This window comes from Leptodactylus fuscus, chromosome 2, assembly GCF_031893055.1.
Source record: "Leptodactylus fuscus isolate aLepFus1 chromosome 2, aLepFus1.hap2, whole genome shotgun sequence".
NCBI classification, from domain to species: Eukaryota; Metazoa; Chordata; class Amphibia; order Anura; family Leptodactylidae; genus Leptodactylus; species Leptodactylus fuscus.
In genome coordinates, this window is record NC_134266.1 from 111725610 (window position 1) to 111869788 (window position 144179).

At 42.4% G+C, this 144179-nt stretch overlaps 2 protein-coding genes across 2 annotated transcripts; both read right to left on the reverse strand.

Annotated features, from left to right (window-relative positions):
- Positions 1–22991: 22991 nt before the first annotated feature.
- Positions 22992–69461, reverse strand: PAFAH2 (platelet activating factor acetylhydrolase 2). The gene is made up of 10 exons (XM_075264391.1): positions 69254–69461; positions 69017–69170; positions 67776–67872; positions 59651–59719; positions 53265–53391; positions 49201–49314; positions 38097–38188; positions 31095–31265; positions 27761–27909; positions 22992–23198 (listed from the first exon to the last, which is right to left on the reverse strand). Exons 1-10 carry the CDS (start codon positions 69341–69343, stop codon positions 23101–23103), a joined length of 1161 nt encoding a protein of 386 aa, XP_075120492.1. The 5' UTR covers positions 69344–69461; the 3' UTR covers positions 22992–23100.
- Positions 69462–84504: 15043 nt separating this feature from the next.
- On the reverse strand, positions 84505–99083 carry LOC142194078 (uromodulin-like). The gene is made up of 9 exons (XM_075263104.1): positions 99024–99083; positions 97209–97307; positions 96910–97124; positions 95376–95533; positions 95021–95269; positions 87841–88000; positions 87653–87719; positions 85787–85816; positions 84505–84575 (listed from the first exon to the last, which is right to left on the reverse strand). Exons 1-9 carry the CDS (start codon positions 99073–99075, stop codon positions 84505–84507), a joined length of 1101 nt encoding a protein of 366 aa, XP_075119205.1. The 5' UTR covers positions 99076–99083.
- Between the last annotated feature and the right edge of the window lie 45096 nt (positions 99084–144179).

The window sequence follows — 144179 nt, forward strand, 5'->3', positions numbered from 1 at the left end:
TTGAAATGAGGTTTATTGTACTAACAGAAAATGCGCAATATGCATTAAACCAAAATTTGACCGGTGCAAAAGTATGGGCACCCTTATCATTTTATTGATTTGAATACTCCTAACTACTTTTTACTGACTTACTGAAGCACAAAATTGGTTTTGTAACCTCAGTGAGCTTTGAACTTCATAGCCAGGTGTATCCAATCATGAGAAAAGGTATTTAAGGTGGCCAATTGCAAGTTGTTCTACTATTTGAATCTCCTCTGAAGAGTGGCATCATGGGCTACTCAAAACAACTCTCAAATGATCTGAAAACAAAGATTGTTCAACATAGTTGTTCAGCGGAAGGATACAAAAAGCTGTCTCAGAGATTTAACCTGTCAGTTTCCACTGTGAGGAACATAGTAAGGAAATGGAAGACCACAGGGACAGTTCTTGTTAAGCCCAGAAGTGGCAGGCCAAGAAAAATATCAGAAAGGCAGAGAAGAAGAATGGTGAGAACAGTCAAGGACAATCCACAGACCACCTCCAAAGAGCTGCAGCATCATCTTGCTGCAGATGGTGTCACTGTGCATCGGTCAACTATACAGCGCACTTTGCACAAATAGAAGCTGTATGGGAGAGTGATGAGAAAGAAGCCGTTTCTGCACGTACGCCACAAATAGAGTTGCCTGAGGTATGAAAAAGCACATTTGGACAAGGCAGCTTCATTTTGGAAACAAAAATTGAGTTGTTTGGTTATAAAAAAAGGCGTTATGCATGGCGTCCAAAAAGAAACAGCATTCCAAGAAAAACACATGCTACCCACTGTAAAATTTGGTGGAGGTTCCATCATGCTTTGGGGCTGTGTGGCCAATGCCGGCATCGGGAATCTTGTTAAAGTTGAGAGTCGCATGGATTCCACTCAGTATCAGCAGATTCTTGAGAATAATGTTCAAGAATCAGTGACGAAGTTGAAGTTACGCCGGGGATGGATATTTCAGCAAGACAATGATCCAAAACACCGCTCCAAATCCTCAGGCATTCATGCAGAGGAACAATTACAATGTTCTGGAATGGCCATCCCAGTCCCCAGACCTGAATATCATTGAACATCTGTGGGATGATTTGAAGCGGGCTGTCCATGCTCGGCGACCATCTAACTTAACTGAACTTGAATTGTTTGTCCAAAATACCTTTATCCAGGATCCAGGAACTGATTAAAAGCTACAGGAAGCGACTAGAGGCTGTTATCTTTGCAAAAGGAGGATGTACTAAATATTAATGTCACTTTTCTGTTGAGGTGCCCATACTTTTGCACCGGTCAAATTTTGGTTTAATGCATATTGCACATTTTCTGTTAGTACAATAAACCTCATTTCAATCCTGAAATATTACTGTGTCCATCAGTTATTAGATATATCAAACTGAAATGGCTGTTGCAAATACCAAAATATTTAGAACTAAAAATGATTAAGATTAATAGGGGTGCCCAAACTTTTTCATAGGACTGTACCTGTTCATCCAACAACTCATATATAATTTTGTAGGAAAGACAACTGTCTTTTAATGAACACTCATACAAGAAAGGCCGTCAGAAGGGCTGTCTTCTCCAACTTTGAAGTATAAGGGCTAGTTCACACGGGGTTCAGCGTGAACATATTCCGTCGCAGCTTTTCGCTCCGGATTTGGCCCAAATCAATGGGCCTAGTCGGGAGCGAGGTGGACGCCGCGACTGAATCAGCCGCGGAATCCGCCTGAAGAAATGGCAGCTTGCTTCTTTTTTGCGTGAGCGGGGACACACTGGTAGCGCAAAAAAGAATGCTAGTGGTCTACATAGACCTCTATTGTGAGGGGACAGATTTTGAGGAGGACTTGGCGTCAAAATCCGCCCCCTCTTGCCCCGTGTGAACAAGCCCTAAGACCTGTTTTTTCCTTAAAGCTATTATATTCATAGTTTCTAAGGGTTTAAGATCCCCTGATGAGCTGTTTTCCTACCGTGAAACGTACGCAGGGACAAATAGGGACTTATTTTTAGGGATAGTTATATGTGGAACTATATACAAAAAACAAATTTGTTTTCAGCTCACCATATCAATGAGTCTTCCCTGGGAGAACAGAAAGTGGATGGGCTTCCACCGGTAAGTATATCAACAAAAAACACTGTAAAATTCGGCTCCAACCAGAGAAGAAACGAAGAATCCAAGGTCTGAAGTTAAATGGTCATCCATTAAAAATCCATACCAATTATTTAAAAATAGTGAAAAAGGGATCCTAAGGCAGCTACGCGTTTCGGTAGAGGTAATATAGAGTCCGATATTAGAGGACCATTACCAGTAGTAGTGGTTGCAGCCATTTCTCCACCTTTGCGGTCCTCTAAATAAAAGTTACCCCTAGGACTTAATGCCAAAATGTTATCAATTTCACAATCCAAATCAAGGTCAATGTCTGGATCCTCACTCCAATCCACTACATCAATCCCACACAATGAGAGCGATGGTTTTGGAACCACCATTTTAAATTTTAAAGGGGCTAACACTCTGCTGCTCCAAGACTCAACTCACTTAAAGGGCCTAACACTGCTGGTAAAAGGGTCAAGTAACCTCAAGGGCCTCAATCTCTGCTGGTAGCTCAGCTTAAGGGACTCTAACTTAATTTGGAAGTGCTCACGTTAAGGCCCAGAAAAGTGAATTTTTGAAGGTCTTACCACATCTCACACACACACACATACACACACACACACACACACACACACACACGATGACAGTTAAGGGTGGGGGCTGTTGGATTTCCCATTGCCTATGCCATCTGTTGTTGTCATGGGCAATGTGATTTAATGAGGTGCATGCTAATGTTTCTTTAGCTTTAAATTTGTGTTTCTGTCCATATTAATGTAGAGGAAAGAAGGTTTCCAGGTATTTTTCCACTTTTATAGAGGTTCTATTGAGTTTAGAAAGTGTCTAGTTGATAGGCTGTGATAGTAGGGTAATACTGGGACTTGGGCATGTTAGATGCACCCAGGCATGCTTCCCATGCTGTCCCAGTTGCATTCCAGAGATGTTGGCATCATTTGCTGAGGTGTCATAGCGGACTTGGTGACTCTCCTTAGTTGAATAGTGGTTTCCCCTGAAACGAGCATTTTTCCCCCATAGACTATAGCGGGATTTCATATTCGGTCGAATAGTCGAATATTGAGGGGCTATTCGAAACGAATATCGAATATTTCAATACTCGCTCATCTCTAATCATATATGTATATTATACAGTTGCAAATAAATATCCTAATCCTGACTGTGTTTTCACCCAATGATATCACTTTCATATGATACCAAAAGCAAGTTTGTACATTTTATAATGTCTGAGATATAACTATTTGAAGTGAAACTCCCCTTTTCTCATTTTGTCTACATTATACACAACCCTGTACTTCAAGCCTGTAATACATACACGTTAAGTGAGAAGACGAAACTGCTCTCAATACAGAAACAAGAGAAAAAGTGAAAAAATTTACCAAAAGAATCCAAAATGTGTTAGTAAAGTAACATATTTTTCGAACTATAAGACGCTCCTAGGTTTTAGAGGAGGAAAATAGTGAAAAAAATTTGAAGCAAAAATTGTGATAAAATATTTAATATAAGAGAGTTGTAGTTTTGCAACAGATGCAAGGCCACATAGGGCATCTTTTTTGCAGGCTAGGTGTACTTTTTATTATGCCATTTTGGGGAATGGCTATTGCTTTGATCACTTTTTATTCAAATCAGAGGCGAAACAGTGAAAAAAACGGCGGTTCAGCACTTTTGATTCTTTTTCTCGCTACGATGTTCACCCTATGGGAAATATATTATTATAGGTTTGTAGACCAGGCATTTTTGGAGACAGGGATACCTAATGTGTATGTGTTTTACAGTAATTTTCTACTTTTAGATGTATTCTAGGGAAAGGGGGTGTTTTAGAACTTTTCTTTTTTTTTTTTTGTTTGGTTTTTTTTAGCTATTTTATTAGACCCCTTCCGTACAGGGCTTGAACCTGCATTTGATTGCAAGTTCCATAGACTGCAATACAATTGTATTGCAGTCTATGGGAGATTCTATACATTACTATGACAGTCCTGTGAGCCTTCATAAGGCTCCCAGGTGTCACAGAAACAGGTCAGCTCCAGTGATCTTGCTGCGCAGGAGCCGGCCTGCAACAAACAATGTACCCATGGGCTCGTGGGCATTTGCCTCCAAATTTGTTGGTTGAAAAGTGCATCTTATAGTCCATAAAATATGGAATATTACAAAATTTATTAATGTCAGAAATACTGTCAGAAAATTCAAAGTTTAGTTCATCTTTAACCCCTTAGCATTGCAGGTTGTACTATTATGTCCCTACCGCCTGGTACTTGGTGCAGATGGACGTTATAGTATTTGAATGCTCCCCCTCGACTACAACCCGCCCCCCCCCACACACACACACTTTACTAGCACTGGTAATGCCAAATATCTATTCGGACGTGCCAATAAAGCCTATTTGATTTGATGCTAATACCCGCTCCATTAATCCCTGGTGAGAGCTGCACTCCGATCGGCTGATCTGGAGTTTTAACCCCTTGGATGTCGTGGTCAAACATAACCACAACATCCTACAGGTTCTGACTTGTAACTGACTTGTTGCGAGATCAGCATATCAATGGTTCAGATCTCCTTGTGGGACAAGTGAAAAAAAGAAAAGTGAAACGAGAAGTGCAAAAAAAAAAATGTGTGTGAAAAAATTAATAATGGACAAAGCCCTAAAAATGTTCCTTTTCTGTATAAAATGAAAGATATATATATATATATATATATATATATATATATATATATATATATACTAGCTTTTACCCGCGACTTCGTCTGCGGTGATTTGAGAATTGGGCGGACACAGACGTGTGAAACTGTAAAAGTGCTTTAAAAAGTTTGGTGGGCTAGCAAATGTGATGTGATGTGTTATATTGTGTATGTCGTGATACAGACAATGTGATGTGTTGTATTGTGTATGTCGTGATACAGACAATGTGATGTGTTGTATTGTGTATGTCGTGATACAGACATTGTGATGTGTTGTATTGTGTATGTCGTGATACAGACAATGTGATGTGTTGTATTGTGTATGTCGTGATACAGACAATGTGATGTGTTGTATTGTGTATGTCGTGATACAGACAATGTGATGTGTTGTATTGTGTATGTCGTGATACAGACAATGTGATGTGTTGTATTGTGTATGTCGTGATACAGACAATGTGATGTGTTGTATTGTGTATGGCGTGATACAGACAATGTGATGTGTTGTATTGTGCATGTCGTGATACAGACAATTTGATGTGTTGTATTGTGTATGTCGTGATACAGACAATGTGATGTGTTGTATTGTGTATGTCGTGATACAGACAATGTGATGTGTTGTATTGTGTATGTCGTGATACAGACAATGTGATGTGTTGTATTGTGTATGTCGTGATACAGACAATGTGATGTGTTGTATTGTGTATGGCGTGATACAGACAATGTGATGTGTTGTATTGTGTATGTCGTGATACAGACAATGTGATGTGTTGTATTGTGTATGTCGTGATACAGACAATGTGATGTGTTGTATTGTGTATGTCGTGATACAGACAATGTGATGTGTTGTATTGTGTATGTCGTGATACAGACAATTTGATGTGTTGTATTGTGTCAGACAATGTGATGTGTTGTATTGTGTCAGACAATGTGATGTGTTGTATTGTGTATGTTGTGATACAGACAATGTGATGTGTTGTATTGTGTCAGACAATGTGATGTGTTGTATTGTGTCAGACAATGTGATGTGTTGTATTGTGTATGTTGTGATACAGACAATGTGATGTGTTGTATTGTGTCAGACAATGTGATGTGTTGTATTGTGTCAGACAATGTGATGTGTTGTATTGTGTCAGACAATGTGATGTGTTGTTTTGTGTATGTCATGATACAGACAATGTGATGTGTTGTATTGTGTCAGACAATGTGATGTGTTGTATTGTGTCAGACAATGTGATGTGTTGTATTGTGTCAGACAATGTGATGTGTTGTATTGTGTATGTAGTGATACAGACAATGTGATGTGTTGTGTATGTAGTAATACAGACAATGTGATGTGTTATGTGAGTGAGTAGAGTGAGGGCTACTCCTGAGGTGACAGTAAGGAGTGTGCAGGCAGGTTGAGGCAGGAAATGCCAGGCAGTGTGTGTGAGTCTATAGCTGGGGCTAGGAGTCCTGCTTTTGTGAGTCTCCTGCTAGGAAGCCATGTTGTTTAGTGGCACCAAAAGTAGCCTGTGACTCAATCCTAAGGGAAAACTATGTTTGTGGAAAATTGCACGCAAATCCGTCCAGGCGTTGTAGCGTGATTGAGGAACAAACATCCAAACTCACAAACTTTCACACTTATAATATTAGTAGGAGATATATATACAGTCCTATGAAAAAGTTTGGGCACCCCTATTAATCTTAATCATTTTTAGTTCTAAATATTTTGGTGTTTGCAGCAGCCATTTCAGTTTGATATATCTAATAACTGATGGACACAGTAATATTTCAGGATTGAAATGAGGTTTATTGTACTAACAGAAAATGTGCAATATGCATTAAACCAAAATTTGACCGGTGCAAAAGTATGGGCACCTCAACAGAAAAGTGACATTAATATTTAGTAGATCCTCCTTTTGCAAAAGATAACAGCCTCTAGTCGCTTCCTGTAGCTTTTAATCAGTTCCTGGATCCTGGATAAAGGTATTTTGGACAAACAATTCAAGTTCAGTTAAGTTTGATGGTCGCCGAGCATGGACAGCCCGCTTCAAATCATCCCACAGATGTTCAATGATATTCAGGTCTGGGGACTGGGATGGCCATTCCAGAACATTGTAATTGTTCCTCTGCATGAATGCCTGAGTTGATTTGGAGCAGTGTTTTGGATCATTGTCTTGCTGAAATATCCATCCCCGGCGTAACTTCAACTTCGTCACTGATTCTTGAACATTATTCTCAAGAATCTGCTGATACTGAGTGGAATCCATGCGACCCTCAACTTTAACAAGATTCCCGGTGCCGGCATTGGCCACACAGCCCCAAAGCATGATGGAACCTCCACCAAATTTTACAGTGGGTAGCAAGTGTTTTTCTTGGAATGCTGTTTCTTTTTGGACGCCATGCATAACGCCTTTTTTTATAACCAAACAACTCAATCTTTGTTTCCAAAATGAAGTTGGCTTCTCCAAATGTGCTTTTGCATACCTCAGGCAACTCTATTTGTGGCGTACATGCAGAAACGGCTTCTTTCTCATCACTCTCCCATACAGCTTCTCCTTGTGCAAAGTGCGCTGTATTGCTGACTGATGCACAGTGACACCATCTGCAGCAAGATGATGCTGCAGCTCTTTGGAGGTGGTCTGTGGATTGTCCTTGACTGTTCTCACCATTCTTCTTCTCTGCCTTTCTGATATTTTTCTTGGCCTGCCACTTCTGGGCTTAACAAGAACTGTCCCTGTGGTCTTCCATTTCCTTACTATGTTCCTCACAGTGGAAACTGACAGGTTAAATCTCTGAGACAACGTTTTGTATCCTTCCCCTGAACAACTATGTTGAACAATCTTTGTTTTCAGATCATTTGAGAGCGGGCTGTCCATGTTCGGCGACCATCTAACTTAACTGAACTTGAATTGTTTTGTAGAAAGAAATGGTCCAAAATACCTTCATCCAGGATCCAGGAACTGATTAAAAGCTACAGGAAGCGACTAGAGGCTGTTATCTTTGCAAAAGGAGGATGTACTAAATATTAATGTCACTTTTCTGTTGAGGTGCCCATACTTTTGCACCGGTCAAATTTTGGTTTAATGCATATTGCGCATTTTCTGTTAGTACAATAAACCTCATTTCAATCCTGAAATATTACTGTGTCCATCAGTTATTAGATATATCAAACTGAAATGGCTGTTGCAAACACCAAAATATTTAGAACTAAAAATGATTAAGATTAATAGGGGTGCCCAAACTTTTTCATAGGACTGTATATATATATATATATATATATATATAACAACAACAACTAACAATTAATAAAAACAATACCTATATGTCACCGCGTCTTTAACAACCTGTACAATAAAACTGACTGAAACATTACCTACCTAATAGAACTATTACGCATCTCAGAAGGTGGCGATGCAAAAGTTATTTGTTTTTATATTGCCAAATAGGTTTTTGTTTGCAAAACTAGTAATGCATAAAGAAACAATATCCAGTGCCTTGCGAAAGTATTCAGCTCCCTTGAACTTTTCAACCTTTTGACACATTTCAGGCTTCAAACATAAAGATATCAAATTTAAAATTTTGGGGGAATCAACAACAAGTGGGACACAAGTGTGAAGTGGAACGAAATTTATTGGATATTTTAAACTTTTTTTAACAAATAAAAAACTGAAAAGTGGGGCGTTCAATATTATTCGGCCCCTTTACTTTTAGTGCAGCAAACTCACTTTATTCAGTGAGGATCTCTGAATGATCCAGTGTTGTCCTAAATGACTGATGATGATAAATAGAATCCACTTGTGTGTAACCAAGTCTCCGTATAAATGCACCTTCTCTGTGATAGTGTCAGGGTTCTGTTTAAAGCGCAGAGTGCATCATAAAGACCAAGGAACACATCAGGCAGGTCCGAGATACTGTTGTGGAGAAGTTAAAGCCGGATTTGGATACAAAAAGATTTCCCAAGCTTTAAACATCCCAAGGAGCACTGTGAAAGCAATTATATTGAAATGGAAGGAGTATCAGACCACTGCAAATCTACCAAGACCCGGCCGTCCCTCTAAACTTTCATCTCAATCTGTCAGGATTTAAACTGGGGTCTTGTGGTTTTCCTGGTTGATTCTCTGCCTCGTGACTATTTGCCTGTTTGTGTTTGGTCTCTGTCTTTCTGTTGCATGTGCTTCTTGATTGTCTGCTGGAGTTTGGAGGACCCAGGTGTGTTCATTTGCATTATACATTCAGGTGTTCACACTCTATTTAAGGTGGGCTGTCTGTTCATTCCGAGCCAGTTTTCGTTGTTACCAACGAGGATTCTTGGCTCAGTAGGAGCAGTGGTTTGTGAAAGTTGTTTGGTCTCAGGAGTAGAGATGAGCGAACAGTGAAATATTCGAGATTCGATATTCGTTTCGAATAGCCCCTCAATATTCGACTATTCAAACGAATATCAAACCCCATTATAGTCTATGGGGAAAAATGCTTCATTTCAGGGGAAGCCACAATTTGACTCAGGAGAGTCACCAAGTCCACTATGACGCCCCAGGAATGATGCCAACACCCTGGAATGCAACTGGGACAGCAGGGTAAGCATGCCTGGGGGCATCTAACAAGCCCAAGTACCTGTATTACACCACTATCTCATCGGGATCCCTGTCAGCTTGCGATATACGGGAGCTGACTTTTTCCCATAGGAATGCATTGACCAGCGTTGATTGGCTGAATGCCATACAGAGTACAGCATTTGGCCAATCAACGCTGGTTCTTCCAGAGGCTCGTCTGTGAGGAGGCAGAGTCTAAGATCGGTCCACAGCAGTCTCCATTGCGGTCCAATCTCAGATGTAGCAGAGCTGGCCGTGAGCTGAGCTCTGCCACACCCAACAATCCCTCCATCTACTCCTCCTGTCACACACACAGCTTTGCACTACACCCAACCATCCCTCCATCTACTCCTCCTGTCACACACACAGCTCTGCACTACACCCAACCATCCGTCCATCTACTCCTCCTGTCACACACATCTCGGGTGTAGCAGAGCTCATTGCACACTCAGCTCTGCTACATCTCTGGTGTAGCAGAGCTCAGCACACACTCAGCTCTGCTACATCATGCCCAAGTACCTGTATTAAGCCACTATCTCGTCGGGATCCCTGTCAGCTTGTGATATGCGGGAGCTGACTTTTTCCCATAGTAATTCATTGACCAGTGTTGATTGGCCGAATGACATACAGAGTAAAGCATTCGGCCAATCAACGCTGGTTCTGCCGGAGGAGGCGGAGTCTAAGATCAAACCACAATGGAGACAGCTCTCACCCCACCTCTCTCTTAGGTCTCTGCGTTTAGAGAGCCAGAAGTTATCAGGGCCAAGCTTAGCTTGGGTACAGCTGACCAACACCCTCAGGCAGGGCCTATTCAGCCGTTGTAGCACTAGGGAAAGTTTTCCTACCCCTGTTCCATAGAGGTGCAAGTAACATTCAGTATACGGTTGCTCGGGCATTGGCACAACTGTGACACAAACAAGGAGAACACTGATCAGAGATGCAGCTGAGGTGGGAGAGTCTGTCCATAGGACAATCAGTCGTACACTGCACAAATCTGGTCTTTATGGAAGAGTGGCAAGAAGAAAGCCATTTGTCAAAGATATCCATAAAAAGTCTTGTTTAAAGTTTGCCACAAGCCACCTGGGAGACACCCCAAACATGAGGAAGAAGGTGCTCTGGTCAGATGAAACCAAAATCCAACTTTTTGGCCACAATGCAAAACGATATGTTTGGTGTAAAAGCAACACACCTCATCATCCTGAACACATGATCCCCACTGTCATACATGGTGGTGGCAGAATCATGCTTTGGGCCTGCTTTTCTTCAGCAGGGACAGGGGAGATGGTTAAAATTGATGGGAAGATGGATGGAGCCAAATACTGGACCATTCTGGAACAAAACCTATTAGAGTCTGCAAGAGACCTGAGACTGGGATCCATATTTATCTTCCAACAAGACAACGATCCAAAACATAAAGCAAAATCTACAACGGAATGGTTCACAAATAATCGTATCCAGGTGTTAGAATGGCTAAGTCAAAGTCCAAACCTGAATCTAATTGAAAATCTGTGGAAAGAGCTGAAAACTGCTGTTCAGAAACACTCTCCATCCAACCTCACTGAGCTCGAGCTGAAGAATGGACAAGAATTTCAGTCTCTCAATGTGCAAAACTGATAGAGACATAAGGGGGCGAATACTTTCGCTAGGCACTGTAAATTAGGTATTACCATAATCATACTGACCCACAGAATAGAGGTAACAAGTTACTTATGCTGTATGCAGAACTGATAGGATTTTTTTTTTAATCCAAGGTAAAAAGTGTTAATAAAATTTATTCAATATGTTATAGGCATTCAAAAATGGAGTCCTTACAAAATGCCTCTCATCCCGCAAAAACAGCCCTCATATGGCGACATCATCCTTGAACACAACATCCCCACTGTGAAACACGGCGGTGGCATCATCATGCTGTGGGGAGGTTTTTCTTCAGCAGTGACAGGGAAGCTGGTCAGAGTTAATGGGTAGATGGATGGAGCTAAATACAGGGCAATCCTGGAGGAAAACCTGTTGGAGGCTGCAAAAGACTTGAGATTGGGAAGGAGATTCACATTCCAGTAAGACAATGACCCTAAACATACAGCCAGAGCCAGAGTGGAATGGTTTAGATCAAATAATATTCATGTTCTAGAATGACCCAGTCAAAGTCCAGACCTAAATCCCATTCAGCATCTGTAGCATGACGTGAAAATTGCTGTTCACAGATGCTCTCCATCTAATCTGGCTGAGCTTGAGCTGTTATACAAAGAAGAATGGGCAAAAATCTCAGCCTCTAGATGCACACAGCTGTTAGAGACATACCACAAAAGACTTGCAGCTGGTATTGCGGTGAAGGGTAGCTCTACAAAGTATTGATATAAGGGGGCCGAATACTTTTGCACATCACACTTTTCAGGTTTTTATTTGATTAAAATTTTGAAAGGCATGTATCATTTTCCTTCCACTTCACAATTATCTGCTACTTTGTGTTGGTTATCACTTAAGATCTCAATAAAATACATTTAAGTTTGTGGTTGTAAGGTGATAAAATGTGGAGAAGTGCAAGGGGTAGGAATACTTTTGCAAGTGACTGTAGTAAAACTAGTAAAGTGAATAGAGTGCAACACATGAAATGCAGCTACTGTTATCATAGAATACATGAAAAATGTGGGAACTTCACCATGGTTCATCCACATATTGTAACATAGGTGCAGGATTTTGTGAGACTCTGTTTAGCACAACCATTCCTCTTCTCCCTGTTTTGCTGGCTGCACCAATGCACAGATAGAGCCTCAGGCTTCTTGGCTAAATAGGATCAGTACCACCCTAGAAAGGCATCCAACTGATAATAACTCTGAAGAGACAAAAAATATATGTAAAGGGTAAGCACTACACTGTCTGATCAGAATCCAATCCGCCAAATAGACAGGGTCACATGTAAAGACACAACTTTTCCTCATCTGCAACCTTTGAGCTGTATTTTTCTGAAAACAAACTGAAAACAGTTTTCTATATAGTCTGTAAGGGAGTGTTCACACTACCGTCTGTGTCCCACAGCTAGTGTCTGCTGCTAATGTCGTTCAAAATCTTGTGCGGATATTAGCTTCGGACACTAGCTGTGTCCATGACATTTTGCATTGATTTAAATGGACATCGGGTGTGTTCTTTTACAGTCCATGTCTGTCCTTAACTGTCCGTTCCCAAAGATGTCCAACTTTTCAAGCGGACAGAAAAACCCGACATGTAGGTTTTTGCTGTCCGCTTGAAAAGTCGGACATCTTTGGGAACGGACAGGAACACCCACGGACTGTAAAAGAACACATCCGATGTCCATTTAAATCAATGCAAAATGTCACGGACACAGCTAGTGTCCGACGCTAATATCCGCACAAGATTTTGAACGGACATTAGCAGCGGACACTAACTGTCGGGCACTGACGGTAGTGTGAACACTCCCTTACTTTTAAGGTCTTATTATAACCTAGCACATAAATTTTAAATTCAGAATCCCAAAAGCTTTCTCTTCTGATGATTTTCCCTCCACATTCTTCTTTCACTGTCTAACAATCTTTATTTTACTTACTTATATAGTGCATATCCTGCCGCACTTTACAGATATTGTCATCATTCGCTGTATTAGTCCATAATGGCAGCAAATGTGGTATTCAGCAAGCTCTATATTAATGAAGAATAATCCAATACAGACTATTTTTTTTTTTTTTTTTTTTTTACAAAAGGGGCGTCTATTTATATACTCACTTAAGAGAACAACACAGTGCTCAGCACACTAAGATCAAAATATTAATAAATAGTGTTCATTTTTGTCAGGACAGAGATTATTTCTGTCTCTTATTTTATCCCCTGACTGCCATGTTCACATAGAAAGGAGCTGTCTTCTGCAAGAGCCAGGACCCTGTCAAATTGAATCATCCAAAAATATGTAAATCCACACTACCCCCAAGCAGACGAATTACCAGCCTCAAAACTGGAACAGCTCAGCAGCATAAGAATAACTACCAAATCCAGAGAATAAAAGGCTTGAAACATTTATATATTCTTATTGTGGATCCAGGAAATGTTTCTTAAGGAACACTGTTTAATGATGCATGTTTTATTAAAAATTAGTTTATCTATGGAATGTATTAAAGGTCTGGAAACCCCTAAAAATATTAATAATATCTATGCTGTCTGTGGACTGTTCCCTTACTATGTTTCCTATATTTAGGTTCATTCACACAGAGGAAAATGGCGCTTTATTTGGCGCTGAATTCTCCACGCTGAAAAAAAGCCTCCCATTGATTTCAATCGGTTCCGCTAGCTTTTTTTCCACTAATTGAATTTTCCGCTTCCACTTTCACAATGATGTCACTGCTGCCAAAAACAGGGCAGTGAAGGTGACAGGCGGCCTAGCATAAGAACAGAGGGGAGGATGCAGGTAAGTGTCAGTGCATTTTTATTTTATAACCCTTCCCTACTGCATGAAATACAATGTTTGATCCTGGACAACCTCTACGAGAGCATGCAGGAGGTATTATTAACTGATGGGGGACAGTGGCATTCATTTAAGATACATAGAGGGGTATTAAGCATTTACAGGGTTTTTTTGTATTATATATTTTATAATTGGGAGTAGCAGCAGGATGGGGACTTTGTGTAGATGAGGACAATGTAGGTACCTGGAAAAGTGAAGAGCCTAAAAAGATGTTTGTGTTGCAAACTTTATAGAGACAAATCACTGCTGGAAGAAGTAATCATTGTGGTTCAAATGGGAAGAGACAAGAGATGTGAAAGATTGCAGCAGTCAGAAGTCATCTGTAATTCTCAAAATGTTATTATACTGTATACACCTAAATGGTTTGTAGAGTCAATATATACCACCACCAATATATACCACTATATTGTCATAACTGGGTTGGGGGCCCACTTGCATTGCAAAATCACAGCAGTTTTGTCGCGATCCCCAGAAAAATGGCAGTGCCCACGCTCCGCTGGTATAATTCCACCTCGGACAGCTTTGACTGAGGCGCCAGAGGAGTTAATGCCCACAATTATTACGGGCACCGATAACAGGCATTACCTCAGGGTGTTTGCTGTATAAAACAGCAGAAACCTGGCGGCTATGTCGGTCGCCTGAGTCCAGAGCGGCCGCCATCTTTAAAGACTCAGCATCAGGAAAGGGTTAAACCACAGTTAGGCTAAGGCCCCATGTAGCGAGCTGCAGCCAAGTATATACTTATATGTAAGATGCCAGTGTTTCTTTAGGTATAATTGACATGTTGCGATTTGCAAAAATGCTCACGGGCCAAAAGTGTTTTTATAATGTGCGGCCCCGGCCTAACAGTGCCTCCCTTTGGTTTTTCCTTCATTGTTTTTTTTTTTGTGTTTTGGCGCAATATCTAAGTACAATTATTTATTTTACTTATCTGTATAAAACAAGGTGTGTATATGCCATGTTTCTCCGAAAATAAGACAGATTCTTATATTAATTTTTTCTCAAAAAAAAAGTCTAGCGCTTATTTTAGGAGTTTCTTGATTCAGCCTGGATGAATCTTGTGCAATGGTTACTTACATTAACAATTGATGGTACAGGGTCGGTGGGTCTTAAACATAATTTATGGCACTGTCTTTCTCTAAACACTTTGTGTGGCAGTGGCAGTGTGCCCTCTCTATCTCCTCTCCTTTAAACTAAGGGTATGTTCAGATGGAGCTTTTTGCAGGTGGATTTTGACACGGGACCAGCCGCTGGAGTTGGAAGATACTCCAACTCTAGCAGATTAACCCCCTGGATGCCGTAATCGATAGCGATCACGGCATCCAGCGGAACAGTGGGCAATATCACCCTCCCGTCACCCTTCGGACCCCTCACAATAAGATCACAGATTATGAGGGGTTGCCATGGCAGCCAGAAGGCCGGGCCACGACCTCCTGAGTTCCTATGCACAGTTCCCATAGGAACTATTGTGTGGTGTTCTGCACTACTATGTAGATCCCAGCTTCAAGTCCCCTTGTGGGATAGGTAAAAAGTGAAAAAAAAACCCCACATACTAAACACACACAAAAATAAATAAATAATAACAAGTTAAAAAAACACACCCACCTTTATATAAAAAAAATATAATGTAAACAAAAATAAATAAAAAAACATGTTAGGTATCTCCACATGCATATAAGTCCCCATTATCCAAAAATAATGTTACTTATCTTGTATGATGAACGCTGTAAAAAAGAAATATACCACAATGTGCACATTAACATATTTTGGTCACTTTGCTCTCTCCAAAAAATAACAATAAAAAGTGATGAAAAAGTCATACATACCAAACATTGGTACCAATAAAAAGTACAACTTGACCCGCAAACTAAGAGCCCTGACATATCTCTGCTGGCAATACAGTAAAAATGTTATAGGCTTCAGAATACGGCGGTGGCCCCAGGAAAATCCTTCATTTTCAAAAAGTGACGTTTTATTTGTAAAAGCGATAAAACGTAGTAAAACCAATATAAATATGATATCGCTGTAATCATATTGATCCACCAGACAAAGCTTCCAAGTCATTTTCAACGGAAAAAAAAAGTTAATGAAAACATTATATGTACGCCAAATGAAAGTACAACATACTAGAGTATTAACATACAAAGTACCCTGCGTCATTAAGGGGTTAATCTGATGTTTATAACTTGCTCAATAGACGATTGTGGTATTGTGGTGAAGACTATTCCATAGGACATAGTGTTATGGATTACAAATGCAAACGAATAGTTGATGGGTCTTGTACGGGCTTGTGTGATATAAAATGCATTGTGACATCAGTGTAATGTAATTATCGCTCTCGCCCTGCAACCATTTGTAAGTTGTTAGACAGAGAATACTGAGTTTCCTGATTGTACAGATCAATAACCTATTTAATGGAAGCAAGTCAGTAAATATAACTATTAACACTTTGCTTGAAATGTCAGAAATAATATTTGGGTACATATGTGGAGTAACTATAGATATGCAGTGGATCTCTTTATGGAATAAGTACATACAGGCCTGCAATATAATGCATGAAATGAATGCAGTATATGAGAAGATCATTCTTCTGTACATCTGTGAATGTGATATAATGTCTATGTGCAATATACACCTACTAAGTTTTCAAAACATTCTCTAAGTATAGTCAGGTCTGCATACAGATAAACAGTGCACCAATGCCCATATACAGTAAATAGTGCAGAGTGTTCACGCGCACAGATAGAGTGCACACAGGGCCTATATAGTTATTACTAGATGTGATAGTTGATACACGGCTCTGATCTGATTGCCAGATTGGATTTGGGAGGGCATTTTTACCCTAAAATGAGGAAACATTACTTCTAACATGGAGTTTTTACCTTCCCCTAGAGTCTAGATCAATATTGATAATAGACTAAAATGGATGGACATGTCATTTTTTTAGCCTTATAATAATTAATGTTACTGTGTTACTATGTAAAAAGTTCCACTAAATAAAGATTGAACTCAGTGCCTATATAAGAGCCCAGCAGAAATCCTGGATGAAAAAGCCCTGTAAGTCTGGGGCCCCACGGGCCGGAGATGCCGGGATTTGCCCACAGCAGAAACGCCACGGAAAAACCGCACTGCGGACACGTTACGATTTCCAAAACTGGCATGGTTTTGGAAATCGCAGCATGTCAATTATATCTATGGAAACACTGGCAGCTTTCCCGTAGATATAACAGAAAGTCCACGGAGGAAAACTCTGTGAACTTTCTGTTCACTTTAGCACTGTGTATTGTCCCATGGGGCCACTCATATCGAGCCACTGCCAAAAAGCAGTGCAGGGATAAAATGCAGCAGAAACACATTGCGGTTTTTGTTGCATTGTTTTTCCGGGACAGTCTGCAGAATTAATCTCTGCGGACCTTCTGCTTCAGTTATACCTATACAGAAAACACCAGCGTTTCCATAGATATAATTGACATGCAGTGATTTAGAAGAACATGATGGTACTTTGCAGGTACTGTAAAACACTGCATTTATTGCGGCTTTGTTTACGTTATGTTGGTCCCCGGGCTAAGGCTGTTTTTTTCCATCCAGTATTTCTGTTAAGAAGGTCCCTTGGGATCCATTGTTGTCTTGTAATGAACCCCAAGAACAGGTAAAATGCTGTGGGTGTGACTGTAGCATAAACAGTACATACAGTTAGGGCCAGAAATATTTGGACAGTGACACAATTTTCGCGAGTTGGGCTCTGCATGCTACCACATTGGTTTTGAAATGAAACCTCTACAACAGAATTCAAGTGCAGATTGTAACGTTTAATTTGAAGGGTTGAACAAAAATATCTGATAGAAAATGTAGGAATTGTACACATTTCTTTACAAACACTCCACATTTTAGGAGCTCAAAAGTAATTGGACAAATAAACATAACCCAAACAAAATATTTTTATTTTCAATATTTTGTTGCGAATCCTTTGGAGGCAATCACTGCCTTAAGTCTGGAACCCATGGACATCACCAAACGCTGGGTTTCCTCCTTCTTAATGCTTTGCCAGGCCTTTACAGCCACAGCCTTCAGGTCTTGCTTGTTTGTGGGTCTTTCCGCCTTAAGTCTGGATTTGAGCAAGTGAAATGCATGCTCAATTGGGTTAAGATCTGGTGATTGACTTGGCCATTGCAGAATGTTCCACTTTTTTGCACTCATGAACTCCTGGGTAGCTTTGGCTGTATGCTTGGGGTCATTGTCCATCTGTATTATGAAGCGCCGTCCGATCAACTTGGCAGCATTTGGCTGAATCTGGGCTGAAAGTATATCCCAGTACACTTCAGAATTCATCCGGCTACTCTTGTCTGCTGTTATGTTTTCAATAAACACAAGTGACCCAATGCCATTGAAAGCCATGCATGCCCATGCCATCACGTTGCCTCCACCATGTTTTACAGAGGATGTGGTGTGCTTTGGATCATGTGCAATTTCCCTTTCTTCTCCAAACTTTTTTCTTCCCATCATTCTGGTACAGGTTGATCTTTGTCTCATCTGTCCATAGAATACTTTTCCAGAACTGAGCTGGCTTCTTGAGGTGTTTTTCAGCAAATTTAACTCTGGCCTGTCTATTTTTGGAATTGATGAATGGTTTGCATCTAGATGTGAACCCTTTGTATTTACTTTCATGGAGTCTTCTCTTTACTGTTGACTTAGAGACAGATACACCTACTTCACTGAGAGTGTTCTGGACTTCAGTTGATGTTGTGAACGGGTTCTTTTTTTTTTTTTTTTTTAAATGTAGATTGTGAGCCCCACATAGAGCTCACAATGTATATTTTTCCCTATCAGTATGTCTTTTTTTTTTGGAATATGGGATGGAAATCCATGCAAACACGGGGAGAACATACAAACTCCTTGCAGATGGTTTTTTGCCCTTGGCGGGATTTGAACACCAGGACTCCAGCGCTGCAAGGCTGCAGTGCTAACCACTGAGCCACCGTGTGGCCCCTCGTGAACGGGTTCTTCTTGACCAAAGAAAGTATGCGGCGATCATCCACCACTGTTGTCATCCGTGGACGCCCAGGCCTTTTTGAGTTCCCAAGCTCACCAGTCAATTCCTTTTTTCTTAGAATATACCCGACTGTTGATTTTGCTACTCCAAGCATGTCTGCTATCTCTCTGATGGATTTTTTCTTTTTTTCAGCCTCAGGATGTTCTGCTTCACCTCAATTGAGAGTTCCTTTGACCGCATGTTGTCTGGTCACAGCAACAGCTTCCAAATGCAAAACCACACACCTGGAATCAACCCCAGACCTTTTAACTACTTCATTGATTACAGGTTTACGAGGGAGACGCCTTCAGAGTTAATTGCAGCCCTTAGGCCGGGTTCACACGGAGTTACGTGCCGCGAGATTTGGCACGTAGACGCCGCGTGACCCTTTGCGTGCCGTACACGCTCCCATTCATTTCAATGGGAGCGGGGAGCGTATGCGCCGCGCTAGTTTGCGGCCGTGCATTTATTCACGGCCGCAAACTAGCGCGGCGCATACGCTCCCCGCTCCCATTGAAATGAATGGGAGCGTGTACGGCACGCAAAGGGTCACGCGGCGTCTACGTGCCAAATCTCGCGGCACGTAACTCCGTGTGAACCCGGCCTTAGAGTCCATTGTCCAATTACTTTTGGTCCCTTGAAAAAGAGGAGGCTATGCATTACAGAGCTATGATTCCTAAACCCTTTCTCCGATTTGGATGTGGAAACTCTCATATTGCAGCTGGGAGTGTGCACTTTCAGCCCATATTATATATATAATTGTATTTCTGAACATGTTTTAGTAAACAGCTAAAATAACAAAACTTGTGTCACTGTCCAAATATTTCTGGTCCTAACTGTACAGCACATGGATAAATTGGATGATGCAGTGCTGGGGCCGCACAGCCTTTTTTACAGACAACTACAGTTTAGTAACGTAACTTGCAAGCAACAGCTTTAGGCTAAGGCCCCACCTAGCGGGCCAATGCAAAAAAAAGCACTGCAGGAAAACCCGCTTGGCAATGCATTACAGTTTTTCCCCATAGCACTTTTCACAAAAAATCAGTCAGACTTTCTGCTTCCATTATACCTATAGGGAAATCGCTAGCATTTCTGTAGATAAAATTGACATGTTGCGATTTCCAAAACCACAACAATTTTCAAAATCGCAGCATGCGCATATTTCTCCACAATGTATGGATGGGATTCATTAGAATTCCATCCACTTTGCAGGGGCTGTAAAATGGAGTGTTTTTTGCCACGGAGTTTACGCTGCGGCCAAACCATGGCTTTTACGCCACGAGAGGCCCCAATTTTAAAGAGTTTATCCACTTTTTAGTACTGATGGTCAGAGGCCCCATAACAAAGTTTGACTTGGGGCACCCCCCAATGACATTGCGCCCATTTCCTGGCCTCCACACAGTATCACACCCTATTTATGCACAGTATAATGTCTCAAATGTGGTATCTAGATAGCATAATATCCAATAGTGGCACCTACACTACACACAGTATAATGTCCCATAGCAGCCCCTCCACACAGTATAATGTCATATAGGAGCCCCTCCACACAGTATAATGTCCCATAGCGGCCCCTGCACACAGTATTATGTCCCAAAGTGGCCACTCCACACAGTATAATGTCTCATAGTGACCCCTCCACACAGAATAACATCATATAGCGGCTCCTCCATACAGTATTATGTCCCATCAGAATAAGGTTTTTGCTGTAAATATTGCAAAAATGTTGGGTTTGTCAGAACTTTGGGGTACACCACCCACAAATTATTATTATACTCTGGGTTCTCTTCAGGGTCCTACACTCGCACTCTACACTCTCACAGATTAGCTGTACTGAGACAGCTCAGCTCCTGGTAATATTTACATTTGGTGAATCGCACTGCTCAGGGCTCATTCACATCTGCGCCCGATCTCCGTCTGTCGGGTTTCCGTCTTCTGTAGACAGAAGAAAGAAACCCGACAGACAGTGTCCGGCTGCGAGTGCCGGTGAGCGTTTTGTGCTTTCCACGGCAAAACCGTTTTTTATTTGTAACCGGACACAAATTCCTGCATGTCCGACTTTGTGTCCAGTTATTAAAAAACGGTTTCACCGCGGAGAGCACAAAACACTCACCGGCGCTCACGGCCGGACAGTTTCCAAACCCATTCAAATGAATGGGTTTGAAAACTGACTGCAGGTTTCCGTCTCCTGTCCAGTTTCGGCAGGAAACAGAAACTTGCATAAGGGAGGCCGGGGCGCAGATGTGAACCCGGCCTCACTCGATGTGCAATATTTAGGGGTGGAATTAGATACTGCAGTGCTGTCCCATAGACTAAGGATAGGTCATCAAGTTTGCTTCTTCCTAAGTAAAGCCTAAGTCCAGAACTACAGGGGGATATGCTAGACACCCTTATAGCTATTCATTGATACTTATGTGTATGACAAATAACATGTTTTTCTTCTCACGTTGTTTTGTATTCTACACTGTTGATGCTTTGGAAACTCTCAGGCTCATTAAAAGCCATTACTCAACCCTTAGTGGCTTGTTCTTTAGATAGCAACAGATAGTGATCTCTAGAGATCTAGAATAGCTTCTTCTGGATATTATATGGCATCATTTTCAAGCCAAGCTTGTATCATGAATCACTCTACATAAAAGGTTGCTGTATATACTTCACACAGACACAATATCACATATGTGTATGGCAATAATCAATACGGAGGGGGCAAGACTGACATCCCTCATGCTAAGCATGTCCTGGATGAAATGGGCAGATAAGGAAGGACTAGGGGTGGGTTCAGGTATAAAGCTTGTATTATAGGAATGGATAGCAGAGCAGGAGCAATTTTGAGCTTTATTGATTATTACCAATGCACCAGTTTGGAATTGGATGTTCTTTATCTGAATCTATTACCGCATGTGACATACAAACTGGATGTATAATATTTTTTGGCTTATATGTGCTGGAGTTTTTGTGAAGAAAAGTGGTAGGGTTCCCAAGTGTTGTGCCTCCCGATCTTCAATTCATGATCTATCCCAAGGATAGGTCATCAAGTAATAATCATGAAAAACCACTTTAAACACTCTAGACTTATATGTTTCTATGCAGAATTGCTTAAGGCCCCTGCATTTATTTACATCGGAACGCAGAATGGATTTGGGTGAAATCAGTTGGAATTAGTTTATATAAACTGTGTATTTATAAATATCTATTATATATATACAATATATATATAGAGAGAGAGAGAGAGAGAGAGAGAGAGAGAGAGAGAGAGAGAGAGAGAGAGAGAGAGAGAGAGTATATGTGTGTGTATCTGTCTTATGTCTATAGTATACATTATAAATGACTGATATTTTGAACATGGCTGCCCTAATGGTAACAGCGGGATGTATGTATTTTTGGTAACTTTTGATGTCTTGTATAGCAGTGCAGATAACATCAAGTCGGAAATCTTGTGAAGATGGACCTAAGAACTCACCTAAGAAAGATTCTCACAGTTCTAACTTCTGACAGGTCTCATATATCAGGAAATTGCTAAAGGATTGGGTCACTATAAATTGTGAAATAATATGCTAAATAATCCATAATGTGCTTCTGGATTTGTTACCTAACTAAAAGAGAGTTGTCAAGAAAGAAAGAGGAATTATTACCTTGAACAACTCAATTTTCCACTACAAAAAAATAGCTTCATGATTTACAATTGGGGGATTTTATTTCTAGAGACAATTGTTCAGACTCATCTGTAAGTGCCATTATATACGCTGGGAATAAGACTGAAGTGGTTTAGTGGAAATGGCCGATGACTCTGGGCACAGTATAGGCCATGTTTGTTAAGTGGACATCTTGTACAGGATGCTGAACACATTTGGGGCTCTACTACAGTTTCTTTTGCATAGTTTTCTGAGATTACATGTACGTTCTTAAGCCTGAACTCCCTTTCAGTTGTTACATAAGCCTCGTGCACAATTGATGATGTTCTATGTTTAGCACATACACATTACAGACAGCGTGTCCTCTGCAGAGCGTGTAACTGTCACAGAAATGACTGCAGCGTGAGCGCACCCAGAAGACTCTTGTATCACACTGACCAAGAAACATTGGACACAATAACCCAGCCATATTTTCAGCAACAGTGCTGCTTTATTTATTACAACACAAGGGCCTCTGACTGCCACAACAAAGCCCCATTCTCTCAGTGTTTTTATCAGGCTCTAGGCTCTGCTTAACTTAGAAGAGGTCCCAAACACAGACGTGCATCTTCTTGTGTCAAACTCAGAGTTTACTGTCATTTATTAAAGGAAATCCACAAATGACTTGAGCTTGGATCGTTTCCTCCATATCTTCAAACTTGGGAACAGATATAGCCAGATCTGAAAAAGGAAAGGCAGAAGCAATCACTATTCTGAGCGCATAATATAACACTATGAGAGAGGAGGCACAGTAACTCTAGATCAGGCATGTCAAACATGCGGCCCGCGGGCCGCATGCGGCCCTTTAGAGGCATATCTGCGGCCCGCACAAAAGTCTCAAACTCTGTCTCTAAAGTTTAGAGACAAAGTTTGAAACTTTTGTGCGGGCCGCAGAGGTGCAATACTCACGCGGCTACAAGCTGCTGTGTAGACGTGATGTGACGTGATGACGTCACATCGCGTCTACGACTGTTAGCGCGAGAGAAAGAGAGTGCAGCGGGGAGCGAGGACTCGGAGTCGTCGGACAAGGTAAGGCAGTTCTATATACTGCCGGAAAGCTGACAGTGCGCTGAGTTCAGCACACTGTCGGCTTTCCCGATGTGGGCCCAGTGTGAAGAGCTTACGGTCCCGGTACCGTAGCTCTTCTATGGTCAGAAGGGCGTTTCTGCCACTCAGTCAGAGACGTCCTTCTTCACAGCACAGCCAATCGCGCTGTGCTGTGATAGCCGGGAGGAACGCCCCCTCCATCCCTGATAATGCTCGTCTATGGACGAGTACTGCGAGCAGATGGAGGGGGCGTTCCTCCCGGCTCTCACAGCACAGCGCGATTGGCTGTGCTGTGAAGAAGGTCCTCTTTAATGTGTGTGCACATAGAGGTGGAACGTGAAACAGAGGGCAGATGAAGGAGGGAACGGCATGACACTGGGGGCAGAGATGGAGGGGGGACATGAATCTGGGGGCAGAGATGGGGGACATGAATCTGGGGGCAGAGATGGGGGGCATGATACTGGGAGCAGGGATGGAGAGGACATGAATCTGGGGGCAGAGATGGAGGGGACATGAATCTGGGGGCAGAGATGGGGGACATGAATCTGGGGGCAGAGATGGAGGGGGGACATGAATCTAGGGGCAGAGATGGAGGGGGGACATGAATCTGGGGGCAGAGATGGGGGGGACATGAATCTGGGGCAGAGATGGGGGACATAAATCTGGGGGCAGAGATGGAAGGGGGACATGAATCTGGGGGCAGAGATGGAGGGGACATGAATCTGGGGGCAGAGATGGGGGGGACATGAATATGGGGGCAGAGATGGGGAGACATGAATCTGGGGGGCAGAGATGGGGGGATATGAATCTGGGGGCAGAGATGGGGGGACATGAATCTGGGGCAGAGATGGGGGGACATGAATCTGGGGGCAGAGATAGGGGGGACATGAATATGGGGGCAGAGATGGGGGGGACATGAATCAGGGGGGAAGAGATGGGGGGACATGAATCTGGGGGGCAGAGATGGAGGGACATGAATCTGGGGGCAGAGATGGAGGAGGGACATGAATATGGGGGCAGAGATGGGGGAGATATGAATCTGGGGGGCAGAGATGGAAGGGACATGAGTCTGGGGGCAGAGATGGAGGGGGGACATGAAACTGGGGGCAGATGAAGGGTGTATATGTAAACAGATAATTTTCTTTTATGAAACTAACAAAATCTTCTCAGAGAACAAGGCTGACTGATCACCACTTATCATCTAAAAAAGATTGAAAAAAATTATAGCAAATAAATGTTTAGTTTTTAATTGCTGTATTTTTGTTAAATACAGTATATGTTGCTGTTACATATTACTACTTCATATCTAGAGATGAGCGAACACTAAAATGTTCGAGGTTCGAAATTCGATTCGAACAGCCGCTCACTGTTCGAGTGTTCGAATGGGTTTCGAACCCCATTATAGTCTATGGGGAACATAAACTCGTTAAGGGGGAAACCCAAATTCGTGTCTGGAGGGTCACCAAGTCCACTATGACACCCCAGGAAATGATACCAACACCCTGGAATGACACTGGGACAGCAGGGGAAGCATGTCTGGGGGCATAAAAGTCACTTTATTTCATGGAAATCCCTGTCAGTTTGCGATTTTCGCAAGCTAACTTTTCCCCATAGAAATGCATTGGCCAGTGCTGATTGGCCAGAGTACGGAACTCGACCAATCAGCGCTGGCTCTGCTGGAGGAGGCGGAGTCTAAGATCGCTCCACACCAGTCTCCATTCAGGTCCGACCTTAGACTCCGCCTCCTCCGGCAGAGCCAGCGCTGATTGGCCAAAGGCTGGCCAATGCATTCCTATGCGAATGCAGAGACTTAGCAGTGCTGAGTCAGTTTTGCTCAACTACACATCTGATGCACACTCGGCACTGCTACATCAGATGTAGCAATCTGATGTAGCAGAGCCGAGGGTGCACTAGAACCCCTGTGCAAACTCAGTTCACGCTAATAGAATGCATTGGCCAGCGCTGATTGGCCAATGCATTCTATTAGCCCGATGAAGTAGAGCTGAATGTGTGTGCTAAGCACACACATTCAGCACTGCTTCATCACGCCAATACAATGCATTAGCCAGTGCTGATTGGCCAGAGTACGGAATTCGGCCAATCAGCGTTGGCTCTGCTGGAGGAGGCGGAGTCTAAGGTCGGACCTGAATGGAGACTGGTGTGGAGCGATCTTAGACTCCGCCTCCTCCAGCAGAGCCAGCGCTGATTGGCCGAATTCCGTACTCTGGCCAATCAGCGCTGGCCAATGCATTCTATTAGCCCGATGAAGTAGAGCTGAATGTGTGTGCTTAGCACACACATTCAGCTCTACTTCATCGGGCTAATAGAATGCATTGGCCAATCAGCGCTGGCCAATGCATTCTATTAGCTTGATGAAGCAGAGTGTGCACAAGGGTTCAAGCGCACCCTCGGCTCTGATGTAGCAGAGCCGAGGGTGCACAAGGGTTCAAGTGCACCCTCGGCTCTCCTACATCAGAGCCGAGGGTGCGCTTGAACCCTTGTGCAGCCTCGGCTCTGCTACATCAGAGCCGAGGGTGCGCTTGAACCCTTGTGCACACTCTGCTTCATCAAGCTAATAGAATGCATTGGCCAGCACTGATTGGCCAGAGTACGGAATTCGGCCAATCAGCGCTGGCCAATGCATCCCTATGGGAAAAAGTTTATCTCACAAAAATCACAATTACACACCCGATAGAGCCCCAAAAAGTTATTTTTAATAACATTCTCCCCTAAATAAAGGTTATCCCTAGCTATCCCTGCCTGTACAGCTATCCCTGTCTCATAGTCACAAAGTTCACATTCTCATATGACCCGGATTTGAAATCCACTATTCGTCTAAAATGGAGGTCACCTGATTTCGGCAGCCAATGACTTTTTCCAATTTTTTTCAATGCCCCCGGTGTCGTAGTTCCTGTCCCACCTCCCCTGCGCTGTTATTGGTGCAAAAAAGGCGCCAGGGAAGGTGGGAGGGGAATCGAATTTTGGCGCACTTTACCACGCGGTGTTCGATTCGAACATGGCGAACACCCTGATATCCGATCGAACATGTGTTCGATAGAACACTGTTCGCTCATCTCTATTCATATCTTGTTTTCATGACTGCTGTTAAAATACGTGTGTGACATTAGCTGCTGTGTGCGGCCCTCGCAACAACCTATTGTTACTCATGTGGCCCTCGGGGTACCCTGTTTGACATGCCTGCTCTAGATAATGAAGACCCCCCCTAGAGGCTGTGAAAGAGTACTACGCTGCTCCTATTAGACTAGGTTTACACCTATTGTCGGGGCTGACAACAATATTATAATATCATAATAAACAAGGAACAACAAATTCTACAAAAAAATGGAATTATTTGTGATGGATATATTACATTGTTGGAACTTTTAGATTATATTTCTGGACCTGGTGGTAGAATGTGTTGAAGCCCTTTGTAAGGACAACATATCACATGACAGGTCACTTCTAATATTAGCTAAAATATTGAGCTTTTTGGCTAACAAGAGAATTCAAACAATGCAGTGAACTTGTAGATTTCAATCCAGTGTGTTCATGAAGGGAATGCTCTCCCCACAGCACTTGACATTGCAGTCAAGACTTTGCGGTTTTAAACACAAAGTGGGCATGAGATTCGCATGAATCCAATCCACTTTCCGCCGCATGCAAATCACTGCATTTCCCGCTGTGGGGCCCCGGCCTAAGGCTGGCTAGAAGGCTAAGAATGGCTAGAAAAGGAAAATATATTGGAAGTTCTTCCACTATCTCCTGCTCAATCCACTCCTGACTTCGGTTCAAAAAAACCGCAACAAAATCTGTAACAAAAAAAACTGCATTTCTGTAATGTGGGGCTTCAGCCTAAGTCTGAAGCTCCTCGTTGCGAAAATGCTGCATTTTACAGTACCTGCTATATGAATGGGATCCTGGTTTATCACATCTGCACAACAAAATCAGAAAAAGCAGAAAATCTGAATTTTCAAAGTTTGCGTCTTTTAAAATCACAGCATGTCAATTATACCTGTGAAAACGCTGGCATTTTTAGTATAGGTATAATAAGGGAAGAAAGTCCGCAGAGTAAAACTCAGCGAAAACACAATGAAAAATGCTGTGAAAAAAACTGATGTGTTTCCGCTGCATTTCACTATGTGGGGCCTTAGCCTTAAATACATATAAATATAAGCATATTTAATAAGTGTCCTTACCTAAATGCTTGTTCAGAAAATCTAGTGAAGAAGTAACATGGATCATCAGACATAGATGTGGATCCATAGTTCCTCGCTGGCCTGCAATCCTGTTTGCCAGATAACCAGTCATGAATGCAAAATCACTTTGGCTCAGATGGACACAACCCCTGAAGAGACAGCAAAAAGCTAAATCATTTATGACAAACAGACAAATCTGATGTACAGTAGAGTCAGACGTATGTTTCCATCTATTTCTATCCATGTGGAATAATACTATTATACCTTGAGTAAACTATTCTTCATAGTTTAGAATTATAAGTCAAATATTTAAAGGGTCTGTCAAGGACAAACACAAACTTCACTGAAGGTAGCCAAGAATCACTTTCTGTTTTATCGCCCTGGCTCCCAGTAAAGTTTGTTTATCCAGGACAACCCCTTTAACTTCCAGCCAGATCTGAATGTATCCAGCTCAAGGTTTCAGCAAAGTACAGGAGAGCGGGAGACGTTCAATAAAACTGCAGTCTCTTTAAACCGCTGTATGTCTGGAGCCACTGGGGCTAGAGGTGCAATCTTGTTTTAGAGTCAAGAATCTTGTGTAGATTTTGAGAAATCCCTGGTTAAAGTGGAGCTGCACATACTTGCAGCTTTCATGATATATCAACCAATGCTGACAGCAGTATCTCTGTAATTTCACAGAAACAAAAGTAAAAATAGACTTTTCCCCCCTTGTTAATAAAAACATTCACCACATCCATAGAAACCCCTAAAATAAAATTAGTATTATTTATTCTACATCAGGGGTCCCCAACCACCGGCCCGCGGACCAGTACCGGGCCGCAGGGCATGTTGCACTGGTCCGCGTACCGGCGGCGAGGAGTCAGCAGCCGCCACCACACTGACGCTTGGTTGTTGCTCATTGAGATAAGGTGAGCAAAGTGCGGGATTGAGCCGGGACCCGCTGTATGTCTGGGATTCTAGTACTATGTAGGACATGCAGCGGGTCTTGGCTCCACCTCGCACTCGCCTACCAAACTTTGGGCAACTACATTACACATCACTTGTCCCTGTGACGTGTAATGTAGCTGTAGTGAGGCTGTAGTGAAGTTAGTAGCAGCATTAGTAGTGATATCTGTCATCAGTATCCATCTTCATAACAGTGTCTGTCATCAGTAGCCATCTTCATAACCTGCAGTGTCCGTCATCAGTAGATGTAGTAAAAATTATATAGTTTGCACTTTCATATGTACATGATTCTAATCTACACCCCCATGTTTAACCCCGCACCCAACCACACCCCTTCCCGCCCCCACCGGGCCATAGAAAAATTGTCTTGCTGAAACTGGTCCCTGGTGGAAAAAAGGTTGGGGACCACTGTTCTACATAATAAAAAGTCTCATGTAGCCACAAAATAAAATCTCTAGTAAGGCTATGTTGAAAAGAAATTTCTAAAATTATGAAAGCGGGAATGTAGAGAGGGAGAAAATGTTACTGAGTTAAGACTTAAATGCATTATATTGGTAAATGTACATAAGAAACCAGAGTTATGTGCCAGCCATATTTATTTGAGCCACAAATTAAAAACTTGCTAAATTTTAAGATGTTTTCAGTAGCGTTTTTGCAATTTTAAAGAGGATCTTTCATGGGTTTGGGCACAGGTAGTTCTATATACTGCTGGAAAGCCGACAGTGCGCTGAATTCAGTCTGTCAGGAATGTCCTTCTCCACAGCACCGCCTATAGCATCCCCAATGCTGCGAGAGAAATCTCAAACCTCTACGCATGCGCAGTCGGCTCTGCCATCGGGCAGAGCCGACTGCACATGCCCGGAGTCATTTTTTGTGGCCGCGAGTGTAAGGGGACCAGGGACAGCTTTCTGGTGGTCAGTTTTAAAACCCATTCATTTGAATGAATTTTAAAAGCAAACCGCTAGTGTCCGCCTGCAACCTCTCCACAGGGAAACTGTTTATTTTTTTCACTGGATGCAAAGTCCTGCATGTCCGACATTGTTTCCGGCCAAAAAGAATGGTTTCCCAGCGGAGAGGCTGCAGGCAGACACTGACGATTTGCTTTTAAAATCCATTCAAATGAATAGGTTTTAAAACTGACATCCCTTGTCCAGTTTCTCCGGGAAATAGGGCGGAAACCCGGCAGAATGACACAACGTGCACAGGGGTGCCAGTGTGAACACCCCCTTACTCTGCAGCAACGCATCTCAAAAAAGTTGAGGCAAATTTCTATTTTTTTTTAAATTAAAAAAAACCCATCTACTTCTGATATGTGTTGTGTATTCTATTGTGAATAAAATATGGTAATACGAGATTTCCAAATTATTGCATTATTATCTTCTCTATATTTTACACAGCATCTCAACTTTATTGGAGTTGGGGTTATAGACAAATACACACTGTACAAGTATGTTGACTGGCATTGCAGAAACAGCAAACATTTGTTACAATGCATGAGAAAGGATCAAAGCTAAAACCTGAGAAGCATATGCACAAACATTATTTTTACTTGGCTGTCAAATAAGCTTCTAAATTATTTACAGAAATGCACATTCTATATCTTCTGAGAAAATAATCCATTGACTAGACATTCTGGATAAAGTATGTTATACATTTATTTTATGGAGGAACTACTCCTTTTGTCCGCTATTAGTAACAACTATGTAGCGAACTATGGAACCGGTCATCAAGTATTATTATGTAATTCAAACTAAAATACGGGGAATAGAATATCTTGGTTGGTTTTAGAACTCATATAACATTTATTAAGGAGTTTACCATACTCCGCTATAAGTAAGAATTTGTTGTTGACCCAGTTATGTTACGGGAGATGTTCAGCAATAGATGCTTTAAGAAGGAAGTGTCACATTCACATCTCTGAGGAGCTCATTTGCATTACTTGAGACACCAAACAGCACTGACAGCCAGAAAGCAGTAAGGTGTGCATGGTTAGCAAATCAAGTTTTCCCTGCTTCATATTTAGGGTGCATTCACACGGAGGAAAATGGTGCTAAACTTAGTGTGGAATCCACATCAGATTCAGCACTGAAAAAAAGCCTCCCTTTGACTTCAATGGGTTCCTTTTTCTGCTAGCCCATTTGTTTTCATTGCTGAATCTGGCGCAGATTCCACACCAAATTCAGCACCATTTTCCTCCATGTGAATGCACCCTTAGAGGTGGGACAGGGTGACACAGGAAGGCAGGTTTGACATTAGACATTTCAGGGTCCAACATTTGTTGGCTCCTACGCTCCCCTGGATGGCAAAGATGACAAACTGGGACAGCCCTTAATATACGTGATGTATTACTTAGGTCCCTACTATTGACTTGACTAAGCTATTGACTTACTTTACAGTCATGTATTTCAGATCAGCTCCCTGTGAGTTCATTCTTTTTATTTTCTGTATGCTTTTTCTTGTCTGAAAGGATTCCGTATTGATTAATAATATAGGTTTCTGTATGTTTGGATAACAAGTATCTTCCAGGGGAAACATCCAGGCATCCAGAACTACTGCACACCTAGGAGACAGGAGAAAACAGCATAACATTGCAAGGTGAATTAGATGATTCTACAATTTCTTTAACCCCCTCCCACTGCAGGTATTTTCCAATTTTAGTTTTTGACTCCCTGACTTCCAAATCCCATAACTTATTTCTTTTTACCAAGTCATATGTCCACTTAAATGTTTGCAGGGCAAATTGTACTTTATAGTGGTAGCATGAAATATTCCCTATGATGTATTCAGAACCTAGGGAAAAAAAATCAGAATGGGGTGGAATTAGAGAAAAACTGCATTAGGGGGCATTCACACGGAGTAACGCCGGGCGTGTATCACAGCCGTATACACCGGCGTTACGGCAGACTGCCGAACACTTCCCATTCACTTCAATGGGAGCGCTCGTAACAGCGGCGTTTACGAGCGCTCCCATTGAAGTGAATGGGAAGTGTTCGGCAGTCTGCCGTAACGCCGGTGTGTACGGCTGTGATACACGCCCGGCGTTACGTAGTGTGAATGCCCCCTTAATGTGACTTTCTTAAGAGCTTTGTAGTGTTCCTGTGTAGCCAAAATGACCTGTAGTCACTTGTATTCTTTGGCCCTAACTAGTGTTGCTGATCAGCAACATGCGGACCATAGAATCATTACGGTCATGTAAGACCAGCCTAAGATGGCATCTCAGGTGTCCTAACATACTTATACTTTAAAATACTTGCACCATTTGCATTTGGAATGCTGGCAGCAGCACTGGCGTGTATACATTAAACTTGAATATTCACAGCACATCTTTAGTTCCATAAAGATAAGTCTATAACATGTTAATAGAGCTTTGAAAACTCCATTTAAACGTTATAGTGTCATAAGTTTGCCTTATAGCCAACAAACCACTTTGTATTGATTTTTGATTTGTAAAGTGCTGCAGAATATGTTGGTGCCATAAAATGATTACTTCACTGGTCTTTTGCTTCATGAATACAAAATTAAATGGGATGTGGTTTGCTTGGGGTCTACACAACTGACCACCTTGTAATTCATATAGAACATTCCAGGAATATAGGCTGTAGATAGGGAGAAAAACACACAACAGTCAGCAGCGGGAGCAGATTTATCATTCACAGGCTGTACATTTGTTTAGGAAAAGAATAGAGCACTCCTGGCAGAGTCTGTAAGAAGAGGCTAAATCACACAATCCTCTGCACTGTAGAAGAAAGCGGTACATGAATGAAGCTGCGCTGATATATACGAGCTAGTTAAGACTGCAGTATCCTTGACACGCAGACCTCACATACAGCAAGTATTGCTAGGAGAAACAAGTCCACTATAACTTGTGTAGGAGAAGGTTTACAAACTGTGTATCAGGGAGTACAACGTAATTAAACCCAAGGAAATCACTTCCATTTGTAAAAATAATCTTTCCATGTTAAAGGTATCAAAACTATAGAAAAATACACATGGACCTCACATCCCAGTATTATTATTAGTATACATTTTGACCTCTGCATAGTGGGTTCCTACTCTATTGGGTACGGCACCACATGGCAGCCACCGCAACACAGTGCCCACAGGAGGAGCAACCCAGCAATATCCCTGCTGCCAGGCTAAGCCCACATCACCCAACAGAGACCACACCATGCCATGTGAACAGATAACATAAAGTTCACCTTCCTATAGGGCCTCAAAGGACTAACAGACAGTAGGTAGATCCCTTATATAGTCTCCTGCACCAAATGGGAGGAGTACTGGTGCCAAGGGGAAAAAAATGAGGTGGACAGAACTGCAGTTCACCAACATTTTGTTTGCAATTTGTTCTCATAGTGCGGTTCTGTATGGCGGCTTCTATTGTTGTGGTGATGTGCCTCTGGGGTGGTGTGACCCAGAACCTAGCAGCAGTGGTGCTGTTGGGCTTCTAGGTCACTCCCTCTGTGGGTGGTGAACTGCATTGGTGGTGGTTGCTTGTGTTCATTTTTTGTAGATTTTGCTAAGAAGCAGAAATCAATATGTATAATATTGGAAAGTAAACTTCATGTTTTTTTCCCTCTCCAAAATGTTGATCCATCTCAAAATGTATCTATGACCCATATGTTATCTATTAACCCTTCGGCAACAAACAACATACGATTATGACGCAGCTGCCTGGAACTTATGGCAATGCGTCATAATAGTACGGCGAACAGCCGGGGGTCACTGTGTCTATGACAGCAAGTGCATGCATTACTCCAAAAGGGGCCCACTTGAGCTCTGTCGCCCAAGGGTACACACAAACTTGGAGCCGGCCCTGGTGCCCATATTGTACCAGGTCAACATTTTCCCAGTGAAGTCCCCCAAAGTGCAAAGAAAGGGAAGCCCCAAAAAAAGATGCAGAGTCTGTTACAAAGGGGGAAGAAAGAAGACACAATTTATCAGTGTGACACTTGCCCTGAAAAACCTGGCCTGTGCATGAAGCAGTGCTTCAGACTGTAGCACACATCCACGGATTATTAATTTTTTTAAATTTATTTTTCATAGTATATCACCTCCTTATACTGTCATGTACTCTGCACAGATTTACCTTTCATCTGTCATCCAAAATACAAATAGCAATCTTACCATTACAAGCCTGCCATGTACCCATACAGCAGATTACGACCACATATGTGGTATTGCCGTGTTCATGAGTAATTGTTTAACAAACTATGGGGGGCTTTTTCTCCTTTAAACCCTTGTGAAAATGAAAACTTTGGGGATAAAGGGACCTTTCAGGAATTTTTCGCTTACCCATCCAGGGTCGGACTGGGGTGTCTGGGGCCCACCAGTGGAATTGTTTCTAGGGGCCCACCACCAGGACCCTGCAGACCAGCGATACCAAGACAGGGCAGCTAAAGGTAATACCATCTTGTGAGCCATGCTGCTCACCTGCCATACAATGTGTAACAAAATACTACCTAAACCTACTGCTACACTCTGTATGGAAAGTGAACAGCGCACCTCCTAGAAATGTTATCATTACCTGTAGCCACACTGTCCTGGAAGAGCTGATCTGCAGAGGTCCTGGCTGTTGTATCATCACAGATGTAATATTGACGCCCTATCCTAAGGACAGACCATCAATATTATAAAGATGGATAAATCCTTTAAAGAGGACCTTTCACCATTTTGCCCACAGGCAGTTCTATATACTGCCGGAAAGCTGACAGTGCGCTGAGTTCAGAGACGTCCTTCTTCACAGCACAGCCAATGCTGTGAGACGAGCATTATCAGGGAGGGAGGGGGGAGTTCCTCCCGGCTCTCACAGCACAGCGCAATTGGCTCTTCCCGGCAATGGCGCTGAGCTATGAGACCCACTCTTCTGACAGTGGAGAGATCTTGCTGAATGAAATTAATAGCACCAATACCTCCAGCACAGGGGCACGTACCGTGAAAGCTGGCAGCGCAGTGAATTCAGTGCACGCTCGGCTTTCTAGTGGTATATAATACCACCCATCTCTGAGGACATGAAAGGTCTAGGTATAGGACAGATATAGGACCTGCTCCATAATTTACAGATCTTCAATTTGGCCAGGACACACGGCCGCAAAAACAATGGCCGTATGTACGGGACCATTGAAATATAATAGTCCATACTTTTTTTTTTATAAATTCTTTATAAGAAAATAAAAGCTCGTTCACACGTGCGCCCGTACTCCGTTCTGAAAGGTTTCCGTTTCCTGCACAAAACAGGGGCAGGAGACGGAAACCTGCCGACACCTTTTCAAGCTCATTCATTTGAATGAGCTTGAAAAGTCTCCGGCCGTGAGTGGTGGTGAGCGATTTAAGCTCTCCGCCGCGAAACTGGCTTTTTTAAACCAGACACAGAGTCGGACATGCAGTACTCTGTGTACAGTTTAAAAAAGCTGGTTTCGTGGCGGAGAGCATAAATTGCTCACCGCCGCTCACGGCCGGAGTCGGCATTACAGGTTTCCGTCTTCTGCATGCAGAAGACGGAAACCTGAGTACGGAGACCCAAACACTGGTGTGAACCCAGCGTAAACAGAATAACCAAACAAGCCACAATTGAGGATAAAAGGTCTGCTCATGTACATTACAGTTTAGTAACTCCATGTGCCCCATAGTAATAGCAGTTAACCCCATCATGTCCCTCACATTAACCCCCTGTGTGCTTCACATAAGTTTTACTGATATGTGAGACATGGAGGTAACCCTTATGTGAAGCACACAGGGATTAATGTGATGGACATGATGGGGTTAACTGTTATTAATATGAGGCAAATGGAGTTACTAAAATAATAACCCCAAATGCCTGACATTAATAGGCAGACTAACCTCATGTACCTGGTGGTTTCTTTCTTACTTTCACTTTGCTGGAGCTCTCCTCGGCTCCTTCTCTTCTGTGCAGGAGGTAATGGCAGCAGCTCGGCAGGGTCCATCTTCTGTGTAGGGATAAGCCCCGCCTCCTGGGCTCTCCTCACCCTCTCATTGGTGGGCAGAGAGCAGCCAGAGAAGGAGGGGGGGAGGGGGAAAGCTTCCTGAGCACGGAGCGTCCTCTATCACAGCTGCAGCCCTGCGCTGGCTGCTATTAGCCCATGCTGCAAACACACACACAAAATCATAGGCAGGGGCCCGATTGGAATGTCAGGGCCCCGATCGGGCCCCTAACCATCCCATGATCATGCAGATCGGGCCCCTGCCTATGATTTTAGACTGTTAAAATGAGCTGCAGTATAGTCGGGGGAGGGGCCCACCGGGGGATTCACCGGTGTCCCGGTGGGCCAGTCCGACCCTGTACACATCCCAAGGTTAGTAAAATCTCACCTCCATTTTTTCAATTCCTGTGAAAAGCTTAAAGGGTTAATAAACTTCCCAAATACTGTTTTGAATTATTGAGGGGTTCAGTTTTGAAAATGGGGTGACTTTTAGGGGGTTTCTAATATATAGGCCTTTATAATCTCTGTCAGAACTGAAGTGGTCCCTAAAAAATAAGTTAGGGGAATTCTCTTGTAAATTTGTAAAAAAAATCGCTGTTGCACTTCAAAGCGTTCTAACATCCAAAATAAATTAAAGAATGATTAAAAGATGATGCCAATATAATGCAGCGTATTGGTAGATAAGAGTAAGTTCACACGGGGTTTTTTGGTCAGGATTTTGAGGCCATATCCGCCTCAAAATCATGACCAAAAAGACGGCTCCCATTGAAATCAATGCACCGGCATCCAATCGCAGCTACCCGTATTTTGGACCGGAACCTGAGGCGGCCTCCGCCTCAGGTTCTGGTCCAAAAAACCCTGTGTGAACTTACCTTCATATTTAGCAATGTATTTGGTTAACCCCTTCCCGACATGCGCCGTAATAGTACGGCGCATGTCGGGTCTGTAACTATGGCGACCGCCCGGGAGCCGGGCGGCCGCCATAGCCGCCGGATGTCTACTGCTTTAAGCAGTAGACAACCGGCTCTAATGCTTCCGATCGGTCCCCGGACCGATCGGAGGCATTAACCCCTCCGGCGCTGTGGTCAATGGCCGCCATTTTGGCCGAGATCGCCGGCTCCTGGAGCATGCTCCAGGGCTGACGTCCCGTTGCCATGACAGCCGGGAGCCTTGTACAGGCTCCCAGGCTTGTCTGCAAATCCTCTCTTTTGCAGGCTGGTCTATGCAGCCTGCAAAAGAAAGGATGATTTTTTGCAATGCATTGCAATGCATTAGCATTGTAATGCATTGCATTAGTGATCAGACCCCCTGGGGTTCAACACCCCTAGGGGGTCTAATAAATGCAAAAAATTTTTTAAAAAAAGTTAAAAAAAATATAAAAAAATACAAAAAGAATTAAAAGTTCAAATCACCCCCCTTTCCCTAGAACACATATAAAAGTAGTTAAAAACTGTGAAACATATACATGTTAGGTATCCCCGCGTCCGAAATCGCCCGCTCTACAAATCTATAAAAATATTTTTCCTGTTCGGTAAACGCCGTAGCAGGAAAAATAGTCAAAAGTGCCAAACCGCCGTTTTTTCACTGTTTTGATTCTGATAAAAATTTGAATAAAAAGTGATCAAAGCAATAACATTTCCCGAAAATGGTAGAACTAAAAAGTACACCCGACTCCGCAAAAAAGACGCCCTATGCATCCCCGTACACTTACGTATAAAAAAGTTACGGCCGTCGGAATATAGCGACTTTTAGAAAAAAAATTTTTTAACACAGTTTTGGAATTTTTTTAGGGGTCAAAATGTAAATAAAACCATATAAATTTGGTATCCCTGGAACCGTACCGAAACACAGAATATAGGGGACATGTCATTTTGGCTGCACAGTGAATGCCGTAAAACCAAAGCCCGTAAGAAAGTCGCAGAAATGCATTTTTTCTTCAAATCCACCCCATTCTGAATTTTTTTCCTGCTTCCCAGTACATTATATAGAATAATTAATGGTAGCATCATGAAGAAAAATTTGTCCAGCAAAAATTAAGACCTCATATGGCTCTGGGAGCGGAGAAATAAAAAAGTTATGGGGTTAAGAAGGAGGGGAGTCAAAAACGAAAATCAAAAAATGCCATCGGCGGGAAGGGGTTAATATGACTATCTGTTTGAAAGCCAGAGCATTTCACATTTTGAAAATTGTGATTTTTTTTTCTAAATTTCCATCAAATTTCCTATTTTTTTAAAATAAATAAATACAAAAATATTGATTCGTATTTTATACTAACATGAAGTATAATGTGTCATGAAAAAACAATCTCAAAATCACTTGTGTAAGTTAAAGCGTCTCAAAGTTCTTTCCATATAAAGTGACACGTCATTTTTTAATTTTTTAAAAATTAGGCCTGGTCCTGAAGGGGTTAAGGTACTTTTGGACTGCATCCTCAAGGGGTTAAGAATACTTACCGGAAAATATTATCTTTTATCAAACTAAGCAAGGCTGTTGCTCCCCCAAATGAATGACCCATAACAGCTACTCTGTTGAAGTCTATTCTATCCTAAAAACAAAAACAGCAAAATGAATAAAATTTGTACAAAAAAAAACACATAAAAAACCCACACATAACAAACAAAATAATAAGTAGAAATCCTATTATATTCTTAATATTTTTGTTACTGGGCCATTCTTAGACCTACTGGTGTTAGTTCAGGCCAGGCCAGGTTACTTCAATACTGACAACTTATCTGTACACATGTCTCATGAACCCAGAGGAGTCCCCTTTTTAATGCATATAGGTTTCCGTGGACTCACTGAACGGAAACTCAAATACAGATGTGAACTGGCCTGAGCATGCACAGAAAACCCCCCCAGTAATAACGGACAGTATAACGGACACCCATAGACCTTAATGTTAAAAAATATCGTACATTTGAAGTCTGTCATGAAACCGTTTTTTTAACAGTCATAAGTCCTGCATGTAGATTTTTTTGTCGGACATGTGACGACATATAACGAATTGGGTGTAAAATGGACACAAGATAAAATCCCATTGAAATGAATGGAAATTTTAACAGATTTGTGAAAGTTCAGCTAGTGTCTGTTACTAAAATCTTGTAATGGACAATAGCAACGTAAAGTACTGATGGTCACTAATGATAGTATGAACTCCCCTTAAGGTGTTATTATTATTATTACTACATAATAATAGTAACTTTATTTATATAGCGCCAACATATTTCACAGCATTTTACAAAACACAGGGTTCATGAACAGACAATATTTGACACTACGAAGTGACAAAGAAATTAACATATCAAACAGTAGGAGTGAGGACCCTGCTCGCAAGAGCTTACAAGGAATAATCAATTACAAGGAAATAGGAAGACATAAAAGGTAAGAGGGCTTGTTTGGTACAATGGTCTAGCCATCGATTAATATGAAAAGGGCATATAACTGGAGCTGTGCGATCACATCACCTGTCAATATCCATGAGTATACAGATGGAGTGCAGGGTAATTTCTAGATCAGAGGTGTCAAAATCTGGCTCTCAGTGTAATTATATTTGGCCCGTGAGAACATATCAAATGTCTACTAGACATTGTTTCTCAAACTTTTCATACTTATCACCCCCAAGATTACGCTGCATTCAAAATCACAGCATGCACATATGGATAATACCCCGCCTGCATGCAGAGGCCATTGATCATACCAGTATGCAGGGTTTGCCCATGACTTTGTTCAAGTTTTTAATTTTGGCCTCTATGTATTTGAGTTTGACACTCCTGTTCTTGATGGAGGGGTCAGGATCTGAGGATTAGAGGAGGAAGGACAGAATAGGATAAGAAATGTTAAGTGTAGTTTGGGGAGGTATAGTGCAATATGATCAGGTCATGTGATCAGCCTGCCTAAACAGATGTCATTTTAGGGCAGTTCTGAAGCTGCTGTAGTTGTTGATTAATCCAATTATCCGCTACAGCTTGAGACAAGTCTTGGAGACAGTAGTGAGATGTTTGGATAACAAAGGATAGAAGTCTAAGGTCAATGGCAGAACATAGAGGACAGTTAGGGTAAGTTCACACGACGGAAAACTTTTCCGCCGTGAGGCCTTTTTGCGCGGCTAGCCGCGACAGGAGGTCTGTGCACTGCATCGACAATCCGCTCCTAATTGGGCCTAGATGAATGGACCTAATCAGGTGGGAGTCTTAAGCCACGGAATCTGCATGAAGATAGGACATGTCGTATTTTTTTCCGCTAGCTGAAAAAAGTCGCTAGCGGAAAAAAACTGAGTGACTCCCATTGAAATGAATGGGAAGTGTTTTTGCAGGTGAATTTTGAGGCGGATTCCGCGTCAAATCCGCCTGCAAAAAACACAGTGTGAACATAGCCTAAGGGCGGTAGATGGTAGGGAGGTGCAGCTCTATGGATGGGTTTGTGGTGGTTGGGCGACCATTGCAGTGACTGACACAACGTAGATGCATTTTTATAGTTTTGACAGAAAGATGAGTGGTGCGGCTGCATTCAGGACAGATTGTAGGTGGGAGAGTTTAATAAGAGGTAGCCCAATTAATAGATAATTGCAATAGTGAAGATGAGAGAGACTCTGAGTGACAATGAAGGGTTTTGAAGTTAGTAAGTGTAACTTCAAAGATAAGAAGCTATAGGATGTGATATAGCAAAATATCTATATATGACTTTTTTTTTTTTTTTACCATAGTATAGATTAAAGATACAATCTTTGTTAGTGAGCGGGAGTTACAATGAGAACAGGAAAGTGACAAAATACATATTCACACATGAGAGGAAGAGCTTCCTGCCAGCAGTGGCTGCACCAACGGTCTGAAATCTTATTCCACAGCTGGTGGTGCAAATGTTTAGTACTTCACAATGCCATAATACAGAACAACAATGTATATAAGACAAAGTAACATCATGCAGTACTGAAAATGCGTATTTTTTATATATTATAAACACACACACACTTCAGCTCGAAATAGCATAGACAGTCTATAAAATCTTGTGTTCTTACAAGCTAATTTACTAAGCTTATTTTTTCACCACATACACCAATTCATATTCTTTTCATTACTCAAGGCTCCACTGATTCAAGCACAGTTGGAATTTTCTCTCTAGCCAAACTATTTTGCTAGGTTCACCTTAGTGTTCGGGTTCTGTTCTTCAGGGACCCAAAAAACGGAAACCCTATCAGCTTAAGAAGTGATGACAAGCAGAATTGGGTCCGCTGAGATCACGCAGTTTCCATATTTTAAGCGGAATGGGGGATGAAGTCTCCAAATGGTCACCTAACGCGAATGTGACATTTAAATGCATTTAATTTTGGTGTCTGTTTTGCTATTTAAAGGGGCTCTATCAGCAATATTATGCTGTATGAGCCCCACATATGCGTGAATAGCCTTTAAAAAGGCTATTCAGGCACCACAAAATCTTATTTTAAATCCCCTTCTCGTTTTTAAATAAAACTATAAAAACATATATGTAAATCATACCTTAGCGTGCACGCTGGGCGGTCGTGCATGATCTGACGTCATCTTCTGGCACGCCTTCCTCTTCTTTCTTCTTCTTTCGGGTACGCCCTCTGGTCCTGGCTCTTCCCCAGCGTCATCGTCGTCTTCTTCCAGCGGTTTAAATTCCCCTTTCCGCCTGCACCTACCTTCTAAATTATGTTACAAAAATCTATATTTCCCTAGCTGAATGAGGTGGTTAAGTGATCGCCCCAGGCACATTTTCTGGTGATGTTCTGTTTCCCCTTCCGGAACCAGACCATCCCTTATTCTAACCTCCCACCCCATCATACTAACCTGTCTTCCGGTTCAGAACTTCACTTCTTCTGGGCAGACGTGAAGAAGAGGAGGTGCCTTACGCAATCCACATTATACTGTGCAAGGGCCACTGTGGAGCATATTATACTGTACAGGGGCTAATGTGGAGCGTTAATGTGGAGAGTTAATGCCAAAGAGCTCAATTTTTGTCTCGTCTGCCCAATCTAGATGATTCTGAGAATGATTGGGAGAAATTGCTGTGGTCATATGAGACGAAAATTGAGCTCTTTGGCATTAACTCAACTCACTGTATTTGGAGAAAGAGAAATACTGCATAAGACACAAAAAACACTGTCCCCACTGTTGAGCATGGAGGTAGAAACATTATGTTTTGGGGGTGTTTCTCTGCTAAGGGCACAGCACTACTTCATCGCATCAATGGGAGAATCGATGGAGCCATGTACTGTAAAATTCTGAGGGACAACCTCCTTCCCTCCGAAAGGACATTAAAAATGGGCCGTGGCTGGGTCCTCCAGAAGGACAATGAATGAAAACATACAATCAAGGCACAAAGGAGTGGCTCAAAAAGAAGAAAATTAAGGTCATGGAGTGACCTTGCCAGTCTCCAGACCATAATCCATAAAAAACTTATGGAGGGAGCTGAAGCTCCGAGTTGCCAAGAGACAACCTCAAAATCTTAATGATTTAGAGATGATCTGCAAAGACGAGTGGACCAAAATTCCTCCTGACCTATGTGCAAACCTCATCAACTACAAAAACCGTCTGACTCCTGTGTTTGCCAACAAAGGTTTTGCCACCAAGTATTAAGTCTTATTTGCTAGAAGGGTCAAATACTTATTTCTCTATGCAAAATGCAAATAAATTTATAAAATTTTTACAATGTGATTTTCTGGATTTTATTTTTGATATTCTATCTCTTAACAATGATAAATAAAACCTCCAGCTCCAAAAAATTATAAGATAAAACTTGACTTTTACTTTATCCGATTAAAATTGTAAATACAATGGATCCATATGAAATACAAAAAAGAATAGCTTACGCGTTTCGGGGCTACGAAACATGCCCCTTACTCATAGCCTATAGGCTATGAGTAAGGGGCATGTTTCGTAGCCCCGAAACGCGTAAGCTATTCTTTTTTGTATTTCATATGGATCCATTGTATTTACAATTTTAATCGGATGAAGTAAAAGTCAAGTTTTATCTTATAATTTTTTGGCGCTGGAGGTTTTATTTATCATTGTTACATATCTCATCCTCTTCAGTCGGGGATCTATCCGGAGCAGCCGATTTAAGTGGTTTTTCCATTCCTTCTTTATACATTTTTTGGGGTTTGAGCGGTTTTTTGTTAATATATTTATTCTATCTCTTACTTTTAACATTAACCCACCCTTAAAATTCTAGACTGTTTATGTCTTTGTCAGTGGGCAAACCTACAAAATTAGCAAGGGATCAAATAATTATTTCCTTCTCTGTAGATACTGTCAGGGTTTTGGGTTGCTAAGTGGGGTGGCATAGACACAAAAGTCCAGTTTCTTTAGTCCAAAACAAAGGTAGAGTTTATCTTCACTCAAAAAGGTAGTGCAGCAAAAAAAGGAAACAATACATAAATAAATAAATACCTGCCCGGCTAGACTCTAACTAAACACAGAATAGGTTACCTCACCTAGAATGACAGAAATCAGAAGCCAGTAGAATCATTCAGGACACAGCTCCAAAATATGACCTCTCTCTTTGGCTCTCCAGCCAAACTCTGCCCCAAGTCTGCTGCTGGAGCTGGCTTCTTAAAGGGGTTGTCCCATCACAAGGATCCTATCTATCTATACTGCTTAGGGCTCACTGTCTATTGTGCCCCTCCCCCCAGTGTTCACCAGCAGTTACTGGGGAATTACTGCTCTAGCAATTCCCTTACATCTATATTGAATATAACTAACTCTGGGTGCTGAGTTGCTGGATGGTGAATGCTACATTTATATAAGCCCTCTTGCAGACAACCGTATGAACAGTCAATGGGCTATCTAGATTTTTCCTGGATAGCATATTGACCCATTCATGTCTATCGGTCCAAATAAATGACCGTGAATGACATGGTTATGTGTGCAGGCCAACTGAAAGGGGCTGCGGAAGCAAAGCCAGTGCACGGCTGCACATGGATGACATCCATGTGTCCACCATGCGCAGTGCCGTTCATTCACAGAATCCAGTTAGTACACGGTCATGTGCAACTGGCTTAAGGCTAAGTTTAGACAGTGTTTTGTTTTTTTTTTTGCTGAAGAACTGCATTCAGTTTTTAATTGCAGTAATGTCTAGCACTTGTAACTATGCATGTCATCTATATTGTAAATATCTAAAAATCTTTGAATAAGGTTGGTTTTCACACTGGGTTTCAGCGTTTTTTGTTGAAGATCTGCATGTGCTTTTTAAATGCAGTATAGAGACCCCCGAACCCATTAGCAAAGGGGAATATGATTTTGGAAGGGGGAACCAATATCTCCTGCAGTTTTATCTGTATTCAGTAGTTATATAGAAATATGTGGGGTGGTTCTGCTTTACACAAATTGAAAAATAATTTAACTGTATATGCCCAAATAAATAACCAAAAATAAATGGAGATGTCCCTATCCATCATATTGAATCACTCACACGTTCATGTCACCTCCACCTCAAAAACATCTCCAGAATACGCCCTTTCCTTACCAGAGATACATTAAAGACAATTATTGTCTCTCTGATTCATTCTCGCCTTGACTACTGTAACTCCTTACTTATCGGTCTTCCCCTTACTAAACTCTCCCCTCTACAATCTATTCTGAATGCAGTGGCCAGGCTCATCTATCAGGCTAGACGCTACAGCGATGCCTCTGGTCTGTGCCAGTCGCTACATTGGCTGCCTATTCATTATAGAATAAAATATAAAGTTATTACTCTCATCTACAAGGCTCTCCATAATGCCGCACCTCTCTACATTTCCTCCCTCATCTCTGTCTACCGCCCAACCCGTGCTCTCCACTCACTCAATGACCTAACACTTACATCCTCTATTATCAGAACCTCCCACGCTCGTATACAAGACTTCTCCCGAGCTACACCACTTCTCTGGAATGCTCTACCCCGGACAATCAGATTAACTCCCAATTTCTACAGTTCCAAACGCAAACTAAAGGCACATCTTTTCAGACAGGCCTATCACAATTTCTAACGTAAACCCTTCCGTACTATAATTAGAATCCCCAAAATTTAACCCTCCTCTGTTCCAGCTCCCACATTACCCCACATGATATGATGTCTTTATCTGTCCAAGCTCCATCCACATGTTAAAGGACACCACTAGTGACGGCTCATAAAGTTTTATGTTTGTGTAATGACAGTAACCTCTATTACAAAACTGTCTGAATACTGTATAAGCAATGCCACCCCTGCTACCTCTTGTGTCACCCCCTTTACCCCATAGATTGTAAGCTCTTGCGAGCAGGGCCCTCAGTCTCATTGTGTGAAATGACGTTCTTTGTTATGTATCTGTCTGTATTTGAACCCTACAAATTGTACAGCGCTGCGGAATATGTTGGCACTATATGAATAAAATTTATTATTATTATCAGTACACCAGAGGTTCAGTTTAATCATTCAGGTGAGATGTATAGTAACATGCAATACTTCACACTGTATAGTATACTAGCTGGTACCCGCGACTTCGTCTGCGGTAATTGTAGCAGTGGGTATATACAGGTGTGGGTAAGGTTTTCGTACTGTGTATAAGGTATGGGATATGACATGTAACTTTGTATCTTGTTTTTGCTGTAATTCAGAGAATACGTGAGACTTTTGTGTTGCAGTTACTTTGTATTTGAGCTGCTATATATACGGTGTTGTGAGAAACTTTACATAGTGACTTTGGGACAGAAGTATTTGAAGTTAACCCTTTCCCGCCGATGGCATTTTTTGATTTTCGTGTTTGGCTCCCCTCCTTCTAAACCCCATAACTTTTTTATTTCTCCGCTCCCAGAGCCATATGAGGTCTTAATTTTTGCGGGACAAATTTTTCTTCATGATGCCGCCATTATTTATTCTATATAATGTACTGGGAAGCAGGGAAAACATTCTGAATGGGGTGGATTTGAAGAAAAAAATGCATTTCTGCGACTTTCTTACGGGCTTTGGTTTTACGGCGTTCACTGTGCAGCCACAATGACATGTCCCCTGTATTCTGTGTTTCGTTACGATTCCGGGGATACCAAATATATATGGTTTTATTTACATTTTGACCCCTTAAAAAAAATCCAAAACTGTGTTAAAAAATTATTTTTTGAAAAGTCGCCATATTCCGACAGCCGTAACTTTTTTATACGTGCGTGTACGGGAATGTATAGGGCGTATTTTTTTGCGGGAACGGGTGTACTTTGTAGTTCTACCATTTTCGGGAAATGTTATTGCTTTGATCACTTTTTATTCAAATTTTTATCAGAATCAAAACAGTGAAAAAATGGCGGTTTGGCACTTTTGACCATTTTTCCAGCTACGGCGTTTACCAAACAGGAAAAATATTTATGTAGCTTTGTAGAGCGGGCGATTTCAGACGTGGGGATACCTAACATGTATGTGTTTCACAGTTTTCAACTACTTTTATATGTGTTCTAGGGAAAGGGGGGTGATTAGAATTTTTAATCTTTTTTTTTTTTTTAAATATTTTTTTGCCTTTTTTTAACCTTTTTTTTTTGCATTTATTAGACCGCCTAGGGGTATTGACATGGGTGGGCGGTGTCGCAGATTGTCAGAGCGGTGGGGGTCAGCAAACATGGCTGCAATAGGAATTTTGTGGCTTGCTATGGTCCAAAGTGTGTGAGATTGCAGAGATGGTGGTGTGAGTTTGGGGTTTGTGGGGGTCCTGGCACAAACGTATGTGCGCTATTGTGACGAAAAGTAGCCTATTGCGCAATCGGGTGTAGTGACTATGTTTGTGGAAAATTTCAGCCAAATCGGTCAAGCGGTTTTTCCGTGATTGAGGAACAAACATCCGAACATCCAAACTCACAAACCCACAAACTTTCACATTTATAATATTAATAGGATATTACCTTACTGAATCCCAATATTTTAGACTGGGTTTACATGGTGTATGCAATTTTTATTTGCAGTAATGTTATATATATATATATATATATATATATATATATATATATATATATATATATATATCCTACTAATATTATAAGTGTGAAAGTTTGTGTGTTTGGATGTTTGTGAGTTTAGATGTTTGTTCCTCAATCACGCTACAAAGCCTGGACGGATTTGTGTGCAATTTTCCACAAACATAGTTTTCCCTTAGGATTGAGTCACAGGCTACTTTTGGTGCCACTAAACAACATGGCTTCTTAGCAGGAGACTCACAAAAGCAGGACTCCTAGCCCCAGCTATAGACTCACACACACTGCCTGGCATTTTTTTTTTTGCATTTATTAGACCGCCTAGGGGTATTGACATGGGTGGGCGGTGTCGCAGATTGTCAGAGCGGTGGGGGTCAGCAAACATGGCTGCTCCGGAGAGTTAAAGAGGTAGCATCCTGGAGTATCGTTAAGGTGAGGGGAAAAGTGGTAAAGTATATGAGATTGTGTGGGGTTAGCGGCGAGGCTGCAGAGGGCAATAGGAATTTTGTGGCTTGCTATGGTCCAAAGTGTGTGAGATTGCAGAGATGGTGGTGTGAGTTTGGGGTTTGTGGGGGTCCTGGCACAAACATATGTGCGCTATTGTGACGAAAAGTAGCCTATTGCGCAATCGGGTGTAGTGACTATGTTTGTGGAAAATTTCAGCCAAATCGGTCAAGCGGTTTTTCCGTGATTGAGGAACAAACATCCGAACATCCAAACTCACAAACCCACAAACTTTCACATTTATAATATTAATAGGATATTACCTTACTGAATCCCAATATTTTAGACTGGGTTTACATGGTGTATGCAATTTTTATTTGCAGTAATGTTATATATATATATATATATATATATATATATATATATATATATATATATCCTACTAATATTATAAGTGTGAAAGTTTGTGAGTTTAGATGTGATGTTTGTGAGTTTAGATGTTTGTTCCTCAATCACGCTAAAACGCCTGGACGGATTTGTGTGCAATTTTCCACAAACATAGTTTTCCCTTAGGATTGAGTCACAGGCTACTTTTGGTGCCACTAAACAACATGGCTTCTTAGCAGGAGACTCACAAAAGCAGGACTCCTAGCCCCAGCTATAGACTCACACACACACTGCCTGGCATTTCCTGCCTCAACCTGCCTGCACACTCCTTACTGTCACCTCAGGAGTAGCCCTCACTCTACTCACTCACATTTACATATAGCTTTCCACTACACAACACATCACATTGTCTGTATCACTACATACACAATACAACACATCACATTGTCTGTATCACGACATACACAATACAACACATCACATTGTCTGTATCACGACATACACAATACAACACATCACATTGTCTGTATCACGACATACACAATACAACACATCACATTGTCTGTATCACGACATACACAATACAACACATCACATTGTCTGTATCCCTACATACACAATACAACACATCACATTGTCTGTATCGCGACATACACAATACAACACATCACATTGTCTGTATCACGACATACACAATACAACACATCACATTGTCTGTATCACGACATACACAATACAACACATCACATTGTCTGTATCCCTACATACACAATACAACACATCACATTGTCTGTATCGCGACATACACAATACAACACATCACATTGTCTGTATCGCGACATACACAATACAACACATCACATTGTCTGTATCACTACATACACAATACAACACATCACATTGTCTGTATCACTACATACATAATACAACACATCACATTGTCTGTACCACTACATACACAATACAACACATCACATTGTCTGTACCACGACATACACAATACAACACATCACATTGTCTGTATCTCGACATACACAATACAACACATCACATTGTCTGTATCACTACATACACAATGTAACACATCACATCACATTTGCTAGCCCACCAAACTTTTTAAAGCACTTTTACAGTTTCACACGTCTGTGTCCGCCCAATTCTCAAATCACCGCAGACGAAGTCGCGGGTAAAAGCTAGTATGTATATATATATATATATATATATATATATATATATATATATATATATATATATGTTACTATGACATTTCCCTGTATGCCAACAACCAGTATAGCTGAGTTCACAAGGTGTTTTTGCCAAAGAAAAGGTATGCAGCCTTAATTTCAGACAGTTCAGTATACACCTGAGGCTTGGACAACACAGCTATTTTGGCTATAAAATATTGCCAAGTCTCCCTGATACTACATTATTAAGGTAAATGAATGGCAGGCCTCACATCTTAGCATCATCGCAGAGCTGTGAGGAACGTCCCCTCTTCCCCCAGTAGTACAGGGCTATAGAATTGTACTGTCAGGGAGGATGTTCCTCATAGGCTCGAAGGTCTGTCCTTCTAACAGTGGAGAGATATCGGTGCCGAAATTAGCGACACCAATAAACGCAACACCGGGGCGCCATATCAGGAAAGCCAACAGTGCGCTGAATTCAGCACACTGTTGGCTTTCTAGTGTTATACAATACCACATATATATGAAGACGTGAAAGGTCCTCTTTAAGGACTAATTAATCTGATTAATCACCAAGCCATACTTCTTGGTAACATCGATTATATACATGCATATACCTTTAAAACATCTAGACTGAATCCAGAGTCCAAGATGTTAGACACTTGTCGCCCTTTATCTAGGTCCTCCAAAATTCTCACAGCTCTGATGCACTCGCTTGCTCTTTGATGAACCTAGAAATGTTAATGAAAGATTGTGAGGGTGTAATTCACATGAACTGGCTCTGCTCAGTTCTGCATTATTCTCTTTCCATCAGGACATACAGTATTCTTGCAGACTCAACCCAGAGGGACTTATAGGCAAGTGAAGTTATTGATTACTCTTTCTCTTTCCTGCCATGACCCAGACAAAAAAGATTATCCCAGGAACAGGTTAAGTCATATATTTGGTTTCTGTGTTTGTATATAAATATAACTGTAATCTTATTACAAGTAGACTTCATACATGTATATAAATAGATATTGTACGTATATGTATGTATTGGCATATGCATACATATACTTAGGGCAAAGTCTCACATCTATTGAGTATGTGTTTACAGGTGTTAATACAGATGCAGCCTATAGCTGTCTGCTTATGCATTAGTCTCTATATTCACATGCATGTAGTCCAGTTTGTAGCTTCTATTATTGGGGCAGACCCAGGAGACTGTCATGGTGGGATATGTTGTATTTACATACACATTACTGACCACCTTTTGCTGAGGGGGGCAGGAAAGAAAACAGCTGTGTATGTTTGTGCCGCCATGTAATCTCTGTTGTATATTAACCTTTTCTCTGCCACCCACATACACTCACCGGCCACTTTATTAGGTACACCTGTCCAACTGCTCGTTAACACTTAATTTCTAATCAGCCAATCACATGGCGGCAACTCAGTGCATTTAGGCATGTAGACATGGTCAAGACAATCTCCTGCAGTTCAAACCGAGCATCAGTATGGGGAAGAAAGGTGATTTGAGTGCCTTTGAACGTGGCATGGTTGTTGGTGCCAGAAGGGCTGGTCTGAGTATTTCAGAAACTGCTGATCTACTGGGATTTTCACGCACAACCATCTCTAGGGTTTACAGAGAATGGTCCGAAAAAGAAAAAACATCCAGTGAGCGGCAGTTCTGTGGGCGGAAATGCGTTGTTGATGCCAGAGGTCAGAGGAGAATGGCCAGACTGGTTTGAGCTGATAGAAAGGCAACAGTGACTCAAATAGCCACCCGTTACAACCAAGGTAGCCAGAAGAGCATCTCTGAACGCACAGTACGTCGAACTTTGAGGCAGATGGGCTACAGCAGCAGAAGACCACACCGGGTGCCACTCCTTTCAGCTAAGAACAGGAAACTGAGGCTACAATTTGCACAAGCTCATAGAAATTGGACAATTGAAGATTGGAAAAACGTTGCCTGGTCTGATGAGTCTCGATTTCTGCTGCAACATTCGGATGGTAGGGTCAGAATTTGGCGTCAACAACATGAAAGCATGGATCCATCCTGCCTTGTATCAACGGTTCAGGCTGGTGGTGGTGGTGTCATGGTGTGGGGAATATTTTCTTGGCACTCTTTGGGCCCCTTGGTACCAATTGAGCATCGTTGCAACGCCAAAGCCTACCTGAGTATTGTTGCTGACCATGTCCATCCCTTTATGACCACAATGTACCCAACATCTGATGGCTACTTTCAGCAGGATAATGCGCCATGTCATAAAGCTGGAATCATCTCAGACTGGTTTCTTGAACATGACAATGAGTTCACTGTACTCCAATGGCCTCCACAGTCACCAGATCTCAATCCAATAGAGCATCTTTGGGATGTGGTGGAACGGGAGATTCGCATCATGGATGTGCAGCCGACAAATCTGCGGCAACTGTGTGATGCCATCATGTCAATATGGACCAAAATCTCTGAGGAATGCTTCCAGCACCTTGTTGAATCTATGCCACGAAGAATTGAGGCAGTTCTGAAGGCAAAAGGGGGTCCAACCCGTTACTAGCATGGTGTACCTAATAAAGTGGCCGGTGAGTGTATGTTATACCTCCTCCCAGGGTGGCACTTTTCTAGCCGAGTATGTATCAAATACATCCCCACTACTATTTATGACATCTCAGGATTGGTTAGGGCTATGAAGATGGGTTTGGATTCATCAGATTCATAAAGATCAAAGAGAGATCCACTGTCGAAATATATGTGGGAGGCGTGCACTTAATGTTAGTTGTAGCCACAGCGATCCAATACACCCACACAAGAGGCTAACATATGCAAGTATAACAACTACAATGGATCGGCCATACCCTAGTAAAAGTATGCATGGAGCCACCCTGGGGATAATGTAGGCCACCACTCCAATCTCCACAAACTCTAGCACTGGCACACTGATTCAGGTATCACTGTTAAATAAACATGCTTCCCTCTACGTATTTTGCTTGTCAATGAGTCAAGCTCATCAGGAGTTTCTAGCCCTCATTTACATAGTACCGAGAGAACGATGAAGTGAGGTAAAAGCCACAGTTCCTGGAGCCTTACGCTAGGTTCACACCTGCGTTCAGCTGTCCGTTCTGTGGTTTCCGTCTTCTGCATGCCAGAAGACGGAAACCACAGACCGGGTCCGGCCGTGAGCGGCGGTGAGCGTTTTATGCTCTCCGCCGCGAAACCGGTTTTTTCAATCCGGACACAGAGTACTGCATGTCCGACTCTGTGTCCGGATTATAAAACCCGGTTTCGCGGCGGAGAGCATAAAACGCTCACCGCTGCTCACGGCCGGACATCTTTCTCACCCATTCAAATGAATGGGTGAGAGAGTCCTGCAGGTTTCCGTCTCCTGCTCTGTTTTATGCAGGAAACGGAAACCTGAAGTACGGAGTGCCGGGCGCAGATGTGAACGAGCCCTTAGTGGTAGGTACTTAGAGCAGCCAATGAGCATAGCGGTGGCCAGCGATATCCCCAGGGTGGCTCCATGCATACTTTTACTAGGGTATGGACGGTCCATTGTAGTTATTATATCTGAATATGTTTGCCTCCTGTATGGGTGTGTTTGATCGCTGTGGCCACAACTAATATTGAGTGCACGCCTCCCCACATAAATTATTTCTCTGATTATATTTCACTATTGATTCTGAGAATATTTACTAGTGGTCGCCTAATTATTCATCATAGGGAATACTGCTCACATTCGTTACAACTGACTATAGGGGTGTCTTTCAAGTAGTATGCAAAGCAGTCCAGTTATTGAGTGTGAGGATGCGACAGGGCCTTATTACCTATACCCCGTACAGGAAATTATTTAAGGGGTATTTTGTATTGTTTTTTGTGGGGGGCTGACGCTTCTCTATAGGAGACTTTTAATTGTCATTAAAAGTTCATTTTTATCTTCATATTTTCTTTGGGGTACCTATTCTGTGAGGATAGTTTAGTTAGTGGTGTCCAATTCAGCTTCTGATTACCGTAAATTGTTACAAAGTTACATGAAGGTGGACATGGCCATTGAGACATATTGTCTACCGGTTGTCTACTTTCATATATAGGGTTTAGGGGTTCACTTGCTTTTCATGGTGTGTAACCCCTGCATTTTATAGGATGATACTTTTTTAATATTTCCAGCTTCAAAGCAGATTTTTGTTCTTTCCAGTTCTGATGATTTTATGAAGACATGTGCTTGCAGGTGTAGGCCTTAGTCATATGAATGCACTTGTTGAACTCATATTTTTAGCAGGTTTGGTGCGTATCACTTTTTGTTTGGTTTCCACTTTTAGCAACTAATATACATCTATTTGCATTTTTTAAAAAATAAAACATACACTTTAGATCAAAATTGCAATTTAAGTTTTATTTGTCCATCTTAAAATTATGAAAATTTCCCTGGGTACCAGAGGAGAGAAAAATCTGAAAACCCCTGTCAGTGAAACGGTTAATGTAGTGAACAGAGCTTTTTCACTCACAAAGCTAAAAACATTCATCACTATAGTACAAGTAGCAATTCCTGGCCCACCCACACCACATTAACTGTGGTGTTGGGGGGGGGGGTAAGGTCATTGAAAATTTTGCTATGGGGCACTATGAATTTTGTCAACACACCTGACTCCAGCTTCTCTCTGATCTTATTAGCTGGAAAACAGTGAAGTAAGAATTAACCTAAAATACCTGATAGTTACGGAGATAAAACTCTTGCATTCCTGGCAGCACTGTTTTAAAAGGAACCCAGATCGCCTGCATGGACGTAGTGGCATCTGCTTCTGAAAAGTGGTACGTAGCACAGGCTGAGCCATCCCTGTGACAACATGATAACATTCATGGCATAAGTCTCTATATCATACTAACATTTACAACTGCATTCACCGGCATTGCTAATATCAAGTGAGCTGAAATGTGTGCCGCCTTGTTCTGTGACAAGTGTGTCATGGTTCTTCTGTCTGTCTAGATATTATACATAATAATTATCTATAGTTATATAGCAGAAACATGTTGTGTATAGCTCTGACATAGTATTTACTAGAGCTAATACTTTTATTATATACTAGCAGAAGGACCCGGCTTTGCACGGGTATATTACATTTTATGTTTGTGTAGTGGCCCCATAAGAATTGTCCAATTTTGCACTGATGTATTTTGTATGTTGTTTGTGTGTATGTCCATAAGCGTCATGTGATTATGTGTATCTCATTTTGGATATCAGTGAAAAACCTGTGATCAGTTGCTATGGATACCTGGAGTAAAGCTGTATCTAATCCTTCCCCGTGTAGTACTGTGTGCAGATGCACATATCTAATCCTCTGGCGTGTGGTACTGATGCGCGTATCCTCCCCGGTGTGGTATTGTGTGAAGAGGCACGTATCTAATCCTCCGGCAAGTGAAACTGTGTGCAGACGTGCGTATCTAATCTTACGGCATGTGGTACTGTGTGCAGATGCGCGTATCTAATCCTCTGGCGTGTGGTACTGTGTGCTGAGATGCGTATGTAATTCTCTGGCGTCTGGTATTGTGTGCAGAGGCATATATCTAATCCTGCCCCATGTAGTACTGTGTGCAGAGGCAGGTATCTAATCCTCACCTATGTGGTATTGTGTCCAGTAGCGCGTATCTAATCCTCCGCCATGTGGTATTGTGTGGAGAGGCGCGTATCTAATCCTCTGGCACGTGGTACTGTGTGCAGATGCACATATCTAATCCTCCCCCGTGTGGTATTGTGTGCAGTGGCGTGTATCTAATCCTCCGGTGTGTGGTATTGTGTGAAGACGCATTTATCTAATCCTCTGGCGTGTAGAATTGTGTGCAGAGGCGTGTATATAATCCTCCCCCGTGTGATACTGTGTGCTGAGACGCGTATCTAATTCTCTGGCGTGTGGTACTGTGTGCAGAGGCATGTATCTAATCCTCCAAAGTGTGGTACTGTGTGCAGAGGCACGTATCTAATCCTTCCCTGTGTGGTATTGCGTGAAGAGGCGTGTATCTAATCCTACGGCGTGTGGAACTGTGTGTAGACGCGCGTATCTAATCCTACGGCGTGTGGTACTGTGTGCAGACGTGCATATCTTATGCTCTGGTGTGTGAAACTGTGTGCAGATGCGCATATCCAATCCTTTGGCATGTGGTATTGTGTGCAGATGCATTTATCCAATCCCCCGGCATGTGGTACTGTGTGCAGACGCGTGTATCTAATCCTTTGGCATGTGGAACCGTGTGCAGACGCACGTATCTAATCCTTCAGTGTGTGGAACTGTGTGCAGAAGCGCATATTTAATCCTCTGGTGTGTGGGACTGTGTGCAGACGTGTCTATCTAATCCTCTGGCGTGTGATACGGTGTGCTAATCTGTGTATCTAATCCTCTGATGCGTGTATCTCAGTTTGGATATCAGTGTTGGCTCGTACATGTGGAGTGACCGTGTGTATTGCAGTTGGAATATTGTATTCGGTAAGGGGGGGCATTGTGTTTGGAATGCTATATCTCAGCAACGGTACGTCTGAGCTAGTTGGAGTCTGGACTTAAACCTTCCCGGATGCCTGAGGTATCTCTGTACCAAATTTGGTGAAGATCGGTACAGTCGTTTGGTTTGAAGTAGAAAACAGACAGATAGAAATTCATTTTTATAATATAGAGAGATAATGTAAAGCCTTCATCACAGAGTGCAGTATCAGTATATTTATTAAAAAGGATTTTTCACCACCTCCACCAATTCAAATTCTTAGAATCTGTTATTAGCCTCCACCGTTCCTGACCATCAATCAATTAGGTTTGGTTCTTGATGTGCTAAAGAGTTATTCCCATTTCAAGAGTCCTATCTTTACTGCTAACTTATTGTTTTAGCAATGTTGCTTTGTTTACCTATGTGAAAATTATTCCTCCTATTGTTTACACATTGTTGTCAGGGCTCCTGGCATGTTATGCATTTGCCGGTCAGATGACATGACTCACTCACTGCTCTCTGGAGGGAAGGGTGGCTGAGTTCTCTGTATTCAGAGCTAGTTTTAGCTTCTCTGTGGTCTGGTCAATCAGACCAGTTAAAGGGGTTGTCCCATCACAAGGATCCTATCTATACTGCTTGTTAATGTGGATTTAAGACTTTTCCTAAATACAATGCTTCAGCAAAACTGCTTTGTTTGTCCACTATCTTACTTTATTCAATTCTTTGTGGCCACAGCCCTGACTTAGCTGCTCATGAGTCAAGTGATGTATGTGCTGCTCTCAGGGGGGAGGGAGGAGGGGCTAAGTGCAGGGAGCGAGCCTGTGTATCTAGCTATTCCTGTGTCTACACCACCTGACCTAGCTTCCTGCACTCAGATAGGGGAGAGGAGCTGCTTTCATTTCTTCTGTTCTCGCAGGCTAGCTAATTCAATTGTGTTCATTATGGCAGAGACAGGCAGTCTCTGTATGTAACACAGAATGGAGTTGCTGCTGCCTGTACTTCATAGTCCAATATGGGTGGGCGGGGCTACATGTGAATTTGTGGGCGGAGCTAAACGGCAGGTTGCATGTGAAAATGATGCAAGAAACCAGGAAGAAAGAAGATTTTACAGCAGTAAAGACTGATGCGTATGTGAGGTGGGAATACCCCTTTAATTGCAGTTTGCTGATAAAGGCTTGGACAGTGTGAGGTATCTCTACGTAAACACAAATATAACATTGAGTTTACTCCAACTCATCCTGGTAGGATGTAAGTGTTTTCCAACCCTGTGTAATGTAAAATGCATTTACTGTGCATATTTGATTTGCATTATTATAGATTTCTAGTAATCATAATAATCTCTCAAGGTAAAAGCAATGTCTACCACCAGCTTGTTGAAGAATACAGGAAGTGAGAAGAAGAGAGCAGGAAAAGCTACTAAGAGAGAGGGAGATGGGAAAATCCATTCAAGCTAAATATTGTCAGAAGGGCAGGAGAAGGAAAGAGCGCATAATTCAGAGCTCCAATCATAGGCAGCCGGTGTCAGCGCTTAAATTTATACTTCGTCTGATTCTGCATGACACAGTCTTCCTGTCAGTACAGAGTCTGAGTAGCATATGAGCCACTAAAACAAACAGCACTGAATGCTAGGGAGTGGTGCAGCATTTATTAAATGATGTAAAAAGCTAGACTTCTTTGAGGAGGTTAAAGTTCCTCTTACATATCCAAAACTTAAAATGGATACATAAAAGATGTGTTGTAGGAGTCTTCCATTAATAATTCTGTTACTATTAAGCCTGAGGTCAATGGTGAGCAAAACTGCACATTAACACATTTTTAATTAACTGTAACACTAGAGCATTCAAGTAGCAGTAATAGTTAAAGGGAGTCTGCCAACAGGGTGAAGCAAAATAAAACAGCAACACAGATAGGTCAGGTCCACCTCAATGAACTGCCTTTTTTACCTATGAAAATTTGTACCTCTGTTACCGAGCTATTAATTTATTTAACAACATGCAAATGAACAGCTTGGAGCACAGAGGACGGCTCCTTTGCTCCTTAATGCTGGCGTGAACTTGAAGACAAAGGGAAAGGTGAGATTTACGCATCGTTCCCTGGCCCTGTCATTCAATGAATGGAGGAGGCAAAGAGGACATAGCCTTTAAGGAAACGGAATAATGACTGACTTCTATTAGGAACAAGATCACTTTCTTCTTGGTTTTATATCAAATACACTATCTAAAGGAATCCATAAACCATAAATTGCTGCAGGAGATTTCTCCTTACATTCATACAGGTTCATCTAATGGAGGGGTGCACAAGCTTTTCTGGCCAGAGAACATATTCATTTCAAAGGGCCTATTCGCATATCTGTTTTTTTTATGGACCATTTAAAAAAACAAAACAAAAAAACCTGACACACACTCTCTTTCTCCGTTTTAACAACTTTGGAACAGTTAAATTCATATGGACCAAACACAGAAGAGTCGCTCCCACTATTGAAATCAATAACCGTGCCAGTGGTCCCACTATGTTCTATCCCTGTACTGTGACAATATGGAGTCAACAGACCTATTATGATTTGTTACTATGCAACTAAATTTAAATGGATGAATCACAGCAGAGGTGCTGTCCTTATTTAATTCACTAGCGGCAGTGTTTCTTCTTCGATAGCAGGACCACCACTGACAACAGCGGTGCTGGTCCAGCTATAATATATCCCTATGCTGTGAAACTATAATGTCACAGTACAGGGATAGTAAATAACATTGGTGCCAGTGGAGGATTTTCACTCCTCACCTTCCCAACTCCATGACATTTTTATTTTTCAATTCACTGAGGGATTTGAGGGTTTATTCTTCATAATGGTACCATTTATTATTCTATATAATGTACTGGGAATTTGGAAAAAAAAATCAGAATGGGATTAAATTGGAGAAAAAGAGCATTTGTGCGACTTTCTTACAGGCTTAGATTTTATGGTTGCAGCCAAAATGCTAAGTCACCTGTACTCTATGTTTTGTTACAATTCTGGGGAATACTAAATTTATAAAATTTTATTTACATTTTAACCCCTTAACAAAAATGTAAAACCATGCAAACAATGTAAAGAGTATTTTTTTTTTCAGGGCCAGGTTTACTTGTAAGTTGCACCATTCTGGAGGCTATCTATTGCCTTGATCACTTTTTTTAGAAATTTCTATCAGAGTCGAAACAACGGTTCGGCACTTCTGTTTTTTTTTTTCCTACTATGATTTTCACCATTTGGGAAAAATATTGTTTTAAGTTTGTAGACTGGGCATTTTCGGCCACAGGGATACCTAATGTGTACATGTTTCACAGTATTTTGTAACTTTTTATATGTATTCTAGGCAAAGGCAGGTGATTTAAACTTCTAGTTCTTTTTGTTTTTTTTAATATTTTTTTTTAACTTTTTCTTAAAACAATTTGCATTTAGATCTTGAACCCTAGGGGGCTTAAAGGGGTTGTCCCATCTCAAGGATCCTATCCATACTGCTAGCTTATGTGGATTTAAGACTTTTCCTAAATAAATTGATTCAGCAAAACTTCTTTGTTTGGCTATTATCTGAGATTATTCACTTCATTGTTTACACTGTGTTTCTATAACCACGGACCTGGGGATGATCTTATCTCTCCGCCCAGGACAAGTGACGTAGCTCCCTGCTCTCAGGAGAGTGGGGGAGCTGAGTGCTCGGGACTCGGGAGCAGCTTGTATTTCTGAGCTGTTTATCTCCGGTTCTTCCAGTTATCAGTCTGCTAATTGAATTTTGCTGATAAGGGCTGAAACAGGGAGTCTGTTACCTCTGTATGTAACACAGACCTAAAACTGAGTTTATTGCAAGTTGACTCTTGGTCCTGTAGCATGTAAGTTTGTTTTTCTCTCCCACCATTCTCATCACCTATCAAATCCAGCTTTGCTACATCAGCTTCATATTGTGCATCTTCCAGTGATACTGTGCTAATTTATTTACAACCATCCCTCATTACTGACTGGAAACATGCACTGCTATGAAGAGAGCTAGCATAGCTGGCTTTGTCTGGGAGGCAGCAAGTGAAACCCCGCCCACCAATTCACTGAGAAAACCAGGAAGTGAACAGAGCATACAGCCTGCAAGTTGGTGAACAGGCGAAGTGGGAATACCCCTTTAATCACTAATGCAACACATTACAATGCTAATACATTGCAAAATAATAGGCCTGAGAGTTTTCAATACACTCTTAAGTGTGATGGTAGTGGTGGTGCTGGAAGAAGGGTTCTCCAACCTGCAATACAGTATACAGAGATTGCTGCACACAGTGGCGGCCAATTTATTTGAATTGACAGACCACTCCTGCCTGGAGTTTTATTGGTTTCCTGGTGTGAAATACTTCAAAATCAATATGTTAAAACTCATGTTAATGAATGCTACATCTGTACAGTACAGTAGCCACAGCGATACAGAATTTATCAAAATGATCAAGATTTAGCAAAATAAGTGCGACCAGGGCATGGCCTTAATTTGCCATGGTGCCCTGAGAGATATAAGAGGTGGAATCATATACAGTAGTGTGCCTTAGGTAACTCTTCCTTTTTACTATGCACTAACTGCACCTGGTATGTATTCCTAATGTTTGTACCCACTCACCTGTGTTCAAGGGCAGCTACCAAAAAACCAATGGATGCCAGTTCAATACATAGGGAGGAGTATACTGTTCTGAGGGAGGGAAAATAAAAAGGATATATATATTGGTGGATAACAATCCTATATAACCATTTCAGCTATTCATGTACTGGGGTAGATACTGTATCTCATGGGAAATACTTACATGTTAGGAAGTTTGCTAAAACATAATATAGTAAAGTATTTTTGTGTGTCACCTAATATACTATGCAGAAAGTACTTCTGTATGTTCTCAGTTTCAATTCATATGCTATACAGCGAGCCCTTCCATAAATGGTTTGCTGAGCCAGTGTGTTCACACCCATTATAATACTCTAAGTAATATCTAGTTTCTGAAATCTAAAGCCCCTGGCATGGCATAGTTACAGCCTTAAAGAGGTTGTCCAAGAATTACAGATGTCTGGCAGGATGTTGGGGAAGGTGAAACATTAAAAAAGGAAATTCATGCTCACCTGCCCCAGATGCACCAATGTCCTCCACAACTGTCCGGTTGCTTGTTCTAGTGGATGTCCTTGCTGAACGTGACCGCTGAGGCCACTTATTTTTTACCTTCCCCAGTCTCCTGCCAGATATCTATAATCCCTGGACAACCCCTTTAAGTGTGTAGTATAGTACTATACATACATATATATGTACTATAACACTGTTTTGTTGACCTAAATGGGTTATGTGGGGAGGTTTATTACATTGCAGTCACTTCATTGGAGAAACCTCTTAATGACATGTTACGTCTTACATGGTAGCATTTTGGGATATATAATGCATAGTAGAAGAGGTTGGTTGAAGACAGAGAACCATCAAGTGCAACTTATAACCCTACAGTGTTGATCCGTAGGAAATTAAAAAAACAACACAAAAACAAAATAAAAACCACACATCCCATGATGGTAATGCCACTTGCTTCATCATTTTATTTATTTTGCGCCAACATATTCTGCAGCACTTTACAAAATGTAGGGTTCAAGAACAAACAAAAAAATATGTTACAGAGAAATAGTCACTTCACAGAATGGGACTCAGGGCCCTGCTCACAAGAATGTATAATCTATGAGGTAGAGGGACTGGCACAAGAGGAAGCAGTTGTGACCTAGGAGGTAGCATTGTTTATACATTTTTTGTGATAGAGGTTACTTTCTTTTCACATAACAAAGCTGTACAAGCCGTCGCCAGTCGTGTCCTTTAATGTGCAGATGGTGCCTGGACATACAAAGTTATTTTGAAAAGGCATCATATACTGTGGGGTAATGTGGGAGCATTAACAGAGAAAGGTTCATTTTAGGGATTCTAACTATTGAAGGGTGTTAGAGTCAAATCCTCCATCTTTGTATTTTGTCAGTCATCTTGTAACCTTTCACACATAAACTGTGTAAGTAAGTCGCAGCTGGCTATTTGTATATCTTATCTTCATGGTATATGGAGGTCACTGAGACTCATTTAGCACCAACATGACATCTTATCTCTGTTTCCATGATATATGCATATAGACATAGTGTGAGCTGCTAGTTCACACATAAGTGTTTTTGAAGCTTTCTTTGTTTAAGGACAAAGTACAAAGTCCATTAAGCTGTAATGATATGCAAATTACATAAGGCCTCAGCCAATAGTCATGTGCCAGGTTTATCTTATAACCAATCATTTTATGCCAACCATGTTATGTTATTAGAATAGTCCAACCTGCTCTTGTCTGTATTGTATTTAAACCACCTTTGTGCACCATTAAATTAGAACTCACTTGATACACCATCAGTTGTGTGTGTGTGGCTTCTCCAGACCTGATAATGGGCGTAATTACTTCAGGCCTGATATTTAATTTGGAACTCAGCAACATACTCTATCATGGGGACCCCTTAATGTCCCTAACAGAACCTGACGCCCATCGTGGGGAATCGATAATCGTTTAATGTGCAGCCGATAGTGTACTGATCCACTCACCAACCGATTTGGAGACGGGCCCGGAGGACCTCAGATGAATAAAACGGCGCTGTAACGGTAAGTCCTTTTCTTGCCAAATAACTAATCTGAGTTCCTACGTGTTCCGGATCCTGTGTGTCGGTGAGTGAAGATTAGTGCTGCATATGTTATAACAATCGATGCCATATTATATAGTGTGCAAGAACCTGAATAGTATGTTGTCTGTAGTGGGGTGGGAAATGTTATACCTCATTCTTTGTCTACTGTCCATGCTGTCATTTGGTTGCTACATCTGTTATAGAGTGTAAAAAGCGGCGCAGAAGAGAGAGTTATTCTTCATCCTTAATCCCTAGAGTTGCGAGAGTGGAAGTACTGAGTGATTGAAAAGTCCTTGTTTTGGACACTAAGGACTGAGTAGAATCTGAGTAAGTACATGCAATGATTCAGGGGTGTTCGATAGAGGGACACAGACAAAGTGGAGTCTGTGGAAACCAAATGAGGGTTTTGCCCTGAGCACTACGCCAGAACATGCACATTAGAGATTAGTTCAATGAAAACAGAGTGACTGTTTGGGAGGTCCCACTAGGTGAGTCAAAAGTGACCCTCTATTGTCTTAATTGCCCTAGAGGAGTGGGATGCTCACGGCTGACTGGCCATCAGCTATTATGGGGGAGGGACCCTCTGAGGTAGGGTATACCCCCATATGAACTAATAGGAATGGGAGAGAGAGAAGAAGATGCCGCTCAAAAAAAAAAAAAAAAAAAAAAAAAAAAAAAAAAAGAGCAGGAGTTACCAATGGAGAATAGGCAGAACAGATACAGGGATAGAGGGTAACCAGGAAGTGTTTTAATTGTGGAAACCAGGGACATTTGGCTAGAGATTGCTGGTGTCCTAAGCGAAGGACAAAGGCTTTGAGTGTAAGGAAATGTATAGTGAGCATCCATTGACAGTCCAGCTAAAGGGTTAATGTGCTCAGCACTTAGCATTGTGTTGTTAGTTTGTTGGTTAGTGGAAAGTGGAAACATGATATGTTTTGTGGTGAGGATACTGCAGGTTAAGTGTAGGTATGTGTATATATAGGCTTGGGGGTGGACATTAAGTTATTTCTAGAATGTCTATAGTGTCCTTTTATTCAGGAAAGGTTTCCCATTTTGAGAATGCTCCTCTCATGGTAATGTTTTTAAAATTGGATAAATGGCATAAATATGAGATCAACATTATTATGTTTATTTTATAGTAATATGCAAATTGGTAAGAAGATGAAGGCAACTATTTACATGTTTTGGTTTGTTTTCTCCTCAATATTTAGCTGTGCGGGAATTATAACTAACTCTGTGCCTATTTGTAGGAATAAGCCGTCCCGAGACGATAAGTGATATCACGGTACAAAATATATGAAAATTTTTATTTTAGTTCAGACAAGTTCTTTTTGATTTAATTGACATTTGTTTTGTTTTGTCTGGAGCTCCAGTGTGACGTTGCATGTTTGTATGGAAGGATCAGAAAAGTGAATGGGCCCATATATGTGTGTCAGTTATATGTACATGTTACATGTGTCTGCTATGTGTACATGTTCTGTTTGTCCATGTCTGTATTGTTACATTTTCAGTCTCCACAGCAAGCAGATATTGAATGCTGATAACCACAGAGGGTGGTGACAAGTAGATATGAAAGGGAGGCATAAAAGTTCTTTCCATTGTTGAATATATATGTGTGTTCTGGTGTAAATGAGATGTACTTGATATACCATGTACATGTATTATGTACTCAGTGTGTATTGGTGCGTATGTGTATCAATTATATCAGATGGGCTTTACACTTGTAACATAAATATTTGTTATGGGTTTATACTATAATTCCAAGAATGTTAACAATCGGGATTTATTGTGTGAAAAAGTTATTCAGATGTTCCTTCTGATATGGGATTAGGCCCCATAGGGGTAGGCAATACATGTGAACTATCTTGCCACAAGGGGCACAGAACGCCCCTAATATGTACACGCAGGTAAAGATAAATTGCAGTTCTACAAAATTAAAGTGGTGTTTCTGGGTCATTGTTTGCTACAAGGTGTTAGATAGCTGTGTAAGTAGATCAGAAGTCACTCGCATATCTGCTCTGTAATTTAAGGCTTCCGCCTTCTCTGCTGATATATGTTGAGTATTTACTTACCTTAATGAATTTTTGGAGTGTTTAGAAGTTTTAAAGAACTGAATTTACTTGGGATTGTATAAATAAGTCTGCTGGGATATGTAGTACTACAGCTATGATAAGTGTGGGGAGAGCCAGCGCAGCTGCTTCCATGATAAGACAAAGGGGTAATAAATCTTTCATTGGAAACAAAGATGACAATGGCTGGATATCTCAGGCTGCAGTGTGTCTTATCTATGTCTTCTAAATGTAAGCTTTGCATTCTGTGCTGCACTACAAGTCCCTTCTAACCTGTTAACAATAGTTTCAGGGGAGGAGTAAGGAGAGTCAGATAACTTAAAATTAATTTTACTTTTGCTGATTTGGTTATGTAAATGATGAATCTATTGTTAACTCTGATGAGAATTCTTTTATTTTAGATGATTCTCGATTTGGGAATGATGGTGGATTCTGCACCAGATATGTCATGGTCACTGAATATGAGGTAAACCAAGGGTAAAACCAAGCACAAAGTAGAACCATTATGGAACTGTATGGGTCTCAGCTCATGAAGCTGAACTAGAAGCCATCACTGAGACAGGGTACAATGTCTGAGGGTAGGTGTTTGATATAGTGGGACTATGGTCCAATCTGGAAAGCGAGAGCTTTCTGTAGGGTCAATGTTAAGCTTAAAAGGATTTCCATGCTGTTCAGGTAGTGATAGACCCTGCTGCCCCCACACAGGTGGGTATAGTCAAAAGTCAGGACACACACTAAGGCTGATACGAAGGAAAGTAGAGGTAACTTGTGGGCAGACACTGCCACTAACCCAGTTGCAGAGGCCTAGGGGATATGCCTTACTGATAATTGGTCATTATACTCGACCCAAACCCCCCTTTTAGCTCTCTTTTCAGGTTTTACAACACTGAGGCACCAAAAATGGTCCAGGACTACAGTAAAAGAGGATGTACAAGTCCTGATCTCCGGTGGTAAGAGAATATATTTACTGAGTGCATTGTCCCCACTGATGGCATAAAGCAGTGTTTAGAAGTAGCCATGTGTGACCTGGTGAGCAGAGGATGGGTGGCTGCAGGATTTAACATCACTACAGACACTGCATGGCATGAGTTAAATGCAAAGTAGGCCAAAAAGTGAAAAGTTTCTCAGAGCCAGGCCCAGAGCCCTTGTACCCGTTCCAGAGATTGCAGGTTAACTATATGCAGTTACTAAAGGTGAGATGGTATAAGTACGTGCTTGTGTGTATAGTTATCTATCTTCAGAAAAGTCTGAGGCATATCTGGTGAAGAAAGCCATCACAAACGGGGCTGCAGATAGACGGCTACTGAAGAAGTAGTGTGTCAATTGTATTGGTATTTTCTGTAAGGTACCCTCCTAAGAGAAGAATTGGCTTTAGCCCATGTCAAACTTTCTTTGAGGGTTGTATTCTTGGCAACTCCTACAGATGTGGTATGGTGTACTGACTGACTATGTGATGTATTGGCAAAAACATTTGACTAATGTATAGTTTTGAGTTTTCTCTCCTTCTCAGATTTTAAGTTAGTGGGCGGGACCTATTCATTTGAGCCAAGAGATTGATGGTGATGAAGAGACACGTGAGAAAAACCTTGGAGCCAAGATTTGATGGTCCTTCCAAATGCTGCTGATAACCAGTCCTTCTGTGATATTTGAAGGAGAGCCTAATTGTATCTATGCTTCATATTGCAAGAAAGTATCTACACACAAAGCGATGAAGATTCTCCTGATAATGCTGTTACAGATGGTCCTGACGATAAGCCTGCATAGACCATTTAACAATGAAGTGGGACAATACGTTTCTTAAACATCATATGATTTTGATCGAAGATCTGAATGTGTCAGATTGTAGGATATGTCCTCATAACCCCATATTAGCCTAAGTCATGTTATATATAGCTGTTTCTTTGACGCAACAGGAAATGTTTGAAGTATATAGTTAAGAAAATACCACCTCATATTTTAGGAACGATACATAGTATAAACAAGTAAATATCAGCAAGTTGTAGTAAAAATCTTATGTTCATTTTGTTTGTTTAATACAAAACATATACAAAAGGATGAGCAGACCAAGATATAAAAGGCCAGAACTATGATTGAGATTAGGTTAGAATACAGGAACATATGAGGGGAATCTGGTAAAGTCCGGCAGTAGACATTAGGTCACTGAAGTACCTAAATATGAATTCCTGTATTCAGCCATCTCAAAATGGGGGAATGTTAGAGTCAAATCCTCCATCTTTGTATTTTGTCAGTCATCTTGTAACCTTTCACACATAAACTGTGTAAGTAAGTCGCAGCTGGCTATTTGTATATCTTATCTTCATGGTATATGGAGGTCACTGAGACTCATTTAGCACCAACATGACATCTTATCTCTGTTTCCATGATATATGCATATAGACATAGTGTGAGCTGCTAGTTCACACATAAGTGTTTTTGAAGCTTTCTTTGTTTAAGGACAAAGTACAAAGTCCATTAAGCTGTAATGATATGCAAATTACATAAGGCCTCAGCCAATAGTCATGTGCCAGGTTTATCTTATAACCAATCATTTTATGCCAACCATGTTATGTTATTAGAATAGTCCAACCTGCTCTTGTCTGTATTGTATTTAAACCACCTTTGTGCACCATTAAATTAGAACTCACTTGATACACCATCAGTTGTGTGTGTGTGGCTTCTCCAGACCTGATAATGGGCGTAATTACTTCAGGCCTGATATTTAATTTGGAACTCAGCAACATACTCTATCATGGGGACCCCTTAATGTCCCTAACAAGGGTTTACATTAGGAATTGTGATAGGCCTGTAGAAATTGGGAGTTAATCTGATTGTCCAGGATAGAATTGAATGGGATCTGTTTTGAGCGCTCACACTCTGACACGTGTATACGTGTCTGAATGCGCTGCGTGTTACTCCGTGGGAATGGAGGCTAAAACAGGAGAGATCCAGCAGATATGATGGCTGGCATATTTAAATACCCAACATTCGCCATACTATTTTGGCAGATATTGGGAAAGGGTTAAAGGTACATATACTAATTGGGTCACAGTTACCATTGGGATGCCGCAGGGTCCTCTTCTTATTAATGACCTAGTATAGGGTTTACAGAGAAGAATCTCAATATTTGCAGATAATCCTAAACTCTGTGAAGTAGTCAACACAGAGGAGAATAGTGTAATATTAGGGTATGCTCACATGGCGAAATTTGCATTCCGCGTGTGAACACTTCCGCGCAGCCTGCCGCGACGGGATAACAGTGCAGTGCACCGGCATCCAGTCGTGGCATTCCGCTCCTGATTAGACCCAAAGAATGGGCCTAATTGGGAGGGAGCCTTGCGCCGTGGCTGAGTCAGCTGCGGAATCTGCAGAAAGATAGGGCAGCTCGCTTCTTTTTTCCGCAACTACCTAACGGAAAAAAGAAGCAAGTGGCTCCCATTGAAGTCAATGGGAGATGTTTTTTTAAGGCGGATTGGTGAGACTGCAAGCTTGGGCAGGGAAATGGCACATTAGTTTTAACGTGGCTATATGTAAAGCTATGCACATGAGCTATGAAAATAATTTACAATAACATATTAAGTTATATAACACTGTATAAAACTACTGCTGAAGAAGAATTGGGGATATTGGTGGACAGTGAGCTTAATTTTAGCAACCAGTGTCATTCTCTATGTATAGAGGGAAAAAGAGATTTCAGAATATGTAACTCACTGCCACATGATGTGGTGATGTCGGATAACTTGAACAAGTTCAAGATGGGCCTGGATGTCTTTCTTGAAAGTAAGAATATCACAAGTTATGGAAGAGAGACATTTTTGGGATAAGATGGTGATCCAAAGGCCATCTTTGGAGTTGGAAAGAAGTTTGTTCTTCTGATGGGATTGGCATTAGTCTTATGCGGGGTTTTGCCTTCCCCTGGATTAATTTGATAAGTTTACAGGATGGACTTGTGTCTTTATCCAGCCTTATCTACTATGCTACTATATACAGCATTGATTTTCAGTCATTTCTCACCTAAAAGCCCCCAACCCATGAGAGAAGATGATAAGTGGTTTCCGGTCTGTACCTGGCAAAAAGCTGCCATGCCATGCCACAGGAATTTGTGGGTTCCCTGTTAACATAAAGATAATAGTTACTGAGGTCAACAGTTGAGATAATGTTTCAATAAACATATTACTGTAGGGCTGCTGAACAGTTATAGCTATACTAGAGAATTGCATTTACTTTCAGAAATAACTTCACAGCTATCAAGCTCAGATACTCCAGGAATCCCGCTCAGCACCTGACACAATCGGAAAAAACTGCATGCAGCTTTAATGATTTTATTCTTCAGCTTCTTATTACAGGTGAAACATTTATTTAACATGATTCACTTGTAAGATAAAAAACTGCACCACAATTTCACACACTTTTTTTTTTTTAAAATTTTTTTTAACCAATGCTGGTTTAACTGCACCATGTGAATGCAATCCAGGTAAGGGGGCGTTCACACTTGCGTGTCCGTGTCCTGCATGTCCGACTTTCAGTCAAGCTAAAAAAAACCTGTTTCCCCATGGACAGGCCGCAGGCGGACACCGGCAGTCACCTTTACAAACCCATTCAAGTGAATAGGTGTTAATGCTGACTGCTGGGTTTCCATCCCCTGTCCAGGTTCACCGGGCGGAATGCACACACTGGACACCGGGCGTAAGTGTGAATGAACCCTAATCAGGTTGGGTACAGCTAAAACCACATCAACACTGTATGAGAAAAAATGCACGCAAAACCAGGAAAAACATACAAGGTTCAGTTGCGGTATTAACTGCACCCCGAGCGGGCATTCACATGGTGCAAACACACATTGGGGCATATTTATGAAGACTGGTGTTATTCACGCCTGTCTTCCTAGCCCAGGAGCTGGCGGAGGGTACATGACAAAGCGCACCCTCTGCGTGGGCTATGCTGCTCCCTTGCCACACCCCTTTTTCAGGGAAATGGCGCAAGCGGTACAGAAAGAAAAAAATAAAAAGTTGCAATTTTTTTGTGCAAACGCCATACAAGGCATAATAGATCTGTCTCATGCACGCACAGCCTGATACAATTTTTAATGACTATTTTGATTTTATAGGTGAATCATCAAAAACTGCAACGAAACTATGCGGTTTTAACTGCACTGTGTGAATGAACATACATCGTATTGCATGAGTTAGACTAGCATCCACAGCGCCACCTGCTGCACAGAGTTACACATTACTACACAGGAGATAGGGAGATACCGATTATAAATGCGGCTCCAGACTGGGCAGCCGAGCCTTCCCAGCCGTACATGGCCATCAGGCCGGACAAGTACTCAGGACGAGGGAACCACAGAGGACGCGAAGCTTCATCCGGTGACCGACTGCAGGGGTAGTAAAGCCGGAAGAAGCAGCCCTGGAAGGAGAGGACACAAGGAAACCATGAGTCCTGCATGTGCCAGCCATAACCCTCCACAGCCCGTGTGTCCTGGCACCTACCTCCTTTCCCGCGCCCACCAGGACGTCCGTGCAGCCCACTGGGTATGGCCCGGCTGCCGGGGGGATTCTCAGAGACACTGCGCTCCCCATGCTCTGCTTTCACTGGCACTGGACGGTGTCATAACCGCATAAAGCAAAGTCCAAAGGGAAACATTACATGGGCAGGGTCCATGGCTGCTGTGGGGAGAGGGAAGGACTTCCTGGGTCAGACTGCCTGTATGCCACTCGTAGGGCAACCCCATAACAGTGCCACTGTACATGCCCCATACAGTCCTTGTATGACCATGAGTAGCTGGATGAGTTTGTGTATCAGCTGCAGAATCTGCGTCAAGAAAGGGCAGGTGGGTCGCGAGCGGGAAAAAGGAACCCATCAAAGTCAAAGGGAAGCGGTTTTTTTGAGCTGGATTTTGATGCAGATTCCGCGCCAAAGTCCGAACCAAAAATCCCTGTGTGAACCCGGCTAAACACTGCTTCCAGCTATTCTGTCCGCGGTGTAGTCAGAGAAAAGACAACACACTGCAGGTGGACTTAACTTTTTTTTTCATTTACATTGCTAAATTTGAGGTGCCTCAAAATCAGATGTGCTGTTCCTTACCGCCCAGTGATGACTCCCCCCTCCCCAGTACTGTCAGAAGGGGCGTTCCTCACAACCCAACTAGATATTCTGATGGAGGCCAGAGACTGGTAACGGCACCGATATGTCCAGCACAGTGCACATAACAGGAAAGCTGACAGCTTTCTAGCGGTATATAAAACCACATGTGTAGGCGGACATGAAAGGTGCTCTTTAATGAGAGACAAGCGAGGGAGCATTCAGTGGGCTCCCAGCTGTCATAGCCACTGATTGCCTGTCCAGTATCTTATTCCGGGTGCAGGCAATCTACAAAAAAATGCCGGTGCACATGCATTTCCACAAAAATGCCCCTTCAGTCAGCTTTGAGCGAGGCATTGGAGTCCTTAAAGGGATCCTATCATTCAGACATGATTTTTTTCTAAGTTCCATGTTGGAATAGCCTTAAGAAAGGCTATTCGTCTCCTACCTTTCGTCATCTTTTCCATGCCGCCGTTCGCCTACAATCCTGGTTCTTGTCAGTATGCTAATGAGCTCTCTCGCAGCACTGGGGGCGTCCCCAATGCTCCAAGAGAACTCTCTCCAGCACCGCCTCCTCTTCTTCAGCAGCGTCATCTTCAGCCTCTTCTTCCGGCGGTGGCTTGTAACTTCTAAGGCCTTGGGCAGAGAAGACTGCGCATGCCCACAGGCCACGAGAAAATGGCCTCTTCCAATACTGTGCAAGCAGCCATTTTCTCATGGCCTGTGGGCATGCACCATCTGCTCTGCCCAAGGCCCGAGACCTAGAAGTTACAAGCCACCGCCAGAAGAAAAAGATGAAGATGACGCTGCTGGAGAGAGTTCTCTCGCGGCATTGGGGACATCAGTGTCCCCACTGTCTGAGCTCTGGGGCCCTCCCCCAGTGCTGCGAGAGAGCTCATTAGCATACCGAAAAGAACCGGGATTGTAGGCGAATGGCAGCGCGGAGAAGACGACGAAAGGTAGGAGACAAATAGCCTTTCTTAAGGCTATTCCAACGTGGTACTTAGAAAAAATCATGTCTGAGTAGTAACAGACTGGCACTTGTTGATCCTGGTAATACAGTGATTTCTTTCATGTGAATAAGTCACTGGATTACTGGTATCAACAAGTGAGCACCGCCATGCTTTTGCTATATGTATGTGACTGCGACCACTAGGCATAAGCAGCACTACCGATATCCCAGTGGCAACCATTTCCACCTTTGATTTCATGTAGATGACTTCTGAAAAAAATTTTTTGTCTGTCTATCTATCTATCAAAAACAAAGGTGGACAATCCTGCAGGGACTAAACTGTAGAAAAACAAAAGTGTAAGGCCTGGTTCACATCTACGTTCGGCATTGGGGACCCTCGAATGGAATATCGAATGCATTAAAAGGTGGTGAATCCTGCAGAGGGGAAAGTAGTTCTTGAAGCACTTTTCTCTCCGCACGACTCGTCCGGACGCTGCACGGTAAACACACGGCCCCCATTATAGTCTATGGGGTCCGTGTGCTTTCATTGCTCACCGCTTTTTAAAGCATTCGGTAGTCCATCCGAGCGGTCACCAAGCGGAAAATGTAGAAAACCATCTGAATGGAATTAGTCTGCAATGTTGAAATACTTCATCAATACTTCATCATATTCAAGTAATATTCTTAAAAACTGATATTTTTCCATGTATTGCCGCCATTCACAATCTACCAAATATAAGAATACCTGTCAGAGCTATTCAAACCCTACCATAGAAAAATCACTGTTTTATACGTACCTTAGAAATACAGAATTCCCCGCCAGGTACTTGGAGCTGAGGAAATCACTTCCTTAAAGGGGCTCTATCAGCAAAATCATGCTGGCTATTCAGGCACCGTCAATGTTATATTATTATATTAAACTACACCCCCCCCCCCCCCCCCCCGTTTTAAAATAAAACCATAAAAAAGAATGTGATCTACTTATGCATTGTGCACGCTGGGCGGGCATTCAGGGTGCGCCGTCTTCTTCCTCCACGCCTCTTCTTCCTCCGATGTCCTCCGGTCCCGTCCTCCTCCGGCGCTCGTGAGCGGACACTGATATAAAAAAATGGCCTGGGCGCATGCGCAGTAGCATGCGGCTTCTACTACGGCTACTGCGCAGGCGCCCAGGCCATTTTTTTTTATCAGTGTCCGTTCGCGAGCGCCGGAGGAGGACGGGACCCGAGGACATCGGAGGAAGAAGACGGCGCACCCTGAATGCCCGCCCAGCGTGCACAATGCGTAAGTAGATCACATTCTTTTTTAGGGTTTTATTTTAAAACGGGGGGGGGGGGGGGGGGGGTAGTTTAATATAACTTTTACAGTGCCTGAATAGCCTTTTTAAAGGCTATTCACGCATATGTGGGGCTCTATCAGCATGATTTTGCTGATAGAGCCCCTTTAATTTATCAATGTGTCACTAGGTGAATTCAGTTGCCCTTCAGGCACCTTAACAGTGGCGTAACTAGTAGAGATGAGCGAACACTAAAATGTTCGAGGTTCGAAATCTGATTTGAACAGCCGCACACTGTTCGAACGGGTTTCAAACCCCATTATAGTCTATGGGGGGAAATGCTCGTTTCAGGGGTACGCAACATTCGATCAAATTCTACTTACCAAGTCCATGAGTGAAGGTCGGGCTGGATTCTTCTCCCTGCGCAGCGTTCCCACGTCCTCTTCCGGCCTTGAATTCACTCTGCTAGGCATCGGGCCTAGGCAGAGCCGACTGCACATGCCCGCGCTACAAGAAAATGGCCGCTTACAGTCGGCTCTGCCCAGGCCCGATGCCTAAGCAGAGTGAATTCAGAGCCGGAAGAGGACGCGGGAATGCTGCGCAGGGAAAAGACTTCTAAAGGTAAGAGAAGAACCAGCGTTGATTGGCAGTGTATAGCCTTCTGCCAATCAATGCTGGTTCTGCATCGAATCTTAACTTCGAACAGCTAGTAGTATTTGATCGAGTACAAGTATTTTGAATACCGTAGTATTTGATTGAATACCTACTCGATGGAGTACTACTCGCTCATCTCTAGTAACTAGGAATGGCGAGGCCCTGTGGCGAACTTTTGACATGGGGCCCCCCGACTGACGCTGAAGACCTCGACCAACTGCCCCCTACCGCCCCCTATCATAGTGGGGCCTGCACACAGTATTATGTCCCATACTGGCCCCAATACTCAGTATTATTTCCCATACTGGCCCCAGTACATAGTATTATGTCCCATACTGGCCACAGTACACAGTATTATGTCCCCATAGTGGCCCCAGTACACAGTATTATGTCCCCATTCTGGCCCCAGTACACAGTACAATGCAGTTTCCCCCAAAAACTGTACCAATGTGGGTAATCTACAAACAAACATGGCAAACAGGGGAAATAAAACATTAAATCAACATGAATTCCCCATAATGCGGTCAAAACATGATATCCGGCGTTCAATTATAGGATGAGGAAACGGAGAAAACGAACTACTGGATAAATGTACAAAACATCAAATTTTATTGAAAAACGACACATACAAAGATAATTAAAAGGTAACTAATATCACAAGACCATCAGATGACAGTGGGCACATAGGGTATCTAAATAAACAAATACACTGAAGTAGATGTCGCAAGGTCTAAAGTATGCGTCAATCCACAGCTGGTATGTAAAACCCAAATACAATAATTAAACTAAGGGTAAGCCAATGTGTGAACAGTGAAAATGAACTGTTACCAATAGTATCTATCATAGACCACAAATTAGCTACCAAATAGAATGAGAACAGACAAAAGGGTATATAAACTAACAACATGCAAAATGGTCACTGAAACACAATAGTATTAATGCTGTAGATAGATTTGTGCAAAGATCATCAGAAGCCAGTGTTAAAGCCTATAGGACAGCTCCCTCTAGTGGAGTGTCAAGTATCCAGGGATCCCCCGGAAGAAGGCAGTGAGCGCCGAAACGCGCGTCAGGGACGTGTGGGCACATCCTGGCTTGGTATCTATACACTTGTACACTCACCGGCCACTTTATTAGGTACACCTGTCCAACTGCTCGTTAACACTTAATTTCTAATCAGCCAATCACATGGCGGCAACTCAGTGCATTTAGGCATGTAGACATGGTCAAGACAATCTCCTGCAGTTCAAACCGAGCATCAGTATGGGGAAGAAAGGTGATTTGAGTGCCTTTGAACGTGGCATGGTTGTTGGTGCCAGAAGGGCTGGTCTGAGTATTTCAGAAACTGCTGATCTACTGGGATTTTCACGCACAACCATCTCTAGGGTTTACAGAGAATGGTCCGAAAAAGAAAAAACATCCAGTGAGCGGCAGTTCTGTGGGCGGAAATGCGTTGTTGATGCCAGAGGTCAGAGGAGAATGGCCAGACTGGTTCGAGCTGATAGAAAGGCAACAGTGACTCAAATAGCCACCCATTACAACCAAGGTAGCCAGAAGAGCATCTCTGAACGCACAGTACGTCCAACTTTGAGGCAGATGGGCTACAGCAGCAGAAGACCACACCGGGTGCCACTCCTTTCAGCTAAGAACAGGAAACTGAGGCTACAATTTGCACAAACTCATCAAAATTGGACAATTGAAGACTGGAAAAACATTGCCTGGTCTGATGAGTCTCGATTTCTGCTGCGACATTCGGATGGTAGGGTCAGAATTTGGCGTCAACAACATGAAAGCATGGATCCATCCTGCCTTGTATCAACGGTTCAGGCTGGTGGTGGTGGTGTCATGGTGTGGGGAATATTTTCTTGGCACTCTTTGGGCCCCTTGGTACCAATTGAGCATCGTTGCAATGCCAAAGCCTACCTGAGTATTGTTGCTGACCATGTCCATCCCTTTATGACCACAATGTACCCAACATCTGATGGCTACTTTCAGCAGGATAATGCGCCATGTCATAAAGCTGGAATCATCTCAGACTGGTTTCTTGAACATGACAATGAGTTCACTGTACTCCAATGGCCTCCACAGTCACCAGATCTCAATCCAATAGAGCATCTTTGGGATGTGGTGGAACGGGAGATTCGCATCATGGATGTGCAGCCGACAAATCTGCGGCAACTGTGTGATGCCATCATGTCAATATGGACCAAAATCTCTGAGGAATGCTTCCAGCACCTTGTTGAATCTATGCCACGAAGAATTGAGGCAGTTCTGAAGGCAAAAGGGGGTCCAACCCGTTACTAGCATGGTGTACCTAATAAAGTGGCCGGTGAGTGTATATCATGCTTAAGACTGCTTAATAATGTTCCATCTATTACTACTATGACTATTGCTACAATGCACTCCTCAGTTTAGGTTTGTGTATGCATTTTATCTTCCTTTACTGATATCCATGCTGGTTATATATAATTTATTTTGGTTCAGGAGACATGTGCATTACTGTGCTTGATACTCCACTAGAGGGAGCTGTCCTATAGGCTTTAACACTGGCTTCTGATGATCTTTGCACAAATCTATCTACAGCATTAATACTACAGGTATTGTGTTTCAGTGACCATTTTGAATATGTTGTTAGTTTATATACCCTTTTGTCTGCTCTCATTCTATTTGGTAGCTAATTTGTGGTCTATGATAGATATTATTGGTAACAGTTCATTTTCACTGTTCACACATTGGCTTACCATTAGTTTAATTATTGTATTTGGGTTTTACATACTAGCTGTGGATTGACGCATACTTTAGACCTTGCGACATCTATTTCAGTGTTTTTGTTTATTTAGATACCCTATGTGCCCACTGTCATCTGATGGTCTTGTGATATTAGTCACCTTTTAATTACCTTTGTATGTGTCGTTTTTCAATAAAATTTGATGTTTTGTACATTTATCCAGTAGTTCGTTTTCTCCGTTTCTTCAATGTGGGTAATCCAATCCTTATCCCGTCTTTTATAATCCATAAATATAGAGGATGATTCTGTAAATACAGAACAACAACAATATTGAATACAACCAAGTCTCCAACCAATATCAGCAATACACCAAAAAACATAGAGACACTACAAAAAAATATACTACTAAAAATAGAAATATTTATTAAATTACAATGAATAAAACACATATACAGTGGGGCAAAAAAGTATTTAGTCAGTCACCAATAGTGCAAGTTCCACCACTTAAAAAGATGAGAGGCGTCTGTAATTTACATCATAGGTAGACCTCAACTATGAGAGACAAAATGAGAAAACAAATCCAGAAAATCACATTGTCTGATTTTGTAAGAATTTATTTGCAAATTATGGTGGAAAATAAGTATTTGGTCACCTACAAACAATCAAGATTTCTGGCTCTCACAGACCTGTAACTTCTTCTTTAAGAGTCTCCTCTTTCCTCCACTCATTACCTGTAGTAATGGCTCCTGTTTAAACTTGTTATCAGTATAAAAAGACACCTGTGCACACCCTCAAACAGTCAGACTCCAAACTCCACTATGGTGAAGACCAAAGAGCTGTCAAAGGACACCAGAAACAAAATTGTAGCCCTGCACCAGGCTGGGAAGACTGAATCTGCAATAAGCAACCAGCTTGGATTGAAGAAATCAACTGTGGGAGCAATAATTAGAAAATGGAAGACATACAAGACCACTGATAATCTCCCTCGATCTGGGGCTCCACGCAAAATCTCACCCCGTGGGGTCAAAATGATCACAAGAACGGTGAGCAAAAATCCCAGAACCACGCGGGGGGGCCTAGTGAATGAACTGCAGAGAGCTGGGACCAATGTTACAAAGCCTACCATCAGTAACACACTACGCCGCCAGGGACTCAGATCCTGCAGTGCCAGACGTGTCCCACTGCTTAAGCCAGTACATGTCCAGGCCCATCTGAAGTTTGCTAGAGAGCATTTGGATGATCCAGAAGAGTATTAGGAGAATGTCCAATGGTCTGATGAAACCAAACTGGAACTGTTTGGTAGAAACACAACTTTTCGTGTTTGGAGGAAAAAGAATACTGAGTTGCATCCATCAAACACCATACCTACTGTAAAGCATGGGGGTGGAAACATCATGCTTTGGGGCTGTTTCTCTGCAAAGGGGCCAAGACGACTGATCCGGGTACATGAAAGAATGAATGGGGCCATGTATCGTGAGATTTTGAGTGCAAACCTCCTTCCATCAGCAAGGGCATTGAAGATGAAACGTGGCTGGGTCTTTCAACATGACAATGATCCAAAGCACACCACCAGGACAACGAAGGAGTGGCTTTGTAAGAAGCATTTCAAGGTCCTGGAGTGGCCTAGCCAGTCCCCAGATCTTAACCCTATAGAAAACCTTTGGAGGGAGTTGAAAGTCCGTGTTGCCAAGCGACAGCCCCAAAACATCACTGCTCTAGAGGAGATCTGCATGGAGGAATGGGCCAACATACCAACAACAGTGTGTGCCAACCTTGTGAAGACTTACAGAAAACGTTTGACCTCTGTCATTGCCAACAAAGGATATATAACAAAGTATTGAGATGAAATTTTGTTACTGACCAAATACTTATTTTCCACCATAATTTGCAAATAAATTCTTACAAAATCAGACAATGTGATTTTCTGGATTTGTTTTCTCATTTTTGTCTCTCATAGTTGAGGACTACCTATGATGTAAATTACAGACGTCTCTCATCTTTTTAAGTGGTGGAACTTGCACTATTGGTGACTGACTAAATACTTTTTTGCCCCACTGTACAGGACAAGGGGAAACAGAAAAAGACAGTTCACCACTCAGTGGTAAACAGATACCAAAATCCTCTCACAGATGAAATGAGCAGAACAAGGATCCCTGTAAGGGTAATGCTACAGATGTATATATGCAAAAAAATACAACATCTTCCACTAGTATAATAAATGGTAAATAGCACATACCCAGGGACATGTTTAAGACAAAAATGGTCACCAGTCAGGGGGAAGTTCTGCCCACCAAAGGTGAGACTAAAGATGAAACGCCTACCGCGCGTTTCGCCTAGATGGCTTCATCAAGAGGCGTGATCTCAGTTGTGATAGCGCGACATATATATGGACTGGCAAAATACAAAAATTACTAAAACTACTTACACCTGGTGCCAACCAGCGCCCCAAACACATACAAATCAATGGCAGCTTATTTCCTGGTGACATCATCGCGCACACGTAACGTGGCGACGTCACCAGACTGTGGATTCGGAGTCAAAATCCACCCCTCTTGCCCCTTGTGAACGAGCCCGCCACTGGAACTATGTAGTGGACGGAGTTGGTAGCAGACGGCTCTGTTCACTGTATAGTGGAAGTACCTATTTTCTGCAGCTGCGCTACCATAAACCGGTATAGCATCCCTAACCACTGTATAGCATTGGCAACTTCCCATGTGAGTTGATGCTAGGTGTTGGACCCCCATTGATCTGATATTGATAATTTATCCGGACGTCATCAATACTTAAAGGGGTATTCCCATGTACATAATCATATCTATATTTGTAGATAATTAAAAGTTAAACATTTTTGCAAATATAAGTAATTAAAAATTCTGCAAAGTTTTAAAGATTTTCTCTAACCATCTTAGTGGTGACAGTGTTGTCTTGATCGGTTGCCAATGGTTACGACCACAAATGCAGAAACTTTCTATGGTCTGGGACTTGTCAGGAACCCAGCTATGATTTTCTTATTGTAGCTGGGATATCAGACAAGAACACGACATGTATGAGAAGATATCCCGGCCACAATAAAAAAATATCATGGCTGATTTTCTGACTTTAGAAAGTTTCTGCATTGGTGGTCGTATCCATGGCAACCGATCAAGATAACAGACTGTCACCACTAAGAAAGTTAGAGAAACTCTTTAAAACTCTGCAGAATTTTTAATTACTTATATATGCAAAAATGTTTAACTTTTAATTATCTACAAATTTAAAAATAATTATGTAGATGGGAATACCCCTTTAAAGGCTGGAAGACCCCTTTAATTATGCAACACTATGTAAGCCAAGGGAATATCACATTACAAAAAAAAACAATCCTATTAATATTATAAATGGGTTTGTGTGTTTGCATGTTCGGATGTTTGTTCCTCAATCACGGAAAAACCGTTCCACCGATTTGGCTGAAATTTTCCACAAACATAGTCATTACACTCGATTGCGCAATAGGCTACTTTTCGTCACAATAGCTCACATCCGTTTGTGCCAGGATCCCCACAAAACCCAAACTCACACCAGCATCTCTGCAATCTCACACAGTTTGGACCATAGCAAGCCACAAAATTCATATTGCCCTCTACAGCCTCGCCCCTAACCCCACACAATCACATATACATATACTTTACCACTTTGCCCCTCACCTTAACGATTCTCCAGGAGGCGCTCTTTAACGCTCCGGAGTAGCCATGTTTGCTGACCCCCACTGCTCTGACAATCCGCGACACCGCCCACCCATGTCAATACCCCTAGGCGGTCTAATAAATGCAAAAACAAAAAAAAAGGAAAAAAAATAAAATGCAAAATAAAAACTATTACAAATTCAAATCCCCTCCCTTTCCCTAGAACACATATAAAAGTAGTTAAATACTGTGAAACACATACATGTTAGGTATCCCTGTGTCCGAAATCGCCCGCTCTACAAAGCTATACAAATATTTTGCCTGGACACTTAACGCCGTAGCGGCAAACATACTGAAAAGTCCAAAAACGCCTTTTTTCACTATTTTCATTATCATACAAATATCAATCAAAAGTGATCAAACCAATAGCATTTCCCAAAAATGCAACACCTAAACACTACACCCGGCCCCGCAAAAAAAGACATCCCCCGACACAGACAAATAAAAAAGTGACTGCTGTCAGAATATGGCAACTTTTACAAACAAAAAAAGGTCAACACACTACTGGCAGAAAATAACAAATCATACAATGTCGTATATCGAGGTCTATTAACTTCAAATCCCTCTGTCCCAAAGACACTATGTACAGTTTATAACAACACCGTATAGCAGCTCAAATACAAATTAACTTCAACACAAAAGTCTCACGTGTTCTCTGAATTACAGCAACAACAAGATACAAAGTTACATTTAATATCCCATACCTTATACACAGTACGAAAACCTTACCCGCGCCTGTATATACCCACTGCTACAATCACCGCAGACGAAGTCGCGGGTACCAGCTAGTATACTTATAATTTTTAACTATATTTGCCATATACACTGCATTGTATATACAATGCATAGGCCTCATGTATCTATAGACTTGCCTGTATATGTTTTTGCACGTTTAATTGGCATGTGGCAGCATATAACTTTTTTTATTGTATTAAAAAGTATGATAAAATAGGCTTTTTTGTGGTATACAGAACTCTACAGTAATATATACTGTACAGCAGTCACTATTAAGCTTGCAGAGTTTATGTGTGTGTCCTCTTTTACCATTATCTGCACCACCCTTGTAGATAACCTGTGAACCTTGCCAAGCAAGGTTAACTGGTATGGAATAGGCGTCAAGTGTCTTAGAAATCATGAGACTTTCCAGGTATAAGTATATGGGAAGAATATGCAAATCTGACTTCCATGATGTAATTAGAAAGCCAGTGCCTTAAGTATGCACACCAATAGAGGGCGCTCTCTTTAACATCATGCCGACCTTCTCAGAGGCCTTTGCTGACATATAACTCAATGTATCAGTAGTGTAACTAGGAATGGCGGGGCCCCCCGACCGACGCCAAAGACCTCGACCACCTGACCCCTACCCCCCGGCGCATTTCTGCTCACACTATAATGCCTCACAGATGCCCCTGCACACAGTATTGTGCCCCATAGTGGCCCCTGCACTCAGTATTATCCCCATAGTGTTCACCCATGAACAATATCATATATTGTACTGTATCATATTGTTTTTCTACTTACTAAATTTTCATTCTTTTTTTAGACCTTCAATTTGAATGTTAAAAAAACTACCATGTTAGTCACACGCTGCTTCTATTGAAGTCTGTGGTGGTAAAGTCATCTGTGACTTGTGACCTGCTGCGAGACCATAAGCAGGATTGAATTTTCTGCAGTTGCCATGGCATGGTTACTGGTCACAACACAAAACCTTATTTAGTACATGAAATGTCCCAGTCCAACAACACAATCTTCATGTCTCATGACTAAAGTCGATGTGTAGCCCTAGTCCTAAAAATCCAGAACAATGGTGACAATAATAGCATGGTGACAGGCACAATACTGATGGCTATGTTTGCAGTTGGCTCGTTGTGCTGTCCATTGCTCCTGTTATGACAAAGACTCAGTGGGCCCCCTTTTGGAGCAACTCATGCAAAGCAGCAAAAAAGAAAACAACTGAGACTGGGTGTTTTGTTTTCTGAAGCAGACCTACTGGAGTGGACTGTAATAATGAATGTAGAGTAGATAGAAGCTACTCAGACATGGAAAGTAAAAAGGAATTTAAGGCCGCGGATTCCTCTTTATTTTTTTCCCTGGCTCACAGTTGTGGAATAAATACACACATAGATATATATATATATACATACACACACACATACACAAACATGCATATATATATTTATTCATAAACAGGGTTCTAATTTGGAAAGACTGGGCCCCATACCAATCCTTTGTCTTGGGCTCCACCACACGGCATGGTGCGCCCTTTCCTCACCTCCACACAGTGTACAGATGTCACATGAGCCATGCATATTGATGGCGTAACTCCCGGGTTAATAGCGGTAGCAGCTGCCACAGGCCACGGAATATTAGGGGACCCAACCATTCCTAGTTACGCCACATTTGCCAGAATAAGGCCATACTGTGGAACAGCTACTTTTTTTTTGTTGCAGAATTTACTGCATTTTTTTTTTTTTGGAGCCAAAATGAACAGTGGATTTATAAGGATATAAGGGAAATATAATAGGAGCATTTATTCTTTTCCTTTCTATTCAATCCAACTTTAGCCTAGTATTGTGGCCTAGCACCTACAGTTTATTTATTTATTTATTTACGTATTTATTTAGTGCCATCCTATTCCTCAGCACTTTACAGGCATTGCCACTGTCCTATATAAAACTTACAATCTCAATGCCCTATCAGTATGTATTTAGGGTGTTGGAGGAAACCAGAGTACCAGGAGGAAACCCAACGCAAACACGGTTGAAAAAAAATGAATGTAAATAGTGACATCCATAAACCCCATAACGATGATACAATAACAACTATAGTGTTCCATAATAATGTCAGCAACAGCCATTCAATACAGAGTCAGTCACATTCTCCATCTCTGGTTGTCACTTGTGGAGGAACTCCATACTGAACAGCCACTGTCTCGTATAAGTGACAACTGATACATTTTTTTTCTCTTTTGAAAAGGCTCAGGCCTTGTCATGAATCAGCCACATCCTCTGCCATCGAAAGAAATCTGTGCCAGCTCATAACTGTCACAAGTTTCAGTTGTCATTTGCACAACAAACATGAATTAGGAGCAGCAGATGGGCAATGCAACATAAAAATGCCACTTCATTATAGTCGCAATTGGCATTAAAAGTCACAAATCATACAAAAAAATGAACAAATACATCAAAAACTATGCTGTGTATTTTTGCAGAACTGTACTAACCATCTTGAAATATTTTTATAGGATAACAGAAAACAATTTCCACAATTAATTCAACAATGTTTATTGACTTTACATACAAACTTATAAATGTTATGGGTATGTTTTGATCAAGATTATTAAATATATGCAGTATTCTCAGAAGTAATAGCAGTATAATTGTTTTTACAAGTCAGGAACTTAACGTTTTACTTCCCACCTTCCAAAAGCCATTACTCTTTTTTTCTGCTCACAGAGCCATAGGGAACTTATATTTTGCGGGACAAATTGTGCTTTAAAATGGTACCCTTTGATTTTTCGTACAATGTTCTAGAAAGCTGGAAAAAAATTATAGTGGGGCCGGAATTAGAGAAAAACTGCTTTTGTGCCATTTTCCTTTAGGTTTTTATATTATGTTTTTTTATTAAGGAACCAGAATGACGTTACCTATATTCTGAAATTTGATGTGGGCTATATGTGAACTATATAGTTTTTCTTATGTTTTAACAAAAATCCAAAACTTTGAAATGCTTGATTTTTTTTCCCACTTTGCCATTCACCGTATAGGATAAGTAATATGTATATACATATATATATATATATATATATATATATATATATATATATATATATATATATATATATATGTGCTTATAGTTCAGACTTTCAGATGTAGGGACACCTGATGATTTGTTTGTTTTTCTTTTTTGGAATAAATTTAATTTGAAATTTTATATATATTTTATATATCTTTTTTATATTATCTTTTTTAAGGTGGAAGGATTAATGCCAATGGAGTCTGATCACGGGCATTGCCCCTTCATCTCCGCTATATAATATTTAAAGTCAATGTTGACAACCTCGGGAAGTGGTTAAAGACTATCTATTTCTGTCATTTACAATTAAAAGAGCAACTTCATGTTAAATGTCTTGCTGTGGTATGAAGGGCTGAATTTTCTTGGCTAATATATTTCAAGGGTACCTGTTGAAGGGAAACTTTACATAGTTATTCAGTGAATAGTGTATATTTATAGAACTTATTTGTGTGCCTATTTCTATATTGGAGGGGGAACCAGAAGGAGACCCTGGCACAACAAGAAGAAGGCTTGCAAGAGGTTTGAATGTTATGGAAAGTGAATTAGTAATGAAGAACTCTATTTTCTTAGAGTAAATATTTTAACGTTCATATATGACTTCCTGGCAGCTTAGAATCTGCACATAAAATTGGCCTCACATAAAGTTTGTACCTACAAATTCCTGAGCTATACATTTATGTATGTATGTATGTATGTATATATTTATTTATGTATTTATCTAATGCCTAAATGTGAGAGCTCATAATAGCATAGTTACAGTTACAGAATATAAATAATGAAAAAAAATATATCAAGGATTTTTTTCCCTAAATTGAGAAAAAATGTTTGTGCATCGTGGGTTTGTTTGCCATTGCTAGATCACCATTTAAGGAGATTAGTCCCTATTGATGAATTTATTTCTATTTTCAACCTTACTACAGTATTATAAGGGAGCCTTCACACAGAGGTTACTCTCCGCTCATTCTGAACGTAAACTCGTTCAGAGTGAGCAGCGTAAAAAACAGATCCCATTGACTTCAATGGGTGCGGGCATACGCGCACTACCTATTGAAATCAATGGGAGGCTTTTTTACCTATTGCTTTCAATGTGATACGCGCATATCAGATTGAAAGCAATTGGTAAAAAAGCCTCCCATTGATTTCAATGGGTAGCTGTTTTTACGCCGCTCATTCTGAACGAGTTTACGTTCAGAATGAGCGGAGCGTAAACTCCGTGTGAAGGCTCCCTTACTATTACATTTCAACAAAAGTTAATACTGTATAAAATCAATATTTATGATTTGTACGTTTTTGTTATGAAGCTAAAGAGAATATAAATTCAAATTATATTAATTTTTTCACATCTAAATGTAAAATAAATTAGATGGAGTGTTACACCACAGATAACACTTATATTGCATTATAGATTAAAAAAAAGACAATGCCTTGGGATTGACAATCTTCATTGAAGGCATGCTCCCATATTCAGACGATTAGTGGTCCAGAAGAAAACCTGAGGAACTCCTACTCCATTGAAATTGTAATAACGTATTTCAACTTCACATGATGTCAGATATATAGTGTGTTAAAAGGCACATAAGGCTGCCCACCAGCAAACTACCAGACAAACCTGAAAATAAATGAAAGAAAATGTTTGTAAATGATAGCTATTACATTTACTCCAGTAATCTTCCTTAATACTAGACCTTTACAACTATAGGTGATATATAGTATACCTCTCAGTGTCATATATATAGTATACGTCTCAGTGTCACTGTCACATGCGTGTATGCTTTAAGAGTCATTAATTTACACCACAAGAATCATTAATAGCCTTTTAAGGCTCAGATTGCATCAATTCTTGACATGATGTGCAGATTGGGATCTGGGATGTAAATACACATACTGAAGCAAATCTATTAACAGATGAAAAAGAGGGACATATAAGAGGTAGGCAGCTTTCACACAGAGTTTACGCTTCGCTCATTCAGACACGTAAACACGTGTCAAAGTGAGGGTGCATTCACACTGAGTAAACGCTAGCTTATTCTGAACGTAAAACACGTTCAGAATAAGCGGCGTCTAAAGCAGCTCCATTCATTTCTATGGGAGCGGGGATACGAGCGCTCCCCATGGAAATGAATGGGCTGCTTCTTTCACTCCGTGCAGTCCCATTGAAGTGAATGGGGAGTGCCGGCGTGTACGCTCCGGCATGAGCAGAGCTTGCCGTATACGCCGGCACTCCCCATTCACTTCAATGGGACTGCACGGAGTGAAAGAAGCAGCCCATTCATTTCCATGGGGAGCGCTCGTATCCCCGCTCCCATAGAAATGAATGGAGCTGCTTTAGACGCCGCTTATTCTGAACGTGTTTTACGTTCAGAATAAGCTAGCGTTTACTCAGTGTGAATGCACCCTGACCACTGTAAAACAGATCCATAGACTTCAATGTGTGCCGGTCTTATGCGCGTAACACATTGAAATCAATGGGTTTAAAAGCCTCCCATTGATTTCAATGTGTAGCACGCGTAAGACTGGCACACATTGAAGTCTTTGGGATTATCTTTTACAGCGGTCACTTTGACACGTGTTTAAATGAGAACGGAGCCGTAGAGAGATCTGGGTGTGAAGGAGAGACACTTGGGAGGTATGCATTAGCCTAGAGGGCACTACCATAAATTGTGAGTACCTGGAATCACGGCTCTATCCAGGTGTTGGATAGAGCCATCGAACATTCCCATTGAACATTTTGCTATTAGCCTATGCTCAAGCTGTACTTTAACAAACTAGTAAATTTCAATTCACATGAAATATATTTTGTAATTGAATAGGATATCTTACCCATTTGACTGCCGGCAGAATAATCTATATCTAGAAACAAAAAATTAGAAAAATCTGTGAGTTGTTAGATTTATTGGAGAGTTTTGAGATTTAAGGATTCTCTTTGGTATTACTAAATGCAAAACACGGTTGTAACGTCTCTGTCTGTTCAGGTCTCTGCGCCACCCTCTGCTTGCATGCTGCAACACAGGAGGTGTGTGTAGTTTCATTCCTTGCTTGGAGTTTTTGGTTGTTCTGTGTGAACATGGCTCTATTTCTGTAATTGAATTTCCACCATACCTATCTCCTGCACCTTGTTTGCCTCTGTTCATAAAATGGTTAATTCTAGCCTTGCCGTGTGACTGACAGCCTGTTTTCCAATCAAACCTAGGGCTGGTCTTTGGCTTCCTATATACAGGCCATCAGCCCACATAGACTTGCTGGCTATTGACTTTGTCCCTGCTAAGCGTCTCATCTTCTACTACTATATTACTATGTTCTGACCTCTGGCTTTCTCTATTAACTATTCTTTGGATTTTTGATTTATCACTGCATAGTTCGACTGTTACCGAACCCTTGGCTTGCTGACTTCCCTTTTGTGTTGTTCGTTTTGTCTGTGTTCTGTGTTGTCACCTACATAGGTAAGGCCCATCGCCCAGTTGTTGCCTATCACCTAGGATAGGTTCAGCAATCAGGAAGGGTCAGTGGGGGGATTTCACTTTAGGGCTCACTGTCTATTGTGCCCTCCCCCCCAGGGTTCACCAGCAGCTACTGGGGAATTGTCGTCCTAGCAATTCCCTAACAACAGTATTTACCATCAATTTTGGATAGTAGTGTGTCAGCCTTGCAGCTCTTATTACTTTCTTTCTTTCTTTTTTTTTTTTTTTTTTAAATGTAGATTGTGAGCCCCACATAGAGCTCACAATGTACATTTTTCCCTATCAGTATGTCTTTGGAGTATGGGATGGAAATCCATGCAAACACGGGGAGAACATACAAACTCCTTGCAGATGGTTTTTGCCCTTAGTGGGATTTGAACACCAGGACTCCAGCGCTGCAAGGCTGCAGTGCTAACCACTGAGCCACCGTGTGGCCCCCAGCTCTTATTACTTTGACTAACGCTAGGTTCACACTTGTGTTCTTCGGGACCACTTGAGGACACAAAAAATGGAAACCCAATTGGCTTAAAAAGTGGTTATGCCAGGTCTTTTTGCTCTGCATTTTTCAAGCGGATTGGGAGAAGTAATCCCCAAGCATTCACCAAGTGCATATGTGAACCTAGCTTTAGTTGAATATTTTCCCCTAAAAACTACCTATGTGTGCTTCTTATGTCTGTGTTGGTCAAATACATAGGATTAAAGAGCACTTTCCACCACCTCCACCAATTCCAACTCTTTGCAACCTTTAATAGACACTGCTCCATCTTGCAGTAGATGGCACTCCTCTGATTCTGCAGCAGATGGAATTTTTTCTATATCCCCCTTCATTTCTGATTAATTGGTACTGTTAGTTTTCCAATATGGCTCCCTACTTTCAGGTGGGGGAGGAACAGGGACCACCCACTTGACCTTAGGGAGCCTAATTAGCATATTTGGCACTTAAACTAATGGCACTGATTGTTCATGAGCAGTGGGGTCTGAAGAAATGGAATTGTAGCTGGTGGGGTTGGTGAATGGTCCTCTTTAACAGAAAATGTTTCTAAAAAATTTGATCTGCCATTGAGCTGCAGATAAATATCTCATGTATATGGGCAGCTAAATGTCTTAGTTCTAAACCTACAATTGCTATTGCAGGGGCAGAAGCTTTAAACCCACACCATAAATTTACAATTACATTAGTGTAGGTCAGGCCTTATCAGGTTAAAGATGTATAGAATATTTCCATTACCTTGGACTGTAAAAGGACCAAGACTAAATTGTGTAGTGTCCTGAGAAACCTCACGAGCTGATGCACACTGCATAAAAAAAGAAACAGGAAACATTAATGGAAAAAAAAAATTAGAAAAGGGAAGATATTATGTAGCAAGGAAGTATATGGAATTTCCACTTCCTAAAAGGCAAATAAAGCTCACTTACTTTTGAACAGCTGCCAGATGCAGCGTTACATAGTCGAGCATCACAAAATATGTAGACACTGCCATAGCCTTGGAAGGAAAATGATGAGACACTAAATCTGACTTCCTTAGAGACTCCATTTTCAACTACTTGAATATTTGGTCCATTTCCAGTTGGACAACTGCCAAAGAAAATAAAAAGAGTTATAAAGATGAAAATAGAGTTATAAAGATGAACAACCAATGTAATCCAACTCAGTTTTAGTGTTAGGGGGCGTTTACATTACCGTCAGTGTCCGACATGTAGTGTCCGCTCCTAGTGTCCGCTCAAAATCTGGCACGGACATTAAGAGCGGACACTAGCTGTGTCCGTGACACTTGTCATTCATTTAAATGGCGATCGGGTGCGTTCTTTTGCACTCCGTGCCCTTCCTTCACTGTCCGCTTATAAAGATGTCCGACTTTTCAAACGGACAGAAAAACCCGACATGTAGGTTTTTTCTGTCCGCTTGAAAATTCGGACATCTTTACATGCGGACAGTGAAGGACAGGCACGGAGTGCAAAAGAACGCACCCGATCGCCATTTAAATGAATGACAAGTGTCATGAACACAGCTAGTGTCCGCTCCTCATGTCCGTGCGAGATTTTGAATGGACACTACCTGTCGGACACTGACGGTAGTGTGAACGCCCCCTTATACGGAAGAGCACGCATCCAAAAGTGTGAGTTTGTAGCATCCGTTCAAAAAATATGGATACAAGACTAGCAGAAATGCATACTTTTTTTAAAAAAAAAACAGACAAACCCAAAAACATGGAGGTCTGTGGAAGTCAGACGCAATGGATGGTAATCAGTTTGCATCCATTCGGCAATCCATTTTCCCTCTTCATTCTTCTTTGCATATGCTCAGAATGAAGACAAAAGGGGGAAAAAGACAACGGATCCGCCGACAACAGACACAGACACTTCTTTGATGGATATCCATTGACAGATCTATCAAAAAAGATGGATTATGGCATGTGCTGTGTAACAGTTTGTGTCTGGTTTTTTTTGGACAATCCATTGTTTTTTTTAGAGGGATTTGCAACGTGTCATACCAGGCTACCTATAGTTCTCTATGTATAATGCATACCTCCCAACCGTCCCGATTTCCGCGGGACAGTCACGATTTGGATGACATGTCCCGCGGTCCCGGTTGGAGGGAGGTATGTCCCGATTTCAACTCAGATCTGCGTCCAGAGGACGCAGATCTGAGTTGAACACATATGCGGCTGAAGCAAGGAGCTGACACAGGTCAGCTCCTCGCTTCGCCGCTGCCCGCCTCTCTCCCTGACACACGCGGCTGAAGCTGCTCGCGTGCTCCCTTCGCCGCTGCGTCTCTCTCTCTCGCTGACACATGCCGCATGTGTCAGCGAGAGAGAGACGCAGCGGCGAAGCGAGCAGCTTCAGCCGCATGTGTCAGGGAGAGAGGCGGGCAGCGGCGAAGCGAGGAGCTGACCTGTGTCAGCTCCTTGCTTCAGCCGCATGTGTCAGCGAGAGAGGCGGGCAGAGAGCGGCGAGGGAGCGGAGGAGAAGCTAAGTTTAATGTGGAGGTGGAACGTGGCAGAGATGTGGGACATGAATCTGGGGGCATAGATGGAGGGGACATGAATCTGGGGGCAGATATGGAGGGACATGAATCTGGGGGCAGAGATGGAGGGACAGGAATCTGGGGGCAGAGATGTGGGACATGAATCTGGGGGCATAGATGGAGGGGACATGAAACTGGGGGCAGATATGGAGGGACATGAATCTGGGGGCAGAGATGGAGGGACATGAATCTGGGAGCAGAGATGTGGGACATGAATCTGGGGGCAGAGATGGAGGGGACATGAATCTGGGGGCAGATATGGAGGGACATGAATCTGGGGGCAGAGATGGAGTGGACATGAAACTGGGGGCAGAGATGTGGGGACATGAATCTGGGGGCAGAGATGGAGGGACATGAATCTGGGGGCAGAGGTGGTGTGGACATGAAACTGGGGGCAGAGATGGGGGACATGAATCTGGGGGCAGAGATGGAGAGGACATGAATCTGAGGGCAGAGATGGGGGACATGAATCTGGGGGCAGAGATGGGAGACATGAATCTGGGGGAAGAGATGGAGAGGACATGAATCTGGGGGCAGAGATGGAGGGGGCATGAATCTGGGGGCAGAGATGTGGGGACATGAATCTGGGGGCTGAGATGGAGGGGACATGAATCTGGGGGCAGAGATGGAGGGACATGAATCTGGGGGCAGAGATGGAGGGGGCATGAATCTGGGGGCAGAGATGTGGGGACATGAATCTGGGGGCTGAGATGGAGGGGACATGAATCTGGGGGCAGAGATGGAGAACATGAATCTGGGGCAGAGATGTGGGGACATGAATCTGGGGGCAATGATGGAAGAGGGACATGAAACTGGGGGCAGATGAAGGGTGTATATGAAACTGGGGGAGAGATAGAGGGGGGACATATAATTTACGGGTGACTGTAGGAGGATTATACTGTGTGCGGGCACATGAAAAATTAACGAGTGGGCGGGGTCAACACAAAAGTGGGCGGGGCTAAATTTGCCGCGGCGCGCTATGCGCACCGCACATTTTGTCCCTCTTTCGGTTCTTCAAAAGTTGGGAGGTATGATAATGCACACTGTTGTTCCTGGCAATTCTGGGATAGGGGTATATGGGGGCACTATTTATAAAATTAAATTAAAATTGGAAAGTACTGTAAAGAATTATCGCTTTCCAGAAAAAGGAACTGAATGATAGAATAGTACAAGTGTTTGATGCTAATACTGAAAGCCTTGTCTTGGTTTCATAGAGTGTTTTTCCTACCCCTAGTTACTGGTAGCGGGCAATGGCCACAATAAAGCACCTCTTGTCTGCCTACAGTGGTAATACTAATAATCATTGATATACTGTATGTTAGGGAAATACTGTATATACAGTTCCTGTCTATAGAAGCCCAGGTTAATGAAAAGTGTACTGATATTTTCAGCTGTAATACTGCACAGTTTATTATATTTCTATTATTATGAGTATGTACCGTAATAACATACACTTTTGAGTCATTTTCTAGAAGGAAGTTTTGACATTCTTGAGGTTATATGCAGAAATGATATGCGCTATTCACCTGCCCTAGACAGTATAGTAGTAGTTTAGCAACCTCTTCAGTATGAATATACTGTATATTATTACTGCATATAATAAGCTTTATTTTAATTTCTTAATACATTATAATAAACTTTGGGTTTTTTTAACTTAATTTTAATGTTCATTTCTGAATACTATAACAAAATATAATATGCTACCTTCCCGCAACCACCATTAGAGGGAACACAAGAGCTTTACACTTAGTGTTATACATTGAAGCCCTTAAAGAGGACCTTTCACCACTTTTGGGCACATGCAGTGTTATATACTGCTGGAAAGCTGACAGTGCGCTGAATTCAGCGCACTGTCGGCTTTCCCGATCTGTGCCCGGTGTAAAGAGCTTACGGTGCCGGTACCGTAGTGCTCTATGGTCAGAAGGGTGTTTCTGACCATTAGCCAGAGACGTCCTTCTGCCTCGCGGCGCCAATCGCGCTGTGCTGTGGAGCGGGGAGGAACGCCCCCCTCCCTCTGCTCACACAGCTCATCCATAGACGAGCATTATCAGGAGCGGGAGGGGGGGCGTTCCTCCCCGCTCCACAGCACAGCGCGATAGGCGCCGCGAGGCAGAAGGATGTTCCTGGCTAATGGTCAGAAACGCCCTTCTGACCATAGAGCACTACGGTACCGGCACCATAAGCTCTTTACACCGGGCACGGATCGGGAAAGCCGACAGTGCGCTGAACTCAGCGCACTGTCAGCTTTCCAGCAGTATATAAAACTGCATGTGCCCAAAAGTGGTGAAAGGTCCTCTTTAATAACAGTATGAAGCCAATGGTGGTTGAAGCACAGTATGGTATCTCTTAGGCTAAGGCCCCAAGTAGCGAGCTGCAGCCAAATAAGACTGCAGAAAAGATGCATCACGTTTTTTTTCTGAAGTGTTTTTCACAAAAAGTCCTCAGAGTTTTCTTCTGTGAACTTTCTGCCTCTATCTGCCATCATTTCCATAAGTATAATTGTCATGCTGCGATTTACAAAAATGCAAGCATTTTTGAAATCGCAGCATTTCCTTTGCAAATTTTTTCTGCATTTTTTAGCCAGAATCCCATCCATTTTGCAGGTACTGTAAAATACACATTTTTTTCTGCAGTTTTTCTGCCTTGGCCAAAGCGCTGTGCTTTCACAACGTTGAATGTGGAAGATTTGGCACATTGTATGAAAAAAATAAAGCTCCAACCACTATATTCTGATTAAAGTCTTAATATATCTTTAGAGTTTTGACTACATGATGTGATACAAGTTAAAATTAATTATTCAAAGTATGAATGTAAGAAATCCTAATGTCTCACACCAACCATGTCACAGTCTTAAGGATCCATGAACTTTTCAACCTTTTGCCACATTTTAGGCTTCAAATATAAAGGTATAAAATTTTAATTTTGGGGGGAAGAATCAACAACAAGTGGGACACACTTGTGAAGTGGAATGAAATTTATTGGGTATTTTAAACTTTTTTAACAAAGAAAAAAACTGAAAAATTGAGTGTGCAAAATTATTCGGCCCCCTTGTGTTAATACTTTGTAGTGCCATCTTTTGCTGTGATTACAGCTCCAAGTCGCTTGGGGTATGTCTATCAGTTTTGCACATCGAGAGACTGAAATTCTTGTCCATTCTTCCTTGCAAAACAGCTGGAGCTGAGTGAGGTTGGATGGAGAGTGTTTGTGAACAGCAGTTTTCAGCTCTTTCCACAGATTCTCGATTGGATTCAGGTCTGGACTTTGACTTGGCCGTTCTAACACCTGGATACGTTTATTTGTGAACCATTTCATTGTAGATTTTGCTTTGTTTTGGATCATTGTCTTGTTGAAAGATAAATCTGCGTCCGAGTCTCAGGTCTTTTGCAGACTCCAACAGGTTTTCTTCCAGAATGGTCCTGTATTTGGCTCCATCCATCTTCCCACCAATTTTAACCATCTTCCCTGTCCCTGCTGAAGAAAAGCAGGCCCAAAGCATGATTCTGCCAACACCATGTTTGTCAGTGGGGATGGTGTGTTCAGGGTGATGAGCTGTGTTGCTTTTACGCCAAACATATCGTTTTGCATTGTGGCCAAAAAGTTGGATTTTGGTTTCATCTGACCACAATCCACCTTCTTCCACATGTTTGCTGTATCTCCGAAGTGGCTTGTGGCAAACTTTAAACAAGACTTTTTATGGATATCTTTGATAAAAGGCTTTCTTCTTAACACTCTTCCATAAAGGCCAGATTTGTGCAGTGTACGACTGATTATTGTCCTATAGACAGACTCTCCCACCTCAGCTGTAGATCTCTGCAGTTCATCCAGAGTGATCATGGGCCTCTTGGCTGCATCTCTGATCCGTCTTTTCCTTGTTTAAGATGAAAGTTTAGAGGGACAGCCATGTCTTGGTAGATTTGCAGTGGTCTTATACTCCTTACATTTCAATATGATTGCTTGCACAGTGCTCCCTGGAATGTTTAAAGCTTGAGAAATCTTTTTATATCCAAATCCGGCTTTAAACTTCTCCACAACAGTATCTCGGACCTGCCTGGTGTGTTCCTTGGTCTTCATGATGCTCTCTGTGCTTTAAACAGCACCCTGAGACTATCACAGTGCAGGTGCATTTATATGGAGACTTGATACACACAGGTGGATTCTATTCATCAACAGTCTTTTAGGACAACATTGGATCATTCAGAGATCTGAACTGAACTTAACCAAGTGAGTTTTCTGCACTGAAAGTAAAGGGCTGAATAATTTTGCACGCCCCACTTTTCAGTTTTTTATTTGTTAAAAAAGTTTAAAATATCAAATAAATTTTGTTCCACTTCACAATTGTGTCCCACTTGTTGTTGATTCTTCCCCCCAAAATTAACATTATATCTTTATGTTTGAAGCCTGAAATGTGGCAAAAGGTTGAAAAGTTCAAGGGGGCCGAATACTTTCACAAGACACTGTATATCACATGTGTCCACTGAGGCCAATGATTGACCATAGCAGTCACATGAGCCTCCGCGATTCTCACCTAGCTAGTACTGTGTGAACAGAGGAGTAGGGGAGTATTGCTACTTTTGGTTGTTTTTTTTGTTTTGTTTTTAAATTTTACACCATCCCTAGCTAATACTTCCATTTGCAAATAAGACTATATGCAGTGTAATGTTAATGTGTCTCTTACTGCCAAATTTATAGTGAAGCCATGTGCTTCTCACCAGACCACTGAACTCTTCTCTGCTATTCTAATACTCATAATGTTTCCTGTATGAACAGATCAAACTATCAGTGCAGTTCCTTGGGAGTCAGGGAGCCTTCACACGATGTAACGCTGCGCTCATTCTGATCATAAAAACACGTTCAGAATGAGCGCTTAAAAAGCAGCTCCCATTGACTTGAATGGGAGCCGGCATACGTGCGCTCCCCATTGAAATCAATGGGAGGCTTTTTTCCCTATGCTTTCAATGTGAAACGGGCGTAATACATTGAAAGCATAGGGAAAAAAGCCTCCCATTGATTTCAATGGGGAGCGCACGTATGCTGGCTCCCATTCAAGTCAATGGGAGCTGCTTTTTACGCGCTCATTCTGAACGTGTTTTTACGATCAGAATGAGCGCAGCGTTACATAGTGTGAAGGCTCCCTCAGATTGAGGCTCTTGTGGGCTGTGAGTTTGACCTTCTATTCATACAGGAGAAGGTCATTGCTCCAGAAGGGAGCACATTACTTCATGATAAAATCAAATTGTCAGTAAGTTATTCAATAATTTACACTGTACATAGGCTTAATTTCAAATTGGGAGAATTTTTTTTTTTTACTGGAGTGTTTCTTTAAAAGATATGTCCACAATGCACCGAAGTACCGACTAGAAATCCATAGCGGGTCAGTATTCTCATGGATTTTGGCCACAACATGTGAATGAGATTTTTAAGCAGTTCTTGAAAGCAAAACCAAATGGATTGAAAAACCTACTAAAAAATTCTAAACCACACCTGGTTTTGGCTTCAATTACTTCCTCACAAAACCTGAGCACATGTCCTTAAACTCAGGACATTCGTTCTATAGTCATACCAATTTCTTACCCGCCTTGAATCAGTTGTACTCTTATTGAACCACTCCCATCGCTAGTAGGGGTAGCATAGCATTGATCTATTCGAAGAACAAAAGCAGGATCCGGGAACTGTGTAGTCATCCCAAAATAGAGGCTTGAGCCAACTGGTAATTCTTGCTGCTGTGACTGTTCCAAGGGTACAGTATATGTTGGGCTCGTATAGGCTGCGAGTGTAGTGGTACCATCACCCCCAGAATTACCTGAGTTCAGAGTCTGTGTGCTGTCAAAGAAAGTGAATATATTAATAGATAACACATAATAGGTTTACTTATTATCCTCTATAAACTGTATTCTAATGCAGTATGTAGTCATAAAGGTACACATACGTCATAACTGGTTTGTAAGCTATATATAGTGAAGTCTGCATGGTAATATTGTAGGCACAGAAGAACTGGATGCTGATGTTTCCTGCAGCAATAATTCCATTACTGTTCTGTCCAGGAATGAGGATACTATTTGCAAAAGTTACATGGGTTGAATTTTTCTGTAAGCAAAGAAAAAAAAATCAGAAAAGAAAAATGAAGATTACATAATACCGTAAACATGCTGATTATTTTGCTACATATGCATACATTTTTATTATACTTTTACATGTTTCAGAACCGCTTCTGGTCAAGTCTGCAATTGATTGAACAAGCAATTGTAGACAGTTCCATGTGTAACTTACTTTTCATACTTTTAAAGACATTTGCATGCACATGAAATCAGAGGCGTAGATAGCGGGGAGCAGAGGTAAGCGGTGGCCCTGGGACCACTGACTCTGGGGGCGGTCACCGCAAAGTAGCAATTTCAGTTGTATCGGCGTCTGCTCTTAGCCCCTTCACACGGCGTAAGCGCACAGCTCATTCCGAGCTGTACACGCGAGTGCTTCTAAACACTTCCCATTCACTTCAATTGGAGCGCTCGTAAAGCCAGCTTTACGCGCGCTCCCATTGAAGTGAATGGGAAGTGTTTAGAAGCGCTCGCGTGTACGGCTCAGAATGAGCCGAGCGCTTATGCCGTGTGAAGGGGCTCTTGCAGGCTATGAGCCACCGTACCTGCTAATGATAATGCAGCGCCTGGAAGCCGCTCTGGTACACGGCCTCTGTGTAGCTCCTATTCTCGTCCCGGGTCCTGTATTACTATTTTATGAATATTTATTATGTAGAATAGGGGTGGAGCTTATTAAGTAACACCATTTTGCCATCATTTTCTGATGTATATTTTTGTTGTAATCTAGGCAGACCAATAAGTGATGTAACGTTAGACTAGTCAGTTTAATAATAAACAGATTTATTGTTCATCATTAGTTACTCTGAGAAACCTGGTACGGTCTTACTTTTAGAGATTATTAGTAAATCTGCCCTGTAGTGCTTTGGTAGTCTGACAGACCCCTATGCTCTTTGATACACCAGCCCAGATCAGAGGGGAATAGTGCCCTAAGTCTATCAGAATTACAGTGGATTTAACGTAGTCTAAAAAATGGTGGTCATTTTACAAAATGTAGAAGGGACTAGACATCAGAGGAACAACACAAAAAAAAATAAAGGCACCAAATATTTTTGCTGTGCATTTATTGTGAATTTTGTATTGCGACCTGAATATGATCACTTGTCCATATACTATATTATAACATGAAGTTATATTGACATATTTTTATAAAGCATTAGGATTGAGATGATCTCTGTGAATGAGATATACAGTACTTAGCTTATAGGTTTAGTGAATTGAAAGAATATAGCCAGTGCTAAGATAAGTCTATGAAGTGTGGCTGAGATGACAGAATATCAATTACTTTCTCCCCAGATACTAATACAGGTTACTTAAAAAAAAAAATCAATATGAATCTGGCAGACTCATAATTCATATTTCTCAACTTACCGTAATTGTATTCCCACAGACACCATCCTTGGTTTGTACAGTCAGTGAGTACACACGCTGCCCCTGTAATATGTCTAGTACAGCTCCGGTGCAATTGGACTGGGACAGAGTTGAAGCAGATGGGTTATAACGTAGGGTCTCCAGCAAGTTTTTTCCCACTGAGATGGTCATATTAGCCCCTTTACAGGTGACTGCAGCACTCACATTATTCACATCTGCAGAAATGAAATATGGCACAGAAGTCAGTGCACTGTTTGCATGAAGACTGACCTTTACTCTTAGCTATAGGATCCACTTACTCAGGCCCAGGCTTTGATAGTAGGTTGTATTAGCTGCACAAACTGAGGAGTTATTGCATATTTCATCTGCCAGACAGGTTGGGGTGCAGTATGCCTCTACTGTAATGAATGTAAGACAAGTTTACATTAATAAGCATATATGTGTACTGCGAAATACTGGATAGTTGTGAGCTAACACAAAATAGCGTTTCTTTGTGACAGCTACATTAGTGACTTTACATTGGTTAACTGCGGTACTCATTGCTGTAAAACTCTGAAATATGGCTTCATTCACACCAAAGGAATGGCTATAGGTTTGTAAGAGAAAAAATTATACCTTAACTAAATATGGTGATGAATCTAAAGCCATTATGGGCCATCCATATGGCCATAGCAGCTTTCTGAATATGATCAGTATGTTTTTGGCAGACGTCTCTATCTATATTGCCAAACAATAGCATATAGTTGAGAAAACATGTTTTCAGGACTTAAAACAAATACCTCAACTGTATGCTCTAAACATGTGTGAATGGAGTCCTTAATGTTTCTGACAGGCGTATGTGAACATTGTAAAGTACGTAGGAGAAAAAAAAATATACCTAATACTTTCATAATGGAGATGCAATACAGAAAGTTTCAAGGACATCTATCAGCAGCAAATTCATCATATATTCAATATGAACCTAACCCACTACATTGTAAATTATAGAGACTGTTCTACAGTTTCCAAATATGCCTCTGTTATTCAACTTTGGAGATCCAGTTTCACTAAAATGAGGGGAATTTGCTTTGGTTTGAGCCTTAGCTTGGCTGGGCTTTGTCTCAGCTTTAGATTCCTAGATAAGGCTAAGGCCCCACACAGTGCTGAGAGAGCCTCAGTGAGCCCCTTCTGGCTCAATTCATGCGCAGTACAAAAAAACATCCAAAATTGGGTGCTTTTTGCTGAGGCAGACCTACTGTAATACAGTCCATTCCATGCAAGTAGATAGAACCCACTGCCTCAGATTCTTCTTTATTTTCTGCCCCCCTTCCCCCAGTGCATCTGTGAGGAGTCTCAAGCTGTGACCTCTGTGGTTGAATCAGCTGCAGAGTTTGCGGCAAGATCAAGCAGGACGCTTTTTTTTCAGCACCCTTCTCTAATTGATTTCAATGGGAGGCAGAATGAGGGAAAAATCTGTCCCTGATATTGGCTTGAAATCGGCTGCAAAATCAGTGCCAGATTCCATGGTATGAACAGGGCATAATACTGTTAACACAGTGCAGTTATAACACATGCTAATTCTAGCTCTGCCTCTTTCCTCCTGAGCAACCAGGAAACCAGCACAATATATCTTGAATTTTAATGAATATATTTTATGTAATGGTGAAAAATACAAAAAAAAACTTTAAAAAACTAACGAACAAATAAAAAGCCCATCTACCATATATTGAAACCATCTATTGTATAGAAACCCTGATGTCTATCTATGTTGTAGACATTAAGGCATTTACCCATCCAGATTAATATTGTCACTTAGAGCAGCCAAAGATATGATGGGATATTAAATACATTTGTATAAAAAATGACAAGAGAGAGGAGAGAGAACCACAAAAGTACTATCTGCATATTTATCAAGCCCTGGGAGCCAGAACAATGTGCATCATTTTTCTGATTAGTCAATAAAGAATTTGCCACTTGATCAATATTAAATATATTGATGCCAATGATTTTGGTGCAGAATGAGAGACATGCAGCCTATTTCTATTCCAGAAACAAAATAGTACTGTTAGATTTATCTTTACTAGACATAGCCGATGGCTGAGAATAAGTCTACACCTCGGATATCTGCAACATACCTGCAGTCCCTACTGTAGCCAGCAGCACCAAAGAGCTTAGTAGCGACAACATTCTGTAGTCTTTCCCTTGATGCAAGTGACAGAAGGAGCTTCTTATATTTGACTGACTTGAATAGCAGAGCTGGGAGTGTCTCTGAGGGATTATAGTGTTTTGACGTGCGTTTTTAAAAATTTGGCAAAGATAATGAACCAGTTCTTATTATTTTGTTTAGAATTTCCTCTTGACCTGCTGTCCTATTTTATGCTGAACCAGCTGAAATAAACTAATACTTAGACTTCATTGTGAAGATGTATGACTACTGTACAGAAAAGCATGAATATTATCATGGGGGATACTGTACTTTTTTCTTTCCACTTTTGCACCTTTTAGGTACTTTTATGTTGTCGCTTCTGTTGTAAAAGTTGTAAGAAATGTTCCCAGGTCTATATTACTTGTGGTAGAGTAGCTGTCGTGAACTTGCCAGCAGCTAACCCATAGTGGATAAGATTTCTGCAACTAAAACTTGCAGCATAGAGTGACCTGCACTATGGGTTGTAGCCTACACCACAATTATTACTTCTGCTTTTAACTGTTTTGCATTGCAGACCTGCAGAAATTCAGGGTTTTTTTTTTTTGCTGTGGCCATTTTCAGTGGAAATTTAGCAGCAGGCCTGTCCTGTTTAGCTTCAGCCATACACAACAAAGAGGGCAAGGTGTGAAGTTCAAAAACTGGATCATGTCCCTAAAGAATACACAGTCTTCAGTAGCATTGTATAAATGGGAATGGCAAACAATTCTTCCTACAACAATGTCATTTTGGAACGCTGCATAAATTTACCATGCCAGCAACCTTCCAAGTTATGCTTGGTTCACACATCAGTATGCCATCCATCCATACTGATTGTATACTGACACCTTTTTATGCTGATAGCAAACAGTGTCCTCCCCAAGAGGACAGATAAGGGGATTAAAAGTAGCAATTGTAAACAGAGTAGAGATAAGGACATATAATAAATGTCCTTATCTCATATAATAAATGTCCTTATCTCTACTCTGTTTACCAATTTTCCCCATATACAGTAGATATAATTGAAGCAGAAAAACCTTTGTGGACTTTCTCTACAATTGTTGTGGGAAGAACCGCAATACGTTGCCGCTGTGGTTTTTCCTGTAGCACGTTTTTTTGCTGCGGGACACCACGTGGGGCCTCTTTGAGTTAAACTATGTGGACTCCAGACTGTTCACTTTTACCAAACTTGAATATAACATGTATAACTACAATAATTATATAAATATTAAAATATGTAAAATAATCTATATAGCAATATACAGTATGTATAATATATATATGTATTAAAGGAGTTTTCCCCTCTCAAGGATCTTATCTACCGTATACTTCTAGCTTATGTGAATTCAAAAGTTTCCTAAATGCATTGCTGTAGCAACGCTGCTTCATTTGCCTGTTGTCTCATCCCATTGGTTACACATTGTTCCCTTGGTACTCGTATCTGATAATAGATTGGATGACCTGACTCCCTGCTCTTTGGGGGGCTAAGTTCTCTATTTGCTCTGCAGTCAGGACAATCAGTTCGGCTAACTGCAGTTTGCTAATAAAGGCTTGGACTGTGTCAACTCTCTATGTAAACACAAACATAACACTGAGTTTACAGCAATAACGTTGTCTGGGATCATTCTCCAAACCTGTGTAGTGTAATATACATTTACTGTGCATATTATTTGATCTGTATTGATATCAGATTTCTTGTAATCATAAATAGTTTCTTATGGTATAGGCAACACCATTCTTTCAATCAAAAGATACATCCGTTCAGAGGTTCTCCTACGTGCACCTCTTGTTGTCATTTAAGTTCATCATTATTCCACTAACCACAAGACACAAAATGTTGAACACCATTGAACATTGCTGACGTCTTGGCCTAGATGCATAGTGATCTGCCGGAGAGAATAACTAACTAACAAACTATCCAGGAAATGAAATATAAATCACATGCAGCAATTTCTTGCACAGGATTGGGGACACCATTGCATGTGACCAGGGATGAGGCTGTATTTATATCGCTCGACTGCTATGATACCATGAGCTCACAGCAATTGCACGAGTATCATGTGTGTCAACCCCCCCCCCCCCCCCACACACACACACACAGATCTCTAATTATTCAATAAAAATATTGACAACCCATTTCATTTATGGAAATTTTTGATACATAGCCCCAGGAGGTCCGGGGTGTGGGACGTGCATCTTTGAAGAAGTTCATACAACGATATTGGTGAGCCAATTGACTTTATTCTATTTATTTTTGCATTTCATTTATATTTAAAAAGCATCTTAGTGTATCTTAGCGTATTTTCACATTCAACAATTTCTCTCCTTTCTATCTGATTAAAGTTTGCAGAAATCCATGCACATGTTACAGAAACAACTCAATTCAGATGTTTATGTAAGGGAGCCTGCACACAGAGTTACGCTCCGCTCATTCTGAACGTAAAACTCGTTCAGAATGAGCACGTGAAAACCAGATCCCATTGACTTCTATGGGTGCCGGCATATGCGCGTATCACATTGAAAGCAATAAGGAAAAAACGCTCTCATTGATTTTAATGGGTAGCGTGCGTATGCCAGCACCCATAGAAATCAATGGGATCTGGTTGTCACGTGCTCATTCTGAACGAGTTTTACGTTCAGAATGAGCGGAGCGTAACTCCGTGTGCAGGCTCCCTAAGAGATTTTCATTCAGCAGTTTTGGTAATGAATCTGCCATGTGCAGAGCTGTAGCTAACAGGGAAAGCAAATGGGTGATGGCCCCGGGCCCACAGATTCTCCCTGGGGCCATCAAAAAGTAGCAATTTCAATTATATTGAAAGACGCAGATTCAGATGAAATACATGGTAGAGGAGGAAACCTCTGCTTACAAGCCACAGTACCTTCTAATAATAATGCGGCACCCACAGCCTGTGTGTACCTCCTAATCTCATCCCTGGTCCTGCAGTACTATAGAGAAGTATGCAGGGGACCCGGGAGAAGAAAAGGAAGTGCACACAAGCTGTGTACCAGAGCAGCTCCCAGGTGCCGCATAAGACATTGGAAGGTACAAGATACTTATACGGTAGTGCAGGGGAATGTAATACTGAAGGCATGTGGAGAAGGGGGCACGAAACACTGCCCCCCACAAATAAGTAATAGTATTACTTATGTGGGGGAAATATTGCTGTAATAGTACTAATACTTATGTGTGTGGGAACTATGACCTGTGTGGGGTGGGCTAATACTTGTGGTGGAACACTGTTACTTTCACCTCCCATATAGGTAATAGCGACGCCAGGTAATACATATATGGGACCTGTGTAGGAGGAATTATTACTTGGTGGAGAACTATTTGGGTATGTGGAATACTGTGCAGTGTCAGTTGTACCAGTGTGTGCCCTGGTTTACAAGACACCAGGGCAGTTCGTTTTGGCTTCCCATATCCCTGCACTGTCAGAGGGGCTGCATTTAGAGCTGTGTCATCACAGGACGGTGAGGGGGGTGTTCCTCACCATCCAGCCATGACGTTGAGCTGTAAGGCCAACTTCTCTGACAGTGCAGTGGTATAGAACACTGCCAGTGTTAGAAGACATGAAAGGTTCTCTTTAAAGGGGTTGTCCTGAATTCTAGAATTAAAAAACAAATATTTGTAGATGGTAAGATAGAGTAAAGATAGCCCTGCATTTATACTTTCCTATATCCTCCACTCCTGTACTGGGCCATCCACCTCCTATGCTGTTCTATTTGTATAGAGCGCAGCTGCAATGATCACATCAACAGGACCAATGCAGCCAATACAATATTCACAGTATACAGCTGAGAGCAGTGAATGACTGTAGTGGTCCTGTTGATGTGACATCACTGCTGTGGCCGCTTTGTATCCGGAAAGGCAGCCAGTCCAGCGCAAACACATAGGTGAGGATGTAGGTAAGTATAAATACTTTTTTCATATTTTTTTATACATCCTCTGCTGCCTGCATACATTTTAAATCCTGTAAAAAAAAAACAATTTAATATAAGGAGGTATGGGGGAGTAGTATGTATGCAGGGGACATCAAGGACATAATGTAAGTGAGATAACCACTGGGGAATTGGGCAGTATTAATTTTAGGCGGCATGTGGCACTGTTAATTTAAAGTGCACAAGGGGTATTATTAATTGCCCAACCATGCAGAAAGGAAAAAAATGAAGCAGCACTCATGTTCTTCTAAAATATTAATAGCTCAATGCAGGACTGTGCAGCAAAAACATGCCAAAGACACAGACTGAACGGGCAACGGATGTTTCGCTTTTCCACTCTTCTTCCGGTCCTCAGTACAACACTTAGCGCAGCCATCTTTTCTTTACATTCTCCAATGACATCATCCAGATGATACTGTGAATGCACATACTCATATAAGTGTCTATCAGATGGGCAAGGTGACTCCCGGTCCAAAACTAGGATAGGGAAACACCAGGCCCATCTGAATCATATTACACAAAATAGAACAATAAATATAACATATCACTACATGAAATATACTTTTAAAGGAAAACACTAAGATCATTACGGTCATTGAGACCTATTGGACCTAAAGCATCTGTCAGCATTATCCGTCTTGACTTTTTTTTCAGCAAAATTCTATTCTTATCCCCTCCAAATTTGAGTGAATTAATTTTTTCTAATCCAAAAAAATCTCAAAACATTACTGTCACTGCTATGCACTTCAAGAATATGTTCTATAAATCTAGGACAACCAACGCCCGTTACAATGGACCTGTTATTAATTGAGGCGGCACACAGGGGCTTTACTAATTTAAAGAGGGTATTTTTAATTCCAAGGGGATTTGTATATTATATATTTTATAATTTCAGGTAGTAGTAGGATGGGAACACCGTGTAGGGGAGGACAATGTGGGTCAGGAGTCTGGAAAAGTGATGAGCCAAAGATGTCTGTGCTGCAAACTTTATAGAGGTGAGTCACAGCTAGAAGTAGTGGTCATAGCGGTTCAGATGGAAGAGATGGGAAATGTGAACGATTAGTCAGAGATGTCACCTGTAAGCAAATACATTTTTCCTGTGCTATATTCATTCAAATGGCCTGCAGGGCCCTGTGTATATCAGATATCTACCACCATATGGTGACTGTATGGTAGTAATATTTAGGGCCCACTTGGCTATGTTTGCACCATCTCCTGTACTGAACCCCTAGCTACACGTCTAGCCATGTGTAAACATTCCCTAAAACAGTCTAGTATAAAGAAAATAAATAGATTAAAATGTAAGGGTGGGTTCACATCTGCACCCCGGTCTCCATTTTGCAGGTTTCCGTTTCCTGCCCGAAACTGGACAGGAGACGGAAACCCGCAGTTATTTTTCAAACACCTGTGAGCGTTTTGTGCTCTCCGCAGCGAAACCGTTTCTTTTTTAACCAGACACAAAGTCGGACATGCAGGACTTTGTGTCCGGTTAAAAAAAAAACGGTTTCGCCACGGAGAGCACAAAATGCTCACAGGCGCTCACGGCCGGACACTGTCTGCCAGGTTTCCGTTTTCTGTCGGCAGAAGACGGAAACCTGAAAACGGAGATCGGGCGCAGTTGTGAACCCGCCCTACGCCCATATAAGACTCCATGCACTCTAAGAAGTGCTAGCATACTCACCCATTATTTTTTCCTGCCCTATATACACACCTGTGTATGATCACAGGTCCATGTAGGTGGACATAAACCTGGGGCAAAGACTCAGGTCATATCCCTTTCCTGTCTGTTTTGAAGCTCAACTTACTACAAGATATTAATAGGTTAGTGTAGGATCCCGACCTGTAGATGCACACATTCATATGTATATAACGTAAAAGCAATTTCTATTGAATATAAAGACACAGAGCCCATATAAGCCTCAGAATGGCAACAGCAGGGGATCTGAAAGGTGAGTAATGCTTCTTTTATTGTTTTTACTCATTATGCCTGTCTTATAAAAAGAAGTCCAGCAAATGTCTTCAAATATGTATTTGACATGCATTCCTGGACTATTTGGTTAAATGAATTGCAAAGGGCATTGTCAGTGATGTCAAGAAAATCTAATTCAGTCTTTTTTTTTTTTTTTTGTCTTTTTAAAGCAAGCGACCCATAAAATAGTATTGTCATCTTTAAAAACACTTTTCTCCCTTTGGATTACAGGTACCCAACCTTTAGTACATAAAGTCACTGCAATTTTAGCTTTCTTTTTGTTATACACAATGAGTGGAAATGTTGTATTTTCACAGTGCTCTCTAGATAACGTCACATAAGTGTATTCTCTTTTGTGATGTAAAAGATAGAAAACCTAACTATGTTGCTTTTCCTGCTTTTTCAGCCCATCTCTTCAAAAGTTGGCTGAAGGTTATGCTGTAGGTGCAGAAAATTACATATTGCTGTCAGGTCAAGTCTACTTCAAACAATAAAGCTTCTCAGATATAAAGGAATCAGGAAGTATATAACTACCAGCAATTCATGGCATAGTGCAAATAATTATTCATCTTAATGTCAAGAAACAGATTTTTTTTATTAGCTTATAAAGCTGTAATGAATTGAATTAGTAGTCATTCCACAACTTTTAAGAATCAGTATATTTTTAATGATACAAAATAATATAAAACACCAATATCCAGACTCAAAGAATACTTATACGACTACCGTTGTTAATGTCCGTCACTGTCATCCATCATAGGATGACAGCAATGGACATTAACTGTGGCAGAGAACAGACACAGACTGATTAGTGTCTGTTTCCATTGGCACTAATGTAAACAACGTGATGGATGCTATCTTCCATCTTGTTTGGTTACTTTTCTCACAGAAGAAAAGTCGTGCATCCAGTTGTGCATTTTTTTTCTATTACAAAGGTAAACAAATATGATTACTACATTCCTGGCATTCCACCTAGTTTGATGCTTGCATTACCAACTAACAACTTAATATGCATACTTGAAGAAAACTGTTGCTTACTTTTAGAGAGTAGATACCCGGTCACCTTCATTTGGACAAAATACCCATTGTTCTAACAAAATGTTGCTGACTGCACATAGAGCACATTTACTTGTGTATACACAGTGCCTAGCATAGCAATACCCTACAATAAGCTCCATCCTAGCAGTTGACAGCTATGTTTTAGCACCCCACTATGGCCCAGAGCATTATGTGGCCCTCATGAGGATAAGAAAGAGTGGGAAAGTTTCCTCATTCTCTGATTGGGCATATCACTTATGGTCCGAAACTTTTCTTTGTAGCCTACCTATTAACATCTGTAGATAGCTTTGACCTACCATTACATAGTCTCTTTGTACTCTACTGGAATTTCTCTTATTTTTCTGTTGTAAGTTATAAGTTGCTTCAGTTCACTTGAACCCTGTTAGGGTATAATGCAAATAATGTTTCTGTTTGCAGGATCTGGTAGTCCTTTAGGTCTCTACATGGCTCTTTAACATCAATATAATATTTTCTGTATGTATCACTGTTCAGCTGTGTTTGCCGGCATCCCACCTCTGCCCAATACACTTTCCCTTGCTCTATAGGGTACACTGGCATTTTAAGAACCTGTATATTTGCTCTCTGCTCTCTCTCAGACAATCTCCCACACATGTGGGCTATTCAAGCCTCCTTCTTCCACATGTAGGTGTTTTCAGAAGGTTTCTAGCCTGTAATGTTTCTTTACTGCTGTGTTTCTGATCACTTGTATTTGACCTGCCTTATTTTCTGATCAGATCTGATTAATAGGTACTTTTTTATAGGTCTCCAGCCAAGATGACTGCATGCCTCCTGTCTGCCTGTGTTTGACCTCTACTTAAAAAACTATATTGATACTGTGTTGCCTGCCATGCTCTGTTTGTCTTGATCTAAGTTCCTTCTACAGTCAGCTGTCACCTACACTGGGACTCCTTCAAGTAGTAACCTAGTTGTGCCCTACAGTGAAGACCAGATCCCTATAAAGGAGTTAAAGGTTGAAAACCAGGGTACCACATGGACAATGCTCTCAGGAGTAGCCCAAGGCCAAATTGGTTTGGTGACATATAGGGTCTGCACTTGCCTTGAGATGCATTATAATGGGCTGTGAGACTTCTCCCAATTCTAAGGGCACCCTTTTGAAGATATTTTTACTCTGAACTAACCCCAAGTGTTTTTACCCACACTAAACGCAAGCACAAAGATATCATCATACTTTTGCATAATTTAAAGCTTATGGGGGAAGCATTGTCAATGCAGGGGGAATTTTTATTGCAACAGCATTCCTCATCCTAAGTGCATTATCATCACAATCTTAGCAATTGTTCTTATACAAAACTCCCCTCCATCTGTACCAGTACCCACTATCCACATCAGCCTCTCTTTCCTCTCCTCTCCCATGCAGAGCTCTCACACACTCTACACTCTCTTTAACCACCATAACTATTCTCTCTTTTATCAGTGGATCTAAACAGAAGTAACCACATAAATCACTAAACCACCTTCACTCTGACTGTTCTGCTCCTACTAGCCGCTGGGCACATTTCTCCCAACCCTGGATCACCTTCTTTCAGTAATTTCATGTCTCCCAGCACACACAGAAGCCCCACTAACCTACTTAATATTCACTGCATCCCCTATCCATATCCTTCTTCTGTCCCTTTCAACTGGACTCTCTCTGCTTGCTCAGTGTGCAACAAGCCTGAGTATATTTGTCTTGTTAATTAATAAATCTCTCAACATGCCTGCCCTCACTGAAACCTGGATCCACCAGTCTGATATGGCCTCCTTTGCTGCTCTGTCTCACAGCAGTCTACATTTCTCCCATTCGTCTGGACCACACAACAGTCAGGTTGGAGATGTAGACATATTTCTATCACTGCAGTGCACTTTTAGGTTCATTCCTCCAGCACCCTCACTCACCTTCCCCTCCTTTGAGGTCCATGCCATCAGACTTTTCTGACCACTATCCCCGCTAATTGCTGTGATCTACGTCCCACCGGGTCACCCTACTAATTCTTGGACCACTTTTTGGCTTCCCCTCTTTCTGTCCTGTGAAATTATTACCCTCATCATGGGAGACTTTGACATCCCCATTAACAACCCTGTCTAACCATCTGTTTCCCAGTTTCTCTCAATAACCACTTCTTTTGGACGTTCAGAACTTTCCTCTTCTTCCACATAAAACATGTTGATACCCTTAATCTGTTCTTCCTCCAATCCTTTTCAGTTTCTAAATTTCTCTCCCAATTTCTGACCATGACCTTATGTCTCTTACCATCAATATTTTCTCTCCTTCACAGAACACATTTAGGAATCTATGCACTGTTAACTCTCAGCTCCTCTCAGACACTCTACAGTTATTATGGTCACCCTCTCTTCACTCTCCTGCCCCAACCTGGTGACCAGCAACTATAATGAAACTCTTAAAAGTGCACTGGATGAGGCAGCTCCCCCTTCCACCCAAACCTTTTGACACAGATGGTAGCAATCCTAGCACACACCACGTACGGTTTTCTTCAGCGGTGCTTGAGATGTGCTGACTGTCTGTGGAGAAAATTATGTACAAATGCAGACTTCCTCCACTTCAAGTTTATGCTCAAAACTTACTCTGCCCTTCACCTCGCCAAACAAGTCCATTCCACTACTCTTATCTCCTCGCTCCCCAATTACCCCTGAAAGACTCTTTGACACTCTTCACAAATTACTCACTACCAAGGTGCATGCGTTATTCACAGACCCCAGTGCCGAGGACCTGGCCAATTATTTCATTTATGACAAAATTGATAAGAACCACCAGGAAGTAATTGCCCAAACCTCAAGCAGTGTTGACCCTCTCACCTACCAAACACCATTTTGTTCATTCTCATCTTCTGATCCAATTACAGGAGATACCTCACCGATCCTTCTGGAATGTTTCCTTCCTCTTTCAAATATGCTGTTATAACAGCACTACTGAAGAAACCTTCCATTGACCCGTCCTGTTCTGCTAACCAGCAACTCAACTCCAATCGCCCCTTCATTTCCAAAATCTTTGGAAACACATGACCTATTTGCACTTTATCAGCTATCTTTCCCCTTACGCTGGGTTCACACTAGTGCCCGGAGTCCGTTCTGAGCTTTCCATCTTCTGCATGCAGAAGACGGAAAGCTGTCAGACCGGGTCCGGCCGTGTGCGCCGGTGAGCATTTTATGCTCTCCGCCGCGAAACCGTTTTTTTTAAAACCGGACACAGAGTACTGCATTTCCAACTCTGTGTCCGGTTTAAAAAAACGATTTCGTGGCGGAGAGCATAAAACACTCACCGGTGCTCATGGCTGGACATCTTTCAAGTCCATTCAAATGAATGGGTTTGAAAGAGTACTGCAGGTTTCTGTCTCCTGCTCTGTTTTGTGCAGGAAACGGAAACCTGCATGAACGGAGACCGGGCGCAGATGTGAACGAGCCCTAACTCTGTTCTTGATTTCTTACAATGTGTCTTCCGCACTCTGCACTCTTCTGAAACAGTCATCACAAAAGTCGCCAATAATCTCCTCACGGCTAAATCTAAAGGTGACTATTCTCTGGAATGCTCTACCCTGGACAATCAGATTGACTCCCAACTTGTCCAGCTTCAAGCGCATCCTAAAGACACATCTCTTCAGGCAGGCCTAACACAGTACTACATCCTTCTCCAGCTACGCTCCCTAAAACTAACCCTTCTCCTTCCGTTACCACACAGGACATTATGCCTTTGTTGGACTATAATCTTGTATGCTCAGGCACTTTGAATCTGTTTATAAAAGAACACTGGCTGGTGATGGCTCATACAGCTTTATTTGTGTGTATTGTGAGAGAGTGAAGGGTGTAGTCTGGGAAGACAAGTATATTCCAGCCAGGCACCTAAAGGGTGTGTGGTGAGACCCACACCAGGGAGGTCAGCTGACTAATCAGGCCCTAATAATAGTCTGAGTGTGAAGACTAGCAGGGTGACACCACACTGACAAGAGTTGGACTGTCCAGACCGGACCTCTAAAGCAGGTACAGTGACACCCGTTGCTGTTGCCAAGGTGGGAGACTGGTAGCCAGTCTACTGTATAGTCAGGGAAAAGTTTCCTTACGTTTAAGTTAGTTTCTCAGCTGAGAAGGATTTTGTTTTGTTTATTCTGTGCCTCTGCAAAGGCAGTGTATGCGCTACATGTGAATAAAGCCTGAACTTGTGTGCAATCCAGTGTCTGTGTCCCTGTTTCCTGCACTACTACAATGTATCTACCTCTTGTGTCACCCCCTCTACCTCATAGATTGTAAGCTCTTTTGAGCAGGGCCCTCAGTCCCATTGTGTGAAATGACGTTCTTTGTTATGTATGTCTGTCTGTATCTGAACCCTATAAATTGTACAGTGCTGCGGAATATGTTGGCGCTATATAAATAAAATGTATTATTATTATTATTATCTACCTGAGCGATTCCCCACAGTATACTTATAGTAACCTTTTTCATAAAAGATAGCTGGTCCACTGTATAGGTAAATTACATCATATGTTACTTATCCTATGAAAAAAGGACATGTGAATAGCCCAGTTCCACAATCTATTTTAAATATGGCTGTTTTGACAGGCTTTAAAAAACATTCCTCATGCTGCTATTTTTCACTGTTGTGTAAATAACACCTAAGACTTACTTGTCATCTCCTTTGTACCCTCCCCTTCATATTGATCAAACAAATGCATCAAACTGTTCTATGTGAACCAGGCATAAGGTAGCGATTTAAAAACACTGGATACTTTAAAATAATAGTCTCCTGCAATTTTTATATATTGCATAAAAATTGTGATGGTCACCAATTTGTTTAAGATAATTGCATGTATGATTCTCCTGTGCCATTTTGCTCTCCTGTTTCAGTTTAGTTGGGTATATGGTAACAGAGTTAGCACATTGGACAGTATGGTTGCCAAGGAAATAGACCCGTGCACAAGAATCTTCTGTTATATTAAGGGCTAGTTCACACGTGAGTAATAGGGGAGGTTTTTGACAGCGGATTTCGCGTCCAAAACCTCCCCTTATAATGGTGGTCTATGGAGACCGCCGGGCTTCTGTTCTCCGCTAGCGGCGAGCTGCTGCTAGCGGAGAAAAGAAAGGACATGTCCTTTCTTCAGGCGGAAGCCGCGCTGTCTCAGTCGCGCGGCTTCCGCCCCCCGCAGCTTCCTCCTATGTCGGCTCATTCATTTGAGCCGACAGCAGAGGGTTAAGCCGCGACAGCGATGGTCGCGGCGGGTGGGTTTTGTGTCAAAACCCGCGCGGGCAGTTCACGTGTGAACTAGCCCTAAGGTTGCCTCTGCAATTGTACCATTCAGTCTCTTTCCACTCCTATTGTAAGACCAAGTGACCTATGTAGATAAAACACCCATTTCGCTGCACATTGCTTGTGCTCCAATGTTCTTCTCCTCTGTCTCAAGTTCAGCCCCAACAGGGCTTACGTGGCCGTGAGATGTATGAGCCACATCTCCAGTCCCCTGACCAGCCAGATTTAACAGCATCTTTTCTAGGATATGAATCAGTGCAATGACGTTGTTCATCCTGGTCATCCCGTAGCCCTGGTGACTGACAAATAAAGTGGCCTCCTCAAAGCACATCAGCAAAAGGCAGGTGTCATGCATGGGCTGCCACTGGCTAACATTGAAGTTACACAGGGCAGTACCTTTGACCGTTTGGATCATCAATAATTCGTTTATGGCCATTCTCTGTTTGTGCAGTCAGTCATATGGTGGGTGGAATTCCAATGGGTGGAAACGTCGCATATCAGCCTATGTTGGGGCAGGCCGCTGCAGCTCAAGGAGGGTGTGCTTTGCAGTGTACAAGTGGCTGAAGCGCATGCAAAGTTTCTTACCCATTTTTAGGATGTCTTAAGGAAACACTTGACAACCAGATTGAATACGGGCACCATGCACGGCACATGGCTCAGCCCTCTTTGATTCAGCGCTAACAACATGTTCTTCCTGTTGTTGGCCACTACGGTTCCAATTTTGAGTTGTTGCGGAAAAAGACAGATTTCGATTTCTTGATGCAGGACACAGAGCAGTTCCTCCCCTGTCTGACTCCGTTCGCCGAGGCAAACGAGATGTAGAACAGTGTGACACCACTATGCCCAGCACATGTAGTATGCTGAAGGAGCGCTGTGAATTTTCCCTGCAGTGGAGGCTGAGGACACAGTGGAGGATGAGGCAGACATTGTTGCAGGACCAACGGCACGAGAACATGGAGACGGAAGCGAAGTCACCTGACCAAGTTGCTGGTGTGTCTAGGCAGGAACCATATTCACCCAGTGGGCTGTAAGACATATATTGTCCTTGACCGTGATTACAGCTCCACACCTTGGCGCTGCCATGCACTTTGGCAGACACCAACAGACTCAAGGACTGGCCCACCTTCTGTTCTACATATTTGTGAAGCACTGGTACTGCCTATTTGGCAAAGAAATGACAGCTTGAGATCTCCACCTTGGCTCAGCATAAGCCATCAGTTCTCTGAAAGGTGCAGAGCCCACCACTTGGAAAAGGAGGAACTGCAGTACCTGCAACTTGGACAGGAGCATGTTCAGCTTCTGCACCATTGGAGTGCACGCATACTGTTGTGTCTTTGAAATCGCTTTGATGATTGATTGCTGATACAATGACTGACTTAAAGGAGGAGCATGAGCATCAGGACCAGCAGATGATGGAAAGGGCACACAGCTTCCTTCAGCAGAGGTGGTGGAGCTTGACTGCCTGAAATGTTTCGTGTTTCTACCACTTTCCTAGCGCCTGCTCACATCTCTCCCTGCACTAAATACAATGTAAAATGCCTGACCCTAAAATGGTGGAGGGTATTTATAGGGTTGTGACATGAAAGGACTGCCTGGCTGCTGATTGGCTGAACACATGGCATTGTGAGTAATCCCACGTTGCCAGAGTTTCTTATCCCTTGTCCTAACATGGGAAGCAGCCATTTTAGAAAAAATATGATTCACTACCATGAAGCGTGAGGAAATCCGGCTTAGATGCGAATCAAAGTTTTCCTGAAATTTGGATTGAATTCCACTTTGTCAGCTTCGATTTGCTCATGAGCAATCAGACCCACTAGGGTTCAAGTTTCAAGGATCCTAGGGGTTTGAAAATAAAATACATTGAAAGCATAGGGAAAAAAGCCTCCCATTGATTTCAATGGGGAGCGCACGTATGCCGGCTCCCATTCAAGTCAATGGGAGCTGCTTTTTACGCGCTCATTCTGAACGTCTTTTTACTATCAGAATGAGCGCAGCGTTACATCGTGTGAAGGAAAAAAGAAAAAAAGAAAAAAGGTTCTGTAAAGTACAAAAAACCCACACGTTTAAATCACCCCCTTTTCCCTAGATCATATATAAAAATAAACAAAAATAAAAATACACTTTAGGGATCCCCATGCTGATCCGAACAGTGTTCGCTCATCTCTACTCATGAATTGTCCTGAAGCAGATTTTTGCTGACCAAATTCCTGACCAAAAAATTCCATGTGAACTTAAAGAGCCTGAAGAGGAATGAAGATCCAACTCAACCCACACATCAATTTTTAATTGCCATCACATGGATGTAAATTTGATTTGATGGATGTTAAAAATTGATCAATTCACTTGTATTTCTTCGTCCATCCATGATAACTGATATCAGTAAGACATGTACATGTACCCATTGACTCCCATTGATCGAAAAATGGACATTAACCCCTTCCCGCCGATGGCACTTTTTGACTTCCTGACCAAGCTCAATTTTTCAAAACGGACATGTGTCACTTTATGTGGCAATAACTTTAGAACGCTTTAACTTACCAAAGTGATTTTGAGATTGTTTTCTCGTAACACATTGTACTTCATGTTAGTAGTAAATTTTGGTTGATATGTTTTGTGTTTAATTATGAAAAAATAGGAAATTTGGTGGAAATTTTGAAAAATATGCATTTTATAAAGTTTGAAATGATGTGCATTGCATACAGATAGTCAGACCGCCAAAATTATATAATAAATCTCATGTCCCAGATCTCTGCTTTATGTCGGCATCAAACTTTAGTCACCCTTTTATTTTTTACGGACATTATGAGGTTTACAAGTGAAACAACAATATTCAAAATTTTCAAGAAATTTCCAAAACCCATTTTTTAAGGGACTAATCCAGTTATGAAGGGGTTTTAAAGGACCCCTGTATTAGAAACCCCCATAAATCACCCCATTTTCAAAACTGCACCCCTTAAATAAGCCAAAGCAACATATACCAAGTATTTTAACCCTATAAGTGCTTAACAGGAATTAATACAAAATGGAGGTGAAATTTTCAAATTTGATTTTATTTTACTAATATTTTTGTTTAGCCCTAGAATTTGCACATTTACAAGGGGTTAAAGGAGAAAACGCATCCCACAATTTGTTATGCAAGTTCTCCCGACTACCATAGTACCCCACTTGTGGGTGTAAACTAATATATGGACGCACCGCGAGACGCAGAAGGGAAGGCGCGCCAAAGAGCTTTTAGAAGGCAGATCTGGCTGTGATCAGTTTCAGGCACCATGTCCCATTTACAAAGCCCTTGAGGTGTCAAAACAGTGGAAACCTCTAGAAAGTGACCCCATCTTGAAAACCGCGCCCCTCAAAGAATTTATCAAGTGATGTAGTAGCATTAGTAACCCCGAAGTAAATATGTAAGCTGTGCGGAGTAAATTGGGTAAACCAAATCCCATTCTATTTTACCACTAGCTCCTATGACACAGATGGGGAAGAGGGGCATTCTGGGGGATCAGCGCTGGTGTATTATCTCTCATAAGCTCTAAATATGGGGGGTCCCCTGAAAACGCTTGCACAGCTTACATATTTCCTTCTAGTCGCAGCCACTTATGTCCTAATGATTTGGCGACTTTTGGGGTTTTTGTGTTCACATTGTACAAGTTAGATTTTTATTTTTATCTTCTGGCAATGTGGCCATATGAGGGCTTGGTGTTTGCGGTATTAGATGTACTTTTCAATGCCACCATTTTGGGGCCTGTAAATTATTGACTACATTTTATTAACTCTTTCTGGGTGGGATGTAAAAGGAAACATCAATTCTAGCATTGCTTTTTAGCATTTATTTTTTTTCTCGTGCAACGTTCAGCATAAGTAACATGTTACCTTTATTCTGCGGGTCGGTACGGTTACGGCGATACCTCATTTATATGATTTTTTAATGCGTTGCTATTTGTGCAGAATAAAATTCAATTTAGGGAAAAAAATCTATTATTTTTGCATCGCCATCTTCTGAAAGGCGTAACATTTTTATTTTTTGGTAGACAGAGCTGGTTGAGGGCTTATTTTTTGCGGGATGACCTCTGATTTTTATTGGTACCATTTTGGTTTTCATCTGACCATTTGATTATTTTTTATTGAACATTTTGTAAGGGAAAGGTGGTGAATAATTATTTTGAGCAGTTTTCTACGGTTTTTTTTACGCCATTCGGGTTAAATAATGTTTTAATTTTATTGTTCAGGTTATTACGGACGCGGCGATACCAAATATGTAATGTTTTTTTCTATTTTTCTTTATTTTACATAGTAAAACATTTTATATGGGGAAAAAGGGATTTTTGGGGCTTTATTTATTTCTAATTTATTTTAAACTTTTTAAAACTTTTTTTATTTTTACTTTTTTTTCACTTTTTTTTTCTGTCCCCATGGGGGATTGAAGCAGTGATCCGTTGATCACCGCTTCAGTACATATACACTGCAATACACGTGTTACACGTGTATTGCAGTGTAGAGGAAGCTGTCAGCCTGTGTGGACGCACAGGCTGACAGCTTCATTTACGGCAGGATCGGCCAGGCGCGAGGAGGAGGTAAGTGAAGGGGCAGACCCGGGGTCACTGATCAGACCCCGGGCTGCCCCCTACGAACACCGGCACCCCCCGAAACCGGCGCGGGGGGTGCCGATCGCCGCCATATTACACTGAAACCCCGAAGGTGCCGGCGGTCATGTTGACCACCAGCATCTCATGGGTTAACACCCACGATCGGACCCGGTTCCGACCGCGGTGACCCGGTTCCGACCGCGGGTGTAACGGGGCATTGTCAGCCGTGTATTACGGCTGACACCTGCTGTGCATGGTGCGCACACAGGTCCTGTGTGCGCACCATGCAGCCGCAGTAATAGTACGGCGGTTTGCGGGAAGCCCTTCCCAGCAGCGCCGTACTATTACGGCGCATGTCGGGAAGGGGTTAAGAAATCATGTGTTACATGTCTCTTTTTCACGTTCATGTTTGGTTTAGAGCAGTGGAAAGTTTAAAGGGATTCTACCATTAAACTACCTTTTTTTTCTAATGATGGGCTTATTGCTGTTCGCAATAAGCCTTTCCATAGCATTCACTGTCAATGTACTGTGGTATCACTGATATTCACATGTATTGGGATCTGTGACCATGATCATTGCCAACAATTGGTCATTGAGATGCATGGGAGAGAGGCCACAGGGTTCACACCTCTTATAGGTGAGGTCATGTCCATTTTTTGCACCTCTGTATACCCCCATTTTATAATGTGGCCACTTTTTTTTTGTGATGTGTCCAGTATATAAAGTGACCAAATCATGTATTAAATGACTGGTAGTCTGGTGTAGATATAGCCCAGGCCTGGGAAACTTGCTCACTCTTTACAGGGATCATCTCTTTTTTTCAAAACCCTCCCGGATGTTACTGGAGAGTTGACAAGTATGCAAGTGCATTATCCCTGCACTAATACATCACTGCAACTAATAGACTGGGACTTAATGTTATGAAAAATTGCTGCCCAGTCTTTTCTTCAGCTCACTACATGGGCCTTAGTCTCATTATTCATGTGGTAATTCACTTTGGGTAACCACTTTGCAGTGTTATCACAATTTATAAAAATCTTCATGCAGTTTAACTAGTATAGAATGAATTGCTTTCACTGGCCAAAAAACAGGATTATTTTGACATTTTGGCATTTTTTTCCTGCAGATATCACCATTTTGTGAAATCACCATTGCTAAAAGGGTACTAATACCAGATAGAGTAAGGCTACATTCACATGACAGGGATTAAAAGCTGTATGACGTCCATTAAAAAAAAATGCATTCAGTTCAATGCTAAAGAACAGGGGATATTCACAAGTCTGTTTTCATGGTCTGTTGGGGTGAATTGGAACCTTTAAGTGTACCTGGAAAAAAATGTGAAAGTGGCCACATTTTATAGGTGGACTCAGTGGAAGTAGGCGGAGTCAATACACATAGGCAGGGTGTAACATCTCTGCCTGTTTGGGCCTCTGCACCACCCTCTGCTCGCGTGCTGCGGCGCAGGAGACGTGTGCAGTTTGATAATCTGCTTAAAGTTTTTAGTTGCACTGTGTGAACACGGCTCTAGTTCTGTAATTGGATTTGCACCACACCCGTCTTCTGCCCTTGTTCCCTCTGTCCATTCAGTGGTTTGATTTTGTCTTGCCTGTGATTGACAGCTTTCCTTCCTATCAGGTTCAGGGCGGGTTCTTCCTCCCCTATTTAGTCTTGGCTCACATTCACACTGGTGCCGGTTATTGCCTCTTGCTTGCTGGTTTCTCTTGCTGTTAATTACTTGTATTCTAATCCTTGACCTCTGGCTTCCCTACTGATTATTCTTTTGGACTCTGATTTGGCACTGCATTGCTCGACTGTTACTGACCCCTGGCTAGCTGACCTCCCTTTGTTGTTGTTCATCTTGTCTGCGTTTTGTGTTTCACATATTCAGGGAGGGACTGTCTTCATGGTTGTCGCCTATTACCTAGGATAGGGTCTGGCAATAGGAAGGGAAAGTTGGGGGCTTCAGCTTAGGGCTCACTGTCCCTTGTGCCCCTCCCTCCAGGGTTCGCCAGCAGCTTCTGGGGAATTATCATCTGGCTATTCCCTAACACAGGGACAGCGCAATTAGTTCCTCCATGTAAAGCAGTCCCAGGTAAAGTAATTTTTCACAGGACTGCTTTACATGGAGGCGTAGGCAACAGGCGTATGAAAGTTACCATGCATACCTCCCAACTTTTGAAGAACAGAAAGTGGAAAAAATGTGTGGCGTGCTATGCGCACCACAGCAAATTTTAGTTCTGCCCACTTTTACATTGACTCCACCCATTCTTATTCATTTTTCATGTGCCCCCACATAGTATAATCCTCCTACAGTCACCCGTACATTATATGTCCCCACATTATAATGTTCCCTTCCAACTGCCCCACAGTATTAAGTCCCTTTCCTGGTGCCCCAGTTTAAACTGGAGGAAACTAGAGGAGACATGAAACTGGAGCAGCTGGAGGGGGATATTAAACAGTGGAGGTAGTTGGAGGGGGACAATAAATTAATGGCAGCTGAAGTGGGACATTAAACCAGGGGCAACTAGAGGCAGACAGGTCAGCTACTCCCATGTTTTAATATCCCCCTCCAGTTGTTCCCAGTTTAATGTATCCCTTAATGTCCCCTCAGTTTAAGTGCCCCCATCATCTACCCCCAGTTTCATGTCCCCCCTCCATCTCTGCCCCAGTTTCATCTCCCCCTCCATCCCTCCCCCAGTTTGATGTCCCCCCTCCATTTCTTCCCCAGTTTCATATCCCCATTCATCTGCCCCAGTTTCATCTCCCCCTCCATCTCTTACCCAGTTTCATATCCCCCCTTCATCTGTCCCCAGTTTCATGCCCCCCTCACCTCTGCACCCAGTTTCATGCTCACCATCATCCTTGCCCCAGTTTCATGCCCCCATCTCTGCCCCCAGTTTCATGTCCTACCTTCATCTCTGCTCTCAATATAATGTTCCCCTTCCATCTCTGCCCCCAGTATAATCCCCAGTATAATGTTCCCCTTCCATCTCTGCCCCCAGTATAATGTTCCCCTTCCATCTCTTCCGCCATTATAATGTCCCCCCTCCATCTCTGCCCCCAGTATAATGTTCCCTTCCATCTCTGCCCCCAGTATAATGTTCCCTTCCATCTCTGCCCCCAGTTTCATGTCCCCCTCCATCTCTGCCCCAGTATAAAGTTCCCCTTCCATTATCTGCCCCCATTATAACGTTCCCCTTCCATCTCTGCCCCCAGTATAATGTCTACCCTCAATCTCTGCCCCCAGTATAATGTCTCCCCTCAATCTCTGCCCCAGTTTCATCTCCCCCTCCATGTCTGCCCCAGTATAACGTTCCCCTTCCATCTCTACCTCAGTATAATATTTCCCTTCCATCTCTGTCCCTAGTTTCATGTCCCCCCCCCTCCATCTCTGCCCCCAGTATAATGTTCCCCTTCCATCTCTGCCCCCAGTTTCATGTCCCCTCCATCTCTGCCCACAGTATAACGTTCCCCTTCCATCTCTTCCCTCGGTATAATGTTTCCCTTCCATCTCTGTCCCCAGTTTCATGCCCCCCTACATCTCTGCCGCCAGTATAAAGTTCCCCTTCCATCTCTGCCCCCAGTATAATGTCTCCCCTCAATCTCTGCTCCCAGTTTCATGTCCCCCTCCATGTCTTCCACCAGTATAGCGTTCCCCTTCAATCTCTTCCCTCAGTATAATGTTTCCCTTCCATCTCTGTCCCTAGTTTCATGTCCCCCCTCCGTCTCTGCCCCCTGTATAATGTTACCCTTCCATCTCTACCCCTAGTTTCATGCCCTTCCTCCATATCTGCCCCCAGTATAGCATTCCCCTTCCATCTCTGCCTCTAGGTTACTGTTCATCCTCAATTTGTCATCAAAGTTTAACATAAAAACACCGATACTCACCTTTCCTCGATTCCCTGTCTGCAGTCTCAGTGTGTGACGTCATCACGTCGCGGCCGGAGGCGGAGCACAGCGGTGAAGCAGGAGCTGTGCCAGACGCAGATGATTCGAAACCGTGACATACATCCCGCTGACCGGGACTGCAGGACATGACCCTGAATCCGGGAATGTCCCACAGAATCCGTAACGGTTGGGACAAATGACCATGTCAGTCTGAAACTGTAACTTACATAGGACTGCTGCCTCTCATTCCATTTAAAGCAGACATTTCTGTTACACAGGGCTGTCTGCTTTATAAAGTATGTAATGGCAGCAGCTCTATGTAAGTAAAGTTATAGGCAGTGGGGTTAGGGTGGCCATTAAACTGTAGGTGCAGCAGCAGCCGCCATCACACTCGCAGTCCACTAACTCCTCAGTTTAGAGCAGGGGTCCTCAAACTTTTTAAACAGTGGGCCGGAGGCAGAGCAGGTCGCACAGACATCAGGAGCGGTGCCCTCCAATAGGTAAAGTGAAGTGCGCTCCATGGCCTGGCCCGAGCTCCCCAGGAGCTTCATTATAAATGCACGCCTGCCGGCGTTGTCGGCGGGGCCAGACAGAAGTGCTTGGCGGGCCCCATTTGGCCCTCGGGCCGCAGTTTGAGGACTCCTGGTTTAGAGGCTTTCAGGACAAACTCTAAAGGGGCTGGGGGCAGGTATAACATAAAAAAAGAAATTCCCTGGTGCTTTGGTGTCCTTTTCTGCAACCTGTTAAACTTAGGGACCCATACACCCCACATGACTGCTGAGGGCAATCAGCAGCCTCAGCAGTCAACGTTGACATATGTGAATGACATCACTGGTCTCTCTCCAGCAACTGCATGATTGGCCTCAGTGGTCACGTGAGGTGCAGAAGAATGAGACATAGTGTGCACCCGAGTGGGCTGTGGTGTCAGACTCTGGAACTCTTGGGACAGGTATGTATATGTTTCTTACTGTTACTCCTCTTTAAGAATACAAAACCGTTGCATTTTTGGAAATCGCAGCATGTCAATTATATCTACAGAAACACCCGAAGTTTCCCTATACATATGATTGAAGCAGAAAGTTCTTAGAGGAAACCTCTGCAAACTTTCTGTGCAAAGTGTTGCATGAAAAATCACCACAGCAGTTTTTCTCGCAGTGCTTTTTTGCTGCAGGAAGCCATGTGGGACCTTAACCTAAAAACGACATTAAAAAACCTGAACATCTGTCCGTACCCTTATTGATACCAACATGACAAAACCTATAACCTGATCTATAGTAACCTAATATGCTCTATTATTTGCACCATATATTATATGTTTTATTCCAGTTTGTTTTATGCAAAATACAAGGAAGTTTAAACTACCCTGTTATGGTTATTCACTCCATTTTAACATTAATTTACATAGATTTTTTGGATTCTACATATAAATAGCACCTGTAATATGCAGACACTAAAACAATTTAAAGTAAAAAAAATGCATAAAATATTTCTATGTTAATAATAGCCCATAGCCCACAGCAGTATTTTGTTCACTATTGTGTAACAGTATTTGTAAGTCAAAAGTGTAAAATAGATAAAGTTCTGGAGCTCACCGCATGATGCACACTGTGAATTCTTCGGGGTGCACGATCCTAATCTCCTGGACTCATGTGAGTTGCTATACGAAAAAGTGGATGAATCGGCATCTCTCCGTTTTTCTTTTTAAAATTTAACTTTTAATCCATCTATTAGATAAATAAAATACAAATAAGTGAGGATACAAAAAGATAGAAAAAACACAAAATAGGGCTTAAAAAACGCTAACGCGTTATTTGTAAGTCAAGACCAGGATTAGAAACTACTAAGGTTTGATTCACACAAAGGATTTTCAAACTGTCAATTTTTCATGCCCGTTTTGGATCATAGGGGTGCCCATGTTCACATCTGAGGGATTCATGAAAATTACCAAAAATGAGACGTTCTATTTTTTGATGGTCTGTCAAAAAATTTGGCACATGAATAGTTCCCATATACAAGTAGTGAATATAATGGAGCTGCGTGATAGTGTTACAAAAACGACCATTACATGGCTGATTTTCACTATTGTGTGAATGCAGGCCAAGTGAAAAAGTATTATGGAAATATTTATGGACACTTTATCACATCATGGGGGCTATTGGTGACAGGTGGTGCCACTACCATTATTCTAACCTACAAGCATCATAAATATTTGTGGAGATTTCTGCCAGGGGGTTAAAGGAGCACATCTTGATCACGGGCACTAGCCCTCTTAACACTTTGGTCAAACATGATCGAGGTGCCATTTTTCTGGTGGTGCATGGGTGCCACCATTTTAGGTTGGATTTAATGAAGGCTCCCAGGCTAGCATTATATACAATCTAATACAGGCTATAAGGCTGCCTGTAATAGAAGTATAGGTATTCCTCAATACATTGCAATGCATTAGCATTGCTGTATATTGAATTAATGATAGGACCCCCCTGGGGAGCCACCTTAAGTGTATAAAAAAAAAAAGAACTACAAATTAAAATCACCTCCCCATTCCCTAGAACTTATATAAAATTAAATAAAGTAATCCATTTACACATTAGGTATCCCTGTGTCCAAAAATGTCTGATCTACAAACATCTAGAAATATTTTTCCTTCAAAAAACAACACTTTTAGAAAAAATAGAGAAGTAGCTCACCTATCTTCCGTTCATTTATCCTCCTGTGGTGCATGACCCTGTTCTCCTTGACCTCCTGGAGCAAAACGATGAGAAAAAATTCCAAAAAGCATTCAAACAAAGTTTGAAGGATCTGCAGCTCAGAGGAGGTTAAAACTCAAAAAAAACTTTATTTCATACTTTTAAAAGGACTCACCCCAAGTGGGTGAATACATTCAAAGGTTTAACAACAGAACATAGTGAGAAAAAGATAGAAAAATGTGAAAATAAAACCAAAACCGCTGACGCGTTTCGGGACAGATTTTTAATGTCCCTTAATCATAGCGGAATACTCGGCATTTGATAGTTGTAGGAAGGGGGGGGGGGAGTGACCATTTTACTGTCCCGATCTTGTCCTTTTTCCATTACGGCCTCTCACCTGGACCCTCAAGGGCATTACATTATCCTAGAGGAGCTCCTTCATGGCCGCCCTATGGTCCTTTGCAATGTTTATGCTCCCAATGCCTCTCTGATTCCTTTCCTTAAGCGGATTTATGGATGCTTCGGGATTTCTCAGGTGCAGCCCTTCTGTTAGGAGGGGTTTTTAATATGATCTTCTCTGAGAGGGTAGACCGGTTGTCTCTTCTTGATGCCCCTCTGAGTGCATCTCAGTTGTGCCTTGCCCGGCAGATCCATCGTCTTATTCGTTCGGCTACTCTATATGACCTTTGTAGAGTTGATAACTCTACTACTCAGTCTTATACTTTCTACTCCCACCCCTATAGTACACACACTAGAATTGACTATTTTTTTGTTAACACTTTGACACTAGGGTTGAGCCGATCTTGAAATTTCAAGATCGTTTTTAAAATCCGATCTCCGATCATTTTCCATTCAAACCCGATCCCGATGCCAATTCCGACCCCAATCCAAGTCAATGGGATTTTTTTAATTATCGAAGATCGGATTTTAAAAACGATCCTATTCACTACACAGCATGGAGTCCAAAAATTTCAAATATTTGGACTCCACGCTGTGGAGTGATTTAAAAAAAACATCTCCCTACTTAGCCCCCCTGGTGTCTGCTTACCTGCACAGATCTGCTGCTGCTGCCTGTTCTTCTCGGTCCGGTCCACTCTCAATAACATGCTTTCAGAGCGCTGTGCGTGCCCCCATCTCCCTAGGCTAGTGTTAGAGATGATGGGAGTAGGCGGGGATTGTTGTGGCTTAGGAGAGTGTTGTCTTTTCCGTTGTCTTGTCTCGTGTGTTTTCTTCTTCCTCCCCCCCCCCCCTTTTTTTTTTTCTTTGATTTTGATGCCTTGTATTGTGCTGTATCTCTTATGGATATTGTACCACATGTTGTGGTTTTTTCCTTGTGTTTTCTAATTTGTTATTGAAAAACCTCAATAAAAATTACATTAAAAAAAAAGAAAAATAGTGCAGCCCCTCACTCACTGGATCAGTGGAAACTGTGAAAATGTCCAAGGAATAAAACTCCTCAATCTCAAATTGAAGGACAAAAGTCTTCTTTTCTTAACCCCTAAAAGACGCAGGGTAGTTTATACTTTAATGCTTGCAAACTTTTTTTTTTATATTTTCCTTCTACCTTCCAAAATTCATAATTTTTTATTTTTCTGTGGTCATAGCTACTGTATGTGAGGGCTTATTCTTTGTGTGACATTCTTTTTTGTACTTTCATTTTGCACCATTTTGGGATACATATAGTGTTTTTATTAGCTTTGGGGGAAGGGGGGGCTGTCCATATGAAAAACCCACAATTGTATCATAATTTTTTGCATTTTATTTTTACGGCTTTAAAAAAGACATGGCATCTTTGTGCGGTGGGTCATTACAAATATGGTGATACCATATTTATATTGCTTTTAATCATGTTTTGCCACGTTTACAAATAAGGGTGGGTTCACACCAGCGACCAATCTCCGCTTTGTGGGCTGCCGTCTTCTGCCGACAAGAAATGGCAACCCGGCATTCAGTGTCCGCCGGTGAGCACCCTTGAGCGTCTTCTGGTCTCCAAGGCGAAACCTTTTTTTTTTTTTTTAGCTGGACACAAAGTCCTGCATGTCTGACTTTGTATCTGATTAAAAAAAAAATTGGTTGTGCCGCGGAGGGCAGAAGACGCTCACGGGCGGACACTTTGCAAACCCATTCAAATGAATGGGTTTGAAAACTTCCTGCCGGTTTCCGTCTCCTGTACAGTTTCTCTGGCAGGAAATGGAAACCTGCTAAGCGGAGAATGGGCGCTGGTGTGAACCCGACCTCAGATGTCACTTTTTGAAAACGACCGGTCACCATTACTTTACCAATACCTTTCTCTTCACATTGAGATAATTTTTTTTTTTACAGTGTTCACTGTACACAATAATTTGTATTGAGGGGATAGTTCGGACTGAAATGTACATGTGAATACTTTACATGTTTGTTTATTAATTTTTTGTTAATGTCGTGGGGGTTTTTTAAATTAAAAGGTGGGCTTTTTAAACTTAATAATAATTTTAAAAAAGTATACTTTATTTTTAACTTTAATCTTTTTTATAACTTTCTTTAACTTTTTTGTTTACTGTTTATCTATGCCACAGGAGGACTTCAATCTTGGATCTCTGATCACCAGTGCAATGTACTACAATACATATTGTGTATATACTGTAATGCAGTGCAGAACATATGTGTGTTATAGGCAGGGCAGTCAGGAGGCCATTGCTCAGCTTCCTGGCTGCTATGACAACCCTCAAACCTCACTATCTATGAGTGATGACTTGGGGCATCTTGCCCCCAGACTCCCTGGATTCGGAGTATTTTCTGACTTTGGTGGCTAGTCCTGGGCCTTGACTGTGTAGTGGCTGCTGCACTACAGCATCTCGCTATTACGGCACTGAAAGTTAAGTATACACTCAGTGTGACATAATAGTATGGCACAGAGCAATAAGGGGTTAATTATGAAGCTGAATTTATTGACAGAGTGTAGGAGCTGCTGATAAAACAGGAATCAGAAGTTATTTGGTAAAAGAAAGATCACATTTTATACAATTTTGATCATAGTATCTGTTATACAGTCCTATGAAAAAGTTTGGGCACCCCTATTAATCTTAATCATTTTTTGTTCTAAATATTTTGGTGTTTGCAACAGCCATTTCAGTTTGATATATCTAATAACTGATGGACACAGTAATATTTCAGGATTGAAATGAGGTTTATTGTACTAACAGAAAATGTGCAATATGCATTAAACCAAAATTTGACCGGTGCGAAAGTATGGGCACCCTTACAAACAAAGATTGCTCAACATAGTTGTTCAGGGGAAGCATACAAAAAGTTGTCTCAGAGATTTAACCTGTCAGTTTCCACTGTGAGGAACATAGTAAGGAAATGGAAGACCACAGGGACAGTTCTTGTTAAGCCCAGAAGTGGCAGGCCAAGAAAAATATCAGAAAGGCAGAGAAGAAGAATGGTGAGAACAGTCAAGGACAATCCACAGACCACCTCCAAAGAGCTGCAGCATCATCTTGCTGCAGATGGTGTCACTGTGCATCGGTCAACTATACAGCGCACTTTGCACAAATAGAAGCTGTATGGGAGAGTGATGAGAAAGAAGCCGTTTCTGCACGTACGCCACAAATAGAGTTGCCTGAGGTATGAAAAAGCACATTTGGACAAGGCAGCTTCATTTTGGAAACAAAAATTGAGTTGTTTGGTTATAAAAAAAAGGCGTTATGCATGGCGTCCAAAAAGAAACAGCATTCCAAGAAATCACATGCTACCCACTGTAAAATTTGGTGGAGGTTCCATCATGCTTTGGGGCTGTGTGGCCAATGCCGGCATCGGGAATCTTGTTAAAGTTGAGGGTCGCATGGATTCCACTCAGTATCAGCAGATTCTTGAGAATAATGTTCAAGAATCAGTGACGAAGTTGAAGTTACGCCGGGGATGGATATTTCAGCAAGACAATGATCCAAAACACCGCTCCAAATCCTCAGGCATTCATGCAGAGGAACAATTACAATGTTCTGGAATGGCCATCCCAGTCCCCAGACCTGAATATCATTGAACATCTGTGGGATGATTTGAAGCGGGCTGTCCATGCTCGGCGACCATCTAACTTAACTGAACTTGAATTGTTTGTCCAAAATACCTTTATCCAGGATCCAGGAACTGATTAAAAGCTACAGGAAGCGACTAGAGGCTGTTATCTTTGCAAAAGGAGGATCTACTAAATATTAATGTCACTTTTCTGTTGAGGTGCCCATACTTTTGCACCGGTCAAATTTTGGTTTAATGCATATTGCACATTTTCTGTTAGTACAATAAACCTCATTTCAATCCTGAAATATTACTGTGTCCATCAGTTATTAGATATATCAAACTGAAATGGCTGTTGCAAATACCAAAATATTTAGAACTAAAAATGATTAAGATTAATAGGGGTGCCCAAACTTTTTCATAGGACTGTATATCTCTGAAGTTGCGGCTGAGACTTCTGACCACGTGTTGTGAGGCCTTATCATGATGGGAGGAGTCACCTTGTTATAAATCAGAGTAGGGGTTTATTAATATCTTGAAGGAAAACACAGGAACAGGAAAAATGTCCAAAATAACACAAATATCAGTCAATGTCACTATAGCTTACATCTTCAGAGAACTTAAAGTTCTTCATCTGGATATCTTGTAGTTACATCTTGGTTCATGCTTGTTATCTGCTTGGTGGACTTGGGTTGGTCATGATGTCCATGACTGACCACCTGCCAGGGTCACCCACTCTGGTCTTTCCATGTGTATTTCTTACTCATTTATATTCATGAGAGGGGGTGCTACCTTCCATCTTTTTGCTATGTAAGGAGATTCATAATATGTTATACTCTAACCGCACCCATGTACCAAGAATATAGAAGTGTATGATGTCAGAAGAGTGTTAACCCCATGTCTGCTAGAGAATATTGTAAATATATTTAACAGTATCACAGTTTCATTACATCATTCTTATCCAGTCAAAATAATACAACAGTCAGGATACAATAAAATTAACCATATTGTCATAATCAGGGGCGTAACTAGCAACTGCCACAGGGCCCAGGACATTACGGGCCTTGGCGACAGCCGCTACCGCTGCGTTTTTTTGGTTTTTTTAATAGGCCGTTACCGGCTGGAGTTAATTCAGACAGTAAAGGCTCCTATTTATTTACCGATCCTGGCAGGGGTTGGTCTTTTCAGACCCCCGAGTATAATGATCCTCTGATCATTAGGGTTGATGAGGGAACATTAAAAAAACTGTGTTACTTACCTCTCCGCGATCTGGGCAGGCTTCGGGCCTAGTTGTCTGACGTCCCTGAAGTCACATGACCCGGGCCTGCGTCCCGGGTCATGTGACGTCCCGGACGTCATTGCAGATGGCCAACACCACTGAGGACTTACCAGGGAGATGTAAGTAGCAGTGTTTTTTATGTTGTGTACCATCAATAAGATGGTGTACATAAATATGTATTCAAACATGTCTGTACAAAGCACAGAAAAATAAAAAATAACGTTACAAAAATCAAAAACATTAGGCAAGAATGTAGTAGGTTCGGCCAAATGTATCTAGGCTCATATACAGGGTGTCCGGAAAGTAAGGACACAAAATGAGAGGGTGGACTTTAGTCAGTATGTGAAGCATTTTTTATTAATGAATATGTGATCGGAATGGCACCGTGGCGGCACTGAAGGTAGACCGACACAGTGAATTTAAGCGTATTCACTTTCAGGCATTTTGTTGACATAAGCCATGCATCGATTCATATGGGTGGAGTGAGCTGACATGCATCTGGCCTACAGTGCCGCAGATGGAAACGCTAACGCTAACAACTGATGGCCGAATTGGTGGATCGGACACTGCAGACCTGTGCTGTGGCCCCCTCAGTCGTCGGATTTGACCCAACTTGATTTTTTTTTTTGTGGAGACATGTCAAGTCTGTTGTGTATGCAAAAATGCTTCGTTTCAGGGGATCCCACCATTCAACTCAGGAGAGTCGCCAAGTCCACTATGACACCCCATGAAATGATGCCAAAACCCTGAAATGCAACTGGGACAGTAGGGGAAGCAAGCCTAGGGGGAATCAAACAAGGCCAAGTCACTTTATTACGTTGGGATAAAGCATTCGGCCAATCAACGCTGGTCAATGCATTCCTATGCCGAGATGTAGCAGTGCCGACACAGCTACATATCGGCATACTGTGCCTATGGGTTCAGGCTGAATCTAACCCTGGGTCATGTCATCGTAACCAGCAACTGGTTGCTCCGCCTCTTATCCGTGCTGTGGGGCTGTGTTTACTATTGTCTGTCTATTGACTATATTCCCCTGACAACCCTTATGAGGGTATATATGGAGTCTGTCACCAGTGGAAGTAAACACACTGTAAGTTACCTTAGGGTCACCTGAATGTAATGCTATGGCTTTTTTTTAAATTCGGGCCTCCGTTGCAAAGATATGTTGATTATGCAGCCTGGAGCACTGAGGTGGTCTCCGGTACTCCATGCTTCGGCCAATCAACGCTGGTTCTGTCGGTGGAGGCAGAGTCTGTGAGGAGGCGGAGTCTAAGTCGGACCAGAATGGAGATTGGCTGTGGACCGCTCTTAGACTCCGCTTTCACCGGCAGAACCAGCGTTGACTGGCTGAATGCTGTAGCATTCGGCCAATCAACGCTTTTTCTGCCGGTGGAGGCGGAGTCTGAGAGTAGGCGGAGTCTAAGTCAGACCAGAATGGAGATTGGCTGTGGACCGCTCTTAGACTCCGCCTCCTCCGGCAGAACCAGCGTTGATTGGCCAAATGCTATAGCATTCGGCCAATCAACGCTGGTCAATGCATTCCTATGCAGAGATATAGCAGAGCTGGACCTTCGCTGAGCTCAACTACTCCGGAGTAGCCAAGCTGAGCACACGGCCCGATGTAGCAGTGCTGGCCGATGTAGCAGTGTCCGATGTAGCAGTCCAATGCAGCAGAGTTGAGTGTGCAGCAGGGTTCAGCTGACCCTGCTGCACACTCAGCTCTGCTGCATCTGATGTAGCAGTGCTGAGTGTGCGCTGAACCATACTGCACACTCAGCTCTGCTGCATCTCTGTGTGTGCTGAGCTCTGCCACTTCTCCGTGTAGCAGTGCTGTGTCAGCACTGCTACATCTGCGATCGGACCACAATGGAAACTGCTGTGGACGGATCTTAGACTCCACCTCCTCCAGCAGAACCAGCGTTGATTGGCCGAATGCTGTACACTGGCCAATCAATGCTGGTCAATGCATTCCTATGGGAAAAAGTCAGCTCACGCATATCGCAAGCTGACAGGGATCCCGACCAGATAGAGCCCCAAAGAGCTGGGTGAGTGATATTCCCCCCTAAATAAAGGTAATCCCTAGCTAACCCTGCCTGTAGATCTGTCCCTGTCTCACAGTCACATAGTTCACAGTCCCAAATTAATCGAATGTTAAATTCACCACTCGTCTAAATTGGAGGTCACCTGATTTTGGCCGCCAGTTCCTTTTTCCGATTTTTTTAACTGCCTCCGTTGTCGTAGTTCATGTCCCACCTCCCCAGCGCAGTTATTGGTACAAAAAACGCGCCAGGGAAGATGGGAGGGGATACAAATGTGTGAACTTAGCATTAAACGGATATTCACAGCCATTTTAACAGAATTTAGATCCATCAAAAACATCACTGTTGTATTAATAAGGTCAAACACAACATGCCTATTACAGAAACTGTCAGTTTTATTATCCATTTTCTATCAATGTGTCAGTTAGTTTTATCAGTTTTTTGGCAGCCTGGTCCTGCTGCTCCGATGTCTTTTTTTTGGCGGAGGTGGCCAATCAGTGGCCTCAGCGGCCTAAGAAAAGGACACCTTCCTTGGCATCCTATAAAAAACCTGTTATCCTGGACAACATCTTTAAGGTTCAAACCACTTTTCATTTTTACATATCCATTTTTTTCTCCCCACACTGCAAGAGCCATAATGTTTTAATTTTTGTATGGGGGATCCGTAAAAATGGGAGCCCCTTACAGGCAAGACAATTTGTCACAGCTGTTTTGCACCTTGTTGTCTAAATATAGTCTTAGGCCTTATTCAAATATCAGTGAAAAATGTCTTTCACAAGAGCTGGTTTGATTCCAATGTGTCTATTCACAAGTATGTTTTTTTGTTTGTTTGTTTTTTTGACTGACCATTGTTAACAGCCATAAAAAATACATGCTTTATCTTTGTCAGTTTTCTCTGAAACATGGACCAAATAGAAATCAATGGATTGGTCTTTTAAAAAAAAGAAAAAAAAAAGAAAGACCATGTGCATAAGGCCTGACCCCACATTTACTGGCTAAAACAGTACGCCGGGAGAGGGACTTCTAGCATAATAGTTATGTATGATCCAAAGAGTCACTGCCTCCCAGCCGCATACTTTCTAGTATTATAATCAGTATGGGACAGGATGGCGCAGTGAGGCAGGGACTCCGAGCATTATAGATAACTATTATTCTAGAAGTCCCTCTCCCAGCATACTGTTCAGACTGGTAAATCTGGCCAAAACACAGAAGGGTGAAATTTGTTTGAGTGAATATGGGCTAATTGTAAAGATATGTGTTCAGATTTCTTGATGGAATTTCTAAATTTAAAACCAAAAGTTTATCATAAAAGGTGAGAGCTACTAAAGGACAAGTGACTGCATCAAAAAACCTGAACATCTGTCCTTACCCTGAACATCTGTCCTTCCTGACCAAAATATGGGTAGCTGCGACTGGATGCCGTTGCAGTGCACCAGCATCTGCTCTGGATTAGGCCCAATGAATGGGCCTAGTCCGGAGGAGGGAGTGTCTTCAGGTGGATGTCGAGAGGCAAATCTGCCTGAAAGAATGAGCATGTCCGTTGTTTTTTTCCGGGAGCCGGGACAAGCCATCTGCCGGAAAAAAAAAATTGACCGGCTACCATTGATTTCAATGGGAGCCGTCTTTTTGGTCAGGATTTTGAGGCGAATACGGCCTCAAAATCCTGACCAAAAACTCTGTGTGAACTTACCTAACATGACAAAAACTATAACCTGATCTATAGTAACCTAATATTGCTCTATTGTTTGCACCATATATTCTGATTTATTCAAGTTTATTTTATGCAAAATACAAGGAAGTTTAAACTACCCTGTAGGGACCTGTTATGGTTATTCACTCCATTTTAACATTAACTTACATAGATTTTTTGGATTCCACATATAAATAGCACCTGTAATATTCAGACTCTAATGCAATTTAATGTTAAAAAATGCACAAAATATCTCTGTTATCTAATCTCTATACAGTGCAAACTAGGCCAATAGCCCAAAGCAGTATTTTTTTGTAACTATTTTACAACAGTCAGTATATAAGTCAATATGCAAAAGACAATGGTACCGCACATTCACAATGAATGTAGCGTGGTGCTAGCAGTAAAGGGTCCTTCGACCCTATAGTTAATTATGCAAAAATGCTGCTGCATACACTAATTTGAAGAAAATACAACCAATACAAACTCCCCTTGTATTAATGAAATAAAGTATTTACAGTATATAAGGGCTATTAGGGGCATTATTAATACCAGGGGGTATTTGTATATGGGCTATTAGGCACATTATTATACCCCCAATAGCCCTTATATAAATGCCCCCCTGTATTAATAATGCCCCTAATAGCCCTTATATACTGTAAATACCGTATTTCATTAATACAAGTGGAGTTATTTATATAAGGGCTATTAGGGGCATTATTAATACAAGTAGGGTATTATTAATAAGGGGCACTATTTAAGGGGCTTTGTGTAGATGAGGACAATATGGGTCAGGTGCCTGGAGAAGTGAGGAGCCAAAGATTTCTGTGTTGCAAACTTTACAGAGACAAATCACATGCTGGAAGAAGCGGTCATGGCGGTCCAGAGGGAAGAGACGGGAAATGTGAGCGATTAGTCAGAGACGTCTCCGGTAAGTCACCACGAAATGTTACGCACTGTATCACTGTATTCACTATAATGTTGCCACTAGCAATCCCCCCCACTTGGTATTTAGTCCGGTGGGGAGGGGGGGGCACCTTTCTGTCGTCCGCCTCAGGCAGAAGAAAGACTAGGTTCACCACTGTTTAATGCACACGCACAAGCATAAAAGAAACCCATAGGGCTTCAGGCAGAGGAGGCCCTAAGTGTGTCTCTGTGAGATCTCAGACGCATTTAGAGAGAGATGTGGGTCCTTGATTGGCAGAGGAAACTTGTCACTAGCGCTATATAGTCATAATGTAGCTCAAAAACAATCACCCAGGACAGTGACTTGGTAAACAGAGGTGCCATTTACAGTGACTAGTTGAGGTTTATTTGCATAAGCAAAGATACATTTTTAAAAAGATAATAACTTTAGTGTTTGGCATCAGAGTTCTGAGTCAAGGACATGATTTTAAAGTGCTGTTCTGAATGCAAAAGCTGCTGGTGGTGGTTGGGGTTCTCTTTAAGGGGATAGGTCATTAATAGAGATGAGCGAACAGTGTTCTATCGAACTCATGTTCGATCGGATATTAGGCTGTTCGGCATGTTCGAATCGAATCGAACACCGCGTGGTAAAGTGCGCCATTACTCGATTCCCCTCCCACCTTCCCTGGCGCCTTTTTTGCTCCAATAACAGCGCAGGGTAGGTGGGACAGGAACTACGACACCGGTGACGTTGAAAAAACTAGGCAAAACCCATTGGCTGCCGAAAACATGTGACCTCTAATTTAAAAGAACAGCGACGCCCAGCTTCGCGTCATTCTGAGCTTGCAATTCACCGGGGACGGAGGTTTCCGTCCAGTTAGCTAGGGGTTAGATTCTGGGTAGGCAGGGACAGGCTAGGATAGGAAGGAGAAGACAACCAACAGCTCTTATAAGAGCTAAATTCCAGGGAGAAGCTTGTCAGTGTAACGTGGCACTGACGGGCTCAATCGCCGCAACCCAGCTTTCCGCGGATCCTGAATGGAATACACTGACAGTGTATTCCCGTATACCCGATATATACCCCCGATACCCGTTCCAATGGTGTGCCCCCCCACCTTCACCCCAGAAATACCCTGCAAGTCCCCTAGCAATAGAATTGGGGCTATATACACCCACTATTTTTGCTACTGCCATATAGTGCCATTGTCTCACTGGGAATTCAAAGAATATATTGGGCTTACATATAACTTCAATTCCAGGGAGAAGCTTGTCAGTGTAACGTGGCACTGACGGGCTCAATCGCCGCAACCCAGCTTTCCCAGGATCCTGAATGGAACACACTGACAGTGTATTCCCGTATACCCCATATATACACCCCAAATCACCGTTCCAACGGTGTGCCCCCCCACCTTCACCTCAGAAATACCCTGCAAGTCCCCTAGCAATAGAATTGGGGCTATATACACCCACAATTTTTGCTACTGGTATATAGTGCCAGTGTCTGACTGGGAATTCAAAGAATATATTGGGGTTACAAATACCCTCATTTCTTGCTACTGCCATATAGTGCCAGTTTCTGACTGGTAATTCAAAGAATATATTGGGGTTATGTGCACCCACAATTTTTGCTACTGGTATATAGTGCCATTGTCTCACTGGGAATTCAAAGAATATATTGGGGTTACGTGCACCCACAATTTTTGCTACTGGTATATAGTGCCATTGTCTCACTGGGAATTCAAAGAATATATTGGGGTTACGTGCACCCACAATTTTTGCTACTGGTATATAGTGCCATTGTCTGACTGGGAATTCAAAGAATATATTGGGGTTACAAATACCCTCATTTCTTGCTACTGCCATATAGTGCCAGTTTCTGACTGGTAATTCAAAGAATATATTGGGGTTATAAATACCCTCATTTCTTGCTACTGGTATATAGTGCCATTGTCTGACTGGGAATTCAAAGAATATATTGGGGTTACAAATACCCTCATTTCTTGCTACTGCCATATAGTGCCAGTTTCTGACTGGTAATTCAAAGAATATATTGGGGTTATAAATACCCTCATTTCTTGCTACTGGTATATAGTGCCATTGTCTGACTGGGAATTCAAAGAATATATTGGGGTTACGTGCACCCACAATTTTTGCTACTGGTATATAGTGCCATTGTCTGACTGGGAATTCAAAGAATATATTGGGGTTACAAATACCCTCATTTCTTGCTACTGCCATATAGTGCCAGTTTCTGACTGGTAATTCAAAGAATATATTGGGGTTACGTGCACCCACAATTTTTGCTACTGGTATATAGTGCCATTGTCTGACTGGGAATTCAAAGAATATATTGGGGTTACAAATACCCTCATTTCTTGCTACTGGTATATAGTGCCATTGTCTGACTGGGAATTCAAAGAATATATTGGGGTTACAAATACCCTCATTTCTTGCTACTGGTATATAGTGCCATTGTCTGACTGGGAATTCAAAGAATATATTGGGGTTACAAATACCCTCATTTCTTGCTACTGCCAAATAGTGCCAGTTTCTGACTGGTAATTCAAAGAATATATTGGGGTTACGTGCACCCACAATTTTTGCTACTGGTATATAGTGCCATTGTCTGACTGGGAATTCAAAGAATATATTGGGGTTGCAAATACCCTCATTTCTTGCTACTGGTATGTAGTGCCATTGTCTGACTGGGAATTCAAAGAATATATTGGGGTTACAAATACCCTCATTTCTTGCTACTGGTATATAGTGCCATTGTCTGACTGGGAATTCAAAGAATATATTGGGGTTACGTGCACCCACAATTTTTGCTACTGGTATATAGTGCCATTGTCTGACTGGGAATTCAAAGAATATATTGGGGTTACAAATACCCTCATTTCTTGCTACTGCCATATAGTGCCAGTTTCTGACTGGTAATTCAAAGAATATATTGGGGTTACAAATACCCTCATTTCTTGCTACTGCCATATAGTGCCAGTTTCTGACTGGTAATTCAAAGAATATATTGGGGTTACGTGCACCCACAATTTTTGCTACTGGTATATAGTGCCATTGTCTGACTGGGAATTCAAAGAATATATTGGGGTTACAAATACCCTCATTTCTTGCTACTGGTATATAGTGCCATTGTCTGACTGGGAATTCAAAGAATATATTGGGGTTACAAATACCCTCATTTCTTGCTACTGCCATATAGTGCCAGTTTCTGACTGGTAATTCAAAGAATATATTGGGGTTACGTGCACCCACAATTTTTGCTACTGGTATATAGTGCCATTGTCTGACTGGGAATTCAAAGAATATATTGGGGTTACAAATACCCTCATTTCTTGCCACTGGTATATAGTGCCATTGTCTGACTGGGAATTCAAAGAATATATTGGGGTTACAAATACCCTCATTTCTTGCTACTGCCATATAGTGCCAGTTTCTGACTGGTAATTCAAAGAATATATTGGGGTTACGTGCACCCACAATTTTTGCTACTGGTATATAGTGCCAATTTCTAACTGGGAATTCAAAATGCGCAAGGCTCCCGGAAAGGGACGTGGACGAGGCCGTGGGCGAGGTCGGGGGAATGGTTCTGGGGAGCAAGGTAGCAGTGAAGCCACAGGGCATCCCGTGCCTACTCCTGTGGGGCAGCAAGCATTGCGCCACTCCACAGTGCCAGGGTTGCTTGCCACATTAACTAAACTGCAGGGTACAAACCTTAGTAGGCCCGAGAACCAGGAACAGGTCTTGCAATGGCTGTCAGAGAACGCTTACAGCACATTGTCCAGCAGCCAGTCAGACTCTGCCTCCTCTCCTCCTATTACTCAACAGTCTTGTCCTCCTTCCTCCCAAAATTCCCAAGCTTCACAGAACAATAACCCCAACTGTCCCTGCTCCCCAGAGCTGTTCTCCGCTCCTTTCATTGTCCCTCAACCTGCCTCTCCACGTCACGATTCCACGAACCTAACAGAGGAGCATCTGTGTCCAGATGCTCAAACACTAGAGTCTCCTCCATCTCCGTTCGATTTGGTGGTGCATGACCAGCAACCCACCCTCATCGACGATGATGTGACGCAGTTGCCGTCAGGGCATCCAGTTGACCGGCGCATTGTGCGGGAGGAGGAGATGAGACAGGAGTTGGAAGAGGAAGTGGTGGATGATGAGGACACTGACCCGACCTGGACAGGGGGGATGTCAAGCGGGGAAAGTAGTGTGGATGTTGAGGCAGGTGCAGCACCAAAAAGGGTAGCTAGAGGCAGAGGTCAGCAGCTTAGGCGAAGCCAGGCCACACCCGGAATCTCCCAAGATGTTCCAGTTCGTACCCAGCCCCGAAAAACTCCCACCTCGAGGGCACGTTTCTCGAAGGTGTGGAGTTTTTTCAAGGAATGCGCCGAGGACAGATATAGTGTTGTCTGCACAATTTGCCTCTCGAAATTGATTAGGGGCTCTGAGAAGAGCAACCTGTCCACCACTTCAATGCGCCGTCATTTGGAATCCAAGCACTGGAATCAGTGGCAGGCAGCAACAGCAGGACAAAGGCCGCCTGCTGTTCACGCCACTGCCACTGCCTCTGCCACTGCCTCTGCCTCTGCCACTGCCACTGCTGACTGTGCTGGCGATGCACTCCAGAGGACGAGCCAGGACACCACTTCATCTGCCTCCGCCACTTTGTTGACTTCTCCCTCATCCTCCCCTGTTCCTGTCTTATCTCCTTCTCCTGCACCATCAAAGGCACCATCAGGCGCTTCTTTACAACAACCCACCATCTCTCAGACATTGGAGCGGCGGCAGAAATACACTGCTAACCACCCACACGCGCAAGCCTTGAACGCCAACATCGCTAAACTGCTGGCCCAGGAGATGTTGGCGTTCCGGCTTGTTGAAACTCCCGCCTTCCTGGACCTGATGGCAACTGCGGCACCTCGCTATGCCGTCCCTAGCCGTCACTACTTCTCCCGGTGTGCCGTCCCCGCCTTGCACCAGCACGTGTCACTCAACATCAGGCGGGCCCTTAGTTCCGCGCTTTGCACAAAGGTCCACTTGACCACCGACGCGTGGACAAGTGCATGCGGACAGGGACGCTACATTTCACTGATGGCACACTGGGTGAATGTAGTTGAGGCTGGGACTGCTTCCCAAACTGGCCCGGTGTACCTCGTCTCCCCGCCTAACATTCCTGGCAGGGACACGAGAAGAACACCCCCCTCCTCCTCCTCCTCTACCGCCTCCTCCTCCGCCACCGCCTCCTCCTCCGCCACCGCCTCCTCCTCCGCTGTTAGATTGACCCCAGCTACGAGTTGGAAACGTTGCAGCACTGGCGTTGGTAGACGTCAGCAGGCTGTGCTGAAGCTGATCAGCTTGGGGGACAGACAGCACACTGCCTCCAAGGTGAGGGATGCCCTCCTCGATGAGACGGCAATATGGTTTGAGCCGCTGCACCTGGGCCCAGGCATGGTCGTTTGTGATAACGGCCGGAACCTGGTAGCAGCTCTGGAGCTTGCCGGACTCCAACATGTTCCATGCCTGGCCCACGTCTTCAACCTAGTGGTGCAACGTTTCCTAAAGAGCTACCCCAATGTTCCAGAGCTACTGGTGAAAGTGCGGCGCATGTGCGCCCACTTTCGCAAGTCGACAGTAGCCGCTGCTAGCTTAAAATCTCTCCAGCAACGCCTGCATGTGCCACAACACCGGCTTTTGTGCGACGTCCCCACACGCTGGAACTCAACGTTTCAGATGTTGAATAGAGTGGTTGAGCAGCAGAGACCTTTGATGGAATACCAGCTACAAAACCCTAGGGTGCCACAAAGTCAGCTGCCTCAGTTTCACATCCATGAGTGGCCATGGATGAGAGACCTTTGTGACATCCTACGGGTCTTTGAGGAGTCCACAAGGAGGGTGAGCTCTGAGGATGCGATGGTGAGCCTTACAATCCCGCTCTTGTGTGTTCTGAGAGAATCCCTGATTGACATCAGGGATAACTCAGATCACACAGAGGAGTTAGGGATAGCATCCGATCCGTCACAGCTGGAGAGTAGGTCCACACATCTGTCCGCTTCATCGCGTTTAATGGAGGTGGAGGAGGAGGAGGAGGAGGAGGAAGAAGAGTTGTCCGATGATGTGATGGTGATACAGGAGGCTTCTGGGCAACTTCGAATCGTCCCATTGTTGCAGCGCGGATGGGTAGACATGGAGGATGAGGAGGAAATGGAGATTGAACTTTCCGGTGGGGCCAGAGGAGTCATGCCAACTAACACTGTGGCAGACATGGCTGAGTTCATGTTGGGGTGCTTTACAACCGACAAGCGTATTGTCAAAATCATGGAGGACAACCAGTACTGGATCTTTGCTATCCTTGACCCCCGGTATAAAAACAACATCTCGTCTTTTATTCCGGTAGAGGGGAGGGCCAATCGCATCAATGCTTGCCACAGGCAATTGGTGCAGAATATGATGGAGATGTTTCCAGCATGTGACGTTGGCGGCAGGGAGGGCAGTTCCTCCAGTAGGCAACCAAGTTCTCACCGGTCCACACAAACGAGGGGCACACTGTCTAAGGTCTGGGACACCTTGATGGCACCCCCTCGCCAAAGTGCCGCCACGGAGGGTCCTAGTGTCACCAGGCGTGAGAAGTATAGGCGCATGTTGCGGGAATACCTTTCCGACCACAGCCCTGTCCTCTCCGACCCCTCTGCGCCCTACACGTATTGGGTGTCGAAGTTGGACCTGTGGCTTGAACTTGCCCTATATGCCTTGGAGGTGCTGTCCTGTCCTGCCGCCAGCGTCCTATCTGAGAGGGTGTTCAGTGCAGCCGGTGGCATCATCACTGACAAGCGCACCCGTCTGTCAGCTGAGAGTGCCGACCGGCTCACTTTGATAAAAATGAACCACCACTGGATAGAGCCTTCATTTTTGTGCCCACCTGTGTAAAGCACCCCAACATGAAACTCCATGTCTGTACTCAACCTCTCCAATTCCTCCGCATCCTCATACTCATCCACCATAAGCGTTGCACAATTCTGCTAATACTAGGCTCCCTCCACCCTGATTTCCCCCAACTCTGCTGGTTAGAGGCTCCTTCTACCCTGATTTCCGCCAACTCTGCTGGTTAGAGGCTCCATCCACCATGAATTGGTCCAAACTGGGCTGTTTAGAGGCTCCCTCCACCATGAATTGGTCCAAACTGGGCTGTTTAGAGGCTCCCTCCACCATGAATTGGTCCAAACTGGGCTGTTTAGAGGCTCCCTCCACCATGAATTGGTCCAAACTGGGGTTTTTAGAGGCTCCCTCCACCATGAATTGGTCCAAACTGGGCTGGTTAGAGGCTCCCTCCACCATGAATTTGCCCAAACTGGGCTGTTTAGAGGCTCCCTCCACCATGAATTTGCCCAAACTGGGCTGTTTAGAGGCTCCCTCCACCATGAATTGGTCCAAACTGGGGTTTTTAGAGGCTCCCTCCACCATGAATTGGTCCAAACTGGGGTTTTTAGAGGCTCCCTCCACCATGAATTGGTCCAAACTGGGGTTTTTAGAGGCTCCCTCCACCATGAATTTGCCCAAACTGGGCTGTTTAGAGACTCCCTCCACCATGAATTTGCCCAAACTGAGCTGTTTAGAGGCTCCCTCCACCATGAATTGGTCCAAACTGGGGTTTTTAGAGACTCCCTCCACCATGAATTTGCCCAAACTGGGCTGTTTAGAGGCTCCCTCCACCATGAATTTGCCCAAACTGGGCTGTTTAGAGGCTCCCTCCACCATGAATTGGTCCAAACTGGGGTTTTTAGAGGCTTCCTCCACCATGAATTGGTCCAAACTGGGGTTTTTTAGAGGCTCCCTCCACCATGAATTTGCCCAAACTGGACTGTTTAGAGGCTCCTTCCATCATGAATTGGTCCAAACTGGGGTTTTTAGAGGCTCCCTCCACCATGAATTGGTCCAAACTGGGGTTTTTAGAGGCTCCCTCCACCATGAATTGGTCCAAACTGGGGTTTTTAGAGGCTCCCTCCACCATGAATTTGCCCAAACTGGGCTGTTTAGAGACTCCCTCCACCATGAATTTGCCCAAACTGAGCTGTTTAGAGGCTCCCTCCACCATGAATTGGTCCAAACTGGGGTTTTTAGAGGCTCCCTCCACCATGAATTGGTCCAAACTGGGGGTTTTTAGAGGCTCCCTCCACCATGAATTGGTCCAAACTGGGGTTTTTAGAGGCTCCCTCCACCATGAATTTGCCCAAACTGGGCTGTTTAGAGACTCCCTCCACCATGAATTTGCCCAAACTGAGCTGTTTAGAGGCTCCCTCCACCATGAATTGGTCCAAACTGGGGTTTTTAGAGGCTCCCTCCACCATGAATTGGTCCAAACTGGGGGTTTTTAGAGGCTCCCTCCACCATGAATTTGCCCAAACTGGGCTGTTTAGAGGCTCCCTCCATCATGAATTGGTCCAAACTGGGGTTTTTAGAGGCTCCCTCCACCATGAATTGGTCCAAACTGGGGTTTTTAGAGGCTCCCTCCACCATGAATTGGTCCAAACTGGGGTTTTTAGAGGCTCCCTCCACCATGAATTTGCCCAAACTGGGCTGTTTAGAGGCTCCCTCCACCATGAATTTGCCCAAACTGGGCTGTTTAGAGGCTCCCTCCACCATGAATTGGTCCAAACTGGGGTTTTTAGAGGCTTCCTCCACCATGAATTGGTCCAAACTGGGGGTTTTTAGAGGCTCCCTCCACCATGAATTTGCCCAAACTGGGCTGTTTAGAGGCTCCCTCCATCATGAATTGGTCCAAACTGGGGTTTTTAGAGGCTCCCTCCACCATGAATTGGTCCAAACTGCGGTTTTTAGAGGCTCCCTCCACCATGAATTGGTCCAAACTGGGGTTTTTAGAGGCTCCCTCCACCATGAATTTGCCCAAACTGGGCTGTTTAGAGGCTCCCTCCACCATGAATTTGCCCAAACTGGGCTGTTTAGAGGCTCCCTCCACCATGAATTGGTCCAAACTGGGGTTTTTAGAGGCTCCCTCCACCATGAATTGGTCCAAAGTGGGGTTTTTAGAGGCTCCCTCCACCATGAATTTGCCCAAACTGGGCTGTTTAGAGGCTTCCTCCACCATGAATTTGCCCAAACTGAGCTGTTTAGAGGCTCCCTCCACCATGAATTGGTCCAAACTGGGGTTTTTAGAGGCTCCCTCCACCATGAATTGGTCCAAACTGGGGGTTTTTAGAGCCTCCCTCCACCATGAATTTGCCCAAACTGGGCTGTTTAGAGGCTCCCTCCATCATGAATTGGTCCAAACTGGGGTTTTTAGAGGCTCCCTCCACCATGAATTGGTCCAAACTGGGGTTTTTAGAGGCTCCCTCCACCATGAATTGGTCCAAACTGGGGTTTTTAGAGGCTCCCTCCACCATGAATTTGCCCAAACTGGGCTGTTTAGAGGCTCCCTCCACCATGAATTGGTCCAAACTGGGCTGTTTAGCGGCTCCCTCCACCATGAATTTGCCCAAACTGGGCTGTTTAGAGGCTCCCTCCATCATGAATTGGTCCAAACTGGGGTTTTTAGAGGCTCCCTCCACCATGAATTGGTCCAAACTGGGGTTTTTAGAGGCTCCCTCCACCATGAATTGGTCCAAACTGGGGTTTTTAGAGGCTCCCTCCACCATGAATTTGCCCAAACTCTGCTGGTTAGAGGCTCAATCCACCCTGATTTACAAAACAAATGTTGGTGCCAACCTCAACTTACTACAAGGGCCAAATTCACTGCTGGTGACAAGCTCTCCTCACTGCAAGTGCCAAATACACATGTTTCAAGGTGTTTTCCTACTGTCTGAGAGGTGGTATTGAGTGTGTAAAGTGTGTAGTTGTTAGGCTGTGATGTTGGGGTAATAGAGGGTCTTTGGTGTGTTAGATGCCCCCAGACATGCTTCCCCTGCTGTCCCAGTGTCATTCCAGAGGTGTTGGCATCATTTCCTGGGTTGTCATAGTGGACTTGGTGACCCTCCAGACACGGATTTGGGTTTCCCCCTTAACGAGTATCTGTTCCCCATAGACTATAATGGGGTTCGAAACCCGTTCGAACACACGAACATTGAGCGGCTGTTCGAATCGAATTTCGAACCTCGAACATTTTAGTGTTCGCTCATCTCTAGTCATTAATAAAAGTTCAGTGGAGCTCCAACAGAACCCCTGCTGATCTGCTATGTGAAGGAGTCGTGGCATTTATGTGAGTCCCGTGACCCCTTCACTACACGCCATTTGTTTAATCCTTTCTTTGTACGTAGCACTGAAAATATATTTATTTAACAGTGGATGTTGATTGTTTAAATATGACGCCTGGGTGTCATTTAGTGTTTTGCCATGCCATTTTTCCATTTTTATTTTTGATCACTTTGGATAAAAATTGATCAAAACAACAGCCATTCCCCAAAATGGTATAAATAACAAGTACATCTATACCAGCACAGATAGACGCCTTTTGCATATCCATATATTGAAATATAAAAAAAAGCTATAGGAGTCAGAATATGGTTTTGGATTTTTTTTCACGGGTTTATGAACGCTATAAAAATGAAGCCTGTAAGAAATTTCCAAAATCACAGTTTCTCAATCTACCCCATTCTGAATTCTTTTAGTTTCCCAGTACATTTTACAGAATATTAAATGGTACCTTCACAAATTATAATTTGTCCTGAAAAATTAAGATTTCATATGGCTTTTTGAATGAAAAAAGGAAAATATTTATGTCTTTTGGAAGTTGGGAGTTAATAATGTGAATACATTACAGCCCCATCCCATTCACTTCTATGAGATGGGGCTGTATTTACTTCGTACGGTTGCTCTTAAGCATTTGGTGCATGATGTAAATTGCAAAAGGGTTTTTGAAGTGCTCGCACTTCAAAAAGCTTATCATTTGGGGTCCTGGCTACTGTATTTATTAAATTATGTGATGAAAAAGTACATTACATCAAAGTTTTGAAAAGCAATGATGTACACGGCCCTGAGGCAAACAAACTGAAAAACTAAAAATATATGCAGGAAATGTACCTAGAGAAATTACAAACAATACAGGAAGCAAAAATAACCTTGATGTTATGTAAGAAATAGGGCAGCACACAGAATATGCAGATACATACCAGAGCCCCAGCCCTTTCACTCACTGGATCAGGGAGGTCCCAAAGATCAGACTCTAACCGATCATAAAGTGATGGCATATCTTGAAGATAAGTCAATGACACTCAAATAAATTAAACCTATTGATAGGGAAATCAATACGTTCATATATATTCCCTATATGTGTATACATTCTGTCAATAACTTAAGATTGTAACATGCATCTCCAGGTCAGCTTGACACATATTCCATATTAATCAGAATATTTGCAGACATAATGCCGCACCCCATAATAAACAGAGTAATTAAGTGGCTGGAATAAAGTGATAAGATGGTTATTAAAATAGACTTTGTTATGCCACGCGGTAAGGTGACTAAAACATACACTACGTAATGCGCACTGAGTTAACCTCATCATCAGATGTCAGAACAGTTAGAATATTCATGATTAGGGATGGGATATTCTTGTAATACTCATGTATAGAAATTGCTGAATCCTAACGGGTAATGATTACTCAATGACACACCCATATACGCCTACCAAGTTAATGATTACTCTATAATACACCCTGTATGTACACCTACTTCTTTGGGTATAAGAAGAGATGATTTGTTCAATAAAGTATGCTTTAGCCCAGATTCAACTTGTTTCTGTGTCATTGCATCACTGACGCTCCGGAGTGTGACGTAATTTGGAATCCATCCAATATACCTATT

Bases quoted from the DNA above. Each gene is read 5' to 3' on its own strand.
- PAFAH2 (XM_075264391.1), bottom strand. From the start codon at position 69,343: ATGGGGAGCGCAGTGTCTCTGAGAATCCCCCCGGCAGCCGGGCCATAC. The intron at 67,873-69,016 runs GTATCTCCCTAT...TTATGTTAACAG, and splicing joins TGGAGCCGCATTTATAATCG to GGAACCCACAAATTCCTGTG. The intron at 38,189-49,200 runs GTATATGCATGT...TTTTGTTTTTAG, and splicing joins TCAGTCTAGATGTTTTAAAG to GATAGAATAGACTTCAACAG.
- LOC142194078 (XM_075263104.1), bottom strand. From the start codon at position 99,075: ATGTTGTCGCTACTAAGCTCTTTGGTGCTGCTGGCTACAGTAGGGACT. The intron at 97,308-99,023 runs GTATGTTGCAGA...CATTCATTACAG, and splicing joins GGCTACAGTAGGGACTGCAG to TAGAGGCATACTGCACCCCA. The intron at 97,125-97,208 runs GTAAGTGGATCC...TCATTTCTGCAG, and splicing joins CTATCAAAGCCTGGGCCTGA to ATGTGAATAATGTGAGTGCT.